Genomic DNA, 111234 nt, shown 5'->3' with positions numbered 1-111234 from the left:
GGTTGTCCCCTAATTAGAATTTTATAATTTTATTCCAAAATTGGGAACGCTCAACTGTTATTTGCAATATATGATATATAGCTCATGTTACAGTGGGACAAAGCTGAAAAATGAAATCAGTTAAAGGTCTTGTGTCACTTAAAATTAATTTTATTAAAATATCTTTTGTTAAGCAGCTTTTGGACAAAATGAAATATACTGGGTCTTTGGAGCTGCAAGACCCGTGGGGACTGTGCTGTCATCCTGGTGGGAGGTGCTGGCTGCCCAGGCCAGTGGGTGGCCGTGGGTGGAGAAAGATGGATTTTTGGTCTGTTTTGGCGTTAGCACAGGCAGTTCTGCTGGAAGGAAGGGCCCTCTCGTCTGCGATTCAGAACACAGCCAGGAAAACGCACAGCTCTGTGCAGGCATTCTCTAGGGTACACAGAAGGTGTTTCAAGCACTGACAGCCTGAAATACATGATAAGGATTTTCTTCCCCTTAAAAAGAGGTCAACATTATGTTAGGAAATGTCAGTCATAGTTTAGCAACATTGTCACCTTAGCTAAGTGCATCTCCCACCTTGGGAACACAAGTCTTTGTGTTTTAATTTTCATATTTCATAATTTAAATATCTATAACATTCCTTTAATGTGTCTTATATTACATAATTAAAGGAGTAATGTAAAAAGTCTAAGGAAAAAGAAGTGTGTGCTATTCCAGAGTGAATGCTAAGAAAATGGGAATATATCCTGATATGTTTTAACAGCAAACAGCATCAGTTTCAAACTTAGCATTGCACAACCATATTTTATTCACTTCAGAAATTAGTTCTTTTTCCATTTATAAACATATAGTTTTATTGTTCTAAGCTGTCTGATTTTCAGTCAGTGCGTACATTTCATAGGACGAATCACAAAGCCAATTTTGTTCCAAGATAATGTTCTTGACAAAACGGTCACTTGAGGAAATTGTAAAAAGGCAGCGTGTTATGCTATGTGAAAGTTGGGCTGTTTCCAAACGCATTTTGGAAATCCTAGCTTTAAAGCAGGAAATGTAATAAGAATTTCATTTACCAGGTGTGATCATAAAACAGCAAAGGTAGTTTTCTTATGTTGCCCATAAACTGGGCCTGAAAATAATTTCAAATCCAGGAGAGAGTCCAAAAGTTGTGTTGAGCGATGGCCACATATCGGAATAAGAATTTATTCCCATAGTCTGTGTTTTGGGAAAATAGCATTTATTTGCATAGTGGTTAAGGTCTGGAATATTTGCTAAACGTATGATTGTTTTCTACAATTTACCTGCCTTTGCAAATGTGTTCTAGCTCCTGAAGTAACTCTCAACAAATAATGTAAAAATGTTCCACTGGTAGACTTTATTTTTTTCTTTTTCAGGAATAAAATTAATTGTATATATTCGCCAACCAATCCCTGTTAGATGGGGCTAATTTTATTTCTTCTCTGTGTTTAAACAACTTTATTGTGGTGGGATGGACATACAACACACTGGACATACTTACGGTGTAAAATTTGATGAGCTTTGACGTATGTTAATATATTTACCCCTGAAATCATCCTCACAACCAAGACAGTGCACGGCCACCCGGGAAAGTTCACTCATGGCCTTCGTACCCCGCGTACTGCCCCCTCGGCCCACCCCATCCTTGGGGAGACACTGGTCTACTTTCTGTCACTAAAGGATAATTTGCATTTTCTAGAATTTTATATAAATGCAATTATACAGTATGTACTTACGTATTTATTTTTGACTTTCACTCAGAGAAATTATTTTGTTATTAATGTAATTGCCTACATCAATATATTCCTTTTTATTGTTGAGTAGGGTTTATCCATTACCCGTTGATGGACACTGGAATTGTCTCCACTTTTTGGCTATTTCAAATAAAGCTGGTGTGAACATTTGTGTTCAAGTCTTACATTGACATATATTTTCATTTCTCCTGGGTCAATTCCTAGGAGTGGAGTTGCTGAACCATATGGTTGGTATAGTTTTTTTTTTTTTTTTTCTTTTTTTTCTATTTCAAGACAGGGTCTCACTCTCTTACCCTGGTGAGAGTGCAGTGGTGTGATCATAGCTCACAGCAGCCTCAAACTCCTGGGCTCAAGCGATCCTCCTGCCTCAGCCTCCCGAGTGGCTGGGACTACAGGTGCACACCACCTCACCTGGCAGATTTTTATATTTTTTGTAGAGATGGGGTCTTGCTATGTTGCCCAGGCTGGTCTCAAACTCCTGGCCTCAAGCAGTCCTCCCACCTTGGGCCTCCCAAAGTGCTGGGACTACAGTCGTGAGCCACTGCGCCCGGCCTATGTTTTTAACTTTTGAGAACCTGCCATACCGTGTTTCAAAGTGGTTGTACTGGAAACGTCCAGTTTCTGTCCCGACATGTAAAGAGCTTAGAAGTTGTCTCTGTCTCTCTCACACCAAAAAAAGAAGGCGAAAAAAAGGTAAAATCAGTGATTTTTCTTAAATTTATTAGAAAATGGAGATCACTGGGCAAACTGCTGCCCCTAAACCGTAGGAAGAGACAGGCAGATGCAGAGTGACAGCTCCAGGGGCAGAGCTGCCCGAGCCAGCGTGGGAGGAGCCAGCGTGGGAGGAGCCAGCGTGGGAGGGGGCCAGAGCGGGAGGAGCCAGCGTGGGAGGGGCCAGAGCGGGAGGAGCCAGCGTGGGAGGAGCCAGCGTGGGAGGGGGCCGGAGTGGGAGGAGCCAGCATGGGAGAGGCCAACGTGGGAGGGGCCAGAGCGGGAGGAGCCAGCGTGGGAGGGGCCGGAGTGGGAGGAGCCAGCGTGGGGGGAGCCAGCGTGGGAGGAGCCAGCGTGGGAGGGGCCAGAGCGGGAGGAGCCAGAGTGGGAGGAGCCAGCGTGGGAGGGGGCCAGAGCAGGAGGGGCCGGCGTGGGAGGGGCCAGAGCGGGAGGAGCCAGCGTGGGAGGGGCCAGAGCAGGAGGGGCCGGCGTGGGAGGGGCCGGAGCGGGAGGAGCCAGCGTGGGAGGGGCCAGAGCAGGAGGGGCCGGCGTGGGAGGGGCCGGAGCGGGAGGAGCCAGCGTGGGAGGGGCTGGAGTGGGAGGAGCCAGCGTGGGAGGGGGCCAGAGCAGGAGGGGCCGGCGTGGGAGGGGCTGGAGTGGGAGGAGCCAGCGTGGGGGGAGCCAGCGTGGGAGGAGCCAGCGTGGGAGGGGCCAGAGCGGGAGGAGCCAGAGTGGGAGGGGCCGGAGCGGGAGGAGCCAGAGTGGGAGGGGCCGGAGTGGGAGGAGCCAGCGTGGGAGGGGGCCAGAGAAGGAGGGGCCGGCGTGGGAGGGGCCAGAGCGGGAGGAGCCAGCGTGGGAGGGGCTGGAGTGGGAGGGGCCGGAGTGGGAGGGGCCAGCATGGGAGGAGGCCGGCGTGGGAGGGGCCAGAGCGGGGGGAGCCGGCGCGGGAGGGGCCGGCGCGGGCGGCGAGGCCGGGGAGGCCCGTGCAGGGCTGGGACCCTGGGGGCCCGTCAGTCCCGGGTCCTCCCAGTCGCGTGGGCTTCGCTTCCGCTGCGCCGCGGAGCCCCGTGGGGGGGGAAGCAACCGCCGCGAGTGCGGCCGAGGCGGGGGGGGACGTGCCCGGCCCCCGCCTCTGCCCCGCGGCTGCGGGGCCCACGGACAGCACGGAGGGGGACCTGGCCACGGACTCTGGGACGTCCCCAGCCACACGTAGCCCCGACTGCGGAGCCCCCGGTGCCGCTCAGCGGCTGCTCCTGGCAGGACCCGACCGGACGGGCAGCGCCGCCCCCGCGCTGTGCCTTTCGGCCCCCAAGGTCACCTTTCCAGAAGCCACGTCTGTCTGGGCCACTTGCTTCCAGATCAATTAACTCCAGGTGGACGCTGATGGCAGATAAGCCTTTCGCGCCGCGAACCGCGTGCTCAGCGCCGAGAGCCCGACGTTCCGAGTTCGGCCGCTGGAGCCGCCCGGGTGAAAATCAATTTGTTATTTCAGGCGGTTGGCTTGTTGCAGAAAAAATAAGTAACAGGGAGTAAGCAAGAGCTCGCAGTGGCTTTGGGGTAGAACAGAAAATGCCGTGAGCATTCTCCGTGGCAGAGGAAACTGAAGATTTGCATTATAGAAGTGTCCCTCCACTCTGGTAGCACCAGGGTCCTCTGTGGTTTCTGACGTTAGCAAATCGTGGAATTGTGCCTTGTTCTGTGCACATATCTCCGGGACGATGAGGTGAACAATCCCAAGCCCAATTCGGGAGCGACTGAGTGCTGGGCCTCTAGGAGATCCTTCCGTCCCTCCCTCCCTCGCTCCTTCCCTTCTTCCTCCCTCCCTCCTTCTCTCCCTCCCTCCTTCCCTCCCTCCCTCCTTCCTTCCTTCCATTAAATGGCAGCATTTTAATGTTTTTAGAAGGCTGTGGAGCATCCCACTGTGCGTAACCACATTTTCTTTGTCCACTCCCTGGGTTGGCTCCACACCTGGGCCACGGTGAATGGTGCCGCAGCGAACACGCGAGGGCAGACACATCTTGGACGTACTGATCACTTTCCCCGGCGTGTGCACCCAGCAGAGGGCTCGCCGGATTGTCTGTTAGTTCTAGTTTTCATTTGTCGAGAAACCTCCTTGCCGTTTTCCATAACGACTGTGCAGAACTGTAGAATTTTAGAATCACGAAAGCTATGTCATCCAGACATACGTGCATTAACAGAAGGGTAAACTGAGACCAGGGAGGTCGGGTGCCTGACCAAGGAGCTAGGAGGATGCGTTTTTCCTCTGAACGTCTTGTGTGAAGATGGTGACTGAGATTACACGGTGAGCACTTTGTACGTATTATGTAGTGAGCGAGCGTGTCACGTGTTAGGATTATGTAGTAAACGCCGTGTGTTACACAGCACATACAGCTCAGGTCCCGGCCCCCCCATCCTCACTGGAAATGCTATTCACTTGTTTATTTACTAATATTTATTGAACATCTACTACATGCTAGACACTAAGGACACACAAAACAACAAAAGTGCCCCAAATCGCTGCCTCAGTGGCGTGTGCTTTCTGGTGGGACCCCTCCAGAGGGCTGGGGCGCGACGGCCCTGCCTGGAGCCCAGGACAGAGGAGTCCAGGGAGCAGCGTGGACGCCAGCCGTGCCAGAGGCACCTATCTGTGCTGTCCCCGGGGTGACCCTGGGTGTCCCTGCAGGGTTCCTCGGCAGCCCTGTGCCGGGCACCCCCTGCCCTGCTGCTGGGAGCCCCCCCAGCACGGCCTCGCCCTCCTTCCCCAGGTTCACGCGCCATCTGCGTCTCCATTGCCGGTGTTGTTCCCTCCTCCCCTCGCTGTCAACGTTGTGTCCCCATCTCCCGGTGGAAGTCCCCTGTAAAGGGGGACATCCTTGGTTGTCAGCGATCTTTTCTAAGCCCCCGTTCCCCTTCTCTTCAATAAGTTTCCTGTGTGATCCATCATGGTCCTGATGTGGATTTTCTCTCAGGCTCTATAAACAGGGAGTCACCTCCTCCTCCTCCTCCTCCTCTCCCTGGGGCAATTCACGTCCCCCTGAGGGTCCAATTCCTTCCTCCACTCCCCGGCACTCTGTACCCCTGGGGAGGCTGTCCTGCCCTCGCCCTGAAGGCCTTGAGGGCAGCCGTCCTGAGAAGCCACCACCTGGCTGCCTGCCGGGGAGCTCGTTGTCTCTGGAGGAAGCAGCTGACATTCATATACGCACAGCGTCTTCCGCGGTTCCCACTTCCTCTGATCCGACCCTCACCACGCCCGGCCGGGCACGCGTTGCCCCAGTTTATAGTTGAGGCCCCTGGAAGACTGACGCCATCTGCCCAGGGGCCCAGCACGGACCCCACACAGCTTTCTGGTCTACACGGCACAGTGTTTCCACGGCTCCGGGCTGGGCCCACTTTCTCACGAGGCCGTGGCGTCTGTCTCTGGAGCGTTCGTCGAGGCTGTTTCCCAAGGTGAGTGGGAGATACGAGGGGAAATTCTGGGCAAACCTGAGCTCGGAGCAGTAGGGAGACCCCTAAATACCGAAGTTCCCAGTGAGCTTGGCTGCAGGGTTGGTCAATCAATGTGTAATTCCGAAAGGCGGGGGGAGGGCAGTGCTCTGCTCTGGGTAGGTCAGTATTTGTGTTCCTTGTTGCTCTCCCCCGTCCATTCATAGCTCATCTTTGCTGATTAAAACGCTTAAAAAAAAAAAAAATAGAGAGCTGGCCCTTTAAGGCAGTGGCCTTCTGAAACTCGCTGTCACTGAGCTGCCCCTTAGTAGCTGCAGTGGGCGAGAGGGCGATCCGTCACGGAGCCCCGTGGTCAGTTCGTCCTTCACCGCCCGCCGCACACCTGTCACGTTTTAAGAATCGGAGTAGACTCCGGTTCCTTTCCTTGGGAACATGCACTTAGCTGAGACCTTTTACTAGGACGATATATCACAAACTTCATGTTTCACGCTCCTGAAAGAAACTCTCAACAGGAGAGAAAAATGCTGCAGGAAACGAGTCTTCCCGGGAGAGGGCGGACAAGGACTCACCTGGCGTGAGGAACGATTTGGGGGGTACGTGGAACCTCTGGGCTTAAAGGGGCTACTGGGAACCAGACCCCCCACTTCCGAGAGTGATGGCTTTTGTCTCACACAGATGGTCCCCCGTGGGTGACAGCCAGCCTTGTGTGCCAACCCCGAGAGTCGCTTCTGGAGGTCATGAAAGATTAGTCTGGAAACCTCTCTCTCCTTTGCCCAATAAACGATCCCTGCCACGGGGCATTCAATTCTGAGAGTGTGGGGGCTCAGACCCGGTGACGCTGAGGCACGTCACAGCTGTGACGCATTTGGGGTTTGTCCTGAACCTCATCTACGGCTCTGGGGTTATTCCTGACTAATAACCCTGACCCGGACCATCCTCTCTATTGGGGGAACTTCCTGCGGGACTTGGGAAGTGAGATGCTCTTCAGAACACGGACACGTCACCAGGAGGAGCTGCCCAGCCCCCACCCCAGGGTGGAGGGAAGGTGCCGGAACCTCCCTGGGGTGTGCTCGGACCCCTCCCTCCACCACCCTCTGCCTGAGCTCTCATGTGTTCTGGCTTGAGTTGAGCGTCACTGCGGTTAACTCAAAACACGGATACACTGAAAACATGTGAGAAATCGCCACCCTGGCCTGAAGGTGTATGTGGTGGATCGTGAGACCAGAGAGGGTGAGAGGAGACTTCCAGACAAGAGCTCTTATCCACGAGCCACAGCGCACAGTCCTGTGTTCAGAGTATTTGTCATTTTGCACAATTTCCAGGCTGACAAGTGAGAAATCAAAGTTCCTTCATCTAGCGAATGTACGTGACTCTCTGGACATGTTGTGTCCAAACTTATGTCCCTGGAAAGGGGCAAATTGTGGTAGGAAAAATGCCCGAGTGAGTTCTGGAATGTTCAGTCCCAGAGCTGAGGCTTTGAACACCCGACCGATGCATTAGGAATCTCTCATGCCCCCAGACCCATCGGGCTTAGTATTCTAAGGAGTGTATCGGCCACACATAGGCTTCATCTGTTGTGGCAAATTTGAGTGGAAGACCCAGAACATGTTAAATATTTATCATGCTTTGTTCAAAGCGTAGCCACATTCTGACTTCATGGATTCCCCTCTGTGATCCCGCAGAGGAATGGGGTGGGCTTGTTTCCCGCCCCTGACAGTGTCAGGCATGAAGTGATTAATTTCATTTCGCACATTAATGAGAAGCTGATTCGAGGCTTGAAGGTAAGTCTTTTCATTTCCAGCCTGCGGTCGTGTAACTAGCTCATTGACACTGAAGCTGCAGGGGGACATCTGGGCTAGTCGCTGTTGCGTAGGCAGAACCCACCAACTGACATAACTATTATAAAAAGGAGAAGGTTTTAGAGCGGAATATGCCACTTCTTTGGGGCACAGGGGCGGGCATGCCGTGGACTCCAACCAAGCCCACACCTCACACACGCCAGAGACCCCGGGACTCTGCCTGGTGGAAAAGACCCAGTCCAGGGAAGAGCAATTTTACTTGATATGTTTATTCGCTTAACAGAAACATTCACTTATCAGATATCACTGAAGTGCAATTTACAGAACTTAGGGCAAAGTAACATATGCAAATTCATATGTTCAGGTTTTAGATTTTTTTTTTTTTTACAAATATTACAAATGTACACCCGTTGGTACAATATTGCCATTCAGTCATGCTTTTTATGTACATACCTTCAATTAAGAATTACTGTGTATTAAGTTCGTTTTGCTTAAAAAATGCTGAAAATTAACTGGGCACTGCTGGGAAAGGTTTTTCATTTTTTTTTTTAACTGCTGCGTGTCCTGCAGAGTGGCAGGAATCGAGGGCCGGTGAGAAAAGAGGCACTGGACCCCCCCGGGTAACTTATGTTTCTGTTCAGAGGATGCGTCATCCCTCCAGCTTTGATTTTAAAACGATGAGTTGGGAAATAGGCATTTCTCTCCCCGGGGTTGGCCGTGGTCTGCATTTCCCTGCAGCGGTGACATTGTTTGGTCTAGTTCTCTAGAGGGGTGACCGCCAGTGTTCCTTTGGGAGGGAGGCCAGGCTGAGCGGACACGGTCCAGGAGTCCAGAAAACCAGAGGCAGGGCCCTGAGATGAGGTGTGCAGGGCCCGTCGGGAGCACCCGCCTGCCCCAGGCACCCGCCTGCCGCACGGACCCGCCCGGAGCTAGCGTGTGCCTGAGGCGTCATTCCTCCCAGGGGCACAAGGGACTCCAGCGAAGGAACCAGAGGTTTGGGGACGGGGAAGAGCAGACAATAAGAAGGTAGAAGGAAGGGGTGGGAGAGAAAAGAAAGAGAAATGGAACCAAGAAGTGCGGTTGTTTCGGGAGTGAGCAGAGTGGCGGGTTTCCCAGAAAAGGTGAGAGCAAAGCTCCCTCCCACTTCCATGGGCATCGTCCGAGCACTGGCACCTGTTGTAACTTTGTTTCTGTGTCCTCACGTCCCCACGGCCTCCCTCTGCTTTATGTGATTCAGAATTTGTGGGAGAAGCTTGACGGGAACAACCAACATCCCCGACTTCCCAGGAACGGCCGAACTGCAGCGGCAAGGATGAGCCAGGACCCCGGAGAGCGCAGCCCCCCCATCAGGACCCCGGACAGCGCAGCCCCCCCCCCCCGCCCAGGAGTCAGGACCACGGACAGCGCAGCCCCCCCCCCCCCCCAGGAGTCAGGACCACGGACAGTGCAGCCCCCGCCCCCCCCCCCCGCCCAGGAGTCAGGACCACGGACAGCGCCCCCCCAGTCAGGACCACGGACAGCGCAGCCCCCCCCCCCCAGGAGTCAGGACCACGGACAGCGCAGCCCCCCCCCCCCCGAGTCAGGACCACGGACAGCGCAGCCCCCCCGAGTCAGGACCACGGACAGCGCAGCCCCCCCCCCCGAGTCAGGACCACGGACAGCGCAGCCCCCCCCCCAGTCAGGACCACGGACAGCGCAGCCCCCCCCCGAGTCAGGACCACGGACAGCGCAGCCCCCCCCCAGTCAGGACCACGTACAGCGCAGCCCCCCCCCGAGTCAGGACCACGGACAGCGCAGCCCCCCCCCGAGTCAGGACCACGCACAGCGCAGCCCCCCCCCCCCAGAGTCAGGACCACGGACAGCGCAGCCCCCCCCCCCAAGCAGGGGTCGGGATCAGGGACAGCTCAGTGCCCCCAGTCCTGACGCAGGGCTCCCCTTTCCCGCACCCCCTGCATCATCCTACCGCTGCCCCTCCCCTGCAAACTCTGCCTGTGGGACCCACAAAACACCAGCGAGACCTCAGGGGCCAGTTTGTCCCAGCTAAGAGCTGCCCGAGGGGGCTCCGGCCTTCCCCGCCACGCGGGGCCGCTAAGTTTCCACTTCGAATCTCGAACTCCGCAAAGACTCGTGGCTGGTCCAGCCTCTGGGCCGCAGGACCCTGCACACCTGAACCTCGACTCAGTGACGACTCTGCGAACTGTCGGGGGGGGCGGGACCCAGGAAATGGGCCGTGGGTTTTGCTGAGTGTTGAGTGAAACTTCTGCCCAAAGAAGTGGCCGTAGCAATCACGTGGTCGTACATAAAAAGAAAGGCTTCCTCTAACTTCCCTTTGGTCTCTCTTAGAAAGTGATTTTATTGTCTTTTGGGCCAATTAGATTATTTTCTTAGAATGGCTTCTTAAAAAATGGGTATATAAGTTTCCCTAAATTAAAAATGTCTACTTTAAGTTTCAAATGTCTTTTTAACTTTTTTTTAAACAAGATACTATAGACACATCTTGAAATTTATAATCTAAAAATAGGATTTCATCAAAATACTCTAACTATTCTATTCTGGGCATCGATATACTATGTATTTACTGTGTATGGCTCTCCAGACGTGGTAAACACTATTCCAAAAAAAAAAAAAAGGCATTTAATTTTATTAATAAGAACAGCTTCCTGTGAACAGAAAGTTATATGGAGAAAATATGAGCTATGCATCTGTCTGAAAAGTAACTCAGTTGACATTTCTGAGGAGCAACAAGTCCCCTGGCAGACCGAGTGGAGGCGTGACGGGTCTATACAGATCTAAAGAGAATGACAGGAGTGAAAAAGAAACAATAGTTACAGACCTGCAAACCCTTCCCTTGCCAAAAACAAAATCCCAAGAAATCCTAAATTCAATGACTTGATATTATTGAACCTTGCGGTGGAACCTTGTTCTGGAGGTGGACACAGAGCCTGGTGGCCTTTCCCTGGGTCCTGTGACAAGGCTCGACAGAGCCAGATGCTGACTTTTTGACTGAGAACCAGGCAGGAAACCTTACATGGCCGCCCCCGCCCCGGTAGGAAAGCAATGCGTGTTTTGGAGCAAAATAAGGATGAGTTGGTTCTGTCTGGACTTTCGCAGTAGGGCTACGTAGTCAGGGAAACAGAACACAGACGATGTCAAGACAAAGGACTTTGGGCCACCAGGCAGCAAGAAGCACAGGGAGATACAGGGATGGCGATTTTGAGGCAAATTCAGAAGGACACGGGGGTGACAGATGCCTGCGTGTTCCCTGACTATGTTCTGTCTGACTTTCCTTTTGCTGTCATTCTTTTTCAGGGTGACTAAAGTTCCACCTCGTCCATTGGTACTTTGCTCTTCTTGGCGAACCCTCACTTGGTGAGGTGTCTTGGGGCTACTTGCAAGTCTCTAATTCGGCCATCGAAAGTGCGGGGCAGACCTGGCCCGGAAGCAGCGCTGGGACGTTCCTCTGAACAGAGAGGTGGGCGCAGAATCCAGAAGCTTCAGGGCTGCCACGGCCTGTTCCTTCCAGGGGCTGCGTGGAAATCCCACGCCCTGGCCACGTCCTGGCTCCTGCCAGCTGGGAGCAGGCTGCGTGTGGCACTCACGTGTCACAGTGTCACAGTGCACAGCCCCAAACTGGCCACGGCATGCTCCAGAGAATGGCAACATCACACCTTTCATTCCCGGTTTTCCTTCCTCGGACGCCGACTGGTTCTAACCCGACTTCCCAGCTGTTGACCTGTGGCTGTCTCAACGCGTCATGTCCTTCCACCGCCCAGACCTGGGGCCTTCTCCTCCGCCCCATTTCCTCCCCACGCCAGGCTTGCTCCGACAGACACCTCCACGGAAAAGCTCCCACACCCCAAACTTGCTTCTTGCTGCGTTGAAAACTCTTCGCTTGTATAAACCTTCCCTGCAGAAGGTCTGCAATCTCCCCTGACGAGGGGTCTCCTGTCGACTTAGGAGACTAATTCATGTACAGAGGCTGACAGGTCGAGTGGAGTTAACGTGTGGCTTTCCCGAAGCAGATGTTTATATTTTACTAAAGCTCGAGTTGTTTCTGGAGAGCCAATGCCTTAGACAAAATGCATCGTGACCGTACTGTGTGACTCACGCACTGTGGGCTTATCACGACGGGGGAGGTGGGCACCTTCCCAGGGCCCGGGGGCAGGTGCTGTGTCTTCCCTGTGACAGTCAGGACGGCTGCCGTCTCCTCACTGCAGAAATCGCATCATTTGAGCACCGTGACCTAAAGCGCACGCGCACTCCTCCAGCCGGCCTCTCCGCACGTCAGCAACGTGAGGCTCAGGTCCCAGATGCAGCCAGGAGTCGGCTGTGTCTCCACGCGCCCAGAGAAGCTCCCGGTACCTTGACAGAGAGCGTCTGGGTCGCAAATCAGCCCTCACCTCCTCGGGTTCTCCAAGCTTCACGCTAGTGATGCCAAGTCCCCGGAAGTTACTATACGCTGGCCGTTTGATCTCAGCTTTTGCACCGAATTAAGATTTCATGTCCTCGCTTTCTGAAAGACGGAGATGAGTTTATTCATTTACAAAAGCGTTTTTGTGTCTTTTTAAACTTTGTCTTGAAGAAGTCACCCCCTCAGCACCCATTTTCTTTTCTAGAAGAACTCACTCGAACGACAAATTTGGCCTCATATTGTATTAAATCCCAGGAAAAGCTTTTATTTCCTCACTAACATCTCTACGTCTTACGATCTTGTAACAAATAGCTACACCTCAATTCGTTTCACTTTTGTTTCCTTGTTAAGGCATCTGTAACTACAGCACTTGGATGGCTGCAGCACCATGCCCTCCTTGCCTCTCCTGGCCGGTGGGGCTGGAATTCCAACCCGGGAGCCCACACAGCGGACGTGGCTACCACCGTGCTTTGCTATTTAGCATAATGAATTGTGGATATGGATTTTTAAATTGGAGAAATTAGAGACCTGTTAACTAGCACGAGAATTGTTAGCAATGCGTTCCCAGGGGTGAAATTAAAGCAATTCAAGGTGTGTGGATCGACTCAACATACGTCAGGAAAGGGCCTCAGCCCCGCGTGAATCTGGGGTCCCTGCTGTCGGGTGACTCTGTGGGCTGGCGGCCGCGGTCCTGCCTCCAGCCGCAGGTGACAGAGTCCCGCCTTCTGGATCTGGGCAGCTGCTTCTGGCAAGTTTTTCCTTTTTTGTATGCAAGGTGGCGATTGGAGAACCTAAAAGAACAGCAAGCCGGTAGCTCCTCAAGCCAAAAGGGAAGGCTTGTTTTGATTTTTTTTTGGTGATTGCTTTATAATAAAAATTGGCTTAAAAAGTCAGAATTTGGTCAAAGACTTGGTTTCCTTATCACCTGGCAGCGAGGTTGTAGGGCGGCAGCTGACAAACCCCGGCGTCGACCCCGCCCGACGACAGAGACCAGAGCTGGGGCTGGTGGCGCCAAACCGATTCTCCGTCTGCAGCGAGTTCAGAGACGGTTTCCCCGCGGCGCTGACCTGAGCCCGCTGGTGCCTCGGTGGCTGTTTCTTTCCTTGTGAGAAGGTTTCCGTTTCTCCGGTTCTGTTTTGGGTGTTCTTTAATATCATGCGTCGTAAATGCTTGTTGGAAGGAGAAAGAGTGAAAAACCTAAAGGAATAGAGAAAATAACGGGGCTTTCTCACGGATTTCTTGGGGAGGGAGCCCATGGCTTTTCTCTTCACTGTGGCTTGTCTTCAAGCGTCACGTGACTTGTGCTAGTGAGACCCTCACGCACCGCCCGGGAGGCGCGTGGCACGAGAGGGTCGTGCCTGACACCTCAGCCCGTCCGCCCGAACGGAGACCCCCCCTGGTGCCGCCAGGAAGAGACGGAGCCCACCGGGCAGCACAGATAGCTCCCGCGTGGCACGTGGGACGCTGGGACCAGCAATCTGGGGGAGGCAGCACATCCTCAATTCCAGCCCGGCTGCCCATCCAAACACAGGACACGCGTGTGTGCCGGGCACGCCAGAGGAGACAGGTACAGAGAACCGACGGACACGCCACGTCGCTCCACAGACACTTCACTCTGGTCGGACGGCCGAGGGTCCGCGACTCAGAGAGTCAGTAGAAACTGGTCCTGCTCCGGCGGCTTCCGCACCCAGGTGCCCAGACCGGCCTTCTGGAACGCCTCGAACAGCTGCTGTTTCACGGCCTGGTAGGTGCGCGCGCCCAGCTTGGCCTCGCCGTACGTGCTCGGCGTGTCCCCGTGGCTCGGGGCCCGTGTGCTCAGCTGTGGGCAGGGAGGAGAGAGAGCAACTCAGTGAGAAATACACAGCCCACTCGGGTCTCGCAGAACACCGGGTCTGGACCTCTTCCTGCTCTTTAAACCAAAAGGGCAACATTGTAAAGAGAAACCGTGGTGGGAGGGACCAGGGTCTCTCAGGAAGTGTGGTGGAATCTAAGCAGGAATGATTGAGGAACGAAAGAAACGCACAACTCGCCTGCTGCTAAACATACAAACACGGCGTGTGTCTTTTTGTTTCTGAAGGAAAAGCAGGGACTCAGCGGGTAGGAACGAGGCACACGGTGCCGCGGTGGGCAGGGCACGGGCAGGGGCTTGGGAGACCAACAGGGCTGGATGTCTCCTGCTGGCTCCTGAGTTCCAGCCGGCAAAGCAGCCAGCAGAAGGTAGCCGTCACCCTGGGGTGGGAGGGGCAGGACGGGCCCACAGGGGACTCAGGACCCCACGCCAGGGTCCTTCAGGAGGCCGAGCACCCGCGGGGCAGTGCCACCTCAAGTGTGTCCGTTTGTTTAGCAAGTGGACATTGTGCCTCCCTGACCCTGCAAAGTCTCCGGAAGGAGCGAGACGTGGGCAGTGGCCGGGAGCAGGCGGGACAGGGGCCGAGGGCCACAGGCACTGGCCACAGACCCTGGTCCATGGGCAGCTGCTCAAGGCAGAGGCAGAAGCCACTGCCAGGCTCAGAGCAAAAAGGTGCAATTTTCAGTGTCCTCTAAGTTGGTAAAAATGTTTATTTTAAGCATCGTATGTCTATCCTGTTCTTCTCCTTGTTGATAAATCAACCACAATGCTACAATTCCTGTTTGCAGTCATTGCTTGGATAAAGAAGCACGGAAAAATTAGCCAAACACTTTTTATTTGTTGGCTAGTTTTTCTGTTATCTTTCTTTTTTTTTTTTTTTGGTTACAGCCTGCTGTGCTTTGGAAACACATACAAATATGTATTTCAATTTAAAACCTAGAAATGTAGTTTCAATTTAAAACCTATTTATGAAGGAGAAAGCAGACTCCGAATGGTGGATATAGTGGAAATACGTGGGCTTTGGGGTCGGGGAGAAATTCTAACCCTGACATAATTTGGGAGAAATTACCTAACTTTTCTGAGTGTCAGTTTCCTTAAATCTAAACTGGGAATAATTTCAACTTCACAAAGCCCCTGTCGGCTTTTCTTACACTGCCCCACGTGGAGAGTCGCACAAGCTCCGCCACTTTGGGTTCCCCACGGAGCTCCCGGCCCCTCAGCTGCCTGCGCAGGGGCTCCTGGCCTGGGCGGGGCGGGGGGAGTGGAGGCTTCCATCTGGGGGGCCATGCCATGGGCATGGGCCTGGGCGGTGGGAACTGGCTCTGGAGTCCTGCGCCCCCCTCACTGCAGGGCCAGGGGTGGCCTGTGACCTTGAGCCCATCTGCTGAGCTGGACGCCCCCAGAGGACAGGTGCAACCTACCCTGCCGTACAGCCGCGCCCACCGCGCGGAGAACACGTGTTTGCAGAGCCTGGACGAGCCCCCGCAGCTCCTCCGCCCGGTGGTGGCATTAACGATCTCCAGCTCCACGCTGCCCACGACCCAGTTCACGCTGAAGTGCGGGGACTTCCCGGGCTGGCGCCCCTCGGCCTCGCTCACGCCTGTGGAGGGAGGTGGGGAGCGGCCACGTTAGTCTGCAGGCCCCACACGGCTCCCAGAGCAAGTGGGAGACGCAGCCTAGTTGGGGTTGGGGGGACAGGAGATAGTCACACACACACCATCCTTGTTTTCATGTGTAAAACTTGGCCAGTTCACACGGAGGTCACCATGTCACCTGGGGACAGCTGAGACCTGTGCCGAGTTAGCTGACCCACGACCGCTGCCACCGCCACTTCAACCTTTGCCGCAGTCGCTACGACCAGCATGGTCGCTGCTGCCGCGATTGAAGAGCAGCGCGAGTGGACCCGCAATTCACCCACGGAACGAGCATTGTTGGGGCTCACGTGGCTACAAGAGAGGCTGTGCTGCCGGAAACCCTCACTCAGCTGCTTAAAAACGGGGGTGACGTGAGGAGGTGTCACAGCGCTTCTTTGCAAAGCTGGTGCGTGCGCCATATTGGAAATGGAATTCACCTCCCCAGACTGAATTTACACAAGCCACTTCAGGGATCCAATTTTCACAGGGAGTGAGGCACACCTGGGCCACGGGGCAGCACGACATTGAGCTGTGCCATGTGACTGAAACAGCTTCCAGCAGGCTCAGAATCAGAGAGTCAGTTGCAGGAATGGAAAGGACCTCTCGGGTTTTATACACGGCCAGACCCCTTGCGGGGGTTGGGGGCTCTCTGCTGCTCTGGCGTGTGTGTGCATGTGCATGTGTGTGTGTGCATGTGTGTGTACGTGTGTGTGCATGTGTGTGTGTGTGCATGTGCATGTGGAGGCAAAAACCGGATATAAATGTTAACAGAGAGATACTTTGGAGGCAAAATTTACAGGCCACTGTGGGTGAACACTCAGTAAGAATCAAAGTTCTTCCTGACAGATGGAGTTGCAGGAAACATGGAGGCAGAAAGGTTTCTGGTCCGCAGCCCGGCATCTTCTCTGTGCTCTGGAGAAAGACAGCTGTGCTCTCCTCTATTTTATCACCAATGCTGCGATGTTCATCACACGAACGTAAACCAGGAGCCTTAAACAACTCACGGTCCTGACAATCTGTCCTCCGGGTCCATCTCTCAAATCTCACGTTCATTGCCAAGACCTTGCCGTGGGCTGTAAACACAGTTTTACCTTCGGTGTGGACTAAAACAGCTCAACACCCAAAAACATATCTGTTAAATACGTCATTAACAAGAACAAAACATTTATTTGTCCTATCCAGATTTCTTCCCTTTTTTATGATTTTTTTTTTCTTGGAAAATAAAAATTTAGGGTGAAAGCTCAGAGCAGCACGTGTCCTTGGTTTGGTAGAACAAGCTGTCAAAGTTGGGTCCTATTTCAGGTCACTTTTTTTCTGAAAAGATGAGCATTCGAGGCACAGGATTTTATTAATTATGATTCTTACCATTTTTTTTTCTGCCACGTGGAATTAACTGAGAAAGACCAAGGGGAGACTTCCCTAGGGTAGCTGTTCTCAGGAGACAACCCAGCGCTTGCCGAAGGACTCAGGTTCCAGAGCCTGGATGTGGCTTTTGGTCCTGAAGTTTTGCCGCAGGTCTAGACTGGTCTGTGCAGGTTTTGTCGGGTATATCTTCTGAGAACATTAATATCCGCCCTGTGACGGTGCCTGTAGGGGCATCTTTTCCTGCCTGCCTGCTTCTTTGTGACTCTGAGGGATGGAGCCCTGTCTAAATTGCAGGCGTCATCTTCTACGACAGTTCCCCAAACTGACCTTGAGGGAGGCTTTGAGCAAATTTCATTTGCTTGTTTGAGTACACTTTTTATTATTATCCTTATGCAAGATCTTTTTTCTGTTGCAAGAAATTCTGATGCTTTCCTTTCAAAATTTGCATGATTGGTTTTCATCTTTTTTTTTTTCTTCCTTTTTTTTTTTTTTTTGAGAGGGAATATCTACGCAGCCTGTCCTCCTTCTCTGAGCTCCCACCCGGGACCCCCAGGAGACCCCGTCCTGATAATGGCTGCATGTCCGTCCCAGGCCCCTCTGCGTGCTCCCCCCACCCCGAGGAACCACCCAGCTGCCTGCTGCCCACGAGCTGTCACTACATGTCACCTGTTGCTGTGTTCAGAGGTGAACGGCAGCCGCCTTAAGTCTTTGGGTTGCTGGATTTTGCTCTGTAATGAACAGCCGTTGGCCACAGTGGGTGGCGTCTTCCCGTGTGGGCCCTGCCGTGCCCGCGAGCCCCAGACCCGGTGCCAGGAAGGGGTCCTGGCCCCGACAGTGTTTCTTACCACTGAGGAGAGGCCGGTTGTGCCGGTACGAGGCGGGCAGCTGACCGATGTCCTCCGTGCGGTGGCTCAGGACCCGGGAGAGGTGCCCGGTGTGGCGCAGGCTCCCCACGACCACGCTGTGCAGGTACACGGGCTCGATGAGGTGCGACAGGAGGGCGCCCTGCAGGCCCAGCACGTTCCACCTGGAAGGAAAGGCATGTGAGCGGCCCCGCCAGGTGCCCACCCGGTCCCCGCCTGTGGGATGGTGGGGAGGGCACCCAGGGACCCAGAGACCGGGCTTCCCCTGCCTCCAGCCCCCGCCCACCTTCCCCATCCCGTGGCGAGGGAAGGGCTCTGGGAGCTCCCAGCCACGGTGGAGCTTTGGCCTCCGACACCGGCCGAGCTCCCACGGCCTCTGCGCCTCCGAGGCCACTGCCTTCTCTGCAGAGCCAGCCTCAGTGGATGCTGTAGGTTCTCGCAGGGACTGGGCTAGAGTGCCGTGGTGTCAGCCTCGCTCACAGCAACCTCAGACTCCTGGGCTCAAGTAATCCTCCTGCCTCAGCCTCCCGAGTAGCTGGGACTACAGGCATGCGCCACCATGCCTGGCTAATTTTTCTATATATATTTTTAGTTCGCCAGATAATTTCTTTCTATTTTTAGTAGAGACGGGGGTCTCGCTCTTGCTCAGGCTGGTCTTGAACTCCTGAGCTCAAGGGATCCTCCCACCTCGGCCTCCCAGAGTGCTAGGATTACAGGCGTGAGCCACCGCGCCCGGCCTCACAGGGATTTAAAATTAGATTTTTTGAAAAAGACACTCTGTCCCCAGAGTGAATCTGAATTTTTTCTTTATATTAACTGGAAACTATCAGAAATTACATTTATTTATATCAGTTTAGGGAAAAATACTCTCTTCTACTCCTTTTGTCCTCAGCAGTCAGAATGACCTATTGTGTTGAGATTAAATGACATTAATAAACGACCTTGCTTTGGGCTGGGATGATTTGATTTTAGAAGCCCAGATCAGAGAGGGACAAGGCCGTTTTCTGGGAAATAAATATAGCTCCGGGCGGATGTTTTCACTTCTTCAGGCAAAGTCGCCAGGAGCACTGGGTTTTTTTTTTCCCCCTTAAATTTGGGTGGAAAGAGGTTCCACGTATCTGTGATTTAAGGCCACATTCTGTGGTTTCCACTCTAAATAATTTGTTTAAAATCCAACCTTCACCGGCAGTAGCAGGCATTATGCAGCTAATTTCCTACATCATTGTTCTTTTCATTAATTAACATTTCCACTGTTCGAGCAATTACCGTGGTCCCTGCATGCTGAACATCTCTTTTCATGATTAATAAGGAGTCATTATATTTCCCTTCCCGAAGCAGTCGATTAACACAGAATTCTTTTCATTAATTACCGAATGTCTCTCTACCTGGAGAGCAATCTGCTCGGAGAACCTGTGACACCAATTGCTTTAAAAAGTTCTCTTTAAAATTTTATTCCAAAAACACAAGCAATTTAGCTGGCGATATTAATTTGCCTCCGAAGCGTCTTGGTGAATGAGAAACATCTTTTAATCTCATGCAAGGAAAGGCAGCCATCTGGCTGGCGGGGCCGCGGCACCGCTCTGCGGCTCTCCCTCAGCAAACACAGGTCGTTAAAGTAATGTGTTCATCTACATAAAACTCAGATGCAATATAAAAGGTAATATTTATAGACAAACAGTTCAGTCCTAGGATTTAAACAGTCGTTGGTTTTATGAAACATTCACTCCCGTTTATCAGATCTGCATAAGTTCGTTTAAAAAAACACTGTGGTCACTTCCGTAAGTCGCAGCGTGGGAAGGGCCGGCCCAGGGCTTGCACGATTCCCCTGGGGGGCCGGAGTTTCGGAGGAGCCGGAGTCTCAGAGGAGGGGCGTTTCTGAAGGCCACGGGCCTTGTCACGGAGGTGGGGGACCCCTCCCCCAGGAGACTGGGGACCGCTCCCCCAGCTGTAGCATTTCTGCGTTTTCTCCACGACAACCTGGCTGCCCAGCCGTGGGGGCCTCAGAGTCACCTTTCGCCGTCTGTCACCGACGAGGACAGACCACCCAGGAGCGGAGATGTTTTTGTGTCTGATCTTTTCCTTTAGGAAACAACACCTGTGTTTTTGAGTGGAGACGGGGAGATTTGCCTTGTTCCCCTAAATCTGAGACCAGGCAGCCGACTAAGACGTGCGGAGAAATCCGACAATGTCACCTTCACGGAGTGTTTTGGGTCCCCCCCTTTCAGGTCAGGAGGTGCTGGGGGGCTGCCGAGAGGGGTCCCCGCTTACGGCGAAGGACTCTGGGTTGCAGACAGTCGGGGGAGGGGCTGTTAATTTTCAAACCGTTAGTGGAGTTTTAAATTTCGTATCAATTCAAAGCAGGAAAAGTGCTTTTCCTCCACCGATAACAAAGCACTTTCTTGAAACCAGCTGAGACTTAAAAAATAGAACTCGTATTCCGGGAGGGGCCGTCGGAACACGGGCTTTGCAGGAAACTTCTGGAACCTGTTTGAGGGGTTTGCATTCCGCAGGACGTCTGAAGACAAACAACTCCTCTATCTGGCTCCCACCTAATAACCTTCGCAATAAAGAGAAAATCAACCTCCTCGCCCGGCTACGCGGGTTTAAACTCACTCAGCTGACTCGATCGATGGAACCAAACCTCTTTCTGAATATAAACCGGAGAATTTGCAGCGTTCGGGGTGAATGGAAAACTCCTCTCCTTTTGTTCAAACAGCTGCTATTACTGCGGTGTTGACAGAGAATAGAAAATTTCGTGTCTGGCTTTCAATATAGGTAATCCCTGAATAAATGTAGTTTTGTGTTTGTCAATCACTGAAATGCCACAGATAAGTGGGGGGAGGTCTTGGGAAGAGGCCGCCTTTCCTCAGCCCAGAGACGCGACCTCCTCCCGTAAAGCAAACCGCGGTTGCCAGGCAACAGGGGGACGCGGGTGGGATCCCTGGGGGGCTGGGTCTGCCCAGACCATGGGCCTGGGACGGGGTGGTGACCACTGTCACCTGCCTGGGGCCGTTGGTGTCCTGCTGGCTGCCTTTGCCACCCTGAAGTGGCCCTTAGTGACATGGCTCTGAAATCCAGGTGACGTCGGTGGCAAAGTGTCCAGGCGTCACCCTTCACCTGTGGGCACATTTGTCCGTTGTCTGAAGGGACAACCGAGGCCAACCAGGCGGTTCCCCGGCAGCGCCTGAAGCCACCGAAGGTCCCTCTCCTGGTGCCGTGAGCACAGTCCACGGAGCGGCTCTCAAGCGTGGTGCCCGGGCTGGCCGCACCAGCATCACGTGGAACTTGCTGGAAGTGCAAATTCTCGGCCCCCGCCCCGGCCCTGCTGACTCCGAGACACGGGGCGGCCAGGTGCGAGCTCTGAGGACCAGGTTTCTGCCTGCTCACATGGCCGTGATAGCAGTATCTGCGTCCCCCGTCTCCGTGGGCTTGGGACGCCTCGGCACAGGCTGGGGGTGACGCCTTCGGGCCGTGCGACCTCACCCCAGCACTGGCGCTGGCCTGACCTCCGGGCATGGGGGTGTCAGGTCCTGACCTCCCACCTTGGGGGTGCTCCACCCTCAGCCCCTTCTCAGAGAGACCAACCGGCTCCCGGTTCCTGGCGACCGAGGACAGTTCTGCTCCCTCCGAGGCCTTTGGTCCCTCTGTGAAGAGGCAGCCCGGAGTCCAGCCTTCGCCGGCCCCAGGGGTCTCACACCCGCCCCTCCCCACCCGGCCGTGTGCAGAGCGTCTCGGGGCCCCCCTCCGGTTTCCTTTCCTCCCGCGTCCGCTCTGCTGTCGACCTAACTCGATTACCGGTTTTTATTTTGCAGACTCGGGCTCCTTTGTCATCTCCAAGTGTCGGGCCGTGTCCTGGGAGGGACGGCCGCTGTCTCCCCAGGAGGCCGCCAGCCCTGTGGCCCCCATCCGGGCGCAGGAGCAAAGATACAGCCGGCCATCGATCCGCAGTTATTGCTTTTATATTTGATCAGTGTTATTGGATTGACCACGCACCATTTTCATCACTAGAGAGTGTATAAAAGTTCACTTAAAAGCTGTAATTAAATCACCACACAATCTATATTAAAAAAGGAGTAAAAAGGTTTTCAAACCCAACTGTGAACATTTTGGGTTGAGTGTTTAAGAAGAGCAGTTGTTTTCAAAGGAGCTGCATTTTGAGATGAGAAAAATGAACGATGCTCGGATTTGACGTCCACAGGGCTGGTGACACTTCGAGACGAGATAAGCGAGGAGGAAGGATGTAGGAATCTCTGCCCTCAGGGGGCCGGGGCTGGGAGAGAGAGAAACCCCCTTGGGGAGAGCACAGAGCAGCTCCTCTCTGTAGGTGGCAGGAGACTCAGCTCTCACAGCCAAATCCAAGTTTATTTCTTTCTATTTTTACTAGAGACGGGGTCTCGCTCTTGCCCAGGCTGGTCTCGAACTCCTGGCCTCAAGCAATCCTCCTGCCTTGGCCTCCCAGAGGGCCGAGACTACAGGCTGAGCCACGGCCGCCTGGGCCTAAAATCTGAGTCTGGAAATCAGACAGTCAGTCACATTCCCTGAGAGCAGCTGTAATTTTTGACAGTTCGTTTTTACGGAGAAAATTTTAATCTGTTCATTTAGAGAGACATTGTGATCAATAACAGGCTCCGGTACTTAAAATTAGAAACCGTGTCTGGAGGCACATTAGTTCCAGAAGATTTAGACTCTTATGTGACACTCGGCTTCAGTTCTTAGAGACAAAGAGAGAAACACCCTCTGGTCTTCCCCATTCTGTCGGGGGCTGGAGCTGCCCGTCCCGGAGCACAGGCGGCGGCGAGGGCGGGACACGGGTGCGGTCGCGTCTGCGTGTCAACGTGGGGACCCGCGGGCAGAGACAACAAGGGCACCGGGCAGCCGTGTGTGTGCCGTGTGTGTGTGCCGTGCCTCAGTTTCCCTCACGCACAGTCCATCAGCTCCTACTTCCTCCCCAAACCACCCCTTGTGCCTGCCGTGTGGCAGACGCTGAACACACGACGTGAAAGAATGAGCCACGGTCCCGGCCACAGGTGCTGCGAGTCCTGGGAGGGGTGGACGCCGGGGGGGAGGAGCCTCCCGGGAGCAGCCGCAGACCACCCGCAGGAGCTGGGTGGGCTTCCTGACCCCAGGAGGGGTGAGGACCCGCGTGGGTGGGAAGAGGTGACGGGACTCCCGGTTCCGACCCGCCCAGGGCTTGGGTTGGTCCCGGACCACCCGGGGTCCTGCTCAGTGGGTTCTCCAAACCCAGACTCTCTTTTCCAGAAGAGTTGACAATCGTCGGGGCCCTGGAGGCCGTGCTGTGGCTCCTGCTTTCCGAGGAGGTTTTCACGGTGCCGGTTGGTGGTCGTGCTCAACCCACCGGCAAGGTGTTTAGGGTCCCAGAGACGGCGGGGACAGCGTCAATTCACTTCCTCGCTCGGGGGAGTCGGAGCCGACTGGGAAACCCAGTGCTGTCCTGGCGCCGGGAGGGTTTCCGTTAAGGTGAAAATTGCTGCTTTTCCCCATCGTGAGCAGAGGAAAACACTACAAAGGAGCCTCGCGTTTCCTTCTGAGAGATGAGGATGGGACAGCAGCTTCCTTTGACACAGAGACGGGGCTCTGAGTCACTGCCATCAGGCCACTCGCTGCTCTGCACCAGGAGCAATCAGAGCAGAAAGCAAATGGGGCTATTTTTCCTGTAGCCGTTGGGTAATTTCCCCCGAGGATTCGGAATCACAGCTCTGGGGCTGGTGTTTTATCTGCCCTGCAGCCGTTGGAGCTCCCAGCGGCGACTCTTTGCCTGGAGTTGAGTGCAGAGGTGGAGAGAGGGAGTCTTGGGCCGCACGTGGGCAGGTGGGGCGGTACCTGGGCAGTCAGGTGGGATACCAGGATGGGAGGTGGAGGTACCTGGTTGGGAAGGTGGGAGTACCTGGGCAGGTGGGGTACCCAGGTGGGCAGGTGGGGGTACCTGGGAGGGCAGGTGGGGTACCTGGTTGCGAAGGTGAGAGTACCTGGGCAGGTGGGATACCCAGGTGGGGAGGTGGGGGTACGCAGGTGGGCAGGTGGGGCACCCGGGAGGGCAGGTGGGGGCGCCCCTTTCCCTCTGGCCTGTGCTCTCCCTCACCACCCGGTCCTGGGCTCTGTCTCCAGAGCGAGGCATGGCAGGTGCTCTGGCTGTTAAAGGCACATTCAGGTGTTGCCGAGTCGCGAGTGAGACCCGCCTGCACCCCGTGGCTCCCATCTGTTTGGGACCCCAGGACGGCTGCATTTTGACTGGGGAACGTAGGGGACGGCTGTGATCCCTCACTCTGTGCCCAGACCCCGCCGTGGTGGCGGGACGCTGTGGATCCCACGGGCACAGGTGCCCCTGTAGCAGCCGTGGACGGGCCTCATTCTCCTCCTTCCCGCCCGGGCGGCCGCGTTCTCCCCTCCTGACCGGTTCCAACCCAAAATGGGCCACAGAGAGGCGCTTGGGGCAGCAAGGTCAACAGATACGAGGGCGGGGTGGAACACCTTCACCTAAGTTGCCAAAGGACGTTCTGACTCTCGTGGGCCTTGGCCTTCTGCGCCTGCGTCACCGTCACTGTTGTCAGGGGCGGCTTTGGGGGGTTGACGGCTCTTTCAGGCAGACTCGTGCTGCACCCCCCACCCCAGGTGTGCTCTGTGGCTGTTTCCAAACCAAAGTTAGGGGACTGTGCCCGCCGGGTGACGGCCCCTATCGGGTCACAGAACGAGGTCAGGGTGGCTCAGGGTCGAGGGCCTCACCCCACCGGCAGGAGCTCTGGGGAGGCTGAGGGGCCCTGAGACCCCCGATCCTGCCCACCGTGGCCAAGGCCTCCCTCCCGGAGACCTGTGGGTGGGGGCCCACCTGGGGGCAGCAAGGGAAGGACCAGCGTCTTTCCTGCCTGGCAGGTGCCGGTGGAAGATTCCGGTTTGGGGGTCCCGTGGCTTCCCCGTCCACCCTGTGGCGGGGTCAGACCGTCCAGGGTGACAGGCCCAAGGCAGGGTGTGTGAGCGGCCGCTGGGTGCTGGGTGCTGCCCTCTCCAGGCACTTTGGCCTCCAGCGCAGGTAATTAAAAACGTGTCAACAGCTGTTGACAAGAAGCCCACGCCAGCCCAGGCCCATGCCCAACAGGCACCCGCTCCCTGGTCCCAGCCAGGGTTACGGCGGGCGGGTCAGAGCCCGCGGACTTGCACCCCGCCCCCGCCGTTGACCACCACAGCCTGTGCGGCGGGAAAGCCAGTGGGCCGTTACCTGGCGATCTTGTCGGTGCAGGACATGGTGACCAGCTGCTCCCCCAGCAGGACGCCGTCCCAGGTCTGGACCGCGCTGGGGCCCCGCACGGGGACCGTCCCTTCCCCGGACTCGATCTTGGTGCGCAGGTGCCCTCGGAACTTCCTGACGATGTGTTTGCTGCTGTTCACTGGGAAAGACGGGGACGGTGAGGGGGCACTGCAGGCAGGGGCTGGCGTGAGAGGCTGAGGGCGAGGGATGCGGGGCAGAGACCAGTCAAAGGGCCTCGGTGCCACGGCTGGGGCAGGACGAGGACGTGGGCTGGGGGGGGTCCCCTCACTGTAGCCCTGTGTGGGGAAGCACGGACCCCAGGGGCAGCCCCGGACTGTATGTGTGTGTGTGTGTGGGGCCAGTGTGGCCATGTCCCTCCCACACTTGGTTTGTGGACACTGAAAAATTTAAATATTTGTGCTTAGCTTGGGGGCCTGACAGAAGCCGGTGGTGAGTGGGACCAGCCCTGGCCCAGGTTTCAGTCCTGGTCTACCGTTTACCGGCCGTGTAACCTTGGGCAAGTTACTCAAAGTCACCGTGATGCGGTTACTTCCTGTGGAGACAGGGATGCTAACAGGGCCTGCCTCCCGGGCTGTGAGGATGGCCCGAGACGGCGCCAGGGAGCATGCAGGACGCCGGGCACCTGGGCTCTGGCCGCCCCCTCCAGCTTCCCGGGTCTACGCCGGGCAGGTGCCCCGAGAGGCCCAGAAATGAGGTGGCCCATGAGTGGGTCCCTGTGGGTCCCTCACGGGGTCTCGGTTCTCCAGAGTCCGTGGCAAACACCCACCAACCACGCCTCACACCCCACAGTCATTTGGGGAACTAGTGTGAACACGAGGAAGCTTAAATTTGTTATTTTTCATTCTTTGAAAGGACTCTGTGTATTAAGTCTGGATCATATTATAATATAGAAATGGTTAACTACTCTGCATGCAAATTATATGTAAAATAGTGTAGTCCATCATCTACGTACATACGATGACATAAATCAGCACTGAATGCTTTTTTTTTTTTTTTTTTTTTTAAGACAGACTCTCCCTCTGTCACCCGGGCTAGAGTGCTGTGGAGCCAGCCTGGCTCACAGCAACCTTAAACTCCTGGGCTTAAGCAATCCTCCTGCCTCAGCCTCCCGAGTAGCTGGGACTACAGGCATGTGCCACCATGCCCGGCTAATTTTTTCTATATATATTATTTTCAGCTGTCCATATAATTTCTTTCTATTTTTAGTAGAGATGGGGGTCTCACTCTTGCTCAGGCTAGTCTCGAACTCCTGACCTTGAGCAATCCACCCGCCTGGGCCTCCCAGAGTGCTAGGATTACAGGCGTGAGCCACTGTGCCCGGCCTCAAGTGAGGTCTTTATCAGCATTGATCCCTGGCGGGCAGCATTGGGGACGTGGAGGAGCCGGCACATGGGCATTGTCCACAACGTTATCACAGTACTGGGGACTTTTCTCTTCCATCTGGGGCATGTTTCCTCAGGGGACGTGGTGCTTGCTGTCCCCTATTTCTGGTAACTGTAGTGTGCTGTGTCCTCCCAACACTTGAGCTACTGGTCATTTTCCAGACCTTGCAAGTTGCCTGTTAGGCTGCAAGACCTTTCCCAGTTCTCACTCGTTGCTCCGGCACAGCCAGCTCTTCCTGGAGTGCACTCCACAGTCTGTTAGTGCCGTGATAACAGGGGCCTGGCTTGAATTAACAACTGGTTTCTAATAATTTTGCTTGAAGAGCCAGGTGCAGGAGCTGCTCCTGAGAGTGTTTATTTCAGGGGTTGTGTCCTAGGCTGCCTTCTCCAGCGCGCCCCCCGAGAGCTGGACCCGGCCCAGGCAGTCAGAGTGGGGTCCACCTTCAGAGCCCGTCTCCTCCGGCTCTTTCTCAGCTAATTGTGAGAGGCAGGAGGGAGCTGAAGATGTCACTTCAGGCAGAACAAAATGCCAGTCCAACCAGCAACTGCAGGGAGCTGAACTTAAATCATCTGCCGTGGGTTTGCCGTGTGCCTGAGACCGTGGGAGTGTGAGATGCTGAGATCCTGCCTGCTGTGCACACAGACACTCCCAAACCCATCAGGACGTTCCAGTCAAATGCCGACACTGCAAACCGCCAGACTCTTCGGCATAGTGTGTGTTCGTCTAAAACCCTTTCCTTTCGATGTCAAGGTAAAGTGAGGGTAGTAATATTCTTCCTAAAGTTGTCCAAGTGAATATTTTTAGGGGAGAGTCAGAAGGAGATGGACATAAATGAGAAGAACTCCGTCCCTGGGGGGCTGAAGGTTTGTCTAAGCAGCAGTGCGCGAGTGCCGTGATGATATGGGAAGGGAACAGAGCCAAAAATGAAACAAAAAAATCACAAAAAGGGAAGGAAATATTTTTAAACGCCAAGTAAACTTTAACATTTCAAATTGTCTTCAAAAGGTAAATCCCAGAAGGTTTACCTGTGAAACAACCTCTATTAATTGTAATAATAACATCTACAATATTTTCCGTGTGGTCGTGAGGGGGAGCTTCGCCTTATTTGATGATGTTGATAAGGATAATGTTAAATTATGAGGTCATTAAAATTCATTATCTCACAACGCACAAATATTATCCTATTTTGCATATTTCTGTAACTCAGTAGGAAAATCTGAAGACAGGAATTTATGGAATTGTATTTTAGATTTCCCGACTTCAATCTCTTAAACTGCCTTCTATACAATGAATGGAATTGGCTTAGAAATGTGCTAAGCTCTTAGCATAAACTTGTAGAGAAATATAAGACATAATGCTGCTATTTTTCCTGGCATTTTGTAGAATATCAATAGATTGCAGAATTTCACTAAGCTGTTAAATTCTTGGAAAATGGCAGTAAGAACTGAATTTACCAGGTTATTTAAAAACCATGCCAAGAAAGAGGACTTTGCACCAAGGTGCAGTGCCCGAGACCCTGACACTCTGCTGGCCCATTTGGGCTCTGATCAGAACTGCCTTGGTCCTAGCCGGGGCCTCCCAGAGCCACCACGGCAGTGGAGTCGTTCCCTGCGAGTCTGGAAGGGCCTCGTCCCTCCGTGATGGGAGTGTGTGTGCACACATGTGCTCATGTCTGTGTGTGCATGTGCTTAGGTGTGCACACGTGCTCATGCATGTGTGTTCACATGTACACATGCATATGTGTATACCTGTGCACACATGTTCATGCATGTGTACATGTGCTCACACACGTGTGCATATGTGCTTATGCATGCACACATGCTCATGCATGTGTGTTTGTATGTGCACATGTGTTCATGCATGTGTGTGCACATGTGCTTATGCACATATATTTGTGTGTGCACACATGCTCATGCATGTGTTTGTGTGTGTGGGGGTATGTATGTGAAAGAGAGAGAGAGGAAAATTCTGGAACAGCTGCAGTTGATAGCTCAGCTGCAGGCCCTGTGCAGAGATGCATGATAGCTCCGTGCAGACCAGAAGAGGGAGTGAGAAAAGAAACGCTGAAGCCGTTGGGGCCAAACAGGGCAATGTGCGGGTAAGAGGAGACGGGTCAGTTTCCAGAGCTGGAGAGAAGCCCGGGCAGACGGGGAGCTCAGACTGCGGCGTCCATTGCTCCGGGATGGGGTCCGTAGACCTGATGAGGGGCCGGCGGATGGGCTGAGCGTCTGCGCGCTGCAGTCCCTGCGTTGGTGAGCACAACCTCACGAGGACGTGGCTTCTGGCTCACTGAGGACCTGGGCGCCGGGCTGGCGGTGCAGAGACGCTGGGTCCCGCAGGGTTAAGCTGGGGGCGCAGACGGTGCCGGCCGCTGACCTCTGGGGACACCCTGACCGGCACTTCCCCAGCCCCGCTGCACATTTCCCTGCGGGGGCTGCATCACCGTCGCCTCTGCCCTCGGGCGGCCTGGCAGGAGCCCCGCAGAGCCAAAGCCTGGCCACTGGCATCTCCTTAGCAAGCGGTGCGGCCCTCTCTGAAGAGGGCAGGAAGAACAGGCGGGAGCGAGCGTGGAGGGCCGCCCGCCCCTCGTTGTAACAGGCATTTACAGACAGGCGGGGCGAGGGGCTGAGGGTCTCTCCGAGGCTCCTTCCCAGCTGAGGGCAGCGGGGATTTGGGTTTTCTCTCCTGCACTGAGCGAGGAAGGGGACAGCGATGCGTGACCTGGGCTGAGTCCACTCTGCGAGCTCCCGGACGGCGTGGGTGGGCGGCGTCTCCAGCCCGCCAGGGCAGCGCAGACGGCGGCATCTCATCCGCAGCGAAAGTGTGAGCAAAATGCTGTATTTTTTCTCCTACCAACACCTGCCACTTCTTAAAAGCACCATGAAATAAGAGACATCTGTGTCTGGCAGTGAAACCCAGGGTGCCCCTGAGAATGTACTTGTTTGTTTTTCTAAACCGCAGACACGGCAGGTTGGATCTGGGCTGGCGGCGGAGGCCGCGGTTGGCGGCGGAGGCAGAGACGCGGGAAGCCCAGGGAGCCGGAACTGCCCCCGGGGACCCGCGGGTCTCGGGCTGGACAGACTCCCGCGGCCCCGGCCCCGCTCGGCGCCCTCCAGGCTCCCACCAGGGACGCGGCAGCAGAGGAAGCCGCTGGGCAGGTCGGGCCAGTGCCCAGCCTTGGCGGCCTTTTCCTCCCCACCCGAGCCTCCTGGGCTGGTCTGCAAGATGCCAAACTTCCAGGAGAAAGTGGGAAGATATTTCCCGGCATCTGTCTAAGGGACCAGATGTCATAATGTCACAGGGTGAGTTGGCGCCACGTGGATCCAGCGTGATGAGTCCTCCAATGGCAAGGAACTTCTCTCCCGGGCATGGCACCATCCCTGCCCTTTGCTGGGGGAGGTGAGGGGGCGGGGCGGGCGGGGCCTTAACTCATAAATGCCACAGGGTGGCCAGGAAACCCCGCAGGCCACAGGTGACCTGGCAGACGACACCTTTGTGGGGTTCCCCCCCCCTTCGTTATAAAAGCTGAGCTTTGCTGTCCCCAAACTTTCGGGTGAAGACAGCCGATGGGACCTGCTCCCGCCAGGTACCCGTGTGGCCTTTGCCTGCCTGTGTCCCTGGACACGGGCCTGTCAGACTCACTAACAGGAAGTAGAGAACTAGGGCAATTTGGCTGGTTTTAGACCCCAAATTACTTCCTGCCAGTGATCTGGGCCTTTCGGATTATGGAGGTGCGATTGTCCCGCGACCCGCGTCCACCCTTTCAGCCACCACCCACACGGGGAGGGGGCGACAGCCGGGGTCCCCAGGGGGAGGGGCTGTTCAGGAAAGGTAACAGGTGGCCTCTTACGGTCTGTGGCGATCTCGTACGGGGAGTGGAGTCTCGCGTCGCCGCAGGGCGAGGTGCTCACGTACAGGTGGAAGAGGACGTTGTCGCGCAGCCGGTAGCCGCCCTCCTTGGCGCGCACGAAGACGGAGCGCTCCGCGTCCTCCCGCCGCTTGCTGGGGACACAGGGGTCCAGGTCACTTACCGCAGACCGAGCCGGGCCCGGTGTTCTGGGCGCAGCACGTTCGGGATGGGACCCTACGAGGAGCGGACACCTGCCGCCCCCCTCGCCCCAGTCACCTGCCAGGTACCTTTAGTGGTTTCTCCGTTGCCGTGAACCCCGTGTCGGTGTTTATGAAACTAATCCCTGACTCCAGGACAGCCTCGCTGGCTGCGACCCTCGGGGGCTGCGGGGGTGGCGGCCTCGGTGGGGCTCGAGGAGGGCGGGGCCAGCGCAGGTTGCGTGACAGCGCGGGCACTGTCCCCTCCCACACGGTCCGCGACAGCACACCCCGGGCCTCTGACCGTGGGAAGATGGGGCGTTTTGCCCTTGGACCCCCGTCCCCCCACTAAGCTCAAATCTAAGCGGCGGCACCACCGGGAGGCGGGAGGACCCCAGACAGAGCCTTTTATCCCAGATTTTATGCCCTGGTTCCTGCAGGTGATGTCCTGCGGGTCTCGCTGTTTCTACACGTTCCCCCCGGTGGTGACGGACTCGGCTCTGCCGGGCTGAGATCTCCCCGCAAACCCTGGAGTGGGGGGCGTCCGCCTGCTCCCGCGGTGCAGGGAGAGCCTCGCCCAGGGGAGTGGCCTGGAGTCGTGGACCAACAGCAAACTGGCTGCTGAGAAACCGAGGCCCGAGGCCGGGGGCCACCCGGAGCTGCTCACCCCTCGCAGTGCCCACACCCTGGGGCGGCAGCACCCGGCCCGCCCGCGCGTTGCCAGCCCCGCACCTGAGGTGCAGCTCCAGCTGGGCGTACAGGAAGTGCAGGAAGGCCCTCCTGGCCACCACCTCGGCGTGGCAGTCGTTGACCACCAGCCCCTGGTCGCTGATGTGGTCCCCGCTGATGCACTTGGTGCCCGAGGACAGCACCACGACCTGCGCCTGCCGCACGTCCAAGCCTGGGGACACAGAGAGCAGTCAGCACGTCCAAGCCTGGGGACACAGAGAGCAGTCAGCACGTCCAAGCCTGGGGACACAGAGAGCAGTCAGCACGTCCAAGCCTGGGGACACAGAGAGCAGTCAGCACGTCCAAGCCTGGGGACACAGAGAGCAGTCAGCACGTCCAAGCCTGGGGACACAGAGTTGGGGGCCCCCTCACCCCGTCCTCCCCGTTGGTAGGTCTTCCCTGGACAGGGTCACCTCTCAGGACAGGGCCTGTGAGTCTCCCACCAACACGGCAAGGCTGTCGGACACGTCATGATTTATTAATCCTTTTCACAGGATAATGTTCATTCTGACCACAGTAAAAAAAAAAAGTCTTTGTTGACCACAGTCAACAAAAATGAGTTGTTCTTGCAGTTCTCTGCAAGGACTATGAACAAACAACAAAAGTAACGTCAAAAACAACCTCAAAAGTTAATGTCTTTAAACTGTAATATCAATTACTCTTGGTCAAGGAGACCGTGGAGGCCACAAATCCACGCGTGTTCTCGCTCCGACTCTCATGGATCGGTGTGTGCATTTGTGTTTTCTCTTAGATGGTGTATTCCTCCAGGGCAGGAACCAGAATTTCCACAAAATATTCTAAGAAGGGGCTCCCCGGGGGTCCGTGTGGGCAGGGAGGTTGCCTGGGACTTGCTGACTCAGCTGGGAGGTCGCGGGGTGGTGCCAGGTGGCCCAGGGTGGTCAGTGCCACTGGCCACACCCATTGTGGCGAGTTCTCTGGCCAACACGTGCTCGGACATTGTCTCTGAAGAGACGATTTGCAAACCAAGTGCACTTAATCCACGTTCCCAGGTGCAGACAGCGCCGGGCAGGTTGCGCGCACCTTACTCGGAGCTTCCTCCAACTTGAGCTTCCTCTCCCGAGAACCCAGTTCTAGGGGCTCGAGGCAGCCACCTCCCCCCAAGTTGGGTCTCTGTGATTCGGGGCCCGGGGAGGAAAGGGAGGAGTGGGCACCTGCTGGTGGGACCAGGGAGAGCGGGGAGGGGAGGAGGGGCACTGGGGCCAGCACCACCTGGGGGCCCCGGCGGATGGCCGTGCTGCGTCCCTGCTCCCTGCCCAAACCCTCAGTGCGGACGTTCCCTTTCCCGCCGGCCACTCTCGCGTCTCGGATCGGAGCTCCCTCCTGGGAGTGGTTGGGGGGGTCTCGCCGGTTCACACCCCAGCGAGGGGACTCAGGACCCCCCGCCCGGCTCTCCCGCTCCCCCCACGGAGCCGGGAAGCCTGGTTACCCCCCAACGCTCAGAGTGGGTTTCCAAGTCACAAACTTTGGCCCCTGACCTGTCTATTTTCTACTTTGTTTCTCTCTGTTGCATATTCAAGGAGAGGCGAGAATCCGTCTGCTCCCAGGGTCAGGTACACACTAGCGCTCCTTCCGGGAGACCCGGATTCCCACTGGAAAAGCAAGAGGCGGTTACCTTTGGTCATGACGATTCCGGCCAGCGCTTTGTGGCGGGCGTGCACGGACGTCAGGGCGGTTGTCACCTCACGGAACTTCTGCGTGACCAGCTGGGACACAGAGTCGGCGAATTCCTGAAAGACAAAGCGCCACCTCCGTGACGGGCAGCGTGGCGGCTGCTCACGGTCCCCCCTCCCTCCCACGCCACGCCACGCCGCCACACGCGTGTCCGTCCCTCCGCTCTCCCCACGGCCTCGGGAGAGAGCTCAGCGCGACACCGACTGACAGGGCCCGGCCTGTGTCGCCTTCTCGCTCCCACCCGAACCCCGGCAGCCCCACGAGGACCTGTGCAAACAAAACCCCTCCCTTTTCTCTTCTCTCTTCATCCTTGTTTTCATTGCGGGGCCCTTGACATCTATATCAAGCATATGTTCAACTAGCAACGTGTAAAGGCGAATGCGAAAAAGAAAATGGCAAAAATTCCTGAACGTTATTTACTGTAAGTGGGGAGCCAGTGAGGACGCGGGGCGATTTCTGCTCGGCTGTTGGAGTCAGTGTCACGTCCTTGACCGCTCTGGCCGGCCTCCCTCCCAAGCGAGACCGTCACAGGGGACAGCGCGGGGGACAGCTGGCATCCACCGACAACCCCCTCCTGCGTCACTGACCTCTGAGAAGTGGCGTCAGGACGGGCCGCGCCGGGGTCACCTGTGCTCGTCACAGACCTCCCCTCCCCCCAGCCCCTTGCCTGCTCGGGGACCGAGACCCTCCTGTGCTCGGCCACACCAGCTGTCGCACGGGAAACCCACGTCCTCCTCACGTGGTCTTTGCTCTCCACGCTGCATCCTCCCCTTTCCTCCGCGAGGCCCCTCCCTTGCCGCCTTCTCCGCGGAACCGCGCCCACCGCACGGTGGCCCCTGTAGTGACCGTGTTTTAATTAACGCACATACGTGACTGCAGCTGTACGTGGTCTTTCACGGTGGAGTTTGTGTGTGTTGATTGCATGGGGGTTAGACCTAGACAGGGACTAGGACCCAGGGAGACGGGCCAGTCTGATTCAACACGAGGAGTTTCAATGTTCTGATCACTCGGGATTGAAGACACGGTGGCTCCGGCTCCCGCAACCCACTGACCGGACCTCGCGGCGACTGCGCCTCCTCCCCACCCGGCCCTTGGTCCCCGGCAGAAGCCACTGAAGTGCTGGGAAACAAGTTCGCTTCAGATCAATTTTATAAATTCAGATTTTCGGTGTGCTCACGGGACTGTCGAGGGTTCGATCTCGCAGGATGGATAAACGCAACCAAATTTGACACCCAGCTACTTGGCAAGCATGTTTTGAGCTCAAGGGTCAAGTTATGTTGCGTTATCGCTTTCTAAAATCACGTGGGGCGTTTCCCCGACCTTGAGAACATAGACAGGTTGTCATGTGTCACCAGCGACCCAAACCCTCGCATAACCGCCTTGCATGCCGTGCGGGTGTCCGCGGCTCCGCAGAGGCCGTTGGGGAGAGGCCTGGCGAAGGGTCCCTGGCAGCACCGGGGCTTCCCACGTGGTCCACGGCCTGTGGCCTCAGGGAGGAGGTTTCACCCCAGGGCGACACCCCGGCCTCTCCGGGCGATGCTGGCGGCTGAGGCTGGGGAGCCCTGGGTGGTGGCCTTGCCCCCCCCAGTGGGCGGATCCGAGACACCAGCCTGGGCACCAATGGGCACCATCTGGGCCCTGGGGGCGGAGGGAGGGTCTGGACTCTCGGCAGGTGACAATGACAGGCGGGGCAGCCCCCTCGACGGCCGTGCACTTCTGTGTAGAGGGAAAGCAGAACGGGGGCTGTGTGGGCTGCTGCGTTTTGTTGCCTGAGTTCTGCCCATGGCTCCGTCCCCACGGCGAGTCATCGGCCCTGAGCAAATCAGAAAAACGGGCTTCGGAGGACACGCGAAGAGGACACGCGAGGCCCAGCGCCGGCTGCCTCCAGCGGGAATGTTCCGCGGGCATAAGTGACAACCGTGCTCGAGTCCCCGCCTGGCCCTCGGGCCCAGACTGACATTCAGCCGCGATGGCCGGAGATGAGAGCCACGGATCGGGAAAGAGAAGGCCTTAGCAAATATTCCCGTCGGGGTCCTGTCTTCGGGTTTATTATGCCAGAACAGCAAAAGGTTAGATTTGCATAGGGTGGGGCGGAGAATCCGGGGCCAGTCCCGCAACTCCGCTCTCTGTAGAACTTGGCGGCATGGGGGCCAAGGGGCGGGAGGGGCTCGGAGCGCCGGCGGCACCGGGAGGCCCAGCCGGGGTCCTGCGTGGACACTGGGAACGGGGCAGGTCCCCTGTGCCCTCCTGGACACGCTGCCCAGAGTGCTGGGACCGCAGGCCGGAGCCACCGCGCCCCACTCGGCTTTGCTCTTAACCAGGAACGAGGCTGTGATCAGGTTAAAGAAGAGTGGATGTGGGGGGCTTCACGGGGCACCCAGCGCGCGTGGGCTCTGTGTCCAGCGTCCAAATGTAACTGCTGCTGTTTTTTTTTAAGAGTATTTTCTTTCTTTCTATTTTTTTCTTTTTCTTTTTGGAGACAGAGTCTCACTCTGTTGCCCGGGTTAGAGTGCCGTGGCGTCAGCCTAGCTCACAGCAACCTCAAACTCCTGGGCTTCAGCTATCCTCCTGCCTCAGCCTCCCGAGTAGCTGGGACTACAGGGATGCACCACCATGCCCGGTTAATTTTTTCTATATATTTTTAGTTGTCCAGATCATTTCTTTCTATTTTTTAGTAGAGACGGGGGTCTCACTCTTGCTCAGGCTGGTCTCGAACTCCTGACCTGGAGCGATCCTCCCCCCTCGGCCTCCCAGAGTGCTAGGATTACAGGCGTGAGCCCCCGCGCCCGGCCACTGCTGCTGTTATTATCATTATTGTCCAACCTCGTGCAAACATGAAGTTCTTAGAAAAAATATAGAAGTACCTCACACCTATGTGCGGCATTACAGATATCAAAGTGTTCCCAGCTTTGATAAATAATTTAAAGGGCAGCTCTGGAGACAGCTGGGACCACGTTTGGTTTTTACCTTCACACACCTGATCCGCCTTGTGCAGTCTGACCTGCCCAGAGGGAATTCCAGCCACATCACGAGCACCTTGGGGAAAAGGGCGTTTTGTTTTTAACTCCTGCAGAGCATAGCAACAGAGTAGTCACCAAGTAAATGTTTATTGAAGTACATATTTAGAAAAAACCAAAAAAGTTACGGAAATTACTTTCACAGGATTGATAACCATCATTTTACCGTGAAGCCTGTTTATTTCCCGTATATAGACAAAATGCTCTCGACCCGAGGTCCTTCCCTGTGTGCACAATCGGTGTTTTTCTTTCCGACACAATTGGGTTGGAAGTTTTGTCCACTCCACGTTGAACCAGGAACCAAAGCGTCCTGCAGCTGCCGAGGGATCTCGCGCAGGGAAACACTGCTGGGGCCGTGACCACCCCACAGACGGAACCGGCAGCGGTGTGGACGGCAGGCGTCACCCTTTCTCTGTCTGAGGCTCAGAGGCAACAGGTGTCTGTGACCCGCGGGCTCCACCGTGAGTGGCCGAGGGGGTTGTGGTGCCGGCAGCCACTCGTAGCGTGTACCAATTATAAGGTAACAAGATAAAATGGCTGAGTTACTTATTTAATCACATTAAAAATCTAATACAGAAGTGACTTAACTTTTGAATGTTCCTAGAAATAAGAAAAATGAAGTGTCCAAGCAAAGCTGATCAGCTCTGGTTACCACCAACAGAGGGTGACAGCGGCCTTCGTATGGGGCTGGCCAGACCCGAGCAGGGGAATTTTAGAATCTAAACTGACGATGAACAGAAGGGCTTATATACATTATTAAAAACAAAACCCGTAAGATTACAGGGTGCCCATGTCCAGATAAGGCCATCGGGAAAATCAGCCTCCTGAGGACACCCCATCTATGTCTCGTTTCTGTGGCCATTTGAGCAGGGGACAAGTGCAGGCCCCACGGTGGGCACAGCCGAGACACCTGCCCTGTGCACCCAGCCACACACGCCCGACAGCCCACGCCGGTGCCCTTGCTGCTGCTGGTGGCACCACGTTTGTTTCTGGTGTCAGTGTTGGTGGCTTCGGTGGGTGCTGCCTGGACTCAGGGCTCCGGGCTCAGGCAGCAGGGTGGGGCCTGCGAGGTGTCTCCTGTCTGGAAACAGGTGTGCTGTGCGGATGGGTTGGCCAGTGGGCAGCCTCCAGGCGCTCCCCAAAGTGCACTGATAAACCCTTTGAGAGTTTTGTGAAATGAGAAAAATGATGCCAGGTGTTTTTGTTTTTTTAACACGGATTGACGCGTATCTGAGCCTGCCTCCATCTTCCACACTCCGACACGCTGCACCCAGTGATGATGTGCCGAGGCATTGAGGACCCCCACCCAGTCCACGGAGACCCCGTAACACTGCGGACCTGGGTGGGGAGAGCCCTTGAGCTCCACCACCCCTCCCTGCACCCAGCCCTGGGGCCAGCAGAGACCTCCCCCCCTCCTGCCACTGCTGCCCGGGCGCCTGCTCCTCCTCCGGCCACTCGAGCCACCGTCTCCACCCTGAGACCGGGGAAGCGAAGTTAAGTGAAGCTCTTTCTGGAACCAATGGGCTGGATCTTAAGCCGTCCTGAGAATTTAAGTGTAATTTAAGAAACGGGAAGAAATTACTGAGTTGCTGTCCTAATCCCTGCGAGTTCTGTCCTCACTCCAGTGAGCAGCTTAATCCCCCGCAGTGGCTGCGACCTGCAGGTGGAATTCTCAATTGCCAGAGTTTAATTTCTGCTCCTGGGCGCTACCTGAGCAGCCTCTGTTGTGCAAACAAATGCGCGAGAGAGCAAAGTATTAAAACCGATAAATCAGCTTCCAGGGGAAGGGAGCTTTCCAGCTTGGCTGCTGCGGGACTCGGCTGGTTTTCCCGGTTTTTGCTGCTGCACTAATCTGACCTCTGCTCCCTCGAGCTGTCTACACACCGGGGACCAGGATGGAGGCAGCTGCAGCTGGGGTGTGGCCACTGCGCTTTCTGAAAACAAAGACAGGAGCGATGACCTCTCCCAGGAGCCACCTGTGGCCACGCACACCTGCGCCCCCAGGTGACTCTTGACGTCTTTGCATTTCTGCTTCAATACTGAACCGACTGCCAAGCTGGCCTGGAGCCCCTCGTCTCTGGGGGGCTGCCCTGACCACTCCTTCCTGCAGTGGGTGTGGAGAGAGCCAGGTGCACCAATTACTCACTGTTCTGTCTGGGCACCGTGGGACGCACTAGGCACCGTGGGACACACTTCATGCGCATCGTTCAATTAGCTGTCACAGGAAGCCCTTAAGGTGGGCATGGCCGATGTTCCCATTTGCAGAGCAGGAGAGGTGAGGACCTCGTACCAGCCACACAGCTGGCGATATTTTTCAATCCGGAGTTAGAATGCGGCACACTCGAGGTTTCCCGCCCTCTTCCCTGGATGCGTCGCGGGCGTGGGCTACGCTGCCACTTCACTGTCCGCTCTGCGGGTGCCCGGACACCTGCCTGCGGCGAGCTGCCCGCCCCGGACCCTGGCTGTGCACTGCGCGTGTCTTCAGGCACCTTTTGGTAGACTGTGGAGGAAGCGAGGGAGGCCAGGAGGGTCGCAGGACAGCAAGGGTGGGAAGACCCGATCCCGGGTGCTCACACTGTTTTGCTGGAGCAGAGGCAGGAGTTGCATTTGGAATTTTTCTACCTCTCCTCCCAGTGATGAAGCTACGTCATGGTCCATTTCTTCAATCAGCGTTTGCTGGGGGCCTGTGGAGTGCCAGGTGCGGGGGGAGTGGGTGTGCCCAGGTGGGGACCTCAGGGCCCTACCTGGGGGCCAGGGCCTGCGGGCGCAGCTCTGGGGGAGGGAGGGGGGACTCCCCGAGGGCCTCCACGCTGGGCTGAGCTTCCGAAGACACCCTCTGACTCTCCTGCGGCCCCCACGGCCGTGTGGGGTCCCCACGGCGGGAGACTGAACCCGTGCTGGGCCCTCTCAGGCTCCCAACACTGCAGGAGGCACAGAGCCGTGACTGCTCACCCACAAGTGGGGCTGCCACGCATGAGCCATCGTTCCTTTCCAGCGTGGGCTGCTGGTGGCGGCAGCAGCCGTGTGGCCGAGAGCTCCGACGTCCGCCCAGCAGAGAGGGCCACGCTCGCTGTCTCTGCCTCCTGTGATGGCGGAGGGACAACGGCCTGATGGGGCACAGGCTGTCACCTCTCCCAGACGCCAGCCTCCTGCCCCGGGTGAGGGCAGGTGGCTGAACTGCGGCTCAGGCCTTCCCGGGGGCTCATGGCAGAGGCCAGGCCCTCCGCCCACCCTCCCCGGCCCTCCCTGCCGGCCCATCCCGCTCGCACCCAGCCCGCTGCCCCGTCCTCCCCCGGCTGCTGGCACTTCCACTTCGGAGGCCCCGGAGAAAGTCCCCTACGAGGAGCGAGTCAAGACACACTGAGCGGGCCCAGGGGCGCAGCCTGCTCACTGCGCGCGCGCACGGCTCCCAGCGGCCTCCGCGGGCCCTCCCACGGCCACGCTCCCCTCGGTCCCCCTGCCCGGCCGGGTGTCCTCTTCCCTGGCCCGCCCCGGAGCGGGCCAGGCGCCCCCTTCCCACCCGTCCCGCTCACAGCGTCGTTGTTGTCGCAGCCGGTCTGCAGGTGCCGCCGTGGACGCTGCGGAGCTGAGGAACGCGGGGTGTCAGTTTGACGTCCCCCAGACGGGAAGACACCCGCTCACCTGGCCAGGGAGGTCCCCGGGACAGACGGGGCGGACCAGCGGATCCCGCGGGTGTCGGGGCCTGGGTCCCAGGGACTCTCCTGTCCCCGCCCCGCGCCCGCTGCTCTGTGCGGCCAGGTGCTCGCGGCACACGTGGGGCTTGTCCTGATGGCACCAGGTTTCCTAGAATATATTCCATCCTCCCGACGGCGCGAGAGTGGGACAGCAAGGTCCCCCCGAGACGGGCAGAAGAGGTGGCAGGGCGCCGGGCTGGCCCCAGCCTTGAGGGCGTCCCGTCCCGTGTCCTGCTTGTCCTCGCAGCGAGGAGGCTCCTGAGCCCCCACCGGGGGAAACGGTGCGGGGGAGGGTCCGTCCGTGCCTCAGTCTCTCAGAGAGCTCGGCAGGGAGGCGAGGCGCGGTGTGAGTCCGTGCGGACTGGACCCTCTTTCTTCCTCCGGGTGGGGCCTTCCTGGGGGCCCAGGAGAAGGCTCTGGAAGCCGGGCCTGGCCGAGAGCCCGCAGCAGGTGCGCGCGGTTCCGGGAGCTGCAGGTGCGCGCTGTGCTGGGGCGGCAGGTGCGGGCGGTGCGGGGTCCCGGGCCTGCGCCCCGGCTCTCACGTCCTGCGCCTCCACGGACCGCGGCCGGGGCGGGGGGCCCCGCACGGCTGAGCGGGCGCAAAGCACCCCACGCCGGTTCTGGCAGGCTGCGCTCTCCAAGCCCCCAGCGAGCCATACATCATGAAATATTGACATGGTTCCGCAGGACTGCCGCACCTGACATTTGATTTATAGCTCTAGGTGTTCTTTTTAAATTCTGCACAGTCAATGAAGGATCAGAGGAAATGTCATGTTTGTCGCGCTCAAGATCACGGTGGCCCGAGGCCGCCCCTCCCCCGCTCGTCCCCGCCCACCACGGCGACAGGGAGGGACCTCCCTTCCCCACCCCCACGTCTCAAATATTTATCATGTTAAATATCAACCTCCGGAATATTGCCTTCGTTTAAGCTTTTCACGTTCCAATGATTTTTTATTATTTCCATCGACCAAAATAAATGAAGAAAATGTTTTAGACTACACTTGAAAGCATGTGAAAATCAATAACTGGATTTTAAGAGATTTAAAATGTCTTGAATACATTCATTTTCAAACATTTTCCTCTGATCTTTAAATAGCTTTTCTTGGAGCATAACATTTTTTTGAAAAGTCAAATATGGAGCATTAAGGGTATAATTACCATTTTAATTATAACTCAATCATCCTATCTGCTTTGCATAGAAATTAAAGCTTTTATGTCAGGATTTTGGGCACTCACATATGTACGGGAGCAATTAATGTTAAAAGTTTAATTTTTTTTTTTTTTTTTTTTAAACCGGGTGTGAACTTTGCGGTTCTTCATTTCGTTCTTGCTCAGATGGGGAAGCAGAGATGCTCCGGCTTCTTGTGTAGTTTCTGGAGCGAGCTCGCTCCGCTCGGAGGCAGCTCCTGAGCCGCCGTGGAGGAGCCACGCACGGGGCGGGGTGGCCAGGCCGCCGCCTGCACTGCCCCTGCGCACCCCGAACCCCTCCCCTCTGCGAGACCCCTCTGTGCTGTCCGACCTAAAACCATCCCAACACTCCGAGAGCTCCTCATCTTCCTCCACCCCGAATGGCACCGTTGAAAGAACGGTGGCACCTGCAGGTCCTTGTACTCGAGACACACAGAGCTGCTCTTACCAGTTCACAGAACCGACGCGGCTCTCCGTCCGCGGTGCGCACCGGCTCGGTCGCAAAGGGAGGGGGTGCTTTGAAAGTCTTCATTTCGCATTAATGAAAATGCCATTTGGCTAAGACTCCACTAGATTTTCATTGCATTTAGCCCTGGAAACAAACTACTGAAATGATAGATTTTCCCATCACTTTGCTGCAAATGAGTAATATGCTTTGCTCCCTGCTCCTGACGCGCAAGGTTGCAGTCGCGCGCGAGCCTCCGTGTGTGCACGCACAGGCTTGTGTGCAAAACGCCGCCTGGCCATTTTTCTCCCGGTTAAAGCCCCGATCCGAGATCTGGTCCATTTCCTCTTGAGCTGCCACTGCTCAGGCTGGAAGGAAAAATTATTTCCGTGGGCACTGCCGTGGCAAAATAAAATAATTCCATTTTTAGCGAGGCTGTTGCCTAGGCCTCCCCTCCAGCATGTTTTTGCTGACTGCCCAGCTCGGTTTCACGTTTTCTTTGAGCCTGTTTTCATGTTTTGTATTTTTCTCACTTGTACTTAACATCTTACTTTTCTGCTTTATTAGAAAAAATGACAATGGAGGCAGGCAGACATGAGTTACACATAATTACGATGCCACACCTCCTATACCTGGCACCAGATAACGTTCCCTGAGACTTAATCACCAAATATCACTTACATAATCAGGCTTAATCCTAAGCATAATTATGAAATATCACATAACCGCCAAGGGCCTGACAGGCATCATCGATTGGCTGGATTTTTCCAGAACAGTGTGGGCTTTATTATTTTCAGTGAAGGAAAATTATTGGATGTCTAAGTAAACATGACTTGGTTCTAATAGCCCTGGGGGAGTTTGCGTATGAATAGGATCATCCTTGAGGAGACGTGGAGACGTCGCTTTCTTAGTTGCTGTGTTCTGGTTTGGGTTTGGTGCAGGAATTCTGTGTCTTCGGGGAAGTTTAATTCCCGGGTTGTGGGCACTCCCTTCTGCCTCTCATGCCCTGAGGGCAGTCTGAGGGCTCTGTGTCCCCGGGTCCTGCTGGAGCCGTCAGTGGCGCACAGGCGGAGATGGGTCTCCAGCATCCGTCGACCAGAGGCCCAGCATGGACAGTTGGCTGGGCCTCCCCAGCTCCCTGGCTTTGGCTTGATATCACCCTGGCAGCGTCCCTAAAGCCGGCCCACTGCATGGAAATGGTCTCTTTACTCATCTCTCCTGTGGTGCCCAGTGTGAGCCTGCCAGGTTCCCCTGGACCCGATCTATAAATGCATTGATATTAGGAGAGGGCCCCTTCCCTTCTGAATGGTTTTGAAATGTTTGTAACTCATAAATCTACCTTCCGCCCAGCTGGGCAGTTGGAGATGGTGAAGAATGAACTATCCTGTTGTTAGACACAGTAAGTGTTGCCATTTCCTGGCGTTCATTATTATCTGAGTTTCATAGTAACACAAACAACCAAATGAACAGGGAAGTCCCACCAGGGAGAAGTATGCTGTCGGGGTGAGGGGCGCTGCGGCCGGAGGAGGAGAAGGCAAGCTGGGTGTGCAACTCCGCACCACTGGTTTATTTTTTCAACCTCTTGCAGCCCATGCACACTGGAATCTCCCTGTGTACGCAAACGCTGATTGCTCCCTGCAGAATTTAGAACCACCCGGGGTGAGAGAGAGCCCTGGGGCTGGGCTGGGGGGATGTGGGAGCAGCAGGCCAGGTGGTCACTGGAAACAGGAAGAGCCAGATGTGTCCTGTTTGGGGAGCGGCTGGATCCTTTACTTACTATCCACCCAGTCACTCACGGACCTGCCCCGAGTGCCTCGCTGGTGCTGGGGTGCAGCGGGGTTCACGGTCCGTCTGGGCACCAGTTTCCTCATTTGTAAGTGGGCACGATGGAATCTGCCCATTCAGCTCAGGAGGATCCCAAGCCCTGGTAGATTGCTTTTGGGAAAGCCTTTCGCGAACTCCACAGTGTCGTCAGGGTGAGATTTGTCCTCGTCAGAAAGAACGGGAGGGCGGGTGCTCTGGTTCCTGGGTCAGCTCAGACAGAGAACATTCCAGCTCCCGCCGCCTGCCCTGGAAAAGGAGCCTCTTAGCTCACACCCTGTGGATTCCCGTGGGGGGAAAGGTTGTAGCAGTCTCCAAAGAGACTATTCTAGTAGAAAGTTACAACGGACAGGACAAATCCCATGAGCTTACAATGTGGCTAATGACCTTAATTTCTGTTGTCTGCCTTGTGACCTCATCCGAAATCCTGGCTGAAGATTATTTAAAAAATTCTAGAAACTCAGAGTTAAGAGGGACGTCTAACCTGTTCTGATGCCGACACACACCGTAAAGTGGTGGCTGCTAAAACCATGTGACACTGGCACAAGGACAAGGCCAGGGCTCCAAGCCTGGGCTGCTACCCCAGGAAGAGCATGTATTACATGTCAAATGCAACAAACAACACAAGGGCCATCCTGGAACAGCGAGAGGGCAGTGATTATCCAGTGAAGGTTTCTGGGCTGACTGAGCACAGGAATGATCTTGCCCTCGGGTCACACCTCAATGTGTGTTACAGGTGGATGGAATAAATTATACGACTAGCACAAGAAAGCAAAAACGCATGTTTGCCAAGCTTCCTGGGGTGGGGTGGGGAAGATCCTTCAAAGCACAGAAGTGGAAGGATAAATCGCACTGTCGACAGGTAGATTACAGAGAAATGAAAAATTTCTTTGTATCAAACACCCTCCATCATCATCAAAACAAAAAGTGAAACAGAAGATAGATTCAGGCAATAAGGATGAACTAGCAAGATCTCCACCCAGAGGACTATAATCACAACATCTCCATTGATAAGAACACGCTGTGTCAATTCCTCTCATATCAGAACTTGCAAAGAATCTCTGTCTTGATTAACGGACAGTGTAAGTTTTCCTTTTACAGGGCAGATTCTGGAGTTGCATGCTGGAGGCCATGTGGCTCCTGTTTCCCTCTTTGCCTTGGACACCAGGTGCTCCGTGGCCATCATAGCCTCTCTTCAGCTGCTGCACTTGCTTCCTGGGCTGTGACTGTACCTCTGGGACTAGACAGTGTAAACATAATCCAGTGATGAGTGAATTCCTGTCTTGCACTTTTCCTTGCCAATGTAAAGTATTTCCCCTGCCTGGATTCCCAGAAACACAGACATTTCTGAAGTCATTGGCATGGATTGCCACATTGTCTGTGCCAGGTGCAGCCCACCAGCAGGGCGTGAGGCCATCCTAAGTCCCGGGCTGCATTGCAGGTCACCTCCCACACTCCTTCCTTCCCTCATCTCACCATCCTCAGACCCCTGAGACCTGTGCCCAGCTGCTCCTGTCACGATGGAAAACCGAGTACTGAAGCTGAGTGACCCCTGTGAGGCCCCAAGGACGTCCTTTTAGTCCCCGCGCCTAGCGACGTGCTGTTGGGAACAGAGCAGGTCTCAGCAAATACTGTCACTTTAACCCAGCAGAGTGGGGCTCCCCAGAGTCTGTGAATTTCAGAAGAGGGAAGGCAGTGATTTGCCCAAATATGTAGATCACCCAGATTTAGGGTCTGGGACCCAGCGTCTCTCAATCACGTGGTAAGGATGTCATTTGAATTTCCGGGGAGCTGGCCCTTCTGGCCAGGCCAGGGCCTGAACTCACCTGGGAAGGGCCCAGTTTCATGTCTTAGGGCCGGTCGCTCCTGGGTCAGGGCAAAGTGCATCTCTCAGCGGAGAAAACCCGCCAGGCGGTGGAGCAGCAGCGGTTGTCCAGCGGTTCTCCCTCTCACCGTACTCGCTTTAACACCTGAGGGTGGGGCGGGAGTTTCCCAGTGAGGATGGACGTGGCCGCTGCCGTGTGGACCCTGCAGCCGGGCTCCCCCGGGCCTGTTTTCCCTAACGGGAGATGCTACAGAAAACTGCAAGATAAAAGGTGCTGAAATAATTCCTTAAGAAAAACCCTGGGACACAGAAGGGCAGGCAGATGAAGAAAGGCCTGTTGCCTGTTTTCAAGCACCGTTGTGGGACGGGCTGGGGCCCAGGGCTGTGGCCGTGCTGTGCGGCATGGTGACTAAACCAAACCCAGCCGGCCCAGAGGGAGAGCCCCGCACGGCTCAGCGTCCTGGGGCTGGTGCCTCCGCAGGGGCAGGTTTTGCTGGGCAGAGCTGCGATGATGCTGGACGTGTGAGACCCTCACACCCCCTAGACAACAGGTTTCATCTCTGCCTCCATCTGTCAGGCGGCACTGCCATGTGACTCCGCAGTTAAAAGCCAATATAACTAATTTGGAACCGAGATCCGTCCCGTTGGCGCTTTATGGCTCTGCACATACGATGGCGTCGGGCAGCTCTCTCTTCCCGCCCCTCGGCTCACCGAGTTTCCACCCCGAGGTGGACCTGCCCAAGCAGGTCCCGTCGTGAGCAGGGACTGCTGCTCCACCGGCTCCTCGGGGCAGAACGAGGCTGCTTTAACATCCTCCCGTCTTGGTAAAGCACCAATTCTGTCCCAGGGAGGTTTCCCGCCCTGGGGACTCTTGTCCGGGTTGGGAAGGGCCGAGGCAGCAATATCCTCCCGTCTTGGTAAAGCACCAATTCTGTCCCAGGGAGGTTTCCCGCCCTGGGGACTCTTGGCCGGGTTGGGAAGGGCTGAGGCAGCGGCCCAACTCCTTCCTGCCTGGGGGTGTCTGCGTCCGGCCGCTAACTTGGAAGGGAGGAGAGAGGGAGCAGAAACGTGGGGCCGGGAGGCTGGGAGGACCCGGGGGCTCCAGAGTGGGGGTGAAGGCTCTGCAGGAAACACATTCTCCCTGCATCTCCCGCCGACCTCTCCCGCCTCCGCCGAGCATCTGCATCGCGGGGCTCGGGGGACACAAACTGGTCCCTGGCGATATTTCTAAATCTCTCAGTGCCAGAGAAAAGTGCAGGTCTCAGCACTCCTTGCTGTCTTCCTAACGGAAGCCCTGAGGCTCGGTGAGAGCCCGCGGGAGACGGAGGTCATTACCGATGGGCTGAGAACTCCATTTCCCGTGTCGGCTCCAAAGCCCACTTCTCGCTGAAACTCATTTGCTAAAAACCTTGGTGGACACATCTGTCTTGGAAACTACTTGTCTTTAAAATAAATAAATAAATAAACAAACAGAAGCCCTCCACATAGACCAGAAGAAAGAGCCCAGGCCTCAGAGCCGGGGACTCCAGTTTGAATCCAAATTCTGCTCTCACTTTCTCTGTCTCTGTCTGTCTCTCTCCTTATGATTTTCATAATTTTCCAAACTATCTGAATACTTGAGTCAGATTTCTTCATTACTGACTACATAAATTTTCACTTTAAGCCACATAACGATTAATCTAGTTAGTTCATGGAGCTTCACCAAGTCGAAAAATGGTGAGAAAAGAACAAAGTGAGGTCTGCTAGGCTGGTACTGAGGAAGGAGAATAAAACACTAGAAAAACAGTGAAGGAAATTACAACATCCAGCCACTTGGGGACATTTAATGATGGAAAAATAGACAACAGATCTCAGCAGCCGTCAGAATACAATCTTCTGAGTCCAGAGTAATGAGAGGTCTAGATAAAATATTAGACTCGATACACGCTATTTGAGAAGAAAAGGCACTGCATATATAGTTACTTCTACCCAAATTACTTAAAAAATTTGGCATTAAAAGATACAATTTTTACTTACTTCAAAATTCAATTTTGTGTAATTTCTCATTATTTCTCAGTGCACATAGGTAAGATGGCACCAGTGACACACGCTGGGACAGATTTGAGCCAACGCGATCACATTTGGCACAAGCAGAAAGGGTCGACTCAACTCAGCTGAACTTCCACCTCTTTGGTCCGTTAGTGGAAAGTTTTTAAAAAGTAAATCAGAGCTTCAAAAAGTATTGGCGGCCAAAAGGGTAGGGAAGCCCTTGTATTCTGTGAATGAATTAATAGAGTTGCACTTTGGGAAGCGTCTGTCGCCTGGTGAGTGCTGCTTAAACTTTAGTTGATGTAGTTTTCATCTAGTTATCATCATCTTCATCATACTTCACAGGTGCCTTAGAATACTTTGAAGCTGTAAAACACGCCGTTAGGATCTGTATGTTGGAAATACAAACTGTTGACAGAAGTCAAGGAGACCCACGTTAGCGGAGAGACCTACTGCATTCGCGGGTCAGAGGACTCAAATGGTAAACACGTCAATCCTCCCCAAATTCACCTATGGTATAGCGCAATTCTCATCATAGTGCCAGCAAACATTTTCTAGTTGTAGACAAGCTTATTCTAAAATTTGTACATCAAGGCACAAGTCCTAGAATAACTAAAACATCCATTATGAAAAAGAAGAATGAAGGGGAAGGAACCACTCTACCCCACGTTACGTTTTCCTCGGCAGCTGCAGGATCAGTCACGTGGGGGTTGGAGGGAGAGACACGTGGGCCGGGGAACAGAGTAGAGGCCCCTTGGCAGGCAGACACCAGCCAGGCATCGTGGAAGGAACAGACACCACCCTGGGCTCCATCACTCGGTTCAAACCCACTTACTGTCTTTGCTGAACGGTGCAAACATTGTCACATAATTCAATCATTGTTAGCGTCACCATACTTCACAGACACTCCCAGAGCAGGACGGAGCCCCCCAGGAGTTTATAAAGTGGAGGATGTTTTGCTGCTGTCCCTGGGATCGTGCCCATGTCAAAACCACCCTCTGGTTTTTGGCACGTGAGACCCGGACGGTGCTTTGCTCGTGGAGCGTCAGGGCGGGAGGAAGGGGCCGCGGAAGTTTGTCACTGTGCTAATTTATGATGCATCTAGTTCAGACGGGTGTCGCTCTGATTCAGTGCAGAGTTCACACCCGGCGCAGCCTGTGGCAGCTACGGAGATAAAGGGTTTAACAAAACGCCGCGATGTTGCATCTCAGCGAGAGGGAGAGCTCCTTGGCAGCTGTCTCATATTTCCTGCCTGCTGCCAGTTGAGATGTGAAAATTGTCAGACTGTTGCTAAATGGAAATCTAGGCGCTAACAATGATGAAAGTGTGAATAAAATAATAAGAAAACCTCTGCTATTAAATTTGTTCCAGTGATTCTTACGAGTTTAAATAATCAGATCTATTAAAATGTATCATTTGTTCAAGATTTCTCAGTCGGGGAACAGAAGGCCCTGACATGCTAATGTTTTGAGACAACGGCGCCATGGCGAGGGAGTTGGCCAGGCGGGTGGACGCTGTCACCAGCACCCGGCACTAGGACCTGGCGTAAAGATTCCCAACGCCCCTGGTCCAGCCCACTCCCCAATTCAGACCCGGTTTCCCTCTGGCTGGGGTTTCTGTCCCCAGAGCCTCCACCTGAGCTCTGCTGCTCTGCCCAGCTGCCCTGGAAGCTGAGGGCTCTTGGGGCCGTGGCCTCCGAGGCGGCTCCTGTTAAGATCTGTGGCCGCATGGGACATGGGACACCCGCCTATGCGCTGGCCCCGTGTGGTGTCGTGTGCGGCCTGGGTGCTCAATTTGTCTCTTGGAGACAAGACGGGACAGAAGCGTCTGCTAAGTGTGACAGTGCAGGACCCACAGGGTGGTGATTCTGATGTGCTGGTGCTCGTTAGGAAGGTTCTGGAATGGGTGACGGGGATTCAGGGCCTCAGAACCAGTAAGACATGTTGAAGAAACAATTTTTTCTTTGTTTTTTTCTTCCACATGTACAGATAGGATGGGAATGTTCTCAGGGTGGGAGTGACAGGAAGTACTCCATCACTTTTATCTGATTTCAAAAGTCATCAAAGCAAAGTTTGCATGCCCTGTTACCCGGCTGTCCTGGCACTGGCTCCTTGCCAGGTTCGCCCTGCTTGGCAACACGAGTAGAGGCAGGTTCGCATCACAAATGCACCGAATTCCTGTGTCTTGCTGCTGCATTTGGATTTGAATGCTGCTAAGTGGGTCTCCACATTTGGCTGCGGTGGTTAATTTGACCATTCATAGCATGTTTCCATCTATCTTCACAACAAATGTAAACATAGTTAGCTCTTATTCAAAAATAATTTGGCTGTAAAATCCAATGATTTCTCAACATGTCCCCCATTTGAAGAAACTCCACTATGCCAAGTTTACGGGTTCAGCACATTCATCTCAAAATGCATGTTTGCTTTTTCCGTGAGCTTTGCTGTGGGAGGTTTTCAAACAATGAGGTCACTTTGCAGTAATCAGACAACTCTTAGGGGCTGTAGTAGCATCTCCAGTAAAGCAATTGTCTTGCTGTTGTGTGGTTATTTTCACATCTGTCTCTCATGTTTTCTGTGAGTTTCTTAATGGATTTTATCATGTTTATCTCTGCTTTCTCAGTGCTGTGATACCTGGAGCCTAATTAATGCTTGAAGCATTTAAGGGCTATTGTTGGATCTCTTGCACCTCTCTGTATCTCTCAAAATTCCTGATGCATCACACACTTATTAAATGAATGACCGCACTACAGAAAGGCAGATAATCCTGTATTATGATGTGTGGGTGCAGAGTGGCTGGGGGAGGAGGAGGAAGGGTTTAAAGGCTCCTTGGATATTTCTTTGTATTATAAAATAAGAATGACCTTTGCAGCTTCATTTAGGTTTAGCTGCTTATGAATTATGAGGGGGTCCTTGTGGAAAAGACATTTCCTAAGCCTGCCCACCCTCAGAGGAGCACAAAACTTCTCTGCAGAAAAGATTGCTCTTTCTCAGTCCACGGAGGACGACGCATGTCAGGTGAAGTTTTATTATTGTCCTCAGTGCTGGGAGGATCTTCATCGGCGACTCTCAGGGGTGGTGACTTTTGTGGTTCTCAGGCGGTTTCCTCCCTGCTGCTCTGTTCCGATGAACAGATCACACGGCCCTGCCCAGACGACGGCTCCAGACACCCCAAAATCAGCAGACAGGAGATTATGGAACTGGGCTATTTTAGAACAAATTTAAAGAAATTTTCCTCTTTTTTATTTGAAGATTTTTTGGTGTGTGTTTTATTTTTATTTTTTTGAGACAGAGTCTCACTTTGTTGCCCGGGCTAGAGTGAGTGCCGTGGCGTCAGCCTAGCTCACAGCAACCTCAAACTCCTGGGCTTAAGCGATCCTCCTGCCTCAGCCTCCCTAGTAGCTGGGACTACAGGCATGCGCCACCATGCCTGGCTAATTGTTTCTATACATATTTTTAGCTGTCCATATAATTTCTTTCTATTTTTAGTAGAGACGGGGTCTCGCTCTTGCTGAGGCTGATCTGGAACTCCTGACCTCAAGCAATCCTCCCGCCTCGGCCTCCCGAAGTGCTGGGATTACAGGCGTGAGCCACCGCACCCGGCCTCGTGTGTTTTATGTATCACTAAGAACTGACTTTTTAAAGTCGGTTAATTACTAGGAGAGAAATATAAAGTAGGTCCAGATACTGCATGTTTATAGGGATGTGGTACGGGGTGTGTGTGTGTGTGCGTGTGTGTGTCTTATCTTCACATTAAATTTTTGGGCCAAATAACCAAGTACCAAGAAAGGCAGAATTCCCGCAGTGACTTTCACCCAGGATTTAGACTCTAACTGCAAACTCCGGTGACACAACTGTTTCGATGGCAGCTGAGAGCACACACAGTTTAAATGGCAGGTGAAGCTCCCGACTGGTTTGAGGGGCAGGCGTTTAGCTGAGTGGCCTGTCAATGTCCACGGTGCCACTGAATGCCATGCACAGGGTGGGCTCACTGCTGCCCCCTCCCCCCCCTTCTCCTTCCTCCCCCACAGGCTCCTGGGCTGGACGGGGAGGGAAGAGAAGGAAATCTCTGACACCTGTTCTCTCACTGAGGCCATTCCGTTTGTCCACACTGTTTTTACTGTGTCGATTTCACTGTATTTAATGCCCATGTTCAAGTACCGGGGGAGTTAAGGGAGTGAGTCATACAATCTTTAAGATAATCGGTCAGACTGTAGAAAGATGAGACGCCATAGAATTTGCTCCACAGCTAGTGGTCCAGCCCTGTCTTCCTCAAATCACATAGACTGCATGTGCTGTGAGTGCCTGCGTTGCTTTGGGAGCTGGGACTGGCAGGTGCTTTGTTTTGGCATCATTTGCTGTGCTGTGGTACTTTGCAAAGTGGATTAGAATCACTGGTGTAAATGATCATGTCTTGAACCCAAAGCATCTGTTCTGAATGAGAAACATTCACTGAAGCCAGACCACGTGGAAGGAGCGTGGAGGAAGAGCCACGCTGCCCACGCCCCACGGACACTTCACTGAAAACAGGGAGCCGGTGAGGGGTGTGGCGGGCGTCTCCCCTTCATTCACGTCTGCTGGTAAGTGCTTAGCCGGATGCTACTTCAGTTTTTAAATTTGTATTTAAATGTATTTAAATTCATTCAGCCAAACGTTCAGCTGTCTTGGGCTGCACGGTTTCAATCGACTGTTCCCTAATAACTACGTTGCAGATAAACTTCATTTTTTATTATTCTTTCCCCATTTCCAATTTCTGTTTTTCAGATTCCTGTCATATGAAATGCTCAGTTTTAGCCATTCCCTCCAATAAACGCCTGTGAACTAAAATAAAATTTTAAGGCTCAGCCCCCCCCCCACCACCAGCTGACTGAATGGACCCCCTCGTGGCCAAACGAATCTCCTAAAACTAAACTGCCTGCCAGGAGGAGGGAGGTCAGAGAGGCCTCATCGTGCCCCCCTCCCTCCTTGGGGACATCCTTTGTAACCCATTAACAAGTCTAAGGGTGTGCAAGACAAACCTACAGGTCCTCAATTTACACAACAAATCTATGTTTGGGGTGGCTTATCTGATAAACAACTATGTTAAAACATTCCAAGCCTTTAGACAAAGCTTCATTTTTTTTTTTTTTTTTTTTTTTTTTGAGACAGAGTCTTACTCTGTTGCTCTGGCTAGAGTGCCGTGGCATCAGCCCAGCTCACAGCAACCTCAAACTCCTGGGCTCCAGCAATCCTCCTGCCTCAGCCTCCCAAGTAGCTAGGACTACAGGCATTCGCCACCATGCCTGGCTAATTTTTTCTATATATATATTTTTAGCTGTCCATATAATTTCTTTCTATTTTTACTAGAAACAGGGTCTCACTCTTGCTCAGGCTAGTCTCGAACTCCTGACCTCAAGTGTTCTACCCGCCTCGGCCTCCCAGAGTGCTGGGATTACAGGCATAAGCCACTGTGCCCGGCTAAAGCTTCATGTCTTTAACCAATTACAAGCCAAAGAATATTCAAACCTATAATCTGTAAGCCACCCCCCCGCCCTCCCCCTCTTTGAAATGGCCCACCTATTTGGGCCAAATGAATGTATGCCTCCCACATATTGCTTTATGACTTTACCTGTAACCCTTGTCTCCCTGAAACGAATAAAACCAAACTGTAACCCAGACACAGCGAGTCCACTTGCTCAAGGCTTCTTGGATGTGGCTCCAGGTCATGATCCTCAAATTTGGCTTCAGAGTAAATCTCTTTAAAATTATTTTACAGAGTTTGTTTTTTTCCGTTGACATCCCTATATAGGCAAAACACTGAAACTAGAACACCTGGTCCCCTGGTCATGTGACCTGTTGTCTAGCATGGTGCAGGGTTTAAAACTGCAAGAGCTCTGCACCCAGGACGGCCTCAAACAGGGACCAGCTGGTTCTCAGTTTGGCAATTCTGTCTGTTTTGTAAATAAATCTAAAACATGAATGAAAGTGGTAGCTAAGAGTCCTGGCCCCTAGGCTGTCTCCTGAGACTTCACAGGGGTGGGGATGGGCATGGGGGTGGGGGAGGAGGGGTTTCTGGGCTGAAAGGAGAGGAATTTGTCACCTTTATCCTCCTCTGCCCCCAGGCTCAGGGTTCTGCAAACTGAGCCAAGGACTGGTTCTCTGCTCCTTTGTGTGGGCTGCAGGTAGGGGTTGGAGGTGAGGGTTGCAACCTGGGAGTCATTTTACTAAACACTTTTCATTTCAAGAAGTCATCAGGAATGAAACATGGTTAAGGAGAAGTGGAGAGACTTATAGTGGAGGCAGAAGATGGTTTTCATCACTGCACTTATTATACTCATGATCAGAAGGAAAACGCCTGTATTAAACAAAGAGTCTCTCTCATGCTCGGTATTTGCCTAGTAACTTCTGTTTTGCAAGCCTTTAATTTTGAGTGCTTCAGTGAATTCACCATTCCACTGAGTGCATTAATTTAGAAAAATGCATTTTAAAAATGCTTAATTGTGGCGTATTGTTACAAACTCTCCTTTGCTTTTCTCCCTCTCTGCCTCATTAGACTCTGAGATGCAGGGGGTGGGGGATGAGGGGTGGCAGGAATGTGGGATGAGGTCTGGAATCGTCAGCTCATCCCTCACAGCCCCTGGCCCTGCCCCCCAGCTGGCACCGAGGACCCGGCACCCTCCAGCTCTGGGACCTGCAGTGTCACCACGGAGAAATGTGGCCACGCAGACAGGACCTGGTTGTAAGAGGCACAACCTGGGTGTCAACACGCCGAGTCCTTGGGCTGCAGAGAGTTCCAGGAGGGTTTTGGGGGCAGAGGCAAAGTACCCAGAATGCAGCACATTTGACAGTTGTGGCCCCCAACACAGCTCCAGCCCTTACGTGGAGTGTCTCAGTGCCAAGCAGCTAAGGTGACAGTAAGAGTGTCTGAGGTGCAGGATGTTTGGGTTTCACCCCAGCTCCTGAGACACCACTTGGGTGGCAGGTTCCCGAGAGCCAAACACCCCCTTGGTGTGTGTCCCACCTCCCTGGTGTCGTCCCCTGCCTTCCCTCTGGGTTGAAAAGCTGGATTTCAATGGAAACCACTCCTGGAGTGAGAAAACTTGTAAGCTCCAGGGTTGTGCAAAATGCTGCAGATTTCATGTCAACGTGGTGGTGCTCCTGTTACTGCTCTTTAAATGTTACCAAATAAGTGGCTGCCAGCGTGTTTTGCCATGTTGTGTGTGTCATGTTGGCACACAGACATGTCACACCAGGTGAGATAGGACATCTCACCTATTTTCTTAGGACTCGAGAGCTGCCAGTGAGTGCTCAGTCCCAGGCCTTACACTCCAGGTGAGGAAACAGCCCAGGGACCCTGCAGATGGCCTGTGGCCTCTCCCCTCCTGGCCAGGCCCCCACACTTCACCCCAGAGGTGGGCTGAGGAGAGCTGGTCCCCTCCCATCATTGCATCAAACCAGGCACATCTGCTGACCGATGCCACTTCCACAACTGGCACCCAGAATGAGTGCCACAGACATGCATTGTATATCCTTTGTATACGTGTATATAGTATAGACACACAGAATACATTGTATATACATTGTATAAATGTACACATGGCATACATTGTATATACTCTGTATAAGTGTATCTTGTGTAGACACAGAATACATTGTATATACATTGTATAAATGTACGCATAGCATACTTTGTATATACTTTGTATAAGTGTATCTTGTATAGACACACCAAATACATTGTATATACATTGTATAAATATACACATAGCATACAATGTATATAATTTGTATAGTGTATCTTGTATAAACACACAGCATACATTGTATATACTTTGTATAAGTGTATATTGTATAAACACACAGAATACATTGTATATACTTTGTATAAGTGTATATTATATAAACATACAGCATACATTGTATATATACTGTATAAATGTATTATTCAGCATCTACAAAGCCATCAATGTTCTGACTAAGGAGCAATTTTCTAAAAACATTTTTGATGTCAATGGCAATGAAGTGACCTCTCTCCCTATTGTCTTGGCCATCTGCGTCTCTCCTACAGAAACAGGATTTGAAGAAAGACCAGCACAGTTCAGGGATGGCTGGATCTGCATGCAGTTGGGTGTTTTTCCTTCTGCAAAAGGCCACTGCCCTCTTGCATGGACCACAGGATGGCGTGTGTGGTCACAGAACCCAGAAGGTGGGGTGTTGAAAGGAAGAAAACTTCTTGAATAAATCCAGCTTCAGAGTGGGTGAAGCAGTCGCAGATGCAGGAGAAGCACCTTCCAAGAGGCAGGTGACTATCCCAGGAGGGACGAGCACCGAGGACCTGCTTGCTGCAGGGCTGTCCTCAAAGCCTTCTGCAGAGAACAGAGCTGCACAGGGTGTGTGGGTGGCAAACGACAGAACTTTGCATAGACCCTAATGACATCCAGTTACTGGAACCTGGGGTGTCCCAGCTTTGGTGAGGTCCAGCTTGTCCCCGGCAATTGAAGCTTCCCAGGGCACTTATCCAACCTGGGAGGTTTTGATGCTTGTCCTCAGAGGGATGCCCACGGGTGACCCAAGTCTGCAGGAATGGCTGGGGGTGCACAGGTGCCTGACAGGTGGGCCTTGGGCCGCCTCCTGAGTTGGAAGTGCAGAGCCAGAGCCTCACTGAGCCTCACTGGGAACCCACTGAGGTTCACGCAGTAGGTCCCACAGTGGACCGAGATGATCCCTACACACTGCCATACTGGAAACACTTCTTTATAGACTTTTACTTACAGAGGAGACCAAACCTTTGGGTAGAAGCATTAAACAGAAATGCAGCATCTTGGTTGGCTTCTATCAAAACTACACATGGATCTTAGAACCAGACTCAGGACTGTGCTGCAAGCTAGGACAGCCCTGTGTAGGGCAGAACCTGGGGCTTTGGGCCGGGAACATTAAACATGGGCGTCAGCACCAAAGTTGCAGAAAACACGTCGTTCCAGCAGGAGGTGCTGCTACCACGTCCCCACCTGGCTGGGCTGGGGCATAGTGGTCGCTGGAGGTGGCCTGCCCTTGTCTGGGCGGGGGAGACAGTTCTGGGGCGGCGCCTGGCTTACCCTCCACACACAGGTGCCCGCGCAGCAGACAGACAAGGGCCAGGAAGGGCAGGGCCTTTGGGGACTTAAAGGTCCAGAGTCACTGGGCCCCAGGGCCAGCAGGAAGCAGGATGTCTAGACGGGGTTTGGTGAGGGAAGGTCGGGGAGAGCAGGAAGGCAAAACGGCATTCACCAGGATGCTTGACATCTTTTCTTTTGATTTTTTCCTCTCTGAATCCAGACCACATGCAAAGCAGGATTCTAATCTAATAAACGGCTGCTGGTGCCTGGGCCGGAGCCCTGCTGTCCTCGCAGCCACACCCAGCGAGGGTGCACGTGGTGCGGGCCGGGGAGGGTAATGAGCCCCGAGTGGCAGCGAGCGGCCTTGACAAATGGCCCGTGAGTCCCAGCTGCTCTGCGCCTAGGTCACCCAGCCGGTGGTTAGGGACTGTCAGGCAAAAATAATTCAGCAGCCGCGGCTCTGACGGATGTGCGGCATCCTGGGGTCAAATGACTATTACAGAGTGGTTGGTGCCGCCTGGCTTCTCCGTCCTGGGAGCTCGGGGGTGACAGCATGAAAGAAAAGGCCTCGCGGCCGGAATTCACCGACACCCACCAAGTCTCGCAGGGCAGGAAGCCGGAGAGAAGCGGGGGCAGAGGAGGTTCTGGCTGGACAGGACGGCATCCGGGCCGGGGTGGAGGTGCCGGCTGCCCCGGGAGCGGCACGAGGCGGGATGGGTGGAAACAGTGATGCGGGGGGGGGGGGGGGGGGGACACCCAGGGACGCCCCTCTCTGTGGACTTCCCAGAGCAGGCGCAGGAGGCTCCAGCCAGCCCAGGCCCTGCCCAAGGTTATGCCCAAGGTCGGGGCAGCCTCTGGAGGGCGCGTGTCCCACCCGGCCCCTTCAGGTTGGGGATAAAGTGGCTTCCAAGGCACATTTCGGCTACAGATAGTGGAGAAACAGAATAAAAAGGAAAAAGGGGAAAATCAATAAGACAGAGGCGTAAGAGGAAGCAGGGAGGCGCCAGCTGTACTTGCCTTCCCAGCCGGCTTCCTGGGATCAGGCATTTGTTCCAGGCTGAGGTGAAAGGCCAGATGGATGGAGATCGTGGTCTAAATCCCCCCAACCCACTGTTTAGAACAACCATCGGACGTTCAGTAAATACTCGAAAATGAATGCCTGGGTGAGGGCAGAGACCACGGGAGGAAGCCGCCCAGGGGCTCCTCGCACCCCCGTCTGCGGCACCAGCCCGGCTCCCGCGGCCGCTGCTGTCTGCACAGAGCCGCCAAGGGTCGGGGGGGACACAGCCGTGGGTGAATAAATGCGCCCTGAGCGCGGCCGTGACTCAAGGTGAGGCCCGTCATTATGCGTCACTATGCGGTGCTTGGGTGGCAGTGAGGTGCGGCGGCACCTGCGTTCTTTAAGGTTTAGGGTCTCCCCAGGCGAAATGACGATTCTGTTCCAGGTGTGACGTGAGGGGGTAGCGCTCCCGGGCATTCCTCACCATCCCGGAGCACCCACCCACCGCGCATCCCACACCAGGCTCAGTGCTTTTCAGCTGTGTGTAAAATGGTTTTTTTTTTTTTTTTTGATTGATGCCAAAATGAATAAAGATAATTTTCTGTATCCACTACATGAGTGATGCCCACAAACAATTCCCAAAATGCTAAGAGAAAAGATAATTTGCATGAATAAGCAATGACAAGACGTGGTAGGATACGGTTGTTTTGCAGTGGCACGAGAGTGGCTCCCGACACACAGGAGGTGCTAAAATACGCTTCCTGGGCGAGCACTCGTGCGAGAAGGCGGGATCGAGCGCCTGCGCCCAAGGAGGGGAAACCCCGCCCCTAACTGTCCCCAGCCTCCGCCTCCCACATATTTGTCCCGGCCCTCTCAGCCTTCTCCTGCCTCCCCAGCGGGACCCTCGGCCCGGACGCTCCCGAGGGGAGACCAGACCCTGGGGCCTGGCCCGGGAGCCCGCACGCGCCCGCTCCCCGCTGTCCCCCCTGGCACCTGGCACCCCCGCTGCGAAGCCACCGTGCCACGACCTCCCCGTTCCCTCTGCTAAGCCGGAGCGTGGGCAGCGTCCTCTGTCCAGAGAGCCTGGACGTCGCTGGCAGTAGGGAGGGGAATGGCCCCTCTCAGGACCACAGGGTCAGGGTCAGAAGCGCCCGGCTCGGCGGAGGAACGACCCGCCAACCCCCGTCCGCGAGCAACACCTGGCTCCGATCCATCCGCGTCCTGCCCGGCCGGCTGCTACCCGAGATTTCTCACCTGCGGCAAGAGGTGACTTTTACTCCTGCTGGCGGGGTGGCCCGGCAGTCGGATGTCGAAGAGCGCCTGCAGGGCGGCCTGCGCCGCCTGGCCCTTGGCCACCTTCTTGCTGCGCCCCGAGCCCTCGAACGTCCTGCCGTCCACGCTCACGGCCATGACGAAGCTGCGCGCGCGCGGCCGGGCCGGCTCCGCCAGGCACACGTAGCGCAGGCCGGCGCGGAGCTGGTTCAGCAGCACCACCGGGTTGCGCTCGCCCGCGGGGCCGGGCGCGGGGCCCACGAGGTCCAGCGCGCGGCACAGCAGCCGCCCGCGCCGGTAGGCCGAGGACAGCAGCTCCGCGTCCCCGGGGCGGCCGCCCGGCAGGCCCTGGCGCGGCGCCGACGGCTCGAACTCCTTGAAGAGCGTGTCCGGGAAGTCGGCCTGGTCGGACGTGAAGTCCGTGCTGGGGCTCGGGCAGCCCATGGTCAGGTGGGCCTGGCAGGCGTTGGGGAACTGCACGAAGGACTTGAGCGCCAGCTCGGCCGCGCGCATCTTGGCCTTCTTCTTGGTGGGGCCGGTGCCCTCGAACGTGAGCCCGTTCACCTCCACCGCCACGGCGAAGACCGGGGCGTGCACCGGGCCCGTCTGCGACACCGTCCGGTACTGCAGGCCCGGCTTCAGCTCGTGCAGCTGGACCAGCGCGTTCTTGGGCGTCACGGACCACGACAGCTTCTTCCAGAGCAGCTGCAGCTTGCAGAGGTGGGCGCCGTTCCCTTCCTCCAGGGGCCGTTTCCGTTTGGCGCCGGGCGCTCGGTCCCCGGCGGGCAGCGGCCTCGCGCCCAGGTTGCCCACGTTGCGGTTTTCCTTCACCTCCGCGCTGCTGGTACCTGGAGGTGAGAACAGATTCGTCATGACCCGGGGCACTGGCAGGCCGGTTCCAATGACAGACGCTGTTGCTGGGACGGGCGGCACAGCCGGAAACACAGGGCCCTTGCGGGCCACAGCCCAGGCCTGTGAGACCGCCCTGACCCTGTCCCCGCTCAGAGGGGGGGCGCCTGGCTGGCCGGGAGGAGGAGGGACAAGTCCCGGAGCACCGCGCGCGGGGAGAGGAGGGTCCTGTCTGCCCCTGCTGTGAGAGTGGGCGGTGCTGTCACCCAAGCCCTGAGCCCTCTGCCAATGCTGCCCCAGAACCAGACAGGTGCCTCTTTCTATGAGTTTTGGGCAATTTCAAAGGTCAGAGAGGGCTTTCCTGCGGTGGGAGTGGTCTGTGTCCCTCCCACGTGGGTGGGGCCTTCCCACTGCTGGGGACGTTCAGGCGGGTGCCCAGTTCCCGCACCCCAGGGCCGAGGAGCGGCAGCTCTGTGGGTTATGCTTCTTGTTCTCCCGCCCCAGGTCCAGTTTCTCACAAGCCGACCTCCTGGCTCACAGCCAGAGGCTGGAGGGGCCAGTGTCTCCTGAGCCCCCCTGGAGGGAAGTCCCAGAGCCCAAGGGCCGGCCCAGTGGCCATGGCACGCAGAGAGGGTGACTGTCCCCTGCAAGCCTGGCCGCTGCCTGTTTTGGAAAATGCAGTTGGCTGTCGGCATCTGTGAGTTCTGCATCCAGGGGTTCAACCAGCTGCAGGACAAAAATGTTTTGGGAAAAATGGGTGGTTGCGTCTGTATGGAACACGTTCAGGCTTTCTCTCCCTTGTCATTATTCCCTAAACGACACAGTGCAGCAGCTATTCACATAGCGTTTACACGGTGTTGGGTGTTATCAGTGACCCAGAGGTGACCGCAGGTGTAGGCGCACCTCATGTTGTTGCGCGTCACCTTATCGACCTGTGCAGGTGTTGGCTGCGTTTTTACAAACGGAGGTGTGTGAGCCCTGCTTTGGGCAGGTCCGTCGGTGCCGTTTTCCAACAGTACGTGTCATATCTTTTCTCTGAGTTCCATTTGGTAATTCTCAAAGTATTTAAAACAGATCTTTGCTGTTGCTACTGCAATTGTTTTAGCATACAAACAGCGCCCATGTAAGATGGCAGATTTAGTGGATAAACGTCACATGTGTTCTGACTGCTCCACTGACCGGCTGTCCCCATCTCTCCCTGTCCTCGGGTCTCCCTATTCCCTGAGACACAACAACATCGAAATTAGGCCAGAGACAACCCTACAGCGGCCTCTCAGTGTGCAAGTGAAGGGAATCGCACATCTCTCACCGGAAACCGAAAGCCAGGGTGGGTGAAGCCCAGTGAGGCAGGCGTGTCGAAAGCTGGTCCCTGCAGGACCTGGGTACTCCCTTCATTTCTGCCCGAGATTCTCCCCACCTTAACCAGAGAGGCAAGGATTTTTAAAAAAACAACAATATCAAAGTGTTTTAAGGATTTGCACCCACAGATCGGTGGCGATGAGCCTGAGGACCCCTCCTCTGGAAAGCATTTTGGGAGCGCCCAGTGAGAACAAAGAAACCCACACCCCACTCAGCAGCTCTGCTCTTGGGGTGCGCCCTAGAGAAACCGCCACACGCAGAAGCACAGATGGACAAAGATGTTCCCTGCGGCATATTTTTGCAAAGTCGGAAACTTAGGAAGTGCCTCAGTTCCCATGGTTGGAGGAATAGTAAATAAATTGTGATACGATCATACTACAGAACACTGTAGAACAGTTGCATCTGATGGATTATATCTGTGCGCTTCAATGTAGATGAACCTCAGAAATAAAATGTTAGATAATAAAATCTACCTGCAAAATAATCCATAGGGTCTGATATCTTTAATATAAATTATAAACACCAACATTGTATGTTATTCCTGTAATCACACGTATGTGGTCGAGCTGCGCATGTGTGTGTAATAAACACATGGCCCACCTTCTCCTGGGGAGGGCGGGAGGGAAGGGGGTGACTTCATCTGTCTGTGATGCTTTATTTCTTCTGCATAAAATGATCATCATTTACTATCAACAACTGGGTGATTAGTGCATTTAATGACACTTTAATTTTTCTGGACTGGACATCTTGGGTCACTGTTTTCTGACAAAGCTGCTCCGTTTGGAAACCTCAGCCGTGGACGGCCACGTGGCCTGGGGAGTCCCTGTCACCCTTTGCTGGAGAACGTGCTTCCGGAAGGTGGACGCCCAGGTTTGCTGCAGAACACTCTGAGGGTCACAGTAAGGAGCAGAGCCCCCCCCCCGAGACCCACCTCCCCCTGAACGTGGGCTTTGCTGTTTCTCATTCCTTCAGTCAGCCCTGGGCGTGGGTGTTGGGGTCACCATTTCCAGGTGACGAAATCGGACCTCAAAGTGGTGCAGACGCTGGTTTGCTGAGGCGACGTGGTCTGTGAATTGTCACGATGCCGTCCAGTCCCGGGAAACTGAGTCCCCCCCCTGTGCTGTCGCTGGAAAGGTGATTTTGGGGAAACCGACTATTTCCTTCATTTCCGTGGCTGTTGTACACTAATGCCCTTCTCTGGGCTCCCTGGAAGAGGAGAGGAGGCTGAGCCCAGAGTTTGTCCCGTGTGTGCTGGGTCCGCGAGCTGAGGACACTCACCGTAGCCCTGTCCTCAGGGACTGGAGGGCTCAGCCGGGGGAGGCTCCGCTCCGGTGCGATGGGTACTTTCCCGTTAAGCAGGTGGAGATCGAGGTGACTTGTGCAGCTAACCTGAGCTGGAAGGGAGGGCTTGAGTGCCTGGCTGGGCTGACATGTGGACACGCTCCCCTCTCACGGCCTGGAAACCGGGCAGGTGCGATGCGGCTGGTGGGCACCGCACTCCCCACCCTCCACCTGAGATGCTGCTGCTGCAGAATGGGGGGAAACGCACGTTTCTCAGGCCCCTCGAAAGGCGTCTGACATTCAAGGATGTCTTTTCAGGGCTGCCTGCTGCCTGCCCGTGCGGCTTGGGGTGCACCGATCCCTCTCGGCCACGACTGTCACTGCCATCTGGTCGTCCCCGCCGAAGGCCCTGGGCCCTGCTGTTCGCCAAGGTCTCGACATCTCACGAGTTTGCTTTTCTGAATTGTGAGGTAGCTCTGGTATTGTTTTCTCCGGCAACTTGCTTCTAAAAAATAGTAGGTTTAGGGGCATAATTTTGTTCAAAAGTGTGACTCTGAGGGCTTTAGGAGTTACAGGGGCATGACCTTCATTTGCAATCTGTTTCCGTGGGAACAAGCACTTTTGTCAGGCGTGTGCAGGTGCGGGTGTAGACGCAGTCTGGGCTCCGCTGTTCCGGGTGTCGCAGGACAAGAGGAGGTCACCAGAGGTCGCTGCCTCCTGCCTTGAAAACGTCCTGCTCCCTCAGAAGCGGCTTCTCCACACACAAAATGAAGAGCATCTCCTCGTTGCTCTCGGGTTGGCAAGGCAGGCGTTTATTTTCACAAGAACTTTCCAGAACCTACTGAGTGTCAGTGACCTTGGTCGGGCGTACGAAGAGAAAACCCAGGCTCTGCATTTGGGCCTTTGGGCCTGGTGGGAGAAACCCTGGTGTCCCTGCCCGGACGATCGCGAGGCGCTGGCCGCCCCAGGGTGGGTGAGAGCCGCTCACCTCCTGGACCTGGTTGGAAACAGGTAGAGGATCCTGCTGGCGCTTTGCTCTGGCGACGTGGGCGCCTCCTGGGACCTCAGCTCTGGTTTACAAAGTGACATTTTTCCTTCCACGAGGAGGGTATTAAATGCGATACACCCCCCTTCCTGACCCAGGAAATTGTTCTCGGTTTTTCCTCTGTTGAGTTAATAGGTTTCCCACACACGACTGTCACGTTAATAACCAGAGACAGAAAGTCAGGAGACCCAGAAGCTCCTGCGTAGACAGGAAAGCGTTGATGTGTTTGCTGGGTGGGGACTCCCTGTCCCCAGGGTCTGTGCCCACCGGGTGCACCGGGGTGTGGGGAGGTGGGGGCTCAGCCCTGTCCTCGCTGTCCTGTGGGAGCTGCCCGTGGGGCACAGATCTGCAAACCTGCCCCTGAGTTTCGCTGTGCCCCGGGCCGAGCCTCTGAACACCCCTGGGTGGGAGACGGATGTTGGTGCTCCTCCCGCACACAAGTACCGAGACTGATGCAGTCGCTGTGGACATGCGTGTCAAAGCACCATGCTGCACACCTTAAACACACACATGGAAAAATACTTTTTTCTTAATTTTTTGAGACAGAGTCTCACTCTGTTGCCTGGGCTAGAGCGCCGTGGTGTCAGCCTCGCTCACAGCAACCTCCAACTCCTGGGCTCCAGCAATTTTTCTGCCTCAGCCTCCCAAGAAAAATACTTTTAAAGAAGTAAATTCGACTTAGCCTCGCGAAGCCTGCTTAGCCCAAGGGGTGGGCGGCTCTGCTCCTCCTCCGCGGGGGCAACTCGGGCCGGAGGCCACCGCTTCTCACCACCCCCAAGGGTTCCGGCTGTATACGGAGCCCGAGCGTGTAACATGACAGTGTGTGCCCGTGTGCGTGTGACCCCGTGCACACCGGCTCTGCGGAGAACCCTGGGGAAGCACAGAGGGGAACAGAAGCGCACGGTGGCCCCGGGGGGACAGGGCAGCTCCCTGCCCCCTGTCCTCACTCAGGTGACCTGTGCGCATCCGCCACACCTCTGCGTCCCTGGACGTGGCTTCTCGGGGGTCTCTGCAGGTGGCACCTGGTTTTCAGAGGGTTGCGTGTGTCCTTCCGTGGTGGAGCTCAGAGAGGAGGAGGCAGACACAGGCGCAGAACAGCCGTGAGCGGCCGGGGCTGCCAGGCTCGGGGGGGAACGCGCAGTCGGGCATCTGCACGGAGGACGCAGATGAGACTGTCCTTTCTCCCCACGCGACGGTCCCCTGAGCCCAGCAGTACAGTATCTTGTTTGACAAAAACGTTGACAAAAAGTGTTAATGCATACAAAGAATCTTGGGGAGAAAGAGCAAAATTTTAGGTTGTCGTGGCTGCGGCTAAACCTGTGTTTTCCAAGTGCAAGGCACTCTTCTGGATGTATTAAGTTTGCTGCTGTGGCCCTGAGATTGGGGGACCAGGCGGAGGGTGGGCTCGTGGTGGGGTCTCACTGTCGTAGTCACGTGCGCGGGGCCCGGGCCTGCTGCTGCACTTGCCCGCGCCCTCCCCTTCCCCCCGGCTGCCCGGCGGGCTGCGCCCTCCGCCTGGTCATTAAGCACGCCCGACTGCCCCACGGCCGGCGTCATTGGGACTGCACGCATCGCTAATAATGACGCCGCGTGTCTTCGGGTCAGACGGGAGCCGGGGAGCCAGCCATCCGATGCGCCACGCTACATTTGAAGAGATAATATTGTTCCTGGTGAAGGTTATTCTGCAGCCAGGCAGCCCTTCCTCTGCTGGAGACGGGGCGTGGGGCCGGGAGGAAGGAGGCAGCCTGGTTCTCCAAGGGCACCGGCCAAGGGGCCGGGAGGCCTGGGATGGGGTTTGTGGGAGGCAGCAGGATCCTGGAGTCTGTGGGGCACACGGGGACGGCCACACGTCCGGCTGGGCAGCTGAGGAGGTGCCTCTTTCAAACACCCGCCGTGCACGGCCCCTGGAGCCGGCCCTGCCGTGACGGAAGCCAGCGGGGAACAGACACAGCAGGCGCGGAGACCTCCTGGCGGCAGAACCGTATGGGCGTGGGTGGGGGCTTTGCAGTCCAACAGCCTCGGTGGCAGGAGGCTCTTCCCAGGGGTCAAGTCCTGGCCTCTGGGCAGGGGTCAGCAGGGAGGTGAGGCGGCTGGGGGTGGTGGGGAGCAGGGACTCAGCGCTGCGGTGTTGGAGGAAGGAAGCCTTTCAGGGTCCAGCGCTTCCGCACACACAGGTCTCAGGAATGTGGCATCGTGTGGCCGACCCGCAGCCCAAACCCAGCCTGCTGGGGACTGGCTTCCAGGTGGGACCCCCGACACCCCCGTCCTCAGGTGGAGGGCATGGTGTGTGCCACACGTGCCTGCCCGTGTCCTGGTCCCTGTCCCCAGTGCTGGGCCTTCAGAGCCAGGCCTCTCAGCTGCACACAACACTGGGTACCTGCCGGGTTGCCGGAGATCTGGGCGGCCCAGGGCAGCCGGGTCTCTGCCCATCCGCATCTGGGTGGGACGTGAACGGTCTCATGTCAGAGCTAGGGTGGCCAGACACGGGTCCCCGGGTGCAGAGCACATGAGATGTGAGGTGGCAGAGCAGGTTCACATGTGCTACCACCAAGCCCACCCTTGCATGCACACAGGCACACACACTACACACATGAACACACATGCACACAGACACACAACACAACCCACATGTGATGGACACACATGCCACACATGTCACACACACACAAACAACACACGTGTCACACACACCACACACATGCACACACATCACGCACACAGGCGTTCGGGCAGCAAATGGGTGCGACCACATCGGCAGTGCTTAGAGGACGGAGGGAGGGACACAAGCTCCCTCCACTGGTTTCTGATGTTTCACAGACTCACCAGGTTCCTTCCGACCGGAACGTGGAGGTGCAGATGGAAACAAGGAAGCAGAAAGACAAACACTAAGGGTGTTCTTAAGTAATGCCTGTGCGTCTCTCACGTGTAAACATGTAATGACACGCAGAGAGCTCGGCGTCACACACCAGGAAGAACCTTCACACGGGCGGCCAGCGCGGGTTTCACTCTCCGAACTGACCCCCCAGGGAGCGGGTCCTGGCGTGGAACCACGGACACACTCAGCCACCCTGTGAAACTGGGTTTGTCTGGGTCATCTCTGGCCTCTCGGTTTGGGGGGTGTTTTTCTATACTGTCCTGTGATTTTCCCGAAACAAGAATCTTAAGACAGTTCCAATTAATCTGGACGTTTGTCTTTGAAAAATCTATGAAAATAACTTAGGTAAATTAATAGCGTCTGAAAGGGGGATCAATTTCAATCAATCTCATTGATTAAATGTGAGATTCCCCCATCTTAACGCATGAATTTAAAATTATTCTTGTCTGCCAGTTTCCATGCATTAGCCAGCGAGTGGAATTAGGGGAAATAGCTTTAGTTATGGGCAGGGGCCAACCTTGACTGGGTGGTCTGTGTTCCAGGCCCCACCCCAGCGCCGTGGTCGGGGTTTGTTACCGTCCCACCCTACGAAGGAGGCTCAGAGGCTGTGAGAGGTGAGACTCGTGGCCCAGGCGGGGCAGCTACAAGGACAGAGAGTCAGAGGCTTCCAGAGGGTCTCAGCCCCACCCAGCTTCTCTCCTGATGACCCAGCCTCCTCATTAGCCCTGTCCTGCCCCTGGAAGGGGACAGGGAAGGTCCTGTGTGGGGTGTTCCTCTCCGGTGACCTCAGGAGCAGAACAGAAACTTTCCAAAGGAGCCGACGTTTGCTTCCCAAGGTCTTGGGCCTCCGGTTTATACAGAAACGAGGCTACCGCATCTCTGTAAGGTAAAAGCTGTCTGCTCCGCCCCCAGACACTCTCCAGTTCTTGCTAACCCTTATTTCCCTTTGTCCTGGGGGAGACTAGCCCGAGCCTGGGACTCCACAGCTCCCGGCGGGAGGGAGGAGGGACCTGGAATTTCCCTCCGTGTGCACCAAACCGCTTCGTCCGCACGTCAGGCTGGGCGTGAGGTGTGCACGTGTGTGCTCGCGATGTGTATGCATGTGCGTGACGTATTTTCTTGATTTCTCTCTCTCCTATAGCCACAACTTCTGAAGTCGCTGTCAACAAATAGGATAATCATTTGGGAGTTTTCCAATTTAGATCTCGAGGGAAGAGAAACAACCTCTGTCGAGGTTTCTGCAGTCGGGGTCCAGAGCCCGCCCTGGCCCGTGGGTTCCTCTCCTCGCCCGGCCCCGTCTAGAACCAGACGGCGCCCGAGGAGAGGAGCAGGATGTTTGCTGTGGTTCTCACACTCAACAGCTCTCTGGGTTTGCCTTTGTGGAGTAGCAGGGTAGTAGCCTCAGTTTCTAGCACTGTCAGTAACTGTGTTGCTGGGAAGCGGCTGCTCACAGCTTCCGCTCTGCTGTGAGAAGCGGATGGAGAAACGTCAGACGCCCCCAGGCCAAGCCAGCCAACTGCGGTCTCTTCTTGATCCAGACGACAATCGTGGGGGCCACCCTTACGCACCTCCTTCCCCCCATCCCACAACAGCAGCGAGTTCGTAACCCTTTGTGGCTGAAGGAGGCGCCCATCCGACGCTTTCCTCCCCTTTCCAAATGTGCGACAGCGTGTGCAGACGAGAGGGGGCTGTCCTGTGTGCAGACACCCCCAGGACTCTCCCTCCCTCACCTGCCCTGTCTGCTCGGCCCCTCGTGGGTCTGAACCGGGGGTCTGCTTGGGCCCCTTCCCCGAACCCGCTCTGTGGCATCCCGATGGCGGCTTGGGCCCCTCATCGGAACCGTTTGCACAGGAAGGCCCAGCCCCTTCCCTGTTAAGTAACTGTGTGAACCGTGTTCCAAGACACTGAGCATTTTTCTGTGTGCTTTGGTGGGAAAACAAAGGAAAGAAAGGAGAGAATAGTCCAAGAAAACTAAGAAAATTGTTTAGTTTCCTGTAATCACTGGGGCCCTCAGTCACACAGATATTAATGACGCTCTCCTGTGGTTTAGGTAAGGATGGGATTGCAGGAGGGGATGGGACCCCAGGTAAGGATGGGACCCCAGGAGGGGATGGGAGTCTGGGGGGTTGGGAGAAGACCTTCCTGCTCCAGGGGTGACCAGGCAGGCCCTGCCCCATGTCCCCAGGCCTGCCCCATGTCCCCAGTGGTCTCAGTTTTGGGGACCGTGGGAGACACCCCCCCACATGGACCAGGGACTTCCGTTGTTTGGGGGGGCTGCTTACTCAGGGTGTCTTCATCCTCTGTGTTCGCGGTGCCAGGACTGAGGTACTTGAAGGGAGCCAGGAAGGTTGACAAGATGCTCACTTTGTCTGCAAAGGAAGGAACAGGAAACACATTGACCCCGAGCTGCCGACAAACCCTGGTTCCGTAAGTTCTCGTTGCCGAGGGCTGGACAGGGAGCTGGAAAGGTCAGTTTGGTCTCAGACACTTCGTTCTGCTTTGGTCTTTCACTGAGTTTCTGACAGTTTATCAAATCGGTCTCTCCACTGCATTTTGAACTTTGTGATTCCCTCCTCCTCCTCTTCCTTTGCTACATCCCCTCATCCCGTGTGTGTCCCTGGGAACTTCGGGGCGGGGGGCAGAAAGGCCGTGTGCAGGGCATTTCACAGAGAGCAGCTAAAGCGAGTAAGAAATTTCACAGTCAAAAGGGAATCGTACGAATAAAGCCAAGACTCATTTTCCCCACTAGAGGAGACTTTGCTTTGTGTACTTGAAATGCCCGAGGGAGAAAGGACTTTTCAAAACTGTCGCCTTGTCTCTTAGGGGGCGTTTGGCAGAAGTGGGGGTGGCAGTGGGCGCTGTGAACAGAGAGCCACGCAGGCGCCCTGGGAGTGGCCGTGCATGGCGGCGGGGTGGACAAAGTGACCCGGTGGCCGGGCAGGCAAAGGCTGGGCTGCTCACGTGTCCCAGGTACCAATGGGAAAATGCACCAAACTGGGAAATGCTCTCCTGATCAATGAAACATGTTTTTTCTCCATTGTCTCAGCTATTTATTTCTTGCATAGAGAGATTGAGGAATTGTAGGTTGGGATACTATTGGGAGAAATGAAAAATGATGAATAAAGGGTGTCCAAAGTAAAACTCCTTATTCTAGAGATTTCCATGGCCAAAATCAAACCATAGGAGTTAAGAGTTCTGTCCACACGCAGAACCTGCTCCACTGGGGAAGGGGGGTCCTTCCAGGCTCACGGCACACAGAGCCTCCCAGCTACGGCTTTCAGCCCCTCACATCTGCACAATGCACTATGTTGCATTACAAATCTTGACCACGTTTTCTAGAAAGCCATGGAAGGAAATGTTCCTGTTACTCAGGCGACGTGTACAGGACGTGGCAGAGGCATTTCCAAGTGCTCCTGCTGTCTACGTGGCTCGGAGCGTCCCCGGCCCTGGGACCGGCCACTTTGCCCTGCAGGTAACTCCCATCTCCTCCTGCAGCTGTCTACACCCGGGGGAAGGATTCTTTGCAGTTACCGAGTTTATGTCCCCACAGAGGACAACTGTCCACATGTGCTCCCATCTCGGCACCGTCTACCACGACCTGAGTGTGATGCCTTGTGAAATCGCTGATCGGTGGTTTATGTGCCCTTGGCCACCAGGAGCCAACCCCGGCCTGAAACTTGCTCTTTTTTTTTTTTTTTTTTTGAGGCTGGGCCTGTTTTCTCTTTAGCTAAGCTTTCCAAAGGCCAGGGGAGTTCACACTGAAATTCATTCAGGAGTCTGTTAACAGCTATTATTTCCAGTAGGGACGGGCAACAATGTAATGTTCACACAAAGAGAACAATAAATAACTCAAACATAAAATGCCTGCTCCTTCTTCATTCTAACAACGAGAAGAATAAGCCCAGGGAAGGATTTGCTCCCTGAAACCTCGCAGCCCAAGACAATTCACTGCGAGAGCATGAAATAGCTTGCTTGAGTTATAATTTCATTACGGGAGTCCAATAACGTTACACAGAGTGTGAGGCTCAAGTGCTTTAGTCTGGAGGATCTCAAATGAAATTACGATTTTTTAATAACGCAGGGCTACCGGCCAAACACCCACAAAAACACACTAAACTGTTTCAGTGCTCACCTTGGCAAAATTGTGAAATGTTTAAAGATGGTTTTAGAGCCATCAGAGTTTTCACTTTCTGGTGTTGCTAAGATTTATCAAATAAAATTTCAGGACCCATTAAAATTGAGTTGTAGATAAATAATGGATAGTTTTTTAGTGTGTAGACATTTCTAATGTTGTGTGGACATACATATACTAAAAAGCCTTATTCATTGTTTACCTGCAATTCAGATTTAAGGCCCTGAGGACCTTAAATTCAGAGGACCTGAATATAGAAGATGCACTCAAGGAAGATGTACGAATGACCAATAAGCACACGAGAAGGTGCTCAACTTCACTAATCACTGGAAAGATTAGAATCAAAACCACAAAGAGATGCCACTTCACACCCATTGGGATGCTGTCATAAAAACACAACAGAACAGACACAAAACGACGTGTTGTGAGGATGTGGAGAGACTAGAACTCTGTGCAGCCTGGTGGGTGAAACGACACCATACCACGGGCCGGCAGCGGCACCTGCAGGTCTCCACCCAAAGGAGTTGGGGCTCACAGAGACGTCTGCACACTCAGGCTCACGGCAGCCTGGGTGTGGACACAATTCCAGTGTCCTCCAACAGACGAGTGGACACACAACGTGTGGTAAAGCCACACTGTGCAAAATTATTCAGCCTTCAAAAGGAGGCAAACCCGGGCATCTGTGACAAGCTGGGCTCGACCCGGAGGTTGTGCTAAGTGAGCTACGTCAGGCACAGAGAGAGGAGCCCTGCACAATCTCACTCACACGTGGAGTCTGAGGAAGAAGAGGGCAGAATGCAAAAGTGATTTGATGAGGCCAGCGTTAATCTAAAGCCAGAATTGATCAATGCTGTCATAAGAAAGAGACTCTAGCCCAATAGCCCTCATGAACGGAAGAAAGTCTTTAACAAAATACATCAGCAAAGCAAGTTTAGCACTGTGTAAAAAATAATGTTTTTTGCAGCCCACTTTGGGGATATAAACCTGTGTTGTTTAGAAGTAATTTATAAAACAGTTTTTAGCAAGTAGGATGAACATTTTAAAAAACCTTGCAGTCCATAAGCACATGTCAGCTGTCAGAGAAACTCGTCTGTGTGAAATAGCATATTGGCTGAAAATTTTAATAAACATGATAAAAATGATAATGGCTGGAATATCCGAGGATTCGATCTCATACATTGCTTCCTAAAAAGCACCGAATATTTCATAGCGTGGGCTATTTGAAAAGCACATACATTGAGCTCTTTGGCACTGTCCTTATTTCACAAATCGAGAGAGGTTTGTCCTTTGTCTTCCTCTTTTGTCGGCCACATGCATCTCCCGTGTGGGCCGCACAGCTGTCTTGAGTGATTACGTGACTGGGGAGAAGGCGGACAGTCGGGTCCACAGAACTGTGCCGCTGCCCTGGGGCTACAATACTTCAGCCTCTTTTATCAGTTCCTGTCTTGTGTTTTCTTTGTGCCAAAACACACTCCGGCAGATGGGCTCCCCGACGCCTGACCCACTTTCTCTCCTCACTGTATTTTCCAATCAAACAGGTAAGTCCTCAAAGGGACAGACGCAGACCTTCACCGACAGGTGGGGCACCCTGGGACGCAAGAAAATCATTGACCTCGGCTCAGGCGGGAGGAAGGACTGGCTAACATTTGGAGTGGAGGCGAGGAGTCTGTCGCACACCCTTTCAGGAATGTGTGTCCTGAAACTCTGCCTCCAGGCCCCCATCCTGCCAACAGCTCAGGGGTGTTCCGGAAACTCCCAGGACATTCCAGGCCCACACTGCATTTTGCAAAACACAAGCAGCTTTGATTCCTTTTGGTGACTGCAGGGTGTGCGTCTCTTCCGGCAATTTCAGAGACGGGTAAAGCAAGGGTTTGGTCACCTGTCCCTTGTGCAGGCCGACTTGTGAACTCCCCAGAAACTCAGGGTGAAGCCCCGCCCCAGTCCCTCGGAATGTGACTGTATTTGGAGATGGTGTTTGTAAAGAACTGATTAATTAAAAGGAAATATAGAGCTTCTAAATTCCTCTCAAAGTTCCCAGATCCGTGGGCGTCATCCCCACGTGCAGTTGCAGTAGCTCCGATGGGAGCCGCCGGGGGCTGCGCGTGAAACCACGACTCTGATTCCTGGCGGCAGCACGAGGTCCATTGGCTGCACGTGAGACGTGGGGCTCTTTTGTGCAATTTGTGCTTCTTGGAGGGTTTCGTCTCCAGGGCATTTCGTTCTCCTGCATGGCTTCCCTCCAAGCCGGGGCAGCAGGACATCCCCGGTGAGTCAACGGTGAGTCAGAGGCAGGTTGTGGACCAGCGACCGCAGTGCCGTGCGCAGGCCGGAGGGCCACGCAGATGTTCTGGGCTGGACCCTGCACCGCGCTCCAGCTGACTCGGTTTCCCTTTGGAAAGGGGGGAAGAGCTGAAACACAGCAGCACAGGTGCCAGTTTGCCCCACGTGCCCCTCCAGGTGTGAGCGGTGGGCACAGACGCAGGTCTGACAGGTGATGGACGGGAAAAGGTGGATCCTTGCGAGAAAGTGCATGGAACTGGGAGAAAAGTCCAAAAGCGTGTGTCCACGCATCGCTCGGGGGGACCCACAGCTTTCCTAGGGTCTGCACGGCCGGCAGCTGTGCCGGGAATTCCAGACTGTTCCTCATTTCCTGCTTTTCTGGGAAAGGAGGCCGTGGAGGCTGCGTGACATCCTCCTCCTCCTCCTCATGTCAGTCCAGTGTCCTCTGTGAGCCGTGCTGCTCCGGAGTGGTCACTTACAGCCCTGGTGCCACTCGGAGAGTGTGCCAGTTTGGAGGACTGAGTGAGAGGTCACCTGCTTGCCAACAAAGCCCCATCTGCAGGTGGTGGCCTGCCGGCAACTGCACGCTTTGATTGCGCCTCTCTCCTGACCCCAAGGCCAAGTTCCTCACTTCCTGCAGGACAGATTCCCTGGGTGCTCTGCGGGATTTCCGAGTACACCTGCTCGGAACCGGAGGAGCATCGCCCGGCGGGAACCGGCACATCCTGTGCTCCCCTGACCCACTTACACCGTCCAACGGGTCCAGCCTGGAACCCCGGCCACCTGCCGGTCACCTTCCTCCCTGTGTGTGTCAAACAGGCTACGCAGCTCTCTGGGGGGTCCCGGCTGCCGTGGGTGGGGTGTGTTTCCTACAGACACGGACACTTGGCTTGTGTTTTTCAGTCCGCTCAGCGGCCTCCGTCTCAGTATTCAGACCACTCCCGCTGACTGACAGAGCTGGGATGGGGGACGCTGCTCTGTCCGTCCTGTTGGGTGGAACCTCGTCGCTCTGCGTCACCTCTTGTGTGGTTGTTGGTGTGAGCTCCGAGCTCCGGCTCTGGGCGGTTTTAGCTGGCGGGTGTCTGCGGCCCCGGTCGATGTACAAGGCGGATCCGAGTGTTTCCTGCAGGGCAGGTCTGGCCTTGACAGATGCCCTCAGTGTTTGCTTGTCTGGAAAAGTCTTTATTTCTCCTTCATATATGAGACTTGGTTTTGCAGGAGACAAACTTCTGGGCTGGCAGTTGTTTTGTTTGGGAAGATGGAGCGTGGGGCCCCCAACCTCTGGCTCGTGAGGTCTCTGCCCAGAGGTCTGCAGTCAGCCCGAAGGTTTCCCTCTGCAGGTGAGGTGATGTCACTTGCTAACTAACGGGAGCCTTGCGTTCTTTGGTGAGCATGTGTCGGCTGTCTGTGTGTCAGACTCTTGCTTTGACCTGCGAACCTCCTTGGGCTGGGAGGAGCCCCCTGGGGACCGCCTGCAGCTGGAAACTGTGTCTCCCAAGACGCAGGGCGGGGGCCTGGGCCCTGCCCCGCACCCCACCTCCCTGCCCCGGTCGCACCGCATGAGGTGCAGAGTGGGGGAGGTCGTGCTGCGGGAAGGACTGAGCTTGTTCCTTCAAGCCCACCTGGGCTCCATCCTTGGTCCCCTCTGCCCACCACCCAGGGCAGGGCTGGCGAGGCCACAGCAGCCGCCCCCCAGCCAGCAGGGGTTGGGAAGGTCAGGGCTTCCAGAGACAATGTCTTCCTGACTCCCCTGACTTACAACCAGACCCGAGAGTATTTGAATCCAGAGCCAAGAATTTGACCCTTTTCCTTGTCAGGTGACTTCCTGGCAGTGTCTCCAAGGTCAGGGTGGCTTTCCTGGAGCTACAGGCCCCTCAGGTGCAGGCCCTGGGCTGGGGGTGGCGGGCATTGCTGTGTGGCCGGCAGTGGATGCCTCGGGGGACGGCAAGGCGTGGAGGGCGTGAGATCTGACCGCGGGACTCGGGTGGACCCACGTTATGGGGCTGAGCACTGATGGGGGCGCCGCTTACAGAGGGCTTAGCCAGTGCCGGGCACACAGCAGGTGCCACCTAAGTGCTGGACAAACATAGGGTTCTGGGGCAGAGACCATTCCGCTTCTCTGCTTTCATCTGAAATTTGGCTCCATCGCCCACAGCTGTCGCTGCAGATTTCTGCCCCTAAATGCCTGAAACCTGCCGTGCAACACGAGCTCCACCCAGAGCCCACCTGGGAGAACCCGGCGAGGACGGGACAGTCTCAGGGAAGCGGGAGGCCCGGTGGGTCCGTTCCTTTCTCGCTCTGGTGACGTCACCAGGGATTTGGAGGACGGTGCTTATTTGCTGAGACACTTTCGGAGGCTCTGGGCACAGGGGTGGTGAAGGGCGTGGCAGGACGTTTACGGAGAGACCGCGGCTCAGAAACGGTCCTGCCCGGCTCAGAGCATCACGCGTGTGTGGACACCTCCCCGCGGGGCGGAGGCTGGTTCAGCTCCAAGGCAACGCTCGGGTCTTTAAAAGGAAGTTCTATTCGCTACCTCCTTGAGATCAATTCTTTTTTAGGTCCCATATATAAGTGTGAAAATGCAATATTTGTCTTTCTGTGCCTGGTTTATTTTGCTTAAAATAATGTCCTCCAGATCCATCCATGTTTCTGCAAATGACAAAATTTCCTTCTTTTTCATGGCTAAATAATATTCCACTGTGTACCTACACTACATCTTTTTTATCCATTCTGTTAAATAGAAGGAAAAAGATCTAGTGTTCAATAGTGCAATAGGGCAAGTACGGTTAACAAGGATTTATTATATTTCAGAATAGCTAGAAGTTTTCAGATGTTGCCAACGTAAAGCAATGATAAATGTTTCAGGTGAATCATGTCCCAGTTACCCTGATTGGATCATTCATTATATGTTATACGATTGTATCAAAACAAAACATGTACTCCATGGGTATGTACAATTATTATGTATCAATAAAAAATAAAAAATATATAAATTTAAATAAATAAATCAGTGTGACCTGTCTATTGGAAGGGAAGCTGAAATTTGCTCAAAGATATATTTTTTGAACGCATGTACTTTAAAATTTACAAATACACGTTTAAATGAAACTTGAGGTTTAGCTACGTGAGTCTGTGACTTTTTTGCTTCGAAGATAGCTCTCCGTTGTATTTCAAAGCTATTATATCCATAAATTCAAAAAAGTTCCCAACAGCAGAAGCATTTCTCTTGAGCCAACACTTGCAGCACAAAAGTAACCCCGTGTCGGCTGGAACAGGGCTCGGCAGCACTTCAGGTAATCAAGGCAGGGGCAGGAGAGCTCCCGGGAGTAATGGACCATATAATTAGCCAATTTGCGGGTGCCGGCTGGGTGGGGTGGTCCCCGAGGACCGGCCGGGCGTGGCGCTCGCCCCTGGGCGGCTGTCCCACCTCCACCACAGCGGCTGTGGCTCTGGGGAGGCTGCCTGGCTTCTCTAAGTCTCAATTTTCTCCTCTTTACTGTGAAAACAGTGGCCGCCTCACAGGGTTGTCTGGATATCAGATAAGGAAGTCCACATGCTGCTGTGTTTTTGTGGCCTTTCCTCCAGACCTGTCCCTGCCTCCCCAGCCGCCCCCACCCCGGCGGAAAGTGGGACGTGCTCCTGGGTCAGGGCCGGCGGGAGGTAACCAGACCCCGGGCCCGGCTGTTTCTCAGCAGAGGGCTCGCAGGCAGCTTGGCAGGGACCCCGGCAGGGAAGAGTCTAGAAGGGTCTAGAAGCCATTCTGGACCACCCTGTTCCCCCTGAAGGGCCACAGGCAGGAGACGGGTGTTAGAATCAACACAGGTGCCTGGTGGGGGGGGCAGGAGGATCTCGGTGACTCGGGAAAGACGCCCTGGGCCCCAATGCCCCAGCACGCCCAGGAAAGGGCTGTGTGGACAGGAAGCTCGGCTGCCCCCCAGGCCGCGGCTCCCTGCACAGGTGTGTGTGTGTGTGTGTTGGGGGGGGGGGGGGTCCGCAGCAGGAAAGGGCTGCTTCTCCAGGCTCCAGCGTGTGGCCTTAAATTCACACTCAAACACATGGCACTTGACAATCACCCAACGTCAGCTGCTGCTCTCCTAACTAAAATGACGGAGGTCAGAGCTGGAGTTTACTCAGTGCGTTGACGTGACCCCCTCACCTCCAACCGTCTCAGGCCGAGGGGCCTGTCACCAGCCCTGCCGTGCAGAGCAGGAATCTGGGCGTGGGACATGGGGCGTGGGACATGTCACAAAGCTGAGGCTCTCTAGCACCCGCTCCCGCTGTCCCAGCCGCGCCTCAGCCCTGCTCTCCCCGCCCCGCACTCGGGCCCTTATTGTGGGGGGCGGGGGGAATATTTGGGGACAGGTGACTCTCTCCAGTGAAGACTCAAATCCTGAGACCTGGTGGTTCCTGCTGCTCTGGGCCTGGCTTTGGCTGCTGCCCGGCTGCCCTCAGCCCGTGTGGCGGGAGCCGACAGCTGTCCTCACGGCTGGCACCTGTGTCGGTGCCCGGTGTGTGCCCTAGGAGGGACGGGCGGCCACATGGGAGCAGCGGGGATGAGTGGGCACACAGGGGCCTGCACACGCCTTTGCAGATCAAACGTTTACAAGTTTTAAAGAATAAGCTACGTTTAAGAGCCAGGTGAAGGCTATTCACGCCCTTTGCCGAGGGGGCTGTTTCTGAGGCTGGGATTTCGGAGCAGGGGCCCAGGGGAGGTGAGTGCCAGCTGAGCAGCCTGGCTTTGCGCCCTGGGCTGAGAAAGTCTCAGGGAGTTTGCGTCCGTGTGTCACAGCATTTTGTTAAACCGCCCCCCAGACCAAGCTGCCCAGTCCTGGTGCAGAGAGCGTCTCCCTGGGATCTCCGGTCGGCCGTGGGCGTCCCCGGGGCGTCCAGGGGCTCCAGGTCACGTGAGCCCTGAGCTTCCGGGTCTGGAGGGGCTGCTCCGGCTCGGCCCCCTCTGGGCTTGGCTCCGGCTCCTGTTCTCCAGGGCAGCCCCGAGGCTGAGCCCGCCTGGGGCCCTCCCTGTCGGGGGCCCTGGCTGGAGACAGGCGGGGAGTCAGGGGCCAAGGAGAAGCTCTGAAACCTGATCGTCCTAACTAAGGTTTTCTTCAAGGTACCAACAAAGCAATTGAAAAAGAAAAAACCATCTCTGGTGAAAAGCAGTTCTCTGACGTCTCAAGTGTCTCAGTGAATTATTTCCACCGTCATCCTTCACGGGGGCTCTGGACCGACGAGTGGTGGAAACCCTCATGGGACCAATCTGACTTGTTCCTGCTTGACGCCTTAGCTAGTGTTAAGTTCAACAACACGGATGCAGTAGTGAATTTTAGGCACAACAAGCATTCTGAATTTCCATAAATATAGCACATCTTCCAAAGTTTCTGAAGGATGTGCTGAGAAACAAACCATCTATGTCTCTGTTGTTGTTAATCATCTTGGAAAGTTTTCCTCATGTCTTGCTTGTATTTGGTGCCATGAACCAGGTAAGTGTGTGCCGTGCTGCTTTTGTATGTTAACTGCGTAGCCGGGGGAACAAAAGGGTCCACTTGGAACACTGGATCTTCTTCAAAGAGCGGGGCTAAGGGAATGGACATTTAGACAAAGCTGGTTTTCAGAAAAATAAAATAAGAACAGCGGTTTATATATATATCAGTGTAAGGTGACATATCGTTTTGTTGTTCATCATTTTACCTTGTTGGGGTCTGTGCATCTACTCCTGATTCAGTATATAATTTAATCTAGAATTTAGCGTATGGACGGGGGAACCTCACTTACGCACTTAAAGAAATCCAACTGGACTCAGCAGGGAGAGGTTTACCTTGGCCCACGTGTTCGCCCCCGCAGACTGAGGTGTAGGAACACCAGCAGCAGCCTGGAGGGCCTGGCATGGCAGATGGTGCCGGGAGCGGCGGTGTGGCCAGTCCAGAAGGCCGGCGCTGCGGCAAATTGAGGCTGATGTGGAGACGTTTGTTGGTTTTATTAATGTCTCATTACGGCTCTGAGCAGTTCTTGTTCTATAACCAAGCGAATTATATTGTCCAAGGTTATTGCTCAGACAACCTACTGGAAATGACAGAAACGAGAGTTTTCCTCCTTCATCGCGTGAATCCAAATGCGGACCGAGTGCTCGTTAGCGTCTCCCATTAAGTCGGGGGATTCATTAGCTCCTGCATCTCGGCGTAGGCGCTTTCAGAGCCTTTAGATTAAAGATGAATCAAAGCGATTCAGTTCTGTGCGTTCTGGGCAAGAAACCGGGTCTCTCTGGACACCCTCCGAGGGTAAAACGTAGCACAAGTTGCCTTTAAAAATTAATAATTCACCAAATCTATGGGCTAAGCCCAGTCTGGCTTGAGAAGATAAGTAAAATAAATATTGTAAAGTCAATTTTTAATAATCTGCGGCATGAAATTTAAGCACAAGAGAAAACACTCAGCAATTAGGCAGGAGCGAGTGGCACGTGATGAAATGTGAATAATCGCACGTATCTAAAGCCCCGGCCGCATCCACTGGCAGGAAGCATTTGAGGCTCTAATCTGGTCCCCGGCCCAGCTCACGCCACGCCTCTGCGTAACCGTCTCCTGCCTGGCGCTTCCGACGTGTGAGCAGCTACTGCCATGTGTGTTCTCACACCGACAGCCGCATGTGAGGCCAGGACGGGGGACAGACGGACCCCGATGGGCGGCCTCGTGGGAAGTGACATAATTAGACCCTTCGTCGGGCTGCTAACCGGGGTGACGCACGTGTCTCACCATGGACACAGCACGTTTACATGCGAGGCGGTTTTATTATAGGCGGTTTATGAAATTTAGAGTCAGGGCTGATCCCCTGTCTCTACCGATCAGACAGAAGTTGGGCGCTGGGACGCGGCGTTTCATGGTGAAGAATATGATCGCTGATGGACGGTGGCAGTTCCTCATCCTCCGGAAAGAGAAATGACAGTAACAGGCGGAGGAAGTGAAATGGCCTGGCTGAGACAGGAGCGAGAGGGGCAGAGAGCCCGTTCCCAGAGCAGGAGCCGCGGCCGGCAGCTGAGGACGCCCGCCCTGCACACGGGATGCCGCGGAGGTGAGAGGATGTGTCTGGGAGACCACACCGGCGAGCACCTGCCTACGGAGGCGACAGATTAGGGCTCAGTGTTAAAAGAACCCGTGCTGAAGTCCTGCAGAGCCGGTCTTAGAAGGAGTTTGCACTGAGCACGCACCCGAGTGACTCTGCAGGTGAGGGGTGGGGGGACAGGGATTCGGGTGGAAGCCCACCCTCTCCCCTGCCCTGCGCTACCCAGTCCTTCCTCTCAATCCCATTTATTCCTGAAAACCCAGCTCAACTCCGTGTCCTCTCTGGAGAACTCCACGAGCCTCGAGGAGACCTCTCCATCCTAACATGGCATCTCAGGGTGGTCGGCGCCTCTCCTGTGCTCGCGGTGCTCGAGGCAGGCTAGTCTGTGGGAGGGACACCGTCCGTCCCCTCTCGTCCTGACTGTCCTCCCGGGGCCTGGCGGAGCTCAGAGTGAGCCCCGGGGCCGGCGTCAGGGCAGCGGTTCCGACACCGGAGAGGCGTCTCCCGGTGTTTACAAAGAGTTCCGTTGCTGGTGGTCTAATTTCCTGCACCACGTCCTGGGAAAGTTTAGGACATGCAGCGAGGTCAGCCCCTCCCTGTGCCCGTTTCGGGCCCTGTGTGTCGCGAGGGCGCATCAGGACATTGCAACAAATAAACAAAGGAGAGACAAATCAGGAGTAGGAGGCGCAGATGGGGGCGGACGGCCTCTCGCGGCCTGTTCCGAGCGGCGGGACCCGGCGCATCTGGTCTGCTAGGGAAAGCATCTTTGCACTAATTTGTTTGTCAGTACCCATCGCCAGGACGATCTGTCATCCTGTCGAATTTTGGTTGCCCTGAGATGTTTGAAGACAAGGCGAGCCACAAATTGGAGCCGTGGCCGCCCGGGAGTAAGTGTGGAAATCACCAGCTGTTCTAAGTAACATCAACTGTGTTTTTTTTTTGCTTTTTAAAGCTGAAATTTCAACCTAAGCTCTCCAGAAGCATTTAGTAACTGCCTGAGAAAAGCTAATCGCCAGCTGGAGAGCGAACCTCCTTCTGCTCCGTCCCAGGGGTGTGGGGATGGGGGCGTCTGGGACGGGGTCGGAATCCAGGGCGGGGACCTCTGCCTCGCTCCTCCATGTCTCGAGACTTTCTATGCAGAAACGGGGCCCGGCTCTGCGGTCTGACTTGGGCTGCGGGAACAGGAATCGGGGCTTCACGGTGCTGCCTCGTTCGCTCTCCTGACGGGTGATTGGCTGCGGCACTCGTGGCCCGTCCGCCACCTGCTTCTCAGAGCGCAGAGCGCTGAATGGCACTCACGCATTTGGGGGTTTGTCTCCCTGATCCAATTTTGACCTTCCCGGAAAACAGAGACTAGCTTTGTCCTAGAACCCAATAGTTGCTCAAGTAACGTTACTTGGATTGAGCCAATTGGCATCCATATCTCTCAAGCAATACTCCAAGTGCCTCATCCTTTATGCTGAACGTGCTGCTTCCCAAGACCGCCTTGCCTGCCCCTGCTCGTGAGTGACTCTGCAGGTGTCGGGGAGCACTGCGGGGTGGGAAGCCTGGTGCCCGCCCCCCCCACCCCAGGAGCAGGGTCCTCCTTCGCCGGAGTCTTGCCGGCCCACGGAGGCAGCGTGGCCCCTGCAGGGCGAGGCTTCATTCTGGCTTTTCTCTGGCACCTCTTAGCCTGCCAGCGGGCGCGTGCGTGACCTGAACCACAGGACTGAGCAGCATGTGTTTCCATCTCCCCGAAGCCTTCCTGGGCGTGTAGCGCACAGGGTGGAGCAGGTCGCCAAATACTGACTCCTGCAAAAGGCGCAGCCTTCCGGCTGCAGCTCAGCTGTCGGGGAGAGGCTGGGGACGCGGACAGACGCCGCGCCGCACGCGAAGGGTGCGGGCTGACTCCGCGGAAGGATGCCACGCGTCCTGCTTCCTCCCTCCGCGCCCGCAGGGCAGTCCGAGTCCGGCTGCGCCTGTCAGAAGGCTGCGCTCGCGGTTTATATTTCATCTGAAGCCACAAACTAAACTCATGGACGGAAGGGGCGTTAAGAGCCGACTGCAAGATGCCTGCGGCGTGAGAAATGGTGGCACTTGGGGCTCCCGGTCAGGGACGCGGGCGACGGATCCCCCCGCGGGACGCGGGTCTGCGCGGGCCGTACCATTAGCTCGGCTGCGTAAGCTTGGAGAGGCGCCGTTCCTTGTCCCCACAGCGTGAGGACAGAACGAGGGAAACTGCTCTACTCCTGGGTATCCACCTCTTTCAGACGCTTTCCTTTCCCTTCCTTGTTCTGTTTTGCTTTGTCACTGTTGTGAAACGAAAGCCGTCCCCGCGCGATGATTTGGGGAACTCTGCACATCGGCGGGACGCACGTTCGTTCCTCGAGCCGGGGTTGAGGTGCGGGGAGAACCCCGTCTCCTCCTGCCCCTGGGAGCCCTAGGGGTGTCTGGCTCCGAGAAGCACTGGTGGGGGACAGTGAGTATTCTGTTTAATTAAGTAGGAGTGCGACCCTGAGGTGGCTGCGGTTCTCAGAGGAGGGGACCAGTGAACCCGCCAGGATCTGAGCCAAAGGGAGCCAGGCTGGGACCGGGGCTGGCGGGGGCTGGCCCAGGAGACACGGTGATGCAGACAGGCTGCTCCTGCGACACCCTCCCCCATGCCTGGGCCACCGCGTCCCTTTCACAGCCCAGGGTCCCATCCCACTGGGGACAGACTCCTAAAGAGGCCATTTAGGGTTAGACGAAACACAGAGTGGACCAGCACAGTCCTCAGGACTGTCCCCGAGCCCTGCCTGTGGGAAGAGGCCAGGGCCACCACGGCCACCACTGCTGTCACAGGCGTGCACTGCCCCTGGCTCTGCAGGCCTGATTTTCCCACTCATCTCTGAGATTGAGTGTCAAACTTTAGGTAATCCATAGACTCCCACAGATAGTCCCAAAGGTTTCTGATGACAGTGACAACAGAAGAAGGGTGGCCTTTTTACAAAACGGCACTAGAGTGCTCAGATGTGGCCCTGGGTACAGTGCACAGAAGGAAGGACAGGCACGTTAGGCCTCGTCACAACTAAATCTTTCCTTTTGCAGAAGGCTCCGGCAGGAGGGTAAAAGATGAGCTAAAGATGAGGGAAAATATTTGCAAATCACATACCTGACAAAGGACTAATACCTAAAATGCATAAAGGACTCTCAAAACTCAACAGCAACAAAACAGGCAATGCAGTCAGAAAGGGGTAAAAGGCATTTCAATGAAGAGCATCAGAGGTGAGAAATAGGCACATGAAAAGATGTTTAGTGTTTTTAGGCATTAGGGAAACGCAAACTAAAACTGTAATGACAGACGTGTTATATACACCTAGAAGAACAGCCCAGTGACAAGTGACCATGCCACACGCGTCACTGGTGGGATGTAAAATGCTACAGTCACTGTGGAAAATCGCTCAGCAGTTTCTTATAAAAACCGAACATACAACTAACATATGACCCAGAAACGTCATACTTGGGCCTTTATCCCAGAGGAATGGGAATTTAGGTTTGCATAAAAACCTGGACGTAGGTGTTCATAGCAGCTCTGCTTGCAATGGCCCCCAGGTGAGCGGTTCACACACCGTGGTCCAGACGCACTGTGGAATACTGCTCAGCAGTGGAAGGAAACGGGCCACTTACACACAGCGACTTAGGTAAATCCCCCAGGAATTATGCTGAGTGAAAAAGCTGGTATAGAAGGTTTTGCAATTCCTTTTATGTAGCATTTTTGAAATGACTGAATTATGGAAATGGAGAACAGACCCGTGGCTGCCAGGGGCTAAGACTGGGCGGTGGGGATGGAGGCAGGTGCGTGTGTTCAGTGAGGATGGCACAGGATCCTCGTGGTGATGGGACGTTCTCCTCTTTGGCAGTGACAGTGGAGGCACTGCCATGCTGCAGTGGAATTACGTGGGACTCAAAACACTCACACACACACACACACACACACGCACACACACACATGCACACACAAATGAGTACCAGAAAACAGGCAACACCAAGGAAATCTGGCCGAGACAGCAGATTGCACTGAGGTCTGCACCCTGGCTGGGACAGGGCGCTTCAGGTTTGCAAGATGTTATCATTGAGGGAAACTGGGTGGGGGGGGGTGCTCCCTGCAATACTTCTACAATGGCACATGAATCTGTAATTATCTCTGAAGTTTAATTAAAAAATTGTTAAATGCTTACAGGGTTATGTGGCTTTTATGTTTGCATAAATTTCATCATCAAAATGGTGCATTAAATCACGAGCATAAACTGCGGTGGGGCTTCTGGTGTTTTAGCCGATGGAATCCCATTAACCCGCCTTCGGCAGGACAAAACACTCATCACTCAGACACACATACCCCCATCCCACCGCCTGCAAACAGCACAGACTGAAACTTCAGGTTTAAGCCTTTGGTATGCAGATGGAAATTCTGGCTTTCAATAAACGACTGTTCAAAGAGAATATGGTAAAATATTAGTTTATAGATTCAGTTGCACCCCACCTGTGCATGCAGGACAAAGCTCCCTGCTCAGTCTAGCGACATGTGGAGACTATCTTTTGACAGGTACTGGACTCTGTAAGCTTCAGCCCTTGCAGGAGTATTATCCAGCTTCTTCTATTCTGTTGATATATCTATTTAAATGAAGATGTGTTAGATATGGATTCTACAAGGCTGGTCTGCACCACGTCTACATAGGTAGTCACACTGAATACCTGGTTTTGGGGATCTTGCTAAAGATTAGATAAAAGCTTTCTCTTCTTTATCTTACTGCCTTTCTCTACACCGGCTGTTTTTATTTTTCCCTGTTCCCTTTCTCCCCCCTTCCCTCTCCTCCCTCCTGGCTTTGTTGCCAGAAAATCTCCTCTTAAAGAATAGCTAGCGAAAGTCATTCTGTGACAAAGACACCTGTACTCGAATATTTATAGCAGCACAATTCACAATTGCAAAGATATGGAAACATCCCAAATGCCCATCAATTCACGAATGGATTAGTAAATTGTGGTATATGTATACCATGGAGTATTACTCAGCTATAAGAAATAACGGTGATATGACATCTCTTTGGTTCTCCTGGAGAGAGTTGGAACCCATTATATTAAGTGAAGTATTCCAAGAATGGAAAAACAAGCATCACATGTACTCACTAGAAAATTGGTTTCCCTGATAATCAACTAAATGCACATTGGGGAATGATGCCAATTGGACATCAGACTGAGGTGGGGGGTGGGGGGAGGGGATGGGTGTATGCCTACATGATGAGTGTGCTGTGCACCGTCTGGGGAATGGCCATGTTTGAAGGTGCTGACTCGGGGAGGTGGGGGTGGGGGGAGGGGATGGGGGCATGACTACATGGTGAGTGCCAGGCACACTGTCTGGAGAATGGACACGCTTGAAGCTCTGACTCAGGGGGATGGGCGGGACATGTGCAATATGTATAACCTGAACTTTTGTACCCCTATAATAAGCTGAAATTAAAAAAAAAGAAAAAAAAGAATAGCTAATGGAAGTCCTCTAAACAGAAAGGAAGTAATGGCAGAGGAGGGTTTCAAAACGGAAAACACAGTGAAGTGAGTAAAAACAGGACTCAATGTAATAGACCATCCTTTTTCTCATGTAGTTCTCAACGTATGTAGAGGCTACTTAAGACAATTCTATTTGAAAAGCTTGGAGAGTAGAGACCTCAATGGAAGGAAGGTTTCTGTACTTCACTCAAAGTGGTAGAACACTGAAGCCGTAGACTGGGTGTGGTATAGATGCATGTTGCCATACTCAGAGCAATCACTAAGAAATTGTTCAAAGCGACATACTGAAAAATTATAAATGATTCAAGGTAGAACCCTTAAAGTGTTCAAATAATCCAAAGAAAGAAAGGAAGTAAGGAGGGAAAGAAGGAAGGAAGGAGAGAGAGAGGAAACAAATAAAAGACAAATAATAAAATGGCAACTTAAGCCCCCAACATACCAATAATCACCTTAAATGCAAACAGTCTACAACATCAATTAAAAGACATAGATTGGCAAAGTGGATTTTTAAAACAACACACAAAATGTGATCTAATTATATGCTGTCCACAAGAAACTCACTTCAATTATAATGACATAAGTAAGTTGAAAGTAAAGGGATGAGAAAAGATACGTCGTGTGAATATTAATAAAAAAATCAGGATTATCTATATTAAAATCAGATCAACTAGACTCCATAGCAACAGAAATTACTGGAGACAAAGAGGAAAGTTATACAATAATAAAAAGATCAATCCACTGGAAGACACAACATCCTAAGTGTGCATGCACAAAGTGATGAAGCATCAAAATGTATGAAGCAAAAACTGATAGACATGAAATGAGAAATACAAATCCACAGTTACTAGTGGGATCTTTGACACTCCACTCTCGGCAATTGATAGAACTACCAGACTGCAAGTCAGCAAGGACGGAGAAGAACTAAACAACACACACCATCAACCAACAGGGTCTAATTCTTCCTCCTTTACATTCCCTTTACAAATTAAAAATCATTAAAATCATACAGGCTATATTCTCTGACCATAATGGAATTAAACTAGAAAGAGGGGGTGAACGGAGAGACTGGCACCAGAAACTTCACATTAGACGTGATTTGAAAGTATTTCATATGTCACTGCTGTTATTTGAACATTCTAAGGGTTCTATTTATAGAATAGAATTTATAGAATATTTCACCCAACAACACAAAATACACATATTTTTCAAGTGCTCATGGATTAGTCATCAACATAGACCCTACATGGGGCTGTTAAACACATCTCTACAAATTAAAAATCATTAAAATCATACAGGCTATATTCTCTGACCATAATGGAATTAAACTAGAAAGAGGGGGTGAACGGAGAGACTGGCACCAGAAACTTCACATTAGACGTGATTTGAAAGTATTTCATATGTCACTGCTGTTCTCTAAGGTGCTGTCTCTGGCTACTGCCCGCTAGGGTCCGCCTGCTCTACGCTGGGTTTTGGCTGTTCCTGGGTGAGGCACACCCAGGCTCAGAGCCAAATGGGGGTGAGACTCAGATGCTCAGGAAATTAAAGCACAACACAGCTCAGACCTGGGTGGAACTGGGAGGCCCAGGAGGCCACGTGGCACCTGGCTCCAGGCCAGCGAAGCCCCCAACAAGAGGTGTCCCTGGGCGTGGACACCTGAGTTAGGACGGGTGCTGGGGCGGCAGCCCTGGCCAGGGGCCTGCAGGCAGGACCAGTGGGAGCCTGTGCAGGTTCTGGGGAGAGGGCAGAGCTGGGTTCAGGCAGCTGTCTAAGGTGATATCTTTGTGTAAAATGAGCTTGAAGCTTTTTGAAGATTTAATCCCCTCAGGTTACTTCTGGTGGAGAAGCTGCTTAAAGACGATCTCATCTCTGCTGCTGTGGAGGCAGGACCATCGACTTGGGGGATTTTGTTCCTCCTGCTTGCAGGGGCCAGGCCTTCCTGGCCACCCTGGTAGAGCATCCCCCCGGCACTGGCACGGTGTGTGGCGCCTTCCCGTCCTCACCCTGCCGCCCGCCATGGCGCTCACCTTTCGCTCTATGGGCGCGACTTTGGAGTTCACAGAACTTGTCCAAAGCCCAGAACTTAAGCTGAGCCTGGCTACGTCCCACACAGCTCCTGTGCCCAGGCTGCCCGCCACTGCCCGCTGCCACCCGGCTGGGGCTGAGCTGCAGGTGGGCGCCCGAGGGCGGGGCCTCGAGGGTTTTAGTCCGCAGAGTGTTCACAAGATGACTTTCAGGAAAGTTTGTGACCACGTTTTAAAAAGAGAACCGTTTTCTAGACCATGAAGGGCAGAGTTTGTAATCCAACCACCACTGTAGTTAGAGCACGCTGCTCAACAACACCACCTTTCTTTCCTAAATGATGCTTGTCTGACTAACCAAGCGAGCGTTCGCTGAGTTGAGTGAAATTATCTGCACACGAGAGAGTCAGGTGGATACTTCAGGTTCAAACCCAGTCCTCACCTTTCGCAATATAACTTCATTTTATGACAGGAGTGGCTCTTACAGGGCTCTTATTGTGTGTATGTGCTGTGTGTGTGTGTGCTCATGTGTGCATGCTCATGAGTGTATATGCTGTGTGTGCATGCATGTGTATGTGCTATGTGTGTGGGTGCTTTTGTGTGTGCATGCTTGTGTGTGTGTATGCTCATGTGTGTGCATGCTCCATGTGTGTTCATGCTTGTGTGTGTGCATGCTTTGTGTGCATGCTTGTGAGTGTATGTGCTGTGTGTGCATACTCTTGTGCATGTGCTCATGCACATGTGCTGTGCATGCATGCTCACGTGTGTGCATGCCCCTGTGCACACAGAATGAATACCTCTGCTCAAATACAACAACCCTTCAGAACCCATTGACACTTATCAACTGTCAATTTTCTAGTATTTGTAATATGGAGAATAATGGGGAGGATCTATAATTTCCTAACAGCTTTTCCCCCATTCCTTTTGCAATTAGTCCAGATCCCTTTCTATTTTAAAGAAACTCTTCACTGGTTTTTAGCAGGCACATTTATCTCTCAAGCACAAAAGCTGGTAATGTCTGTGGTTAAAAAGGCAATTATGCCTGGCTTTTCACTCAAAAGCTACTCTGATATTCCAAAATAATAATATGTGACAGTGTCGCCACCAGAATTGGGTTATTCTACATTTAATACTTTGTAGTATTGTAAACACCTTTAGAATAATAAAAAAATCATATACATCATGATCACTTAATTTTTGTTGTCTGAAATTTTCCACCTCCCAGAGCTTTCAGGAAAGAACATTAAGCGATGTTAATGCACACAGATTCGTTGAAATTTCCCTGGAGGAGAAGCTACCTTAACTGCCATTTCCAGTTTTATATTTTGCCTTAAACGAGTGATTTCATTTAAATAAAAAGGTCCTATTTTCTGTGATGAAAATTCAGCTGCTTCGTGTAACCCTGAAGCACCTTGATTTATTAGTAGCTGAGCCTCTCTCAAGGAGAACATCCTTCTCAAAGACACCACGCAGGAATCCTTGTATTCCTCACTCTTTTGCATTTCCTGTTAATCCCACTGTCTCTGTGCTCATGCTATTTGGATACAAAATTAGGAAAGTGTAATAGTTACATATTTGAGTAAATACAGTTGCAAGAATCAATAATTCCGCTCACCTGAACGAGCCTGTCTATTTTAAGCCATCAGCTGCATTAAGGGGCTCAGAAATTTAAGAAGTATTTTCAATGAGGAAAGGAGGAGTATTGGTCAGATTTTTTCAATTCTCTAGGAAAAAAGTATAAAGTCAGTTAAAATAAATTTTAGATATTGTTTTTGCAAAAGATGTAATTAGGAAATAAGCTTTCTATGAGTTTGATTTTTTATGTGTATATATAAACACGTATGTAAGTTGGACTACCTATGACCTGTAATTACCTTTTAATGGCAGAGCTCAGAGAGCCAATGAGGGAAAACACATGCAGAGTGAAGATACCATCACAACACCAACGGGCCCTGGATGGAAAGATGAACGCTCTGTGCAAACGCGACTCAGTTACCTGAGCTGTCTGGTGTCCACCTGCCCTCTCCCCAGGGGCGTGGGGGCCAGGGATGGGCGGCCACATGGCACATGACACCACGTGGCACATGACACCACGTGGCACATGACACCACACCGCACGTGATGCCACATGGGACGTGATATCACAGGGCACATGACATCATGAGGGAGGCTCCTTCATCATGTTGGAGAATGAATTCCACCCAAATATTCAGAAATAATATTTTCAGCAATTTAACCATTATGGAATCTAAAGCCTTACTTTAATAACAATATTAACACGGCTACAACATGGAGTTGAATGAAAACCTCACGTGGAGTTTTAGGAGGCGGCGCGACAGCGCAAAGCAACTTTCGTTTGCAGCTGGTGCCGGCTCTGCGCCCAGGCAGGGGAGCTCTGAGCCCTTGTCCTCCGCTGCGCAGGACGGTGGCCCCAGACGCACACAGGTGTCTGGGTGTCTCTTAGCTCTGAGGGCAGCCCATGAGGGACACAGGGCAGCTTCAGGCCCCGGTGACCAGGCTGAGGATGTGACCACAGACGGCAACACCTTCTCCTGGAGACGGGCCCGAGTCAAACCGGCTCAGCCCCGAGGGAGGCAGCTGCGCTTCTCTTCCATTTCCAATCAGAAAGATGCACTAATGTCTGTGCTGTTGGGGCATCTAGAGGCCCAGTTTTCAATCCGTTGTTGACACAAACGGTTTTCTCAGGAAGAGCCCTGCGGAGAAGCTAGGAGCCACACCCCCGGCTGGCGGTGGGCTTTCCGCTTCCTTCCCTGTTTTGGGAATGTGAGACCATCCCCAGGGCTCTGAAAACAGAGAGCGAAACAGCAGAGATGTAATCTGCCAAGAAACATAACGTGCACAGGACACGACGCGGCTCTGTTTACTGCACCAGCCCCACGTCCTCGCCAGGTGCGCGTGTGCCACGCGGGACCCAGCACGAGCCCTCCTTAGCCTCGTGGGGAAGCTCCACACCTCATTTAAAAAGCAGAACAACAGGAAGAAAAATAATAAAAAGAGGTACAGAAAAGAAATGGTAGTTTCTCTGTTTTACAAATAAATTGGATCCCAGAAAGTCACGGAGCTTGCCCCGCCTCGCACCTGGCCCAGGGGAAGAGGGTGAGCAGTTGACGCGGAGAACGTTTGTGGGGTCCCCTTCAGAGGAAGCAGACCCTGGGGCAGCTCCATCAGCCCCCAACCTGGGCGCACCCAGACGCCGGCCCTGCTCCCGCCAGCCGGAGCCTCGCCGGCCGCCTGCGCCCCGACTCTCAGGGGTCCCCGCTGGCGCGTGACCGCGGCTTCCCTCGCAAGCCACGCCGCACACGCGGCCTCTCCCTGCTGCGCGCTCCCGTCCTGCGCGCTCCCGGGAGGAAGACCCGCTCCGCGCGGTGCCCGCATCCCTCACTCCTTTCCTTCCACGCAGGACTCGCGGCCCCCGCACGCCGTCCGTCCCGTGTCGGTCTGTACTGCCCTGCGCCCCCTCCGCTGCGCTAAGCATGTCCAGTTTATTTTTAAAGCATAACATGCCTATGAAGTCGCACGTCCACGGATCCGATCTAATTTCTCCCTTTTCCATCCCACACTTCTGCTGTGACCTCTGCTTTTCCTCTGAGCCCTTCCACGGCCCGGTGCCCCCGCAGACCAGGCCATATTCTCTAGGATTCCTGGAGCTGAAATCGGACGCCCGTCCACGGAGAATTCCCGGAGGAGGAGCCCGAGGGAACACACCTGTTTCAGTAAATCCCGAGAGCCAGGTCCTCGCTGGCAGAAGTCGAAGGTGTTATGTGAAAAGGGGACGTCTCAGCGCGCCGCGCCCCCGAGGTGGAGACACAGTATCTCCAGGCCCAATTTAATCTCTATTAGGCACTCAGTGGCTAAATTAAGAACTTTACGGTTACCTAATTTAGATAAACTCTTGACTATTAACCTCCAATAATGTCACCATTCCGCTGAGTAGAAAGAAAAACATCTGGGCGAGTTCAATCAGCCAAGGGCGCGGCCCTGGGCGCGCTGTAATCGCGGCTCCCCGACCTTGGCGGAGCGGGAGGGGCTGCGGCTCAGGGCTCGGCCCTTGTGCAGAGCTTTCGGGGGGCTCCACGGTCTGGGGAGGGGAAGGTGCCGCGGGGGAGGGATTGGATTCTCCATGCCTAGCCTCGGCCCTTCGTGATAAGCCCCGTTCGCGTTCTGCCCTTTAGAAATTGGGACAAACCGTATTTGACCCAATTACTGTCCCTTGTATATAAGACTTTCACAGTCTTTGGAAATCATTACCGGGGATGTCCGTGCACTTGCCCCCTCCAGCAGTCACGGCTGTGACCGGCCGCCCTGTGGGTTCCGGACACCCGTGGGTTCAGGACACGCATGTGTCCAGTCTCTGGGCCCCGGTGAGCGCGTGGCCGTCTGCCCGCCCGGGACGCCCCCGTGGGCCTGTCGCGGCCTCTCGCTCTGCTCGGACCTGCAGCTCAGCGAGGTGGACACGACGTTAGTCCGCCCCTTTGCTGGGTCGCGCAGGCACTTCCCCACACGACAGGGATGGCACCGCGGCCTGGGGGAGGAGGGGCTTCCTTATTTCCGGGGGCAGACCCCGCACGGCCTGGTGCGGGCAGGAGGAAAGCCCATCCTCTCGGGGTGCCCCGCCCCGGACACTGGGAGTTGGGGCGCTTCTCTCCCCCACCCTGGGGCCTAGGGGCTCGGGGGTGTCAGGAAATGGGGAGCCCATGGTTCTGTTACCGGTTCCAGAAACGCCACACAGAGAAAGAGATGAGTTCAAAGTCTGGAAAGGACTCTACCTTGCCCCCGGGGGTCTCCGCCTCCTCCTGTTAGAGACTGGAGAGGTCGTGGGACAAGGAGGCCGGACCTGTTCAGCTTTATGCAACAGCGTTTTCCGGAAATTGTTCATGACATGACACTTGTTTTCAGGTAACACCTGGAAATATTGCCTAAAACACTTTCCAAAGGATAGGCTAGCGATGTAGGTAACGTGCCTGCTTGTTCTGTGAAAGACACAATATACCCACAGGGCCCCCGGCAGCCTGTGCCACCCGGGTGGAGAACACGGCCAGTGTGGACGTGACTCCGTGGCCAGCCCACAGGACAGGAGAAAACATTTGACATCATGTGTCTAGAGGGAAGTTAATACCGAGACTATATAAGAGATTCCTCAGCTGAACACACACGTGAAAACAAAGAACCTGATAAAAAATAGGCAAAGGTCTGGGGCAGACATTTCTGCAAAGGGGACGTATAAGAGGCCAAGGAGCACGTGCCCAGGTGCTCAACGTCACTCTCGAGGGACGTGCCAATCCTCACACCTGTAGGAAGGGCCATCGCTGTGGCCAGGGTCACTGAGAGTGTGGGGGATGGGGACTGTTCATTCTAGACGGGAACGTAAAGTGGCACAGCTGCTATAAGACATGGTGTGGCTGCTCTCAAAAAATCAAAAATAAAATTATTATATAATCTAGCAATTCTACTTTCTAGTTATATGCTCAATAAAATTGAAAGCAGTGCCTTGAAGAGGTATTTGTACCCGCGCTCATGGCAGCGATATTTGCAACAGAATTTGGAAGCACCTGTCCACTGACAGATGAATAGATAAACAAAATGTGATATCTACCTGCAACCAAATGGTATTCACTTAAAAAGGAGGGAAATTCCGACACATGCTACAATACGGGTGAACCTTAAGGACCGTATGCTAGGTGAAATAAACCAGTCACAGAAGCAGAAACACTGTGTGATTCCACTTGGCTGAGGTCCCCAGATACTCAAATCCACAGACAGGGAAGTTGGGACGGCGGGTGCCAGGGTGTGGGAGGGGCTGGGGCGTCGGTGTTGAGTAAGGGCAGACTGTCTGTTCAGGAAGATGAGAAAGTTCTGGAGATGGATGGTGGTGATGGTCACGCCACATTGTAACCCTAATTAATGCCACTGAATGGGTGCCTAAAAATTGTTAAGATGCTAAATTTTATGTTATGCATATTTTACCACAACTTTAATAAAAAGCAAAAAAAGAAAGACCCTTGCCAAGTTTTAAGAGCATTTAGTTTCTTTGTGGCTGCTAATATTCTTCACGAACTCAGACTGTGCCATGTTGCTTTTTTTTTTTTTTTTTAATTCTGAAAAGCTCCAAAGGAAATTTTAAATCAGTTTAATCACATGGTAAAAATTTGCTTACCAAACACAGGACTGGAAGAAAATTCCTTTAGGGCTTTTCCCCCTCCATGGAAAGAGTGAATACATTGTCACTGAACAATGTGATTTTCACAGGTATAATTTGTTTACAAGCAGCTCCGAGTCCTGAGCACAGGTAGGAGCCGACGGCAGGTGGCTTTAGGGAGGACGGCTGCAGGTGAGAGGAGGGTGCTTTGCTAAGGACCAGATGCTTCCCGGTGCTTTTGCCAGATGCAAATCAAGCACCACCTGGAAGAAATTTAATCGTTTGATATATATTTAAAAATAGTCACTCTCTGAATTTAAAATGTTAATTTATAATGATTATGATGAGCAAAATAATTAGGAAATATAGATTTACTAACTTAGGGTGCCAGGTAATTCTGACTACGATAATATTGAATTACTTATGTATCTGTGGACTAAGTAGCTAGACCTGAGTCAACAAAAATGAAAAAAATTTTTTGAAAGAAAACAGAAGTAGTGATTGAATAATAATACGTACGTTAAAAACAATTTCATATTTCTTTATGGAAAGTTAAGCCCCAGTCAGAGCCAACACTGAGTTTAGGGTATTGTTATTTCATTCTCTAAAAATGTTGAATGCACTGGGTCTAAATTTTTCACAGTATCAGAAAAACTTTCTTATTGGGATTGTTACTTTTTTAAAAAAATTAATTTACTACCACTATTTTAGAGGGAATCAAATCACTTATGATTGTCGATTTCCAAATTTTTTCATGGATACAAGTCCATTTTTAATTCATTCAAGTGCAGACTTGATTTTTAATAGTTAAGAATTTACCGAAATGAAGTGTTTTTGTTTATGGAAACTATTTAGGTTCCCACCTGCTGCTCACACAGATATGTCTTCCGTGAATGCAAACAAAGTAACACATCATCTTAAGCAAAATAGTTCTTTTTTCTTTATACACGTAACTTAAAGAATTACACTAGTTTATATGTCGGCCAACTCATTCCTAAGAGTGGTCGAAAAGTTTAATTCCTAATAGGACATTCAGAATGAATAATATGGTCACACTTATTTGGGAGCCTTTTCCAGGTAACTTATCAACTGAGCTGAACTAAATATATAATTTCACCCATAATTAAATATTTCAAAGCAATGAAACTTATACTGTTTATCTAATTTCACCTAGGGATTGAGATAGAGAGAAAGCTCACGAAACTTTTTTTGGACATTGTCTGTAAGTGGGAACAGAAGCAGATGGAATCCACCGTCCCGGGTTGAACAACACCGGACCCCGCAGAGCTGACCCCACTGCTCTCCCCAGGAAAATCTGCCCGTGAAAGCCAGGCCCGTGGCCCAGGTATGTGGCTTATCCGTCAGCCCGACAGGTGGCCCGGAGGGGCTCCCGTGCAGGCCCTGTGCTGTCCCTGCCCGTCTGAAGTTGCCCTGAGGGCTGCTGGGAGACCTGCCTTTGCGGCTCCCACCCGGGCTCGCACCTGTGGACACCTGCCCTGGTTTCCACGGAGAGGCCCGCTCAGGCCCTGCGCGCGGCTCTCCCCTCCCGGGAGCCGAGCTCGGCCTCCGGACGGATCACTGGGTGGTCTTTCTGGGAAGCTGAGAGTTGACGCTGGTAATCCTGGAGGTGAACGCGAGGCCATGGCGGCGGTAAAGGGATCACTAGTGGCCCTTTCTCCCCCACCCCGCCCCTGGGGACGAATGTGTGCCTGCGACCTGCCCATCCTTGTTCCTTCTCCACACTGGCCTCAGTCCACGGTCGCTACCACGGCAACCTCCAATGCCAACCTTCTAGCAGTTCCGCTTCCTGCCTGGCCCCCGCTGCGGCAGGTGCTGTGGACCCCCCAGCTGCTGGGCTCCGTTGTTTACGCCCCCAGACTGTTGTGTTTGGTGACTGACACCCTCCAAGGAGGGTGTGTGGATGTCTTGTTCCGAGCGCCGACCTGTCCCATTCCAGGTCCCCCTTGGCTCTCCGAGTCTCCTCTCACTTTCCACAGGTGGCCTTCGGGTCCCCAAGGGGCCGGTCTGTGCACCGGTTTCATGGTGACTGTGACCTTTTGCGGGTGAGGGAGCCTTTTCTGTTTGTCCTGCTGCCTGCAGACTCCAGGCCTTTGGCCTTGCCTATGTCGCTCTGGAAGATTCTGCCCCACATGTTGCTGGAGCAGCTTTCCCTGTGCGGGGTCTCTGGCCTGTGGGAGCAGCGGGACCACGTCCACCCCCGGCTCCTGGGAGAGCGACCCGCTGTCCTGCCGTCCAGCCTCACAGCCCCCTGGACGTGCCATCTCCACGCTGGCGGAGCTTCCGGCGCCAAAGGCATTTTTGCTTTGAAATTTTCCTCCCTGTGTCTCACTCTGTTAGCTAATAATTTATTAATTCTTAAATAACGAGGGCAGTGCCCACCTAAAAGACCCTCCTGGTGAAAGCTTTTGTAAGATGAAGAACCATCTTGCAATACACATAATTACTCCCTACAGTATATTGTTTAAAACTTGATACTAGATTTGCTTAAAGTCAGACAGACCAAATGCTCGGTGCACCTAATGCAAAAAATTGTGTGCGATGCGCTGACAGGTCTCACGGCCGAATTTAAATGCTCGTTTGGATATTATATTAATGTAGTCTGTTGGTTTTGACTGTCTTTACAAGATGAGCAAAGCAGTTGTTTTGACTCAACTGAATTGACTTCTCTGAAGCCAGTGTCTGCTGCCCGGCGTGGACGGGGCGGTGACGAAACCGTTTCAGCTCCTCACACTTTGGACTCGACAGGGAAATGTCCTATCAGTGACATCAGGAGAGATGCCCCAAACTGAATTATTTTTGTGTCAGAGGCTCAGTGAGGCTCCAGCTCTGGAAAGGCATTTTGCATCGCAGGGACTTGTCCTATTGTCTTTGCATGAACGCGTGCACTTGTCGGGCCTGTGGCCCTGATGTTTGCTTCAGAAAATATGGTCCCTGTAATTACAGCTCTTCCCCGGCGAGGAAATGAGAATCCAACTCATAATCCTTTTATCATTGAGTTGGGTGATTTATTTCTCACCAAATGAGAATGGAGAAATTTCAAGGGCAATTTATCTAATTCTTTCCCTGCATATAATTTTTTTTTAAAAGAAATTTGCCCTGATCAGAAAAAGCACATTTTCCAGAGGGATTCTTTAACGATATTGATCTCTCGTGCATTCCTTGGCCTCCGATAGACCTTAAATAATTCTCCCCATTAAGCTACAAGGTGAGTTTCTAAATCTTTTTTTTTTTTTTTTTTTTGTCCTTGAAGCATCACGGATGATTTTTAAGTTGTTTTAATAATTATTTTGCCATCAGGTTTCTATTTTCCAAAGTGAAATGATTAAGGGGTCCATTCAGCTTCTCTGCCCCTCTGTTCAGGGCATAAGTACCTTCCTCCACCCCCACACCACCCACCCCAGGCCCCGGCACCCAGCGGCGGTGACACATGGGCGAGCCCCCTGCGCCCCTCACCCAGGGCTCTGCCAGCGCAGCTGCAGGAGTCACCTGTCAGAGCGTCCTATTGGCTGAACATCCCCAGAAAACCTTTAGTGAACGGGAGCCTTGAGGGGAGAGGGACCAGTGACAGTTCGCAAGTGAGGGGAGAGGGACCCGGGGCAGTTTGCAAGTTACAATGGCCGTGACAGGAGCCAGGACACCTCCCCTGACTCTGCCCCAGCTCTGGCCACGGCCAGGCAGAGTCCTAACCAAAGAGGGTCCCATGATCGTGTGACTTACAGAACGGGATGGGGCTGAGCATCACCCAGTCTGTGTGTGCATGTGTGTGTTTTATACACATTTACGAGAGAATAATCTGAATAATCTGAATAAGACAACTCATGAATATTCATGAATATTATTTAACACACGAAATAAAATCTCAACACGTTCCTCTCCCTCCAGGCCTCACTCACGGCAGGGAGTTGGGCCGTGAATTTTCTCGTGGTTCTCATCCGCGTGTTTCCCCCGGTCGCCAGTTGCTTTCTAAATATGTTGATGTCCGTTGAAAACATTTATTTATTTTTCTCGGAATCTTGGTGGTGAGGAGGACAGGGCACAGCCACTTTTGGAGAGTCTAGGGGTGGTTACTTTGCGCTGGAATAGCTCCCCGGGGCTTGGCCAGTGTGGCTGGGAGTCCCACCGTAGAACTCAGTGGACTGCTCCAGGTTTGCGCCCTGGAAGGCCCGAGATAAAATTCCGCTGTGTCATGGACGAGGAGTGCCTTAAATCACCGCACGCTGCCCGCGACAGGGGCTCAGACTGGTCCTCAGAGGCCACCCGGGTCTCTGGCTCAGCTTTGATCTTTTTTTTTTTTTTTTTTTGAGACAGAGTCTCACTTTGTTGCCCGGGCTAGAGTGAGTGCCGTGGCATCAGCCTAGCTCACAGCAACCTCAGACTCCTGGGCTTAAGCGATCCTACTGCCTCAGCCTCCCGAGTAGCTGGGACTACAGGCATGAGCCACCATGCCCGGCTAATTTTTTTGTATATATATTTTTAGTTGGCCAGATAATTTCTTTCTATTTTTAGTAGAGACGGGGGTCTCGCTCTTGCTCAGGCTGGTCTCGAACTCCTGACCTCGAGCGATCCACCCGCCTCGGCCTCCCAGAGCTAGGATTACAGGCGTGAGCCACCGCGCCCGGCCTTCAGCTTTGATCTTGAGGTAGGTTGGAAACAAGGATGGGCAGATGGCAGCACAGCTCCGCACTGGGCATGGAGTGGCGGGAGAATCCCAGAGAGGGTGACAGCGGGGCCCCTGCACACGAGCTTCCGCCCACCGTGCCTGGAGGCGCGGCCTTCGCTGGGCGACCCCACGTCTTGCTTCCTCTCCCCTCCGGCCGCAGTCGGACCCGTTCTCACAAACCAGCAGAGACTCCGCGGTTCACAATCCCGCGCGGCAGCTACGACCTTTCTGTCTGAGCAGAGCGGTCACTTTGTCCCTGTCTTCCCCCTGCAGGTGCGCACCCTCCTGGCGCTCGCTACCGGTGGGAGGGACGCGGTTCGAGGGGCACATGCATGTGCAGGGCCACCGTTCTTCAGGCTCTCTGAGGTCTTCAAAGCAAACATCTCCCCGGCAGAACCGAAGGGAAAGGGGGTTGGGTTTTCAGGAACTAACGAAGGCTGCGCAGCTCCACCAGAGACCCTTCTGCTCCCGGCCCCCTCGGCCCCCTGCACGCCAGGCTGGGGTTGGAAGGCACGTGGCAGAGCGGGTCCAAGTGTTTTTGTGCGGGCTGTGTTGACACAGGAAGCCACAGCGCTCCGGTTGCTGGCACTGGCGCCTGGCGGAGGCTCAGGGACAGGGTGAAGCGACAAACACACAGGCACCGCCCCCGCGTGCGGATGGAGCCTCCGGCAGGACCCGGGCACCCGGCCTGCGAGTGGGTCAGGTTTGTCCTCGGACGTGGAGGCAAAACTGAAATGAATACTGCGGCACTCCTGACCCGGTGCCGGCATCCCCGCTTGGGGAGAGTAGAAGCAAATGTTTATGCCGGCAGATTGTAAAACCTCCGCCACTCCCCTTATTCTACCTTGTGCTTCCAAATAGCGCACATTAAGCTCGCCAGGGGACGCTGGCTCTGACACGCCGCCACGTCCCTCTCCCCGAGATGAAAGCAATCTGTCTGACGGGGACGTTGAGGACCAGTAATTTACCACCTCGGCTGTAATTTTAAATGCTCCCCGCTGCAGGGACGGGAGCTTTCTTTCCATAATTACAGTGGAATCAAAAGCCCAGCACACTAATGTACTGGCTTCCACGCCAGCTATTGGTAATAGCTGCTTTCCAGCCAATATATTTTTAATATGTCATCCCTGCGAGGCTGTCAGGATCAAACCTGTCCTTTTTCTGTTTTTTCCCCTAAATTAATATTATTACTTGAAAATTTAAATATTTGTGCAGCTGAAAAGAAAAAGAGAAATACTAGCAAATTTAAAATGCAGTTGGATCCAGCTGCCGATTTGGACCGACTCCTCGGAGCAGAGGCCCAGCAGGGTGTGTCCCCGGCCACCTGGGACGGAGGGGCCCTGGGAAAGCCCTTCCAGCCCTGGGCCCCAACCCCAGGCCTCGGAGGAGGTCGGCCCCTCTCCCTGGGAAACACCCCTGCTCCCTGGGGTTGGCACGTGTGTAACTCTCTCCGGCTCAGCCACACTGCTGAGTCCTGGTGCGGCTGCTGTCATAGGACCATCTCCTGGGGACAGTGTTATTCTGCCGATGTTGTCCACCGTAGGTAGACACTCTCTCCAGGTGCTCTGCAGGGGGGAAGGTGGCAAACAGCTAATGGCGCTGGAGACGTCTGCAGGTCCACCCAGGGTCAGGAGACTCTGTCCCACTGCCAGCAGCACCGCGGCCTACTCTTGCTGAAGGACGGAGGTGTCTGCCTTCTTCTGGGCCAGAACTCGGGTTGTCTCTCCCATCCACCGTGCAAGGACGGCCGTGCGTGTGGTGGGGCTGGGCTGAGAAGGAGCTGAGATGCGAGGAGACAGCCCTTCGTGCCCACCTGAGACACCTTTGTACTTCCTTGGATTACTGGATATGAAATCTGGGATAACATTTTGCTGACAAGAAAGGCGGGGTGCTTTGCCCAAGTGGCCCCCTGGGCTGGCGGGGTCCCCTGGTCCCCAGCTGGGTTCTCTCCACTGCAGCGACGCCCTCCAGCTCCAGCTGCCAAGATCGCCCTCTAGGAATTGGTGGCTCACTCCGGTGCCTGCTAGAAGTGCTGACTGCAGACGCAGGAGGAGTCGTTGCCGTTAGAGATGGGAACTCGGGCCGGTGCAATTGGGGATGCTTCGACAGCGGAACAGACCCAGGGAAATGCCGCTCCACTGGCCGCTGCTAGAAACGCCGTTAACACCACCAGGACGTCGATCATGGCCTTTCCTGGACTGGGAACTCGGAGTTTCCAGACACAGATGTAATCATGGCTTCACTGTGTGACTTAGTCTCTTTCTTTCTTTTTTTATTTCATTTAATAGTATTCTTGTCTCAGAATTTGTCTTTAAAAAGTGCAGTTTTGGAAACCGTTAGACACTGCAGATTTCACTTGTGCTGTCTCACGATCGCTGCCACGTTTATGTTCTCGCGAGAGGTAAATTCAGGGCTATTGAGAAGCCTCGAACAATGAAAACCCCTAGAGCAGATTGGCTCAAGCATCCCGAAATCACCTTATTATTAATACAACAAATTGATTGGCTTCATGACAGCCGTCTTAATCGAGAATGTGTTCGTTCCTAAGCAGCCTGCTGTCTGCAAGGTGCTGTCAGGTACTTCCGGGAGGGAAGATGAATCACATGCTGCTTGTGCTCAGGGCACCTCTTGTCTGGAGAGGGGACAATGACACTCAGAGGGGACAATGAACAGGGAGAGGCAACATAGACAAAAGCAGGCAAAGGCTGAGGATATTCCAGGGAGATGACAGCTTCATTGACGGTTTAGCAGGGGCACCGTGGGGGGCTGTCAGGACCGAACCATCCTGGAGAGTGGGTTTTACACGCACGGGGTAAATCCCGCCAAGGAAGGGAACCAGGGTCGGGCAGGACCTCACGGGCAGTGGGGCAGTTTGGTTCCGGTGAGGCTGAGTGTACGTGAGCCCCAGCCATGGGGGGATGGCAGACTCCAGGTCACACTGCCACGTCCATCCTGCCCTACACTTCCCCACAGCCCAGGGCGGAAGGTGCCCTGAGCTGCTGAGCCCACTTCTGTGTGTCTGTGGCAAAACAACTCAGGTTGAAAAGAGAGAAGGTTTTCAATACAAGCACATTTGAGGGCCTCATATGCTAAAGTACTTTATCCAAAACCATATTGATGACTCATTTTCCAACTATAATACGTATACTTTTGCAAACCGAGGTACAGTAAATTATAAGCTGAAATATTATTGATGCAAATATGCATTGCTATACCCTGTAGGCCCTGTGGGTGTATAAGGAGATGACTGAAGATGTTAAAGTTAAATTAACAGAAATTTATACTTAAAAACATCACTAACTCAAAATAAGGTTGAAGATGTATCCCAGCAAGCGTTTCTCTCCCACACTGCATGTTAAAGGAGCCTTTTTCCAGGCAGGATTTATTGTAAACACACAACTTCAGTCTTTATTAACTCAAGAGCACCAATTTTTAGTAATTTTATGACTCGTGGTGGATTATGTGTAAATGACCATTAGATGTAAATATAGATAAAAATCTATGGCATCAATTGCTTATAAGAACCAAAGAACAGAGAACCGATAAAAATGCCCCCCATTTCCTAAGAGCCTGGCAACCTACTGGGGTTGATCCCAAAGGAGTGGTTTTTCTCTCAAAAGAACTTGCATTTCCATGGAGGATGCCATTCCATGGAGCCCCCGAGAAACACTTTCTTCTGTCAGTATCATCTTCTGGTAAAATCTCCCCCAGCCCATGTTCTGAAGCCCACAGAGCTGGTGCAACTCTATCTTCCCACGTCTTCAACCATCTGGAGAAAACTAACTGTTATTATTCTGGTCTTTGAATAGTAACAATCAGTAGTGGGTGTGAAACTCAGAGAAGAACTTTGTATCATTTCTTGTTACACTTTATGTTGCTTAATTGTTTACATTGTTGCAGCTGCTGAAACACTTCCGCATTCCAATTCCAGCATTCATTCCATTGCCCATGCTTGTGTGCCAGCAGGAACTTGTGATCTATTTGCACGGCTGGAACCTTGAACAAGATGGGGCCAAGGACGGCCTCCTACACCTCCCCATTGCAGACCATGCTCCCTGTGAACGGCGGTCTCTGGGGGTGGTCATTGGAGCAACGGAGTGATTACATTTTTGGTTTGGTCATTTAAATAATTATAATTCAAATTGATTGATGCTATAATTCAATGCTCACTGCATCCTCTTGCTCTTGAAACAAACACTTCAGTCTGGGAGTTTAACAAGCACATTGAGCACCTGCTGAATGCAGACAATGAGACCGCCCAGTGAATAAGAGGGAATGTCTGTACTTGAAGTCCTTCTTCTGTGCCTTGTTAGAGAAGACAGACCAACATGGCAAATGCAATGGTAGAATGACACCCAGGGTGACAAGAGAAGGTGGCTGAGACTGTGACACCTTTCACAGAAAGTGTTCTGAACAACCCAACGTGGAAACTGCACAAGCAGAGACCTGGGCATGGGGTGCTGGTAGGGCCGGTGGTGCCAGGAGCTCCCTGCCATGGGGCGGGCTGGGCAGGTGCATGTGGGCCGGGCACCAGGATGGGGAGGGGCGTGTTGTCTCACTGGGATTTTGGACTATATTGGAGGAGGACCAGTTAGAAGACAGACAATGCCAGTGAGAAATGTGGTGGCCGTGGCCTCTTGACCTGTAATTTAGAAATATCTGAAAAGGAAGTCAGTCCAGCCGGACCTCTCAGTCAACCTCAGCAGTCACTTTTTGTCTGTGCCAAGCATTCGCGTAAGTGATCTATCGGGTACCTTTTCCCAGAATTCTCCCTGAGATAGATATCATGTCTGCAGACTTTAGCTCTTTATAATCTATATCCAACTCTTCTCTGAAGTCAGGAGATATCTGCTTAGTGGCAGGATGGAGGGAAGTGAGGTTGCCCACTCTTGGGGCAGAGGGAAAGAAAGGTCTGTCTGGAAATTTGGAGTCAGAGGTCACATTATTTTAAGGATCTAGAAGGCTGATATGGCCGAAGGGAAGAAAGAATGAGTTGAAGCCAAGAAAATTAAAATGCAGTGGATGGTGGAGGCTGCACCATCCTAAGGGCCCAGGGTATTACAGAGGGGAGCGGTGGGGTGCAGAGCAGACGCCTGCTTGGTCCTGTGCAGAGAACTGGTCAGGCCCAGGGGCAGGGGGTCCCATCGGGAAGGACAGGGATGTCCGGTGGGAGGTCACTGCAGGGGGAGGCGGCAGGCCTCGGAGGCGAGTGCCAGGCGCCCCTCTGTGGTTCTGGGCAGGGCAATGGGCGTGGCTCAGGGCTCTGGGGCAGGACGCTGCTCTGTGAGCCAGCCGAGATGCAGAATCCTGGGAGTATTTTCAGCAGGAGAATTAGATGAGCATCTGAAATAATCACTTTGTCAGCAGCATTGTGGCTCTCTAGGTGAGAAATGGTGTGGACTGGGATCAGGACAGTTCTGTGGAGACAGATGCTGAGCAGATAGAAATTTGCAGGACTGTGGACTTGGTATTTGGGGTAAGGGGAGAGGGGGGTTTTCGGGTTGGGCAGTACGGGTGGCTTCTGTGGCGTTCACCAGGAAACGAAATGTAAAACGCAAAGCAAGTCTGTGCAGTGGGGCAGGATGGAGGGGTCGGTTCTGGAACTGTGAATAGGGGGCAGGTGACTTCTAGGCACCAGGCGTGGCCTTTCCTTGGTGAGTCTGGGCTGAGTTCTGCTGAATATCTGCATTTCTGGCAGCATCATGATTAGTATTTCTGTGTTAGAATCTCAGGCTCCAGGTCTTACACTGCCTTTGTGTGTGTGTCATAAGGTTTTTCTCCTGCAAATTAACAGATACCTTCTGCACTGACATCTTGATCTTGTGTCCTGAGCTCTGAGCATCCTTGTGTAAATTCCAGGGAAACACAGGGCGTAACCCACATCCCTGCCTTCTGGGCAGTGGTGGCACAGGGAAGGGAGACAGAGGTTCACCGACTAAATCTGAGAGAGATCGCAGCTGGAATCCTAGGACAGACACATCTGTGAGGCACAGCAGAGCACGGCGGTGGGCGTGGCCCCGTCTACATGGCACTCACGAGTCTCTGCAGAGACTGGAGCACAAACTGGCCTCCGCTGGGGACAGGGAGGACGGGAGGGTTGACGGCCTGGAAGGCTGGCGTGGCACAAAGGCGGGAGTGTTCCAAGAGCACGGCGTGGCAGAGGTGTGGCCGGGAAACGTGGGAACACCTGGCCAAACACACTGAGATGACACCAGTCACTTTTATGTCCCAAGCACCTAGCATAGGGTCCAGCACATGGTGGGATCCTCTGTCCTCAGGGGAGAGAGGCCAGGTGTTTAGACGTTTCACTCGTGCCAGGACATGGTGGGAGTAGGTGAGCTCCCCGGGTCGGAGGTGGGCCCTGCTGGGTGGCAGGTAGAAGCCTTTGTGGGAGGTGGGACACGCGTGTGCAGCAAGGTGGGGTAAGTTCTCGTGTCTGCGAGGGAGGAGGGGGCTTCAGGAAGACAAGAGGGGTGGCTGGTGTCATGGTGTGGGACGGGCGTCTGCTCTCCGCTGCACAGAGGACTACAGATGGGCCGTTGTCTCCCTGCCCCCGGCCTGCCCGCACCTGCACCGGGCACCCCTGCAGACCAGGTGGGCGCTCGCTAAAGGCTTGGGGAGTAAACGGAAGCCTGTGTTCTACAAAACAGCAAGAAGGAGGCATCCTCCCGGACTGGAGGAGGGAGGCGGTGCCCCTTCTGTTTTCCCGGAGCCTTTTAAATGGGTAACACGGAGAAAAGGAAAATGTTACACAGGCGGGTTTTAATAGTTTACCTGGGCTGTTTTCTTCCTTGAGATTTATTGGTTTATTTTGGCCAGGTAAGGGAGCGCAGGAGCACTCCCTGAGCCAGATGCCTCTCCCCGCCTCGCTGGCCCGTCTGGGAAGGGGGCGCAGGAAGTATCTCACCCGCCCCCCTGAGGGACAGGCCGTGGGGCAGCTGCAGAGTCGGGAATAGCCCTGAGGGCTGCCCCAGAGGTATTTGAAAAGGAGAGGAAGACACACATTACAATGAGAAACAAAAGAAAGTAATGCCTGTTTTTTTCACCTGAAATGTTCTGGCATACTTTCAGAAGTTCAGTCTCGTGAGCCAGACCTCATTATGGGGATTCTATGAATGTCTGATGCTGGAGGGATATTTTGCATAAACTTGAAACTGAAGTTTGAAGAGAGGGCTGACCAGTGGAAAGAAAACTAAATCAATTACTCTTCCCTGTCTGCACTTTATCTGCGATACAGAGGCCCCTGGGAGGAGTCAGGAGATAACCCTGTGGATTTTCTAGGCACAAGAGCACAGCATCTATTCATTCTAAAACACTGACACTTTTGTTTCTGGCCAAATCCAGGTGACAATCCTTTGTGTTAGAGGCGGTTAAACATTACTGCAAGAAAATTCCCAACCACTTTGAAAACAGTGAGACTCCCAACAAAGGAAATGCGTTTTGAAGGTGGGAAATTGTCACTACATGATTAAAGAGAAGCCTCTGCAGAAGTAAAACATGGTTTGGAGGGGGGAGGGGGAGGAGAGAGAAGAGAAAGAGGGAGGGAGGGGGGGGAGGGGAGGGGGTGGGGAGGCCATTACTTTGGACAAACCGGGAGGCTCTGCACCAGCAGGGGGAGGGTCCAGCAGTCTCAGTTTTAATAACGGGGTTGGGGCCACAGGACAAGGAGCCCGGAGGGAGCCAGGGGAGCCCCCCTGCAGTGGAGAGGAGCCCCCAGGTCCTGTCTGCGGATCTGGGATGGGGCCCTTTCCGGGTTGGAGCCAGGCCTGAGGACCGGGTGGCCGTCAGAGCTGGGGCTGTGGACCTGCTCATGAAACTTCCAGCTCTGGGGAGAGCCCGGTTTGGAAGGCCCAGGTCTGAGTGACAGCCCAGGACGCTGCCGGCCGGGGACGCGTCTGGCGAGTGGTTACTGCTGCTGCTTCCATGGAAACGCAGGGAGAGGGAGACAAGGTGAGGTTTAGAGACAGCCTCCTTTTATAACTTCCCTGTACCTCATCCTCTGCCATCTGACTGCCGTTCCCATGGCAACCGGATGGGAAAAGCCATCACAGCCAGGACTCTGATTCACAGGGCGGATTTTCCAGGTGCCAGGCGACACCCAGGGGACCAGGGGTGGCCTCCACTCACCACGAGTCACTGGGGACGCCTGGATGGAGGCCGGGAGGGTGCAGGGCTCGGCCCTCGGGGTGTGAACGGGACTGGGATTTCGGCACTGACGGGGCCAGGGGTGTGCGCGGCCACGTGAAGCCCATCGGTCCGGCCACCTCTGCCCACAGTGATTTCCCTTCTCAGCCGTCAGAGGTAAAAATGCTGGGCTGCCCACGGGTGGAGAACAGGGTGGTTCTCCGAGCACCCACCCAGTGCACCAGCGGGACCTGGGGCATCTAACCCCCAGGCAGGGCCTCTGGCAGGGTGGTGGGGAGGGCCAGGGGTGGGACCTCCCAGCCTAGATTTCTCCAGAAACCTGTTCCCGAGAGGAAGTCCGGCACAGCACGCTGGGCAGAGCAGAGTCTGGGCTGACTTCTGCCTCCTCCACCCTGGCAGGGTTTGGGGGCACGGCCGGGGTGGGGGGACAGAGCACCACAGAGTGCCAAGGATGGGCGGCAGCTCCCGGGGAACTCGGTTCACAGTCACTGACGCCAGGCAGGTCAGTTTGCGTAGTTGCTGCAGGATGCGGTTTGGCTATTGATTTATGTTTATCAAAGCTGAGAATAGTGACTTACAGGGAAGAAACTTTAAAGGACATAAAGTTCATTCATTTGTCTGGAGACAGTTTAGCTTTTCTCTCAATAGTTAAGTCAAAACACCGGAGAACCGCACGCTTCCACCAGGCTGCTGCAGCTCTCCGTAGACGCACTTTTACTCCACCGCATTTCGGATTATTCTCTCGGTTTACACACAGAGGAAATGCAAGAAGCTGTCATTAAACACACTCAGCAAACTAGAAACGAAGGAAACTCCTTCAACGTGATAAAGGCCGTGCACAAAAACCCCACATAGAATGCCATACTCAGCAGTGGAAGGCTGAACGGGTTTCCTCCAAGATTTGGAAGAAGAGAAGGAGGCTTTTCCACTTCTGTTCAACACAGCATTGGGAATCTTGGCCATGCAATTAGGCAAGATAAAAGAAGTAAAAGGCATCCCCACTGGAAAGGAAGAAGTGAGATTATCTCTGTTTGCAGGTGACGTGATCTCACATATAGGAAACCCTAAGGATTCTACTAAAAACGTGTTAGGACTAAGAAATGGATTCAGGAAAGTTTCAGAATACAATCAAGACACAAACATTAGTTGCATTTTTATATACCAACAATGATCAACCTGAGAAAAAAATAAAGAAAAAATTTTTGTTTATAATAGCATCTATAAGGAAAAAACATTAAGGAATAAACTTAACCAAGGAGGTAAAAGACTTGTACCTTGACAACTACAAAATATTATTGAAATAAATAAAGACATGAATAAATGGAAAGACATCCCATGTTCATGGACTGGAAGACTCAATATTATTAAGATGATAATACTACGCAATGCAACCTATGGACCCGATGCAATCTCCACCAGCACCCTGATGACATTTTTTGTTTTTGAGAAATAGAAGAACTCATCCTAAAATTCATGTTGAATCTCAAAGGGCCTTGAATAGTCAAAATAATGAATTCTGATGTGCGCTACGACACAGATGAACAGTGAAGACAGGATGCAGAGTCAGTCCATCAGTCACACAAGGAAAATCGTGGCGTGATTCCACCCACAGGCGACACCTAGAGTCAAGTTCGCAGAGAGAGAAAGTAGAACCGTGGCTGCCAGGGCGGGGGGAGGACAGAGCGGGGGCATTCGTGAGAAACGGGAGCTCCAGCACGGAACACGGAACAGTGCCGTGGCCATACGGTGGCCACACGATAGGGAAAGGAGCTTAACACTATCCAATGTGCACACAACATGGTAAATTTTATGTTATGTGTGTTTTACCACAGCAACAAAGAAACAAAAAATAAAGATTAACCATCCACATTCACAAAGAAAGCTATTTCATAATATTCCTGTTACACGCATGGCAAAGCAGCGAGGGTTTTTTCCCTCGTCAGTATTGAACGACACTCGTGCATGATGTTCAGCCCATGTTCTACGTGTCTGTGGTGCACATTCTCCCTGAGAATAGCAAGTTCACAAAATTACAAAATGGTCAGATTTTTCCATGCACTTGGACTGCGAGAAAGACCAGTGCTAAATTTGTAGCTTATGAATTTCATATTATGTGCTCTAACTTTTCAATGAAATTGTATTTCTATTTTATCCTGCTTCTCGACATGATTTTAACGTATTTCTTTTCCAGTTTTGTTACACCAGAAGCATTCTAATAACTGACTTTGATGCTCTTGTAAACTGTGGTGAGCTAATTATTATAACTAAATAGACCTTTGAACCTATAGCACACCTTTCTATTTCTGTTTTGTTTTCTCTTTTTCTCATCATCTTATAGGATTTAAATGATAGACTTAAAGGATGCTAAACTAGCTGAGAATAACAGTAAATTTCAAAATGGTCTATTTCAACACTGTCCTGCTTTAAACAATGCAGTAATCATGCTGGTCATTTTTCTGGGCGCTGTTAGCTCTGGGTCTTTTGGGAGCTCGACAACCCCATTACAGAAACTACATGATTCTAATGATATAATAAGTTGCGGCATCCTGAACAACAACTTTACAATTCGACTGTAATTTCGAGAACATTTTGCAGTCATTTTGTCCCAGCTCTACAGATATTTACAGGAAACAACACGGAGCTCTCTAGGGAGTGCGTGTCCCTGGCAGCATTTTGCTCGAGAAGAAACAGGGGTCTCTGCAGAAACCTCAGAAGCCGCCTTGTCTTTCCGACCGTGGGTGTTGTGTTTCTGATCTCTCAGTGCTGCCCTTACCCAACAGCACCCAGGGAGTCAGTCGGACCAGCACGAGATGCCGACAGAGATCTGTGAAAGCCACCTGCCTTCATCCTCATCCGGAGCCAACGATGACAACAAACGACAACAGAACTGGGCACGGCTGGGTCTTGCCACATTGCCTTGGCTTGTTGGAGATTCTCAATGCTCCATGTTGTCACTGTTCTCCCAGGGATGGGTATCCCGGGACGGTGTCTCTCGAGAGACTTTAGCATTTACAAGCCTAAAAAGGCAGTAAACTCACGAGTGGTGGCCATGGGCTGTCACGTAGTCGAGTTAGAACTGAGAATATTACAACCGTGTCAACTTCCACGGTATTCACGAGTCAACAGTGTTGGAGTTGACCCTCCAGTCTGAAATGTGACACGGAAGTAATTTAAGTGAAAACATCCTTTCTCGTTCCCCTGTGCGCGGGGGGTTTTTCCTTTCCCGAAAGAGAGCGTCTGCGTCCCCGTTATTAACAATGCAGATACACATCAAAGCCACTATTGAATCTGTCTCTCCCCATTTATCCAGCCTCCCTGCTCTGCACCCGATATTTCTTGTTTAACAAATTGCTCTTGATGTGACGTGTTCACAATAAGCCCATAAGCACAACTGAAACACAATTTCCTGCTAGCTGCAGTCAAAATACATTAATCCCCCAGATACTTCTCAGGACAATGCTATCTCTCATGTGCAGACTTTATTTCTCTCCTTTGGCTGCAAGGAGAAAAATCCTTGAAAATTGGTTTGAAAAGTGACACACAGGAAAAGTCAGGGCTAAAATTCTTGCGTGCACAATTTTCTTTAAATGCTCCTATTTTCATGACGCACCACCCTGTTAAACACTCATGTGTGAGAGAATTTAAGAATGAGACGAGGGTCGCTCAGCCGCTGAAGAGTCCCCGTGCGATGCCACCCAGCGGCCCCTGGCACTCACCCCCCCACCACCACCTCCCCTGCCATGCCCGGCTCTGCTCTGTCCAAGCCTCGCCCGCAGGAGACCGAGCTGCGTGGAAGGAACAGACAGTGATGAAATGGGCATGTGCCTGTCCATCGAGCACGATATGCACCTCACAGAAGCTTCCTAGACGGCGGCCGTGGCAGAAACCTGATCTGTTTGTGAGATGATAAGCGGAGTTCTGAATTATTTCATCATTCTCCTAAACTCCAGATCATTAACATGTTCTGTGCGGGTCACTCTAGGTGGATAATTACGCGAATCATCCGGAGAATCAAACAATGTAGACGGAAAGTCTGAGCATCCCGGGGCCGAGGGATTCCATGTTGCAGCAGCTTTGCTCTGACTGCACGTTAAGCAGCTACTGCAGCTGCTACACGGTGATATTCTGCGTTTTTCTTGGCCTGCGTTTCCTTTTCTTACTTTTGTTAGAGACCTGGGCACACAGATGCCCTTGCGGACCTCAGGAGGGAGCAGCAGTGCAGGGGCAGTTGGCACTCGCTCGGGGATGGGGGGACAAGGGCTGAAGGTGCCTGCCCGAGAGCCCCAGCTCACCACCGCCACGCAGAAGGGCCGGGACCGCAGGGGATTTCTAGAGGAGCCAGAACTCTAGGTTGGTGTGTGAGAAAGATGCCCAGACTTCAAATGCACAGAACCTAGCCGAGGGCATTGAGATTCAGGGACCTAAAGCATGTGTGGGTTTTGGGGTTGAAGAGGAAATAGAGGACACACAGAGCTTTGCCTAGTTTCCACCTTAGACCTGCCCAGGGGAACTTCGTGGCTGTTGGTCCTCACTGTGTCACCATCACCTGTTCACCTCCAGGCACCTTAGGAAACCCCGGAGCCTCGGCCGAGCCTGGGACCCCCGAGTGGGGGCCTGGACTCAAGCCCTCGGCTGCAGTCTGGGCGCAAACCTGGAAAATTGCACTGAATCAAGTGAGCAGGTAGGCTGAGCACAGCACCCTGAAGTCCTTGGTCGACCCTGTTGCGATGTGAGGGTTGGGGACCCCTGTGACATTCAAGTTGCTTGAGCTCTTTGGTTTCAAATTATTTAAAGCAAGCCACAAAAAAAAAAAGAGACTAAAAATATTCTGCACAAACACCTTCCCATTTCTGCTCAAAAAACAGCACAATGTGGCAAGGTCAACGCTCATCAGGGCAAAGCCACGGGAACCTCAGGGAGGGGCCTCTCAGGAGCAAGAAGGCAACAAAGCGGGCTGGTGGGCGGGAACCGGGTGGGAGCCTAGCCCCACCCACTATGCTAGCCCCGCCCAGACTTGCCCCACCCACCAGCCTGCCCCGCCCACTGCTCTAGCCCCACCTGGCCCCGCCCAGCTCCTCTAGTCCTGGCTTTGGGCAAAGGCCATCTCTTCACAGTGCACCTTGGGCCAAGGGACAGGTAGGGCAAAGGTCACAGAACACCTTTGGGACATCTGACTTATTCGCAAGACAGAGACTTAAGGTAACAGAAGGTCCATATCCTGCAACAGACATGGTTTAGGGAAAAGTTTCAGGTATCATAAAATGTGCAAAAACAGGTCTATTTCACAATGCATGTTCTCAGGCTGGTGTGAGGTAAGCACAGATTCACAGCGCTGCAGAGCCAGAGTGGTCGGACAAACAGAAGGTGGCGGTGGTTCTTCACCTGCTGCAGGTTAGAAGAAATTGCCCTTGGTGTGGAAGGGTGGCTTGGCCTGACTCCAGGGAGGGGAAGGAGAAAACAGATGGAGAGACTTAATCGAATTTAGAGCAGGTTGGAGCCCTTCCGCTGTACTAAT

The 111234-nt window shown here is 53.7% G+C and overlaps 1 protein-coding gene across 1 annotated transcript; it reads right to left on the bottom strand.

Moving 5' to 3' along the window:
• Nucleotides 1-13758: 13758 nt before the first annotated feature.
• On the bottom strand, nucleotides 13759-72126 carry ADARB2 (adenosine deaminase RNA specific B2 (inactive)). Its single transcript, XM_045530480.1, has 10 exons — nucleotides 71925-72126; nucleotides 68016-68102; nucleotides 58307-59172; nucleotides 32902-33016; nucleotides 31272-31440; nucleotides 30343-30494; nucleotides 25059-25227; nucleotides 17810-17991; nucleotides 15387-15565; nucleotides 13759-13935 (listed from the first exon to the last, which is right to left on the bottom strand). Exons 1-10 carry the CDS (start codon nucleotides 72124-72126, stop codon nucleotides 13759-13761), a joined length of 2298 nt encoding a protein of 765 aa, XP_045386436.1.
• Nucleotides 72127-111234: the final 39108 nt, after the last annotated feature.

This window comes from Lemur catta, chromosome 18 (assembly GCF_020740605.2).
Source record: "Lemur catta isolate mLemCat1 chromosome 18, mLemCat1.pri, whole genome shotgun sequence".
In the NCBI taxonomy this organism is placed as follows: Eukaryota; Metazoa; Chordata; class Mammalia; order Primates; family Lemuridae; genus Lemur; species Lemur catta.
This window is presented reverse-complemented; position numbering and strand designations above follow the sequence as displayed.

Coding starts and splice junctions, on each gene's coding strand:
- ADARB2 (XM_045530480.1), bottom strand. CDS start 72,126: ATGTCCTGCTGCCCCGGCTTGGAGGGAAGCCATGCAGGAGAACGAAAT. Junction 68,103..71,924: donor CGGAGCTACTGCAACTGCAC/GTGGGGATGACG, acceptor CTTCCTTTGCAG/ACAAAGTGAGCATCTTGTCA. Junction 31,441..32,901: donor CGGAATCGTCATGACCAAAG/GTAACCGCCTCT, acceptor CTGTGTCCCCAG/GCTTGGACGTGCGGCAGGCG.